The following is a 121,896-nucleotide window of genomic DNA, read 5'->3' on the forward strand; positions in this document are numbered from 1 at the left end:
TATTAAAGTCTTTGAAGGTATGAATTATGTTTTTATTTTTGATAAACAATAAGATATTAAACTGGAACAGGTGTTAAATCATAAGTAATCCTATAAATAGTATAAACAAAAGTGTGATGTTGTTAAAAGTATCAAACTCTAAACAGATTAATAATATAGTGATCATTTTGTATTTTTTACAATCGTTATGAAGTAATGTTTTTAAAACTGCTACATAAGTTTGATAATGCCTGAAACATATTAAATCTAAAGTACGTTGTTTCAAATTTATTTCCCATAATAAGCATTGCAATCAATTTTCTATAAAACAATATTAATTTCTTACTTATTTGATCATTTTTTTCGCAAATTATTTCGTGAAGCACCAAAAAAATGCGATGTTTTAAGAAGATTTCGCTTTCCGTTACAAGCTGCAGAAAAGGGTTGTTCTAAACAAACAGCAAACTCGAACATAAATTTAGAAAACCACTATTTTTCTTAATATTTCTCTATTTTTCCTGAATGAAATAGTTGTGGTTCTACCTTTTATATAAATATTCAATGTGTGTAGGTTGATCAGGTTCGCTAAAAGACAACCGTTTAGAAAAATATCGTGTTTTTTTTTCTATTTGACAGCAAGTTATGTTTCCAGAACGAGCGCAAAATAACTTTGGAATCAATAAAAACACATAACGAAGTGTTTTTCTTAATTGTTGTAAAACTGTAAAGTTTGCTTGTAAATAAAATAATTCTGATAAAATTTCTGGCAATGAACAAATAAAAATGTCTTAACTCTTATGAATAAAAAAATAAAAATTTCAGCGGGAAATATTACAGTCAATTTTAATTAGAAATAAACCCGTTATCTACCGGTGGTGTTCAAATGAAAGTCAAACTTATTTTATAAACTTCATTACTTGGGAAAAAATATGATTGGAAGGGGAAAGTAACATTTTATAGAAATAAGTTTTTTGGGGAGAGAGAAAACTGAGTATGAAAAAATATTGTATGATAGGACACAAGCACAAACAAGTGTATTCTTGTTACAATGGATTGAAATTTTATTCTTCAAAAAAGATTTTTAGAATTGTGCAAATACAAACTGTGCGTGTCTATGAACAATTTTACATTGCAGTGAAGGACTTTCGGAACAAAATTAAATTATTCTAAATTATAGTTACTATTATTCTCAAAGACCAGAGAGCTTCAAGACAATGAATAGCTACATTCGATTTAATAATAATATTTTTACGTGGATAGGATTTTAGTAATTTATAAGCATTACTGAACTGTCACAGTTTTAGATAGACTAGAAATAATTTGCCAGAACCTTAAAATACTAGCATATGCAAAGAATTATAGAGTGTTCTTTATGTGAAATAAATACAAATTTATATTATATTCATTTTTTAAAATGCTATCTATATATTCAGCTGCTTTAAAAAATATAAGATTTATAAACCAAAAGAAATTAATAATAACTGTGGCGGGAGAGGGTTTAATTTGATTTTAATTATAGTCCAAGACCTTAAGAATTAGTATTATTAAAGTTATAACCGTTAGATAGTATGTAGTCTGTATATACACTCTAAAATATTTTATTTTCTACACAATTGTGTTCCTTATTTTTGTTTTATTTTGAATATTACAGCTTTCATACATGAATTGGTAATGATAATTTACACCAAAAAAAAGCTTGAATATATATGTTTACCATACATTAAAGAATTTTTGTGCACCTCAAAAGTTCGATTGATTTTTACTGTGTCTTTCATAAGCATAACACTATATCTAATGTGTTTCTAAACTTGATCAGGTACGCACACAGACAAAAATATAAAACATTTTAAAATTGATCATAGAATAAGTAGAAAAAATAAGGAAAACAGTCTAAATGTACATAATTGACACAAATATCAATCAGGTATGCTCAAAGCTAAAAGTGTTTTAGAAGCAAAATAATAAAGTCGAGACAACTGTTAGATTTTGGAATAATTGACATGTTGCAGCCAAGTGAGTGGCAGAGCGGCATAAGAAGCTCTTCCTTTTTCTTTCTTTACCAATACTAAATTTCGATTTTCTTTATACACCATTGTTAAATTTTTCACAGATTTTTGTTATCTTTCAAATGCAAGAAATATTCATTAAATTTTGGTCAAAAAGAAATGTTCAAATTGTAATCCAACATTGTAGATGCAAACATCTATTTCTTGGTTGCTAGAGAAAACAATTTTTAACTGTCACAGGAACGTTGTAGTTTGTTCCATATTATATTCCTAGTATACTGAAAGTCTTTAAAATCATTAAATAAAATTACAAGAACTAATAAACAAGCACGTTATTTTGATCTGAAATACTGTAAACTAACTTTTTTCGCCAATTCTTTTTTACATTCAGACCTTTCAAGCTTACTTTGTAGCGATTTACTTTTGCATTCTTTTTTTAAATTATTGGTGTATTCATATATACGAAAAGATCAACGTTTGGCATATTCGATAGATTAATGTTCGTGTTGTTTTCTTTTGGCGAAAGTCGTGTAAATACACCATCGGTTGGCCAACAGTTTGATTTAACATTTAATGCCTAACTTTATTTGTAAAATACAAACGTTTTTAAACTCTGGTTTCAGTGCAAAGAGTGCGTTCCAGGTTAGGGGGAGGGTTGGGATTCCATGTTTAACCCCGCCACATTATTTATGTATGTGCCTGTCCCAAGTCAGGAGCCTGTAATTCAGTGGTTGTCGTTTGTTTATGTGTTACATATTTGTTTTTCGTTCATTTTTTTTTTTACATAAATAAGGCCGTTAGTTTTCTCGTTTGAATTATTTTACATTGTCTTATCGGGGCCTTTTATAGCGGACTATGCGGTATGGGTATTGCTCATTAATCGTACGGTGACCTATAGTTGTTAATGTCTGTGTCATTTTGGTCTTTTGTGGATAGTTGTCTCATTGGCAATCATACCACATCTTTTTTATAGTGTTTCTTGAATTAGCATTCAAGGCGAAAAGAACATTTTAAAACGTTTACGATTATTTACATAGTGAAATGTACACTTACAGATCTTCAATTTTAAAAAATTAAGCTAACTGTGATTTACGTGTACAACTTAATTGATGTGATCTCTAAATGTTGAAATTTTATATTAATATATAATGCTGTTATGTTTTACATGAATGTTGACTTATTTTAAAAAAAATATATATATAAATAATTTCAAAGATTTATAAAATATTTAAGATACATGAGGGAGCACTTTTTTCATAGCCGAAATAATGTTCTTTTCTTCAGAATCTTTTTTTTTCTAAAATGCTGAAAAAACACAAACCGTCTTCGAAAATGAATTTTTAACCAATTAACATACATTTGTACTTTCAGGCGTATTTAATGATCGAAGGGCAATATTTCTTCATAACAAAAGATAAATTGACCTACTAGTAGTGTGTATTTGAATCAAAACTATTTAAAAAAAAAAGGCAAATTATTACTTTTAAAACATTTTCGAAGAAAAAAAAAACAGAACAAGTTTTGCTTTCCTATTGTCATTTTTTCTTTGTGAGAGACATGATAAGTGTGTTCCTGCTTTTTTTTATACACGTCTCGGTTGCCTAGTTCTCAAAATCGAACAAGAAAAATTTGAAGGAAAGATTTTCTCCTGAATATATATTAAAAGAAGGATAAATATTAATTCATCTTTACATACAAAAAGCATATATATAATGTAAACATATGAATTTTTCTCATTGTTGAAGACCGTACAGTGACCTATTGTTGTTAATTATTGTCTCATTAGCGTTCATGCCACATCTTCCTTATTTCTATATAATTTTATCATAAGAGTCAAATTGAAAAATTAAATGATATTTTCATTATTTTAATATTTGTTATTATTTAGAAAAAATCACCAAACTTTAAAATATTCAAATTTTACCAGGTCTCATTTACTTTTCTATATCTATTGTATCAAAAACACTTTTTTTTTGGTAATATTTAAATATTTCATAACTAGGTTTCCTGAATTTTTTTTATATAATTTTTTTTTTTTCTCATGATATCTTCTCTTTTCGTTTGTTGTATTATAATCTTTTATTTAGATTTTGTTTTATGAACTACTATATAGTGGAGTTTTTATATATTCAGGACTAAGAATATTTAGACTTAGACTGATGAAAACCAATGTATTAAAAAATGTACGCTGCTGTGTGTTCATTTCTTATATTTTTAAAACTAACTGATTTATTTGATAATGTAATTTCTTTATTAGTTTATTTATCTATTTGTGTATTTATTGGTTTGTTTGTTTGTTTGTCATATAATAAGTAAACTTACTGAGTAACACACATGCAAATTCTCAGTCACATTTTACCCTATTGATTTCAAGGTTAATTAAAATGAAGATTTCACGTTTGATTTTACAATAAAACAGTAAAATATAAAATGTTTTCTGTTAAAAGATGTGTTTTCGCATTATTCAAATATTCGTGTATAGCATAATTTAAACTTCGAAAACGGGAAAAATAACAGTCCGCAATAATAGATGAAGTATTTTCATTTGCAACAATGTAAAGAAGAATACCAAAACAATCCGTTATTGTCAAGATTTAAAACGGATTAAGTTCGGCAATATTATTTAAATTATCTGATAATGTCACTTTTACTGTTATAGTGAAAGTTAATATTCATATGATATCCCACATGTGATAACGTAATTGCTATCAACTGATGAAACAAATCCCTTTTTGACACGCTGACATGATGAACTTACCGTGAGAGCGGGGAATTCAACTGATACACTGACTGCATAGATTGCGAATTCTGTTCTCCGTATCCCTGCCATTGGGTGGAGCCGTTGTTATACATCCCTGAATTGCAATTAGAGTTTTGGGCCGGATACGAACCGTTAGCTACTCCTGCAGTTGGGTACCATTTCATAAAGGGATTGTTCATGCTTTGCCTTAACAGAGCTTCATCAAGTCTATAAGCTCGGCGCTCAGCTTCAGTGTATGGAGAATAAATAGAACTGAAAGCAGTATTTGGGTGATTAAATGGCATGCTTGGTGTTAGTGCGGAATATCCATTTACATGATACATCCCTAATTCACATTCCTTCTTTCTTCCTCTACGCCTTGACCTCCGTCTTTGCCGAAAGTCGCCACGCATAAAGTCTTGAATGTTTGCTGGATGTATTGCCCAATAGTTGCCTTTTCCATCTTCACATCGTCCTGCTTTTATAAAGCAATCGTTTAGTGACAAATTATGTCGTACGCTATTTCTCCATCCTTGTCCACGATTCACATAGTAAGGATAATTCTTCTCAATCCAACCATAAATGGATCCTAAACTTAACCGCTTGTGTGGTGACTCTAAAATAGCCTTAGCAATAAGTGCAATATAAGACATGGCAGGTTTTACGTCTGCGTTTCCACGTGCTTTTTCATCGTGTCCTTTATCTGGAGATTCCAAATCGAGTTTTTCCGGGTCCTTGTCATCTTTGGAGCCGCTGTCACTAGTACTTCCAGGTGAAACAATGCTGTCATTTCCACTTGACGAAGAAATGTTCTGGTTATCTGTAGAAGTTGCTTCTATTTTAATCGTGTCCGTGGTATTGAGATCAATGTCATTTTCAACAATCAGTCTGTTTGATTCTGAATCGAACCGATTAATGTCCAATGAATTTGATTCTAACAAATCTGTCTTTGACAACAGCTGTTCATTGCTGTTGTTGCGTTGCATTGTGAAATCTGGCATATTACCACCCGGTGAAATTTTATAATAAGTATTATTCGAATTAGTCTGTGGAAATCCGGTATGGAATACAGTTGATTCGGCATATGATGGTGGTTCTCTGGGTATACTATAGCTTCCAGGCGATGATACGTTGTTGAAAAATGTATTATAACATGAATCGGCTGGAACAGATTCCGGAAAGTGTCCGTGATGCAACTTAATAGTCGAACCGTCGTATGTTTGTGGTGCTCCATAAAGTCCTGGAGTTTGATACGAAGTTGTGTCACAATACTGCATCTTTACGGATTAAAGCAGAAATAACTGCTATGTTGAAACAATTAAGCACAGAGTTTTACTACAAATGTTTACTGTTTGTACGTAAACAATCACAATTTAGAAGACAACAAAACAAACCCGTGTAAAACTGCAAATTATCTGGACACCATTATTTTGTTGTTGTAATCAACACAAACAAAGCAAACTGTCCAAAACATTTGTATGCAAACTTAATCTGAATTATGAGGTTTTGTTATATTAACGTACCTTTATATTACAAACCTGGAATATTTTGGTGACCATCAAAATTTTGATAGGGGGTAATGAAATAAGTTATCTGATTGGTTGATAATATCAGATAAATTCACGCTTTTCAGTGCTTTTGGTGTACCTGTATAAATATGAGGGCGGAGTTACGTCTTTCTACGGCCCTTTCTGAGATAAATATATTTAAAGTATTTAAATTTTGTTTAAACAGATGAAGAGGCGAATTCCAATTAATGGGTATAAAATATAAACAAATAATTAAAAGATACAGTGCTTAGTGTCTTATTTGGTTAAGAATTAAACGATTCAAGTGGTCAAAATTATTTGAACTTTCACACGATATATATACTGTAAAAGAAATATAAATGTATCTGAACTATTCGTAAAGTTTTATGTTCAATTCATTAGTTATTTCTTTCGGATACCTTTCAATCATTATAAACCAAAATCTGAATTAAAGTCGTGCAATTATATTTTAAGCGATGTTTTTTTAAATTTCATCAAATCATATATGTGTCAACATATCTAATAGTTTGTTTTTATAATTTTCCTCTCTTTTATTTTTCTTAATTTTCATAGGCTTGCTAGTATAGTTTGTGCACTTTTGATTAAAGCAAACCTTACTAGAAACCTCTTTAAAAAAACAAATTGGCAAATATAAACGACCTGCAGTTTGTATACAATAAGAAGAACGTCTTGAAATGGAACGAAATTCAAATAAATAAACATTAATTTTCACAGCTTTTTTTCGTCATCTGAAAAATATTATCACAATAAAAAAAAAGAATTGCGATTCTATTAAACCAGAATAGGATATTGGTCGACAATATGATATGAACTTTGATTTTGCATTATTAGGGCTGCATGCCATTTTTAAAAATTAAAATCATTAGTTAAACTTTACATTACAATAACTTCATTTATAAGATAATCACTTTCATACAAAAATTGATGTTAGGAATTTTTAAAGGAATATAAAAGCCAATGAAACCAAACGTTATTTCCATTTCTTCCGTTCATTTCTTATATGTTCATTGTCAATTGTACATCTCGAACTCGAGGATTTTTTTCAATTTTTAAAAGTATTAACAAACAATTATTACAAATAATACCAAACTCCAATTTTATTTTATTTTGGTAATTTTTTTATTAAAAAAAACCCTTAATTTTGTTTCTTGTTGTTTGTCTTTGTGTATGTGTGTCTGGGTTTTTTAAGAGAGCCTGGTTAAAATGGTTAATGTAGACTATTGTGCATTCAAATATTTTTTGGTACAGTTATTCTTTTTATGTATCATTGTATAGGTTCCATGTTTGTTCTTGTTGTTCTTTCTTAATAAAACAGAAGTATTCTACTGTAAAAATTGCAGTAGATGTATTTTTTTTAAAGAATTCAGGAACATTTTTTTTTAGATAAAAAGGACTTCAAAGTAACACTGAAGAATAAATGCAGAACGCCTTATTTTTTAAGCCGACTTCTTGATGGAATTTTTTTTGGACCTGCAATTGATCGAATTATGACTAACGAGTATTTTAACTCGTAATTTGTTTTTGTGGAAAGGACCGCTTGTTAGTATTTAAGTTAACAAGGATGTTCTTGGTAGTGTTGATAATGCTCAAGATTTTGTTTTCTTCGTATTGTTATAGTCATGGTGGTAATATCTATGCTTTTTCGACTACTGGTCTCCTTGATATCTAACTCCCTAACCGTGAATGAGAGACAATTTGGTAACATTAAAATAAGAGAAAAATACTTAAATTTGCTTGGACTTTTAAATAGGCGATGGTAAGAATAACAATATATGAAAAATCCTTTTATTGATACAAGTGGCATAGCAAATTATATATATAAAAAATGACGATGCATCGGAAAAATGACATGAAAGAGAATTAAATATTGTTTGCCCGTTTCGCTTAAAAATTCACGAAAAATCCTTTACATAATTTCTATATCTTGCATTACATATTTGTGAATATTTTCATGAATATGCTGCCGAATTCTGTAAGTGCAGTTGATTTCTTCAAATTAACAATAAGGCTGTCCTATTCAATCACATAATCACAGTGAAAAGCACCGACTTGTTTTACGCATAAATCATGCCCAATATAGAATCACAGACCAGAACAATCGGTTAAGTCTGGTCTATAGGGAAAATGTTTGATAAAGAAGCTAAAAAATTGAAAACAACCCGTTAAATAATGTAATGCGTCCGAAGCACTTTTCTGGATTTACCTTCATCAGGAACGCTCAAAGCCAAACATCTGAAATCCGAGGATGTATAAGTACCGAAACCGTTGAAGAGCTATATGACAAAAATACCTAAAATAAGTAGCCAAATTCATCTAAAGTCAACTTTGCCTGAGGGAGTTGAAATTTTAGTTCCTTAATAAATTCAAAATTTATAAACGGACAATTTTAGAAGGTTTGTTAAATCATGTCAGTACCGAAGTTCTGACTACTGAGCTGATTATACCCTCAAGGACTGATAGTCCACCAACAGAGGTTTCGACCCAGTGATGTAAAAAATTGAAAACAACACGTTAAATAATTTTATGCGTCCGAAGCGCTTTTATGGATTAACCTTCATCAGGAACGCTCAAAGCCATACATTTGAAATCCGAGGATGTATAAGTACCGAAACCGTTGAAGAGCTATATGACAAAAATACTTAAAATAAGTAGTGAAATTCATCTAAAGTCAACTTTGCCTGAGGCAAAGTTGATGAGGCAAAGTCAACTTTGCCTGAGGCAGTTGAAACCTTAGTTTCTTAATAATTTCAAAATTTATAAACGGACAATTTCAGAATCTTCACCCTGATGTCAATGACAGAATTAAATAGCTGTCAAAATGGGTTAGGTACTTTTTTAACCAGAAACGTCTGGTACTTTTTGTATGTGTTGTTGGGTGTAAAACTAGTATTCAAATGCATTTTTGTGTGTGTAAATATGTTGGGGTTTTTTTTTTGGAAAGAGGGGGGGGGGGGTTGGGGGTATAAGTCCACGCTATGAACATGATTTATTAAGCTGTGTTCATATTCAGTAAAATTATCGTTTTAAATTCAATAAAAGATTTTTTTGTTCGGTGAAGTTATTATTAAGTCTGCTTTGGGCTTTTTTTAGATTAAATTTAATCGTATTTAGTCCATCTGACTTGCTATGATTTCCACCTATCATCGCAGTTTATAAGGTATCTATTCATCGCAAAAAATCCGATTTATTATATAGCTCTTAGCGACCCATTCCTATCATTTGGAGGTGCTTGTTTAAATGCCTTTGTTTTACCCTTTTTTAGGGGGAGGTTATGCTGTGTACTGTAAGTTGGCTAGATCTTGTAATTTTTATTTTGTTATTTCCTAAGATACTCAATGAAATTGCATCACTTTTATAATTTTATTTAAACATTGATCATAATTTTTTTCTTCATTACATATATTATAAAATGTCTGAGTAAGTGAGGGTCGGTTGTGAAAAAACCTAACCACAGAAGAGATGATTTCAGCTTCACAAGTTTAAACTTTCAAATTTTATGAAGCAGCAGTACAACAGCGCCTGCATATGGAGTGTTTATCTCCTAGTTAATAGATTATTGAGAGCTGCCATTTCCTATCATGATTTTCTTGTTAGAGGGTTGCTGCTTACAAGAGTTCTATTAAAACAAGAGTTCGAAGTTGTGAAAAAGTTGAAATCACCCAATCGAATTTTACGGACGCCATAACAAGTTGTATAATTATTTTGTGGAATATTTGTTACACAGATGATAACGAATATGCTAAAATTGTCGTTACCACAACGCCCTCCTCATTTCCTCTGCTTACCCTACCAGATCAGACGAGAATTCCCCAGGATTTTGGAAGGGTTCATGTTGGTCGGTTTTCAGTTGTCTATGTTATGTTTTGTGTACTGTTGATTGTCTTTTTCTTGGGTTTTTGCTGCACGACTTTGTCAGTTTGTTTCCGGGCTTATGAGTTTGGTTGTCCCTTTTGAATCTTTCGCCTTTCTTGTATCTCCCACTATTATCAACTACTATCTTATAAATTGAATTGCTCAATCCCTAATTTTGAGATATGTTCAATTAGTGGGTGTTTACACAGTTTTCCTTTTTTCTCAAACAAAAAGGTCAGCAGTCCTTTTGCGCCAATAACTGTTTTTTAGGGGTATCATTTCCGCCAAATTTCGTTTTTCAAATGTATTAATTGCGCCAATCATGATTTTGAACTCATTTGCGCCAATTTACATGAACACATATATCTATCATAAATATTAATGATAAATAGTTATTCTTGTGCAGAAGCATTCCACAGGAATTATTATGAACTGTTTTATGCATTTCATCCTTCAATGTTTGTCTTTTTGTACAATAAAGTGAAGTTACAAGCTACTACATACATTAAATTGGGAAGTACCCATGCAGCAGTAGTAAGCAGAAAATATGTTTTAGAAAAGGAAACATTTGTCGTGTAAACTGCCTGTTCCAAGTTGAATAAAGGAGGAGGGAAGGAGGGAAGTCATATTTTTTTCTAATTGGTGCAATTGTATGTTTTATTTTTGGCGCAAATGATACCATGCAATTTTAAACAAGTGGCACAAACGTAGCATTGGAGAAAAGGTTGTGGCGCAAAAGGACGAAGAAACTTCACAGGAAACTTATTCTTTCTTCATTTAATCCATGGGACACGGAAATGAGGGTCTGGTGGGGTTAACATGATAGTGAGTAATGGCATAAAAAATCGAATTGAGAAACATAAGTAAAAAAAGATTGGATAATAATGGGGTGCAAAAGTATAAAAACAATTACTGTGGAAAAAAGAAGAATGATAGGTAACACAATACTGATTAAAGAAATTAAAGATGCACAGAATAAAAAAAAATCAAAGCATTACTAACAAATAAATTTATTTGTAAAATAACGTTCATGATTGTTTTACAGAATAAGCTTTATTCTTAGATATAAATAAAATCTCTAGGCCTCGTCCAGACACTCGGATGTGGTCATGATATGTATAAATTGAAATCTTTTTGTCATTGGCCAACTTTATCCAGCGGTAAACTAATGAATAAGATGTAACATATAACAATACAATAGAGAATGAAAGAAATAGAAAACAAATAAGGAGAATAAGTTAAGGACCGAGGTTTAAGGTTACAGTTAATGTTCAAACTGATACGGCAGTTAGATCAAATAAGTCGTGTATAAGGAAAACTTGATAGAACCGCAGATACTGCTTTACTAAAGTATATTAATACAATATCTTTTAAAAAGGCTGATTTTTTGTTTCACATATTGTGAGAACACCCCAACTTAAAAGCCATTTGAAACATTTTTAGTCAGATGTGCATATCCTTGCTATCGAAAGCTTTTAGGGCTTAAAATTAACAAAACAGAACAAAAAGTACATGCATTCGAAAGTAAACAAAACTATTAACAGCAATATACTGCAAAGTATTAAGGGCGGTTCTTTGTTCAGAAAGATCACGGAGTTAATCTGAATTACCGGCCTTGTTGTATAATACCCAAATCAAAGTAGCCATTGTAATTTCTTAAAATTTACAAGTGCAAAAACAAAGGATTACGGATCTAATCCTCACCTTAAAGTATCCATATCACAAATCTTTAAGAAATATGTTTTTATTGAAATGTGTAGGTTTGATATAATTAAACAAACATACGAATTAGTACGGCAATGTGTAAACAAAGTCATTACGGTTCATCAAAATTATTGGATTTACGGTATCAACAAATAATCTACTTGAAAGATTACGACTATGTTCGTTTTTTCACAACTATAAATTCACTGTAAAAAACGATACGGTGCTTTTTTGTGTGAGATGAATTATTCCCATTTGAAATTTCCCCTATTTTATAAGTAGGTGACTGGTTATTGAGGATGAAACACGAAATTGCATTCCACGAGTTCGGTCCTTATAACGGGTTAGATTTCAATGTTGTCACTGTATCGAAAGCGGTAGTATAAATTCCTCCATATGCAACAATAAAAACTACGAAAAATAGATAAAGGAATATTTATTACATGTAGGACTGTTTTAAAAATTAAAATCAATTGGTGGCGTGGCCATCGTCGGACGGAGCTTCTGTGTCACATATATAGTTTCCATTGCCATCCTCATTTTACATCACATTTATAAATAAATCTGAAGACCATATTTCAATGTGTATCAAAACCTATATATATACACCATGCAGTTATTCATAGATTAATAAAATATATATTATACCTAAACATCAAATCACAGCGCTTAAAAGTTTGACTTCTTTGCCTACCTTAGTTACACAAAAGGCCAAATTAATGTCAGGAAAAAACTTATCATGGAAAAAGAATCGCATTGTCAATACTGGAATTGAAATTAAAGGAATTGCAAATAAGACAACTAACAGGCAGTGACCGAAGTTGAGTACATTCTGCAGCAACAATAATAAATCTAAAACATAACAGTTCACCAAAAGAAAGGCAAAACAAATATTTGCTACAAGACATAAAAAATATTACATGACATAATCCCAGTAATCAAATGCATGCATCTAGAAGTGAAGGAAAAACCACCCTATATAACAGAACAGGCTTATTAAACATCAGACAATTGCAAGAGTGACATTTGTTGAAAAAATTGTAATGTTTCTTTTCTTATAGTGTTGTGTTTAAAATAGCAAGAACAGTTACACATAGAGCAGATACCTTCCTTGCGGATAGAAAGACAGAAGTATGGTAAGATTCGGACATTGTTGTTGATGACTGGTTTCTTGAAGTCTGTGTTCGCAATAAACGCAATTACAGGAGCCTGTATATTCAGGGGTTGTCGTTTGTTTATGTGTTAATATTAGTTTTTCGTTCATTTTTTGTACATTAATTAGGCCATTAGTTTTTTCGTTTGAATTGTTTTACATTGTCTCTTTGGGCTCTTGTGGATAGTTGTCTCATTGGCAATCATACCACATCTTCTTTTTTATATATAAAGCTGTTCAAAAAATCCACTTAAGAAAATATAGTGAAACCAAAATACTGTTTAAGAGAAGAAAGATAAAATGATAAAAGGTTTTATAATATAAAATAATATGAAATTTCATTTCTGTAAATTGTGCTCACAAAAGTACATAGATAGACCATATCAAATCGAATTTTTGAAGCAATCACACAATATATAAAAATGCAACGGCTTCTGGCAAATGTCTTGCAAGATGTCCAATGTCTGATTTCGCCTTTTTAACAAATAAACTGTCATTTGCGACGTTATTTTTTGAAATTTAGATTTTTTGCAAACTAAATAGTGCTTTTCCGTAACTGTACTATGACTCTGCAAAACAGCTACATACTGTTTAATAATTTGCGTAGTCAAAACGACTTCGTTTTCAAAGAACTTTGTGTCTCAGGATCCTGATTTGGCACATGCGCATAAATAATGTGTCGATGTCAATCATGTTTGTGAGCGCTCAACAAATCAGTTAAAAAAATTATAACTCATCAGATCGATACAAAGAAAACATGAAATCAAAACACAGACAGAACAAGGTATATATCCATCCTCAACCCTACAACAATAAAAAAAAAAACACTTAGTACATATATGAGAGTATTCGCAGTTACAGACAGCTAGTCCAAAGTCCATTACAAATAAACAATGTATCTAAGACTGAAATATCAATCAGTACACATTACATACAATACATACAATGGATTTAGTGTAAAAACCTCATTAACCGCCAGGGGGAAACATGACCTTTTGCAATGCCACAATATAGGTATCGTCAGATTGTAGTATCGTAACAGTACATATGTGTAATATTTGGTATGGGTTTTATGTACTGATTGCATAATCCAAATAAAAACAATATTAACAAAAAGAATATTTCCAAAGCTTGTTATAGTAGAAGTGAAAATCCAGAAAATCAAAATTTTATAATCAGCAAAACATTCTAAAAATGAGACAATCTTTTTGTTATACAATTATTATCAGTTAAAAAATATTATTATTGTCTAATGTACTTTTGATAAAGGTGCATATGTTCCTTTATTCCTTTAAATAGATATAGGAAGATAACCTTGTTATAGTAAAGGGAAGTGGAAATCCAGAAAACCATGATTTATAATCAGCAAACCATTCTGAAAATGAGACCACAGTTTATTTGATTCAATACGTATCAAGTGAAAATTATTTTATCATTCTTTAATTCGTTTGTAGTTCATTTTTCTCACGAAAATGTATTTTTTGCTCTCTTATGTAACTTAGAACTGGGAATGACCTTTTGATGGTTTTATTATGCAATAATGTTTCTGTTGTTGCCTGCTGAGCATTCCTGATGAAGTTCGAAAATATTACGTTATTTAAGGAATGACTGTCATATTTTTTTTGTCTATGAAGAAATAACATAAAAAAATATGGTGCACACTGAATAACGCGCGTAGCGGGTTATTTAACAGTGTGCACCACATTTTTTATGTTATTTCGAATAGACAGAACAAATATTACAGTCGTTTCTTATAATTCAATTCTAAATTCAATTTCAAACCGTAGAAAACCATGAAAAAACGTTGATGACGTCACGGTCACATGACGAAATTATGTCTATGGGCTGATAACAAAATAACGTCAGCCAATCAGAAGACGCGTTACATCTAAAATTAAATTATATGTGTATGAAGGCTAATGAGTATTGAAGGTGTTTGAGGATAGTGGAAAAAAGTCATTAAGAAAATTAAAAGGGTTTGTTGGAGTCTGTTTTCACTTTTTTAACTGTTTTTTTAGGGGGAGGTGTTTTTTGTTTTTGTTTTTAGGGTATAGTGTTTCTGAACATTAGTTTGATAAAAATAAGTGTCAGGGAAGTAACTGACTTGGGAATTTTTTTTTTAAATTAACAAAATTCTGCTATGTTTGAGTATCTCGATTTGAGGAAATTCAGGCAGGAAAGTATTTCAAATTATTTTTAAATTTTAAAGACGAGAAATCATCTGAATACAAGAAAATGTGACCTTGGTAACTACATTTCAGAAATTTAATTTTCAAATCAATTCAAGAAGACTCTGAGCCAGGATACTATATATGAATCTTAGTCCCCAATAAACACACGGGTGCCATTTTGTTGTCTCTTTTTTATTTTTATTGTTTCTGTGTTTTACAATTTTACAATGAGATTGGCGGCAAATAAAGAAAGTTATATTTTCTGGGCATATAACCCTGTATACTTGCACGTCAATTTCACGCTTGTCGAAACGATGTTCCTTAGCTATGATATGATCGACATTTTTTATAACCGTTATAATTTCTAATTGCATTCGAAACTATTTATGCGACATCACACTACAATTTATGTATATAAATCTTATTTGCTTTGTAATATTGAAATGTGACTAACAAACAACTAACTACAGAAATAGAATAATTGAATGAACTGTATTAGAAACATGATCAAAACTTGTCCGCTATTGCTCTGATCAAAACAAAAATACGTCATGGTAAGTTTATGTTTTCGCCAACTATAGTTAAGTTTTGTTTCAATAATAACTGATTGTTTTTCTCAAATAATGTAGACCACAAATTAATTACCAAATTACATACACTTCAAAATTGGTATCACTTGCTAGTTTTAATTCAAGTTTTCTATAAACTACAAAGAGGTAAATCCAGACACAAGTGTAATGTAGATACAACAACACGGGAGGTCACCAAAACAAGCCCCTTCTCGATAATTCCGCCAGAGAATTTAGACCTGTCTACAACTTTGATAAGGCAAAAGACACTGCTAATTCATTCTAAGTGCCATCGATTAAGTTGTTATTCTTTTGGTTTACAATACAAAGAGATTGTGATACGCTAATTGTTGACCATAATCACTTTGCAGGCAGCTCGTGTAATGGTTTACTGATATCAATATAGGACCGTGTTTAATGGGACTATTTTCAGTGGCATAAATGTTTGCAGACGACCTCGTTGCGGCTTAACGAATATCACGCGTTTACCCCATAGGATTAAGTCAAAAAGTTTATTTGAATCCAGAAGAGTCCTTTAAATAGGTATATAACGCTAAGTATTTAAAGACGATTTATTAAATGATAATTTCACAAGAATATTTACATTGTTTAAAAACAACAAACTTATCAATATAGATCTGGACTCGAATCGCAACATTGAAGATTACACCAAATGCACGTTTGTGCCTTTTGCATGGCCCTTAAGTCTGTTTATAACCGTTATTCTTTTCTGGGAATTTAATTTTAGAAAAACCTGTAATGTATGTGATACACCGTTTGAATTTGAATCGTTATGTAAGCTCATTCGAGTATTCATAATGCTGCGTTGTACGTCACTGATCTTGCAAACTGAAAGGACTGGATTTTTTCACCAATTGTCCATTTTTAAGGAATGAAACAGGTTGCAAATTAAAAAAGTGTACATCCCACGCCATTTTAATACATTTGTATTGCATTGCAAAAGAAATATATAAAAAGGTACATTTCATGCCATTTTAATACATTTGTATTGCATAGCAAAAGGCCATTTTTAAGGAATGAAACAGGTTGCAAATTAAAAAAAAAGTGTACATTTATTGCCATTTTAATACATTTGTATCGCATTGCGAAAGAAAAATATAAAAAGGATGCAAGGAATCACCAAACAATAACAACACAATAGACCAACCACCAACAACCAACCAATCTATAAGAAGAAGAAAAAAGTGTATAAAAATAATTGAGATCAAAGTGTTCCCGATATATAAGAACAGAGCGTTAGGATTGCCAATGAGACGATTATTCACCAGAGACAAAATGATGTGGATTACCGCAGTTATGAAAATACTGCAATGCCTTCAACATTGATCATAAATCATACCGTAGGTAGAGCTTTAAAAGGCCCCATAATGACCAAATTATTATCGTTTTAAAGCTGATCTAATAAATATCATAAGATGTGGTATGATTGCCAATGAGACAACTCACCACAAGATACAAAATGACACAGACATTAACACATATAAGCCACAGAACGGTCTACAACCATTAGTAACACCGATACCGCATAGTCAGCCATCATAGGCCCCAAAAATGACAAATGTAAAACCAAACAAACCAGAGAACAAAATATGAAATATAACAACAAACGACAATCACTGAATTACATGCTCTTGATTTGGGATAGACACATACCTAGCCTGAATTGAAACAGATATAAGACGGCATGAAAAACTAAAAGAACTGTTTTTCGAAATATATATTTAACTATCTTAACAGTAATGAATGCTTCATTGATTAATTCCCATACGAAAAGACATAAAAGGAAATTGGACCATAAAACGTTTGACAATTGTGACTAATTTAGTATCAACATTAAAAGTTCCCTTTCTTGGTGGAAACAAAACAAACTGACAGGCATATAATATGGTACTGCTGGTTCTATTCTCAATTATGGTACGTGTTTACAACGATGATTCCATGACAGAACACTATCACGGTAATATTTATTAATTAGTCGGGTTATATTTGTTACGATTTGTTACGATCGCTGTTTTAAACATTGTCCGATCTCCAAAGAGTCCACAATAACTGTTCGCTATGCTGTCGCTTGTATGTTTGTATATATCTACAGTATCTTATAGTAAGAAGGTCCCTATGTACCTGTTTACTCCTTTTGATTTATTTGAATAAAGTTAACTTACCATTAACCGATTGAAAAACAAAGACAGTCAGCCGTCATCACGTAAAAACGACGAATCAAAGAATTCAACTTTATATATAACTAATATAGTACAAAGGTGTAGATTAAAAATTACACCACTCCAGGCACTTTTGTTTTCCACGTAATTAATATTGCCAATAATTAAGAAGTTCCGGGTCGAGTCCGATACCGATACCAATAGTATATTCACCTGTTACCGATTACCTTATCTGTACGTTCCACATCTGACAGGCGCACCACCAAACGGTGTATTCAGGATTGATATGCTATAAAGTAATTACACGGGTCATAATCACAGGGTTGACACTACTTATTGTCAAATTTTATTTATAACTAATATAGGACAATGCTGTTGATTAAAAAATACTCCATTCCAGGACCTTTTGTTTTCCAAATAATTAATATTATCAATAATTGATAAGTTCCAGTTCGACGGGTTCAAACAGAAAGATTTAAAAGCAGAGAAAACTGTGTATCTTATAATCGGCATGACTTTATCAGATGACAATACTAATACTAAAATAAGGCTTGCGCATAGTTATATACTTTAATTCAGTCACGGACCCGCGATATCACGGGTGTGTTCTAGTATATATTAATTTCTTACAACTCATTACAGAAAAAAAGAAAGTTAATTCATTTTAACACACTATAGAGCGGTGCTCAGGTAAAATATAACACATATTTTCTCAAACATATTCTAACATGACTGTATTGCTATGCTTGTTTGAGTGTTACCTCCTATGCATATATAGACTTTTCTAGATTTGACTAATATTTAATAAGATTTAGGTTGATAATTACACTTTTCGTATTTGTAATAACTGTTTTAGATAAAGGTAACAGTAGTATACCGCTATTCGAAAGTCAGAAAACAAATCCGGGTTACAAACTAAAACAGAGGGAAACACATCAACTATTAGAGGAAAACAACAAAACAGCAGAATAACTAAAGTGCAACAAAAACAGAAACGAACTTTAAGATAACAACTGCCATTTTCTGACTTGGTACAGGACATTTTAAGAAAAATGTGATGGTTTGAACTTGGTTGTGTGGCTAGCACAACCTCGCGCTTTAATGGCAATGTTAAATATAACACTAAAATGACACTATGACATGACAGGAATACAGAACAAATAAATACAAGAACATTCAGGACAAAGAAATCCACAAATTAACAATGTAATAGTCCATTTCGGCATGCTAATGGTTATCAAATAACTTTTCAATAAAGTTAGGTGTTCTTTTTATTCGATTCAAATTCAAATCAAGTCTTTGATAAGTAGCATATGACAAACAAAATCCAACAATATCAATATATATACATGTATATATATATATGTTAAAAGCATTTTCTAAAAGGAATTTAATAAAAATGTCTGAATACTTCAGACATTTGTCATACTGACTTATTTTTCTAGGCATTTTAAAACATGCCTCGACACACTGAGAGGAATTTTACAAAAGAGGAACGAAATACACCAGAGGAATAATCAAACTCATAGATCGAAAATAAAGAGACACGCCATGACTAACAATAAAATAACAAACAGACAAATAATAGTGCAGAAGACACAACATAGACAACTAAAGACTAAGCAACACGAACACCACCAAAAACAACTGGGGTTGATCTCAGGTGCTACGGAAGGGTAAGCTGATCCTGCTCCACATGTGGCACCCGTCGTTTTGCTTATGTTATTACAAATCCGGTCAATAGTCTAATTCGGTAGGAAACATTTGTGAAAAGGAAAGAGTATTGTAGTTACGACATAAGGAACATATCCGATAGCATCTGTGAAACGTTATTCCATAACCCATAACAGTCAAATAACTCGTGATGGCGTCCGTTAAATTTACGAAGGGATGATTTCAACTTCACCGTTTGGAACTCTTGGTTTAATAGCTTCCTTGTGAGCAGCAAAATCACACAAGATGCCTATAATTATTTCAAATAATGAAATGTTCACAAAAACTGAGCCATTGAAACTATTGAACAACAGAGCAGTGAGAGCACTGAATTGAGTTTGAAAAACAAAATCTACTGTATTTTATTAATCCCCTCAATCACTAAACTCGACAACTATTTGTTATTTAATAAAATGTAGTGATTGTAGGATTTGTTTCTCATTTGTCCTGCTATTGCTTCTAATATATTGGTTGACGTTAAATCTGGTCTTCTGTCAACATGTAAAGAAGATAATAAAAGTACTATCTGAAATACAGAGTGAGAATATATTTCATGTAATTTCAATAAGAAGAACTAAATTAAAGACATACAATCTTTGTAAACTGGTAATTGAAGAAAAAACTGAATTTTACCGAGCCATTTGTTTTTTTCTTTGCAATACGTTGTGTTTTTTTTTATTTGGATATTCTTTTTCTAAAAGTCACCAGAATTTAAACAGTCAATTGTTGAATTTTGTTTTTTTATATAATGCCTGTCAATGTTAGGCATTTCATAAATTCTCTGATAATTCTGATGCTTAAATTTAGAAAATTCCTGTAACAAATGCAAGTATTGTAGTTCAGGTAAACATTTCAAGAGTTACCCATTTCTCTGAAATGTTTAAAAATTGAACCAAGATACAAATGTTTCTTTGCAAGAATTTGCATCATTATAAATTTTTAATTTAAAATTTTTTTTTTTCATTTCGGTATCATTTATAAGTTGCTTAAGTATGTATGAGTTACAATCTATTAACGTCATATATCTAGAAATTCTGTTGTTTTGCCATATGTTGTTCAGTTTGTTTAATGCAACAGCTGCCTTACCAACACGGATGTTGACTTCTGCATTAATTTTACTACTAAGATACTTGAATGAATTTACTTTTTACGTTTACTGTTATTACCTTGTAGCCCTTTTATCACTTTAGTCTTCTTTGCCTTTATTTTCAATCCTTCTTTTGTCTGAGATGTAACTTAATCAGTTACTGTATATGTTCGTGTATATAATAAAAGAAGCAGATATCATCAGCAAAGTCCATGTCATCTAAATATTGGTAAGTCCCCACTGTATGCCCTGATGTTCCATTGCTGATGTGTTGTTTACCCAGTCTGATAGTTTTGCATCATGTCTGACTGCACATCTGAAACTATCATAAATGTCCTGAATGATTTTAATCCTTTTCTTTGAAATTCCATACATACTTATGATGAACCAAAGTGACTCTGTATAGATGCTATCAAATGCTTTCTCAACGTCCATATTATTAGTATATCTCGATGATCTCCATTCAAGTGCCTTAACTATAATATTTCTCAGTATGAGGATTTTATAAATACATGTACGGTTTGTTCTAAATCCGTTTCGGTATCTTTCAAGCCACTTTGTTAGTTTTATGATGACACCATGTTCCACTCAGCTCTCTCATATTTCATTCAATAAATCACGTAGGATGTTCACATTGAGGTTTATGCTTACTTTATACTGCTGCTGGTATGCCGTATAACTTTAAATTTTGTTTTTAAGTTTGTTAATGGCAACTTTAGCCTTCGTCTTTAATGGATCCTATTATTGTTTCTATTGGCGGTGAAGCCTCCTCTGACCTGTCAACTGAGATATCTGGTTCAGGTTTATATCTAACACCTGTTCAAAATGCTCTTTCCATCTTTCCAATTGTTTTTCCTATTTGCATATTATTTTACCATCTTTATCTTTGATGTTAGCACTTTTGATATTTACTCTGCCATTGAATGTTCATGTAATAATATATAGCTTTCTCATATCTCCAACTTTAGATGCTATTTTAGCCTCTTCTGCAATTTATCTATGCATGCTTTTGTCTGATTTTGCATTCTTTTTCACTTCCTTTTCCTAACTATTAAAATGTTCTTTCAGTTTCTTCAGTTGTTCTATAACTGGATTGATTTTTGTTTTTTTATGCTGTTCTTTCCATAAGTAAAATCTACGTTTTGATCATATACCCATTCTATTCGTTCTTTGTGTTTGTTACCTAAGATGCCTTCAATGGTTTTCAATTAATTTCACCTATGTTGCCATTCAGAGTGTCAATCTCATTGAACTCCAGTAGTAAGACCACAAACATAGTCATCAGTTTGATAATGAATGAAGTTAACGAAAGTCTAAAATGCTTGTTATTTTTATTTATTTTTCCTTAATTAAAGTCAGATATTTCTAATAACTAGGTGATAATCACTGTATACATCGGCACCTCTTTTTTACTCTCAAAACTAACAGTGATGGCCCACATGTTTTATATATATCAGTATATGATCGATCTGGTTTTCTACTTTTACATTCGGATAGATCCATGTGGCTTTGTGTATATTTTTATGGTCAAAATTGTTCCTCCAATTATCAGATTGTTCATAATACTCATCTCTACTAATCTTTCACCATAATGGTTAATTTCAACAAGCTCGAGTCAACAAGTCCCTGTTTTTCAATCACTTCTTCTGAACCTGTGTTAGCTGAACCTACTTTTGTAATTACATCGAGCTTTATGTGTCCATGTTGATATTGTTATATTTATAAATTAACTGTTAACAAAATTTTGAATTTTTTGAAGTACTAAGGCTTTTCTACCTCAGGCATAGATTACCTTAGCTGTATTTGGCAACACTTTTAGGAACTTTGGATCTCAATGCTCTTCAACTTCGTACTTTATTGGGTTTTTTTTATAACTTTTTTGGATTCGAGCATCACTGATGAGTCTTTTGTAGACGAAACGCACGTCTGGCGTATATATAAAATTTAGTCCTTGTATCTTTGATGAGTTTATTTATCACCCGATTTCATTTATTCTAACATATCTCTTACTCAATAGAATAGCTAATACTTCCTGATGTCTACCATCTGAACGTCCTGAATAGTAAATATCTGTGTGTGAATTGTGTATAAACGTTCCCTAATCAGTCCATCTACATTCACTAACACCGAATATATCAAGTTTGATTTTCTTTATTTCCTTAAAAGTTCTGGTTGTTTTATTATATTGTTCATAGTTCTTACTTTCCCATAACAATTTATTAAAGTTTGTTTTGGAGACATGAAGAGTTTTGTCGCCCGTCAAAGGCTACATTCCTGCAGATGTTTCCATTTGTCTTCACTGAATTACCTGTTTATGTAGCATTCTTTTTATTTTCGTGGCTGAGTAGCTAGCCTAGCGCATAAACCCTTTTCCAGAAGGACATATAATTTATTCATCATGTTTCCCTTCCTCTAGATGAACTGCTTACCAAAGCTTATAGTTCTTTTTTGCCATTGGTTTTGTATAGAGTGGCCCTTCTGTTAGATGAACGCTTAAATAAAGCTACATCTTCTTCATCTGACCAACTATTTTACCCATAGCTGGGTTGAGGTTGATGAGTGCAAGGGCATGTCAACACGTCGATGGGACATCACACTGCATCTCTGGGACCCTTGCTGCTAAGAGATCCTCCTAATTTATGCATAGAATTTTAGAAACTAGTTACCATGTGTTGTTGCGAGGAGGCATTGTAGTGCAAAGGCAACGTACAGGCAAGAAGACTTACATATTCTCCTTTCTTTTCACCTGCCAAAGTAGTGGTGGGGAAGAACACCTATGGCTCCCATCACACTAGATGCATGCACAATCATGTGGTACAACTCACTAGCACACATACTGTAAAAGACGCAATTTTATTAAAACATAAAGTAGAAAACTTTGGTATCAATCTACTGAGGTAAAGTGGTTTATCGCTATTTTGTGCATTTTCCTTTGATCTCTTTTTGTGATAATTTTTCATATCAGACTACTCGCTTGAGATGGAAAATTATCGCTAGAAACTAAGGAGGCATGTGGCGTTGCTAACGAAATTGACATGAAATTGACAACGTCGTCATAGGTAAAATAGCGATAAACAGATTATCATTGGTCATCTCAACTCGATTGCATTTCTCGCTTCCGCCGTCCCGGCTCAAGCGAGAAAATCAATCTCGTTGTGATCATCAACGATAATCTATAAGTATCTTCGTGTTTTCTGAACGTAGCATTTTTCTTGTTCCTAAATCTGACTCTGACCTTACATATCATTAATATACATGGACGCGGGAGACTGGCCTGCATTATTTGGCAAGAAGTGATATTTAAGTTAAAACATCTTTGTATTGTGCTACCTTAAAATTATACAAACCCGTTAGAAGTACAGATCAGATAATTAATATATAAATTGTGATAAATGAAATCTCAGATACCGCCAAATAACGTTAAATTATGTCTGGCCAGTTATGTTAAATGTTCTATGTACTATGTAAAGAGAGATAACTCTAGAAGACTTACAATTTGAAGTTTATACATAAGAACATGTATATATGTTACAGGGAATTTGTGAAATCAGGGATTTTGTAAAATCACTGAAATTTCAGGGAATTTGTAAATTCACTGAACTGATAAGGGATTTTTTAAAATCCCTGACTTTGACTCGTGATTTTACTAAATCCCTGAAATGATTAAGATCATTTTTACAGATTCACTGATTAAATTCAGGGAATTCGTAAAATAAATTAATTCATATTTATTAAGAATTTTTGTGAAAAAAGCCTCAAACAGTCAATAAGTTTGAGGTAAATTTAGCCTTTATTTTAATACTAAGTGAGCAGTTTTCATGCACTATACAACTGACATACAATGGCTCAGGCACAGGTGTCCTTCAATCAAGAGCAAACATACACACAAAAGTTACTTCAAGTAATTGAGGGAAAATTAAAGTTCAACTAATGGAACCGGGAAAAAAATATGATGAAATTTTAGAACATGTTGTCAAATAGCCATAGAAAGAAGACAAAACAAGCTCTTATCACTACCTTGTTTGAGAAAAATTTACTGTGTATTACAGTTTTTCTGTAATTACTTTAAAAAATAAAACCAACTACATGTATATCAACTTTTCAAAATCAAATATAAAAACGGAACATTAGGTTGATTGATGTCATAAGAGAAGAAAAACGCATATGTAAGGAATAAGAATTTGAGCGGGATAGGGTATGTGATCCAGTGGCAAATATTACATGCATATCAGAGCAAGAGCATCTTATTCTGCATGAATATTGATATAAAAAAGCAAATAAGTGTTGTGTTATTAATTTGCAACAAAATAACATTTATTCACAAAATGATAATAAAAAAGACAACAGAAAATATAGGTAAGAATACTTTGTTTTGTACTTGCATGTTTATGAATAGGTTCTAACCAAGCAAAAATAAGAAAAAAGTTTTACTTACTTTGGTCATATATCAGATACATGTATTTTATCACAAAGTGATATGACTTTGAATAAGTTTCTAAACTTTCTCAACTCTTTTAATCCAAATAAAGTAAATATTTTGTTTAATGTAGGTATGAAGTTCTTCGATGTGGAGATTTTAAAAAAATCGTTAAAAACGGTATTTATCAGATGAAGATGTAAATAAATATATTATGTATGTCTTGAAGACATGCACATTTCGGAAAATTCACATATCAATAGGTCATGGTGGTAGGGACAAAATGTTATTAAAAGTACGCAAATAGAAAGTGTGCAAATGTTTCATACAATGTTTTAGAACTTTACAAGGAACTTTGAGAGGAATGTCAACTAAATAAACGTAGAGATGCTACAGTAAAGGTATTGTCGTTAAGTCTACAATAAGCAAAGAGTTCAATTTTCCGAGGACAGGTTGACTTGATACAGACATGCATCGAAAAGCAGGACAATGATGTTACAGTAGATGTCACCCAAACTTGCCATGCAACAATAAGTAAATTCACAGTGGTCTAAATATCCGTTTATATGCCTTTTAGTCATTATCATTATATACTAGTTCTAGCTCATAGTGTTAAAAGAGGGACGTAAGATACCAAAGGGACAGTCAAACTCATAAATCTAAAACAAACTAACAACGCCATGGCTAAAAATGAAAATGACAAACAGAAATACAATAGTACACATGACACAACATAGAAAACTAAAGAATAAACAACACGAACCCCACCAAAAACTAGGGGTGATCTCAGGTGCTCCGGAAGGGTAAGCAGATCCTGCTCCACATGTGGCACCCGTCGTGTTGCTTATGTGATTACAAATCCGGTAAATAGTCTAATTCGGTAGGTCATATTCATGAAAGGGAAGGGGATTGTAGTTACGACGTAAGGAACATATCCGATATCATTTGTGAAACGGTTATTCCATAACGGTCAACCAACTCGTGATGGCGTCCGTAAAATTTACGAAGGTATGATTTCAACTTCACCATTTGGAACTCTTGGTTTAATAGCTTCCTTGTGAGCAGCAAACCTCTATCAAGAAAATCATGATAGGAAATGCAAGCACGGGAATATCGTATCAATTGGGAGATATATACCCCGTATGCAGGTGCTGCTGGAATGTTGCTACTTAGAAATGGAAAGTTCACAATTGGAAAGCTGAAATCATCTCTTTTGTCGTAAAGTTTTGTTTTCAACCGACCCTCATTATCAATATCTAGATGTAAGTCAAGATATGAAGCAGACTTAACTGTATCTGTAGTATCCTTTATTTCTAGTTCGATTGGATAGATGCGTTCCACATAGTCACCAAATTTTGAATTATTTAGTGAAAGAACATCCTCTATATAGCGGAAAGTAGAGTTAAAGGATATTGCTAACTTCTTATCTTTCTTCCTAAGAAGTTCCTGCATGATTAATTAAATATATTTCAAAATCATTAGTGATCATTAGTCTATTTTTTTTTATTAAGAAAAAAACATTTCTAATAGCAATTTATACTTAATTGTAATCAGGGATTTTACAAAATCCGTAGCTCTATTTTCAGTGATTTTGTAAAATCCATAACTATTTTAGGGATTTTACAAAACCACTGAAACTGTTAGTGATTTTTATAAAATCCCTGATTTTACAAATTTCCTGTAACATATACATATAAAAGTAAATATTAATTAAACATTTTGCTTAATAAAAAGTTGTAGAGGACAACATATAAAACTATTTATTTTATTTCATTTGCTTTACACATTACTAGTGAAATTTTCGAATTGAATAAATTAAATTCAAATATTAAAAAATGTTGAAGTAGGTAAATGTGTATGCTTCATTTTGGCAACAGATTGTTTTTGGAAAACATGTACAAATTTGGAGAAAATAAACGATAGTGTTTTATCTAAGAATATGTACAGTAAGCTCATAATACTAAACTTGCTGATATATGTAGAATAATCATACATTGTCTGGAAATATGAAATCAATTTGTACCAGGCTTAGATACAGGTTGAATGTTTGACAAGCATTATTTTGTCCTTTTTCGAGCGTAGTACGAATACAATATATATTTCTAGACCATATTATTAGTAACATAGTGTGCTAGTGACCTAATACGGTATATATGGTGTCAGTAAATTCCATATGGGGTGAGAGCGAAGCTCGAATCCCCATATGGAATTTACTGACCTCATATATACCGTATTACGTCACTAGCACATTATGTAACGAATTTATCTTACCGACTATCAATCAGGACAGGTGCATAAACATGCAGCGTCTATGGATAGTTTACGCCAGCATACAATATAATTGCAGTTGAAGGCAAATCCTTCAGAAGTTCTTTGTACTTTATATTTACAACGAACATTTTTTGATAGGGAATATAAGTAAGGGGGAAAGAAACCAATTTTTTGTTCTTTACAGGTATTTCCGCTGTTATAAATTTATATCGGGACACTCTCACTTTGGATAAATAGGTTTCATGCTGAAACAAAAATTCTCACAGATATTTACACAGTGTGGTGGGGTGCTTTTATGTTTAAAATCGTTATATACAGGTTAGACTGTGATTTTAAAAACAAATGTTGATATCTTTTTATAATATTTACAAAAAAACGGTGCGGGAAATGGACATGATTACATTTCCAGATGCGGGAAGCGGGAATATAAAAAAAATAAAAAAATTCTGTTTTGAAAAAAATAGGTGCGGGCGGGTCCGTCGAACAAGGAATCAAATTGGTGTGGCCTTAATCATCAATTTCTTCGTTAGTTGAAACCTGTTAGATTTTTTCTGAGTTCCGTTTTGTTTTTATAAAGGGACGTTACATCACTACTAACCGTGTATGAAATAAGCCCCGCCTCCCTTCTTACCTAATATGGAATATAAAGGGACGTAACACCGCTACTAACCGTGTTTGAAATAAGCCCCGCCTCCCTACTAACCTAATATGAAATTTACACGGTCTCTAAGAGGACGCTTCTAACCAATCATATCCCTAGAAATGTATAGGAGGTAGGATAAATGGTTATCCTTTGTACAGTACTGCAACTATGAAAACTCTTCCAACTGAAATACCATTGTGTTATTAATAACAAAAATGTTGTAAGAAATTTCTAAAACCTTCAGGGTAGATAGATCAAGTCCAGCTGATAATATTTGCAATTTCCATTTTAAACAGAAATTTTCAGTGTAGACGTATTTTGTCATCTTTAATCACTAAAGATAGAGGATATAGTAAGTAAGTAAGTAAGTAAATAGTTTATTATAGTGTCACGATCCAATATACATCATCATATACAATATAAAAATCTTTAAAACCATATTAGATCCCTGCCTTTAAGACATATGAGACACTTTCATCCTTTTCAAACTAAAAAATATATACTATAATGTAAAAGAAATATTTAAATAATAAAACTTTTCATGATACTAAAAATTCTAAGAAAACTCTTTTAGGTTCATTTATACAATCAATAATGATTAAAAATTTACAAATTAATTTTCCTACGTTTAAACATAAGATGTAATGTCTTGGCTAATAAAACCTGAGCATGATCACAGTTCATAATAAAATCAAATTTTTCATCAGAGTTAAAAGCATTAAAAGTGTTATTCAAAGCATTAATATAATTAAAAAGTTCTTCTCTTATATCAGAATAAAAATTACAGTCTATTAAAAAATTTTGTTCTGTCTCTATAAAATTGTTATTGCAGAAAAGACAAAGTCTATCACATAATGGAGTGGTCGGCTTGGTGTAACGTCCGGTCTCAACCGCAAGCGGCAGCGATCCACATCGAAAGTTTGATAAAATGCGTCGATGGTCACGAAAGTTGATTGTTTTAACAAATACACTAGTTTTGCAACTGTTTTTAAACCTTCTGAATGTTCTTAGCTTGTTTCCATTTACAGAATTTTTATCGTCAAAAACATCAATTAACCATTTCTCTTGATCTATAGCTGTTAATTTGTCTTGAGCCATTCGTAGCTTTTGTTTGGTTGTTATGTTGAGATTGATTAAAAAGTTCAATTCAGATTTTCTCAGTAAAGCTAATACACGTGAATGCCAAGATCGTTGTTTTGCCTTACTAGTTTCATGGATAGTCCGAACTATTCTATCATCCTCTAAATTAGAAAGTTTGAAAAATAATCTCATAACTTCAATGTTCTGTTTTGTTTTAACTGTTATCCATCCCATATCTCCACGAACGGCTAGATTGGTGGAGTTTTTAAAGGCCCCTAAAAAGTATCTGCATGCCCTATTTTGCACAGTTTCTAGTTGCTTATGTTCCGATATACCCCAGATACTTGATCCATACAACAATACAGGTTGAACAAGGTTTTCATATAATTTTTCATATATATCAAAGTCCATTCCACCACAGGCTATAAATTTGGTATACAGTGCCGACAAAGCTCGACTTGCCGATTTTCTTACTTCTCTAACCGTAAACTTCCAGTCTAGGTGTTCATCTATCCACATTCCAAGATATCTATATTTGCTGTCGTACTTTACAACGGTATTTCCACACAAAAAATCAAAGTTAGATCGAGGTGAGGATCCACTTCTGAAATGCACTACACCAGTTTTGTCAAAATTTATACATAATCTCCATTTCAAACACCATATATGAACAATATTTAACATTTGTTGAAGTGATTCTTCGTTGGGCGCCAATAGAACAATGTCATCTGCGTATAATAATATCGAAATCATACTATCTGCATTAATTGGTATACCCAAATTCAAAGAGTTGATTTCATCTGCCAGATCGTTTACATAAACTGAGAACAAAGTCGGAGATAATTTACATCCTTGTTTCACACCCAAATTAACGTTAAACATATCTGTCATGTACCCATTGATTTTTACTGCGTAACGAACATCTACGTACAATGACTGTAACCCTTTCAAGAACTTTCCATTTATACCAAGTGCCATCAGTTTATACCACAACATTTCTCTGTTCACGGTGTCAAAGGCCTTTTTTGCGTCGATGAAGCACGCAAAAGTCGACTTACGTTCAATTTTCCTATTAGTTATAAGAGTTGTTAAAGCGTAAAGATGTTCCATACAGCCACGATCCTTCCTGAAACCGTTTTGCTCGTCAGCAAGAATGTTGTTGTCTTCTAACCAAGATGACAATCGTACATTTTCTGAGTTCCGTTTTGTTTTTATAAAGGGACGTTACATCAGATAGACGTATTTTGTCATCTTTAATCACTAAAGATAGAGGATATATGTACATAATTATATCATCCACCTACTGCCTATTTACATCAAAACTGTGTGCCGCTTTTTCAGTATAGGAGTTTTTGTCCTTAAAAAACGAATTCAGCCTTTTTCATATTTGCCTTTCATCTTGTAAATATACTAGGTGGAGCGAAACTTTATACAGCAAATATTATCAACAAGACTAGATCCACAAATAAGCCTACAATGTTGGAATATGTATATTGCAGAAGATGCACAAAAACCTAGGGTAGCGACGCCTTTGTGTAACATTACAACAAAGCTCCAATTATTTGTCAAATAACAATTACGGAAATCGGTTAAAAAGTAAAATAACAACCAAACAAAAACGAACTCCGAGAAAATTCAAAACGGAAAGTCCCTAATCAAATTGCAAAATTAAAAGCTCAAACATATCAAATAAATGGAAAAAATTGTCATACTCCTGCTTTGGAACAGGTATTTTCTGATGTAGAAAATGGTAGATTGAACCTGGCTTAATAGATAGCTAAATTTCATCTTTCAGTCTCAATTACTTCAAAGCATTGAATTTTTCTGAAATTTCACGAGTAAATAGATCTTGTAATAATTATATGTTTTGCAGTACTAGTATAATCTATATGCTCAATAAAGGATCCAGAGTAAAAACAATAGATCTTATTATATAATTTCATTATCATCATCTATTTACTTCATTTGATTTAGTATTAAATGCTTATCAATGAAATCAAAACTAAATATATTAAACTTTCTTTAATCTATATTTTTTATATCAATTTATTTAAAAATAAGGTTGTAACAATTCTGCTAGTTCTGGATGGATACCATGATTAGCAAATAAACATTTTTGCTTGCTTAATTTAAATATTTTTTTATTATTCAGATGCAGTTTAAAGTGGTCTAAATGCATACAAAGCTTCATAAAAATCCGAGATACTGCCAGATTACATATGGTTAGAAGTACATGATGATAAATGTGCTATATACAGTCATGAGGATTAACATAATTATATGCTAGTTTACACATAAAAGTAAATTCAAAATAAGCATTTAGCTTTAAAGAATATCTTTGAAGATAACATATAAAACTATTCATTAGATTTCATTTGCTTTACACATTACTAGTAAAATTTTCCCAGTGATTAAGTTGAGTTCAAATATTCATATATGTTGAAGCACTGGACGTTTGCACTTTTTAATAGGACATTTGAGTTTTTTATGGACATTTGCGCTTTTTCATTTGACGTTTGCGCTTTTTATGATATTTAAAGACCAAGAAATGAACAAGTTTGGTTTGTAAGCCGTCTTAAATGGTATTTGACCAAAATGTCAAATAAATAATCTAGTTTCTCTTTCTCCATTCTTGACCGAGTTGCCTGTTCCTCATTGTTACAAATCTTACTGCAATTAACAGCTTGTTGTTAAATGATACACTTCAAATGGCCAAAAAAATAGAATGATGAGTCGAGTAAAACTATTTATTATAGTGAGCATGGAAGGATTCTGGACCATTTGTCGTATACTAAGCTAACTGAATGATGGCTGCTCAGCCCATAATATTGGTGGAAATCGTGATTCAACTGTCACAATTTTCTGTCGGGTAGTCTGCAAATGTTGAACATCTAGGTTCTTGAGGTGTTTCATCCATCATATCGTCAACAACTATAAACCTTCAATATCTGAATCCGGAAGAAAGTAAAGAATGGAAAATTTGTGAAACCATTTTTCATCTTCCCCTGGTCGTAACTTGTATTCTTTATAGTGTCCTGTTGTTTGAATTTTTCTCCACCAGGCTTGGGACATATGAAAAATAACACAATTGAAGAAGAAGGCGGATGGGAATAATTTTAATCAATATGACCTGGCCTGTTCTTCAAAGTCAATGTTAACAGTCCTTTGATTAAAAAAAAGACAAATTTCTATCAACACAAACTATAGCTAGCTTAGTTAAATAAGGTTGGTATACTTCCTCGGACTATTCAGTTGATAGAATATATACAAGTGGAATATAGTTCCCATATTTAGATCCATGAAAGGTATAAAGCTGTTTGAAAAATTCTGGGCAAAATTTTTATATTCTGTCCATAAATATGTATTCAACAGAACACAAGCATTCTCAATTTGTTGTTAATGTAAATAATGATTATTCTGTTTTCTCTTTCGTTGACTTGAAGTAACTTTTCGAATTTTGCGGTCTGTACGGGATAAACGTTCAAGAAGAGCGTGAACATCTTCTCTTGTTTTAGGCAGATTTTCTTCTTTCTCTGTACATAGCCTTTGATAAGTCTCTAATTCCTTAGGATGAAAAGAATCCTTATCCCCATCTTTCAATCCAGCACTAGTTATTTTTATGGTTTCTTTGTAAAGTCGACAGAAACCTTCCGTCTGGCATACACTCTTGGCTGATGACGCCACATTTCTGTCAACACATTTTATGTGTTTATATTGGATGGCCCCTCATTTGATATTGTCCAAAATAAAAATAAAATCTTATGCTAAATCATGGTGATCTTGAATTATGAAAGTGTTCTTATAGTTAGATGATTTCATTTAATAGCATAGTTGTCATTGACTAGAAGTTCCTCTGTAATACTAATTCTAAATAAAAGATAAGTACTTGTACATTATGTCCACACTCATCAAAGAATAATAGTTATTTAGATCATTTTTCTCTCTGCACTTTGTCTGCCACTTCTTATATCAAACTAAGATGGTGAGGTTTGATTTTCAAAGAGACAACTATCCATAAAAAAAAACCAAAGGAAAAGGTTGTAAACAACAGGTCACTGTGGCAAACACATACCATATTACCAAATGTGAAAAAATATATCAAACTGATTAAGGCCTGGTATATAAGATAAATAACATTTATCGAACCAAATGTCCATGAACAGTCGGGGCAAGAGTAGACACAACGTTCATGCTCATGAAACAGCTCAAATTTTTAATGTGATAATTTCTGACATAGCGAACGTGACCAATTCCCGAATTTCAATATGACTGTATATTGTGGATTCATTAAGATTCGTTGGATACCATGTTTCAAGGATTTCGTGGGTACAGAAGAACAACGAAATTAAATGTTCAACGAATTACACATTTTCTTATTGAATGTACACAGACTGTGGGTTTTTTTCGTTGATGGAATATGTTCGTAGTTGTTCTGCAGTTTGCATGTTGTGCCGACTTTACTATTATTTGTTTGTGCGTTTCTGTGTGATAAATGTTCTTGCGTGTGATTTTGCTGTATTTCATTTCAACGATATTTTTTAACATTGTAAAGCGGGAGGTCCGGCTAGTCATTAAACCATGTTCAACCCATCATTTTTGTTCCTAAAATGTCCTGTACCAAGTCTGGAATATGGTAATTGTTATCAAATACCTCTGGGTTCCCCCGTTTGCATATAATATATAGTTATAAGGGAAATACCTGAAGAATGATAAACGTGACTCTACTCAAATTATCACTTGATGTGAGGTTTGTGATAATAAACCTATTTGGTTGAGGTAAACTAAAGTTAGAAACGGACACCAATTTTAAAAAGAAAGGACGTTCGGACGTACAGACTGACAAGTCTAAAACTTAATTCCCCCTCCACTATGACGGGGGCATAAAAAGTAAAATCACAAAAATACTGAACTCCGAAGAAAATTCCAAACGGAAAGCCCCTAATCAAATAGCAAAATCAAAAGCTCAAACAGATCAAAGGAATGGACAACCACTGTCAATAGCTCTTTTTTATGCATGTTTGTGTTTGTTCGTGTTGCCCTTCTGTCTTTCTGTGTTTCCCTTTGTTTTAGTTTGTTACCCGGATTTGATATTTTTCAATCGATATATGACCTTTGACCACCGGTACAATACTGTTGCCTTTAATTATCTGACACAGAATGAGTTTGGTCTCAAAAATAGTTTGAAATTGGACATCGACCTATTATGGTACAATACACCAAATCTAAAACATGGTTAGATTAAGCATATCAATGAACCCCAGCATCCACAAGACTTCTTTTTTTGTTAAAATCAAACATAGTTTAATTTTGGACCTTTTGGACCTTAATGTGGACCAAGTTGAAACCTGTGTCCAAAACTGAAAATCTCAAACCACAGCTAAATTCAGCACACTAAAGAACTCTTCAGAATTCACACTGAATAAAACCACTTTAAAATTGGTCAAGAAATAAGCAATTTATACAAAGTATTTAAAAAGTATTGTTTTTGCCCCTTATTCCTAAAAGGTTAGGGCACTTACTCCAAAGTCAATCTCAACATTCTTTTTTGATATGGAATATTGTATTACATTTTCAAGAGATACTTACACTTATACTCAAGATATTGTCGAGAAATCAGAAAATATGTAGTTTTTTTTCGTAGTACACTTAATTCCTTTTTCAGTCATATCCCCCAAAGTCAATCATAACCTTCCTTTTGAGGTAAGGGACGTGTGGTACAATTTAATAGAGATTCATACACTTATACTTAGTTATTGTCTAGAAACCAAAAGTCATACCATTATACGCAAGTTATGACAGATAGCAAACAACAACTGGACTTCATTTCCTGGCTTTGACAGGTTACACGATAATATAAAAATATTTTTAATCTTTAACATTAATTCAAACAAACCTAGAAAAATCACCATTATCCGATTGCATGTGCGTGGTTGTCTGTTTTATGTTTAAATCTAGTTATAAAAAAATGCTGATAACAGTTTCTATCTATCTATTACATTTTTTTGAGAAAAGGCAAACATGGTTATAAAAATCATCATTTAAGGGTAACAACCCCCAGTAATTGTCTGTAATTAGGCATTTTTATCATATAGAAGTCAATGGCTTGTTTCAGTTTTACTTAAAATGAGAATGGAAATGGGGAATGAGTCAAAGCGACAACAACCCGACCATAGACCAGACAACAGCCGAAGGCCACCAATGGGTCTTCAATGTAGCGAGAAACTCCTGCACCCGGAAGAGTCCGGCTTCAGCTGGCCACTAAACAAATATGTATACTAGTTCAGTGATAATAGACGTTATACTAACTCCGAATTATACACATGAAACTAAAATTAAAAATCATAAAAGACAAACAAAGGCCAGAGGCTCCTGACTCACAACCATACGCACAGTATAACCCAGTTTCAGAGAAGTCTGAGTCCGATGTCAGAATATGAAACAAACAAAAAATAAACAAAATGACAATAACACATAAATAACAACAGACTACTAGCAGTTACTGACATGCCAGCTCCAGACCTCAAGTTACTTGTATATTATTAATCAGGGGTATGCTTATCATTTCTGTCATACAGGAGTCAATTGATGATTTAAGTTTTACCTATATATTATTAATCAGGTTTAAGCTAATCATTTCTGTCATACAGGAGTCAATTGTTGATTTAAGTTTTATTTGTATATTGTTGATCAGGTTTATGATTATTATTTTTGCTGACATTTCTATCTTAAATTTTCAAGATAATATCGGTAGGCAAATGTTTTTATTCTTGTCTTCTATTTTATATTAATCTCCTAGGATATGACAATATTCTTTGTATGTTACCCTCATGTTCTATGTTTTGCCAAATTAGGGAAAAGTTGCATGATTGGCTGGGTTTCCAGAATATGATCTTAAAACAAAATACTCTCAGAAAGAGGGGCGAAATATACCAGAGGGACAGTCAAACTCATAAATCGAAAATAAACTGACAACGCCACTGCTAAACATGAGGCTGTCAGAGCCACAGCAAACCGGATTTATTAACATTTATTTGTGTCCTGGCATTTTTCAATATCACAAGAATCATAACTGATGAAACGGTGAAAGTGAAAATCGTCAATATCAAATTTGACCTCGATTTTGTCATCAGTAACAACGTATTAAAATTTGAAAAGCTTTGATTAAATGGTTCATGAGTAAATGCAACATGACTGGAAACACAATTTTTCAATCTTTCAAGAACCATATCTCCTGAACAGAAAAAGTGAAAATCGACATTATTGAACTTGACCTCAATTTTGTCATCAGTAACAACATAATAAAATTGTAAAGCTTTGGTTGAACAGTTAATGAGAAAATGCACGGATATGACTGGAAACACCATTTTTCAATCTTTCAAGAACCATAAATAATGAACAGTAAAATATAAAATCGTCATTATTGAACTTGACCTCCATTTTGTTGTCAGTAACAACATATTAAAGTTTTAAAAGCTTTGGTTGAATGGTTTATTAGTAAATTCACGGACAACATTTTGCTGTTATTACAAACCTGGTAAATAGTCGTATTCGGCAGCTCACAGTCATGGTGAAAAGGGGAATGGATTGTAGTTACGACATAAGGAACATATCCAATATCATCTGTGAAACAGTTATTCCATAATGGTCAACCAACTCGTGATGGCATCAGTAAAATGTACAAAGGATTGATTCAATTTCACCATTTGGAACTCTTGGTTTAATAGCTTCCTTGTGAGCAGTAACCCTCTATTGTGGATTTCATAATAGGAAAGACAAGCCCGGGAATATCTTATCAATTGTATGCAGGCCCTGTTGGAATGTTGCTACATAGAAATGGAAGGTTCATAATTGGGAAGCTGAAATCATTTCTTTTGTCGTAAACTTTTGTTTTCAATTGACCCTCATTGTCAATTTCTAGATGTAAGTCAAGATACAAGGCTGACCTAACTGTATCTGTTGTAACCTTTATCTCTAGTTTGAAGGGATAGATGCGTTCAACATAGTCACAAAATTTTTAATTATTTAGTGAGAGAACATCATCTATATAGCGGAAAGTAAAGTTAAAGGATTTTGCTAACTTCTTATCTTTCTTCCTAAAAAAATCCTGAATGAAGTCAGCCTCATAATAATAAAGAAACAAGTCGGCAAGAAGAGGGGCACAATTGGTTCCTATTGGAATGCTCACAGTCTGTTGAAAAACACTGAAGTAAAACAAGGGAATTTCATGGTGATGTTCCGTTGACATATTTTTCAGCAAGAAAAAAATAGCAATACACTGTATATGCAGTAGTGTCTTCTAATTTAATGAGCCATTGTAGAGTAGCTGTATCATGACCTTGGCACAATTACTGCAATTATAGCATATCTTCTTTGAAATCATGAAGTCACAAGAAAAAACAAACAAACATTATAACCCAGTATATTATTTATTGTCTCTGATGAAGACATTACACAATAGAGAAAGATAGGTAATCATGAAATGCACCGGTTACTACATACACTCCATAGTAGTAAAATACTGTTTAAAATACAGATTTTCCTGAGAAAGAAAAAAAATATAGCTATTTCAGATTTAACATACTTGGTGTATAGTGCAGTAAAAGAGATTACATAACCATTGCTGAACTATAAAATATTATTTTAAAACATCCTACTACTTTCTCAGTAGTTTAAAAATAAATGTCCACATCATTTAAAATCATGCTTTATAAATTTATCTAATTAAAATGCCCTTGTACACACAGCTATCTGATAACTGAGATATTGATATTTTTACTACATTTCTAATTATATGTATAATTTTCTAGCTGTCCTGATAAAAAAAGTATACATACTTTTAACTCCTTGTAATAATTTATACATAACAGACACAACTTGTAATAAATACTTGCATAGATTTTGAAATAGAACTACCTTGTAAAATCTAAATAGGAAATTAAAATCATAGGAATCTTAATTAATATGACTCCATCAAATGTCTACTTTCTGTGTATTTCAGATATTTTAATATTAAATGCTTAATAACCTGTTTTACAACTAGTTATTGTTAAACAGTTTTAATTTCAATCTACTTTTATCATTACATCTTACAATATTTAAACTTATTTTTGCTCTACATATGACAGAAATATTGCATGCTTAACATATGTTAACTAATAATAGTTCTTTTATTCTAAACATAACCATTTATAAGCTGTAGCAGTTGTTTCGGGCGATAACCAATTTGTGTTATGAGATATATCTTCCTCGTTTTTAATGTAGTTAGACTTTTGTAACTGTAATGTCAATCAAATCTACAAATCACAAAAGTACAAGTTATAGAGGATGATATAGAAAGTCATATTTCACCAAGAATACCATATAAAACAAAAAGTTACTGTTACAGAAAACCAAGAGCACTATTCATATACTGTTAAGTAAAAACTGCTCCAGGAACAGGGCTTTGAACGTATAATCCAACATTAGAAAGACCATTTTTTGTTATTATTTTTACAAAGTTATGATGTTATGGTTTTAGAAGAATACTTTCTGATTCTTTAACTGATATACTTTTAATATAAAGATGGAAAGATAAAATGTTACAAATATAACTAAGCAAGTTATTTGTTACCTTAAAATATATGAGAAAAAACAAGGGAATGTTTATGTTTACATTTTTTAATCTCAATGAATACAAAATTTTGTAAGCTAAATTATTTGAAAGTTTGATTTTAGAAGAATAGAAACAACTGTACATGTGAAAGAAACAAACAGATTGCAAATTCAACAAAAAACAAAAATATGACTAGAAAGATGAAAGAACAGAGAAAAAGAGGTATGTAAAATTGATGTGTAAGAATAACACTAGTGAGAAAGGTGAACATATGTTTTATGAAATGATTTAAAACTCCTGAAAGTCCAACACATTCTACCAAATTAGTACTGGTTTCATAAACCATATTTTGAATACAGGTATTATTTAGGCATAAGGCAAACCAGTTGCAAATTATATGTTTTCTTATTCAAACAAATTTATAAAACAGAAATTTATCTGAACAATATAGCATGACCGTGTTACAAAATCAAATCTGATAGTTGTTATTTACCACATCAGATTTACATCAACATATAAAATCCTTTTAGTTTTATTTTATTTTTGATACAAACATAAATCTGTTGAAATGCAAAAAAAAAAAAAAAAAAAGATCAGTTTCTTTATTCTATGATTTTATTTTTCATAATTTCTTTATTTTTTATTCTCTTTTCTTTTTTTACTATGTTTGGCATTAAAACATCAAATAGTTTTTTGTTTGACATTAAAAACTTCAAACTGTTATTAGTACACTTTCAATAAATACAATAACAGATCAGTATGTTGGTTTTGTTTGTATAACAGATATATCAGACATAAAAAATAAATATATTTAACAGAGAATGAACAAATGAAAACATCTGTTGCTTCTGAAAGTGATAAAATCAATGATATAACAATAAAGATAACAGTGCTCAAGACTATCATCTCTTTACTCATTAGGAAATGATTGTCCCATTAAAAAGAAAACAAACAAAATATGAAATGAAATGAAAAATGAAAACAAAACAAACAAAATATGAAATGTTTAGCAGCATATAAATAAATATGCTGTACATTTTCCTAACATTTGATTAAACAAATAAAACAGTATGCAAATTTCCAAAAATAGAAGGTTTTAAAATAATTCTTGGGTAGATATATAAAACTTATTGACAGAAATTTATAATTCTTTTGGACATTCTTTTGAGAAATTAAAAATAAAATTGGGATACTTTCTTCATATTTAAAAAAAAAATCCAGTGTTTACCTCCCTTATTGAATAAAGCATATTTGTACAAAAAGTGGTCAAGTCAATCATGTTTTCATGAAATGTCTGAAGTTCTGATAATTATTTTCAAGATAGCTTTCAAATTTATTGAAATCAAATGCATTTTGTTCTATTTCATTCAAATGTTTGCAAATTTCAAATCTAATGACAAAATGACAGATGTTTACATAAAAGATATTGGCTTATAAATGCTCTGTTTAACTGTGTCTATCTACAGTAAAAAGGCAAAATAGGACAGGATAGTAAAAAAATAGTTCAATCTTATCTTAAAAATCCAAATTACTGACTTAATCAAATGCTAGAAATAGCTTTTCTAGTTTTGCAAAAACAGGCAGTTCATCTTAAGAATAAAAAGTGCTTTTTTTTTTCTTTTTTTTTTTTAGGGGGCTGGAAATTTGTACAAAGTTATAAAGGCTTTGAAATGTAAAATATTAATTTTGCTGCCAACACTCTAGAGATGAAAAATATTAGAGATGATATTACAATGAAATGGAACTAGTCTATCAACAGTTAAACTGGGAAAAAATTGTATTGCTCAATTATAATTTATTTTAAAAAGTCTCCATAAATAGAATCATAATATAATATTACGTTTTATCCCTAGAATGACTTCAGAAGTTCATTTCTATGAAAAAAGATGTATGTACAATGTATTTACAGAGTTCAATGAATAGTCAAAAGACCTAAACAGTAAAATATACATTAACAACTAACATTTATACAACAAGGACCAGAATGTACAAAAATACATGAACACAATCTTGTAAAATAAAAAATGTCATGCTTAATTTACCAATACTGAAACATAGAGTGAGAAACTAGTGAGATGATACAGTGTTCACTTATTTCCCATATAAAATTATGACCCAAAATCAAAGTTGCCAATTTCACAAAAAAATTGACGTACAGAAAAACTAAAAAATATAATGCTTAACAACTAAACAGATTTTATGGAAGTATTTATAACAATACTTTAAGAAATAGTTATTGGGGCCAAATTTATGGTTTCTTTAATTTTACTAATAAGTCTCGACTACCAGTAACAATGTGAAATATATCAAATAATCCCAAACATTTACCATTGGTCTTAATATTTCTGTGAAATTAAATCTACTGTTGTATTTGTTTTAACTAGTGAGTAATTAGATGCTTTGAAATAATAATATTTCACAACTATTGTACTTATCAATAACATGTTGCAAGGGATAATTAAAACAACCTAACAAAATATTCAGTATAAATACATAATAGAACTAACAAACATTTTTTTGGTCCTTCTGACTGTATGAATTGATGATTTTTACATTGATGATAATATTAACAGAATACACATCTTCTGTCTACAGACATTGTCAACAAGATTAACATTTTTAAAAATACTCAGAAAATATGATGGTCCTTTAATAAAAAAACATGCTTCTGATCAAAATGTACAAAATGTAGTTAAGCACTAACTCCAGTTATATTTTCTCAAACATAGCTCCTCGTTGAAGCTGTGTTGTATTGCCTATTATTGCACATCAAACAAAACTTTTAAAACAAATTAATATGAAATCTACAATGCTTGATGCACTTGACTGTGGTAAAATTTTATACATTAAAATTATGCATATGAAGCACTGCATTCTGTTTTTAAATTAAAACTGCCCTATAAGCTATGATTTCCAGATCTAAATATCTGCTAATTAAAATTAAAAATTGTAACACTTCAAATCTGCACGTCATCTGAATGGTCCAAAACAAGTTAACAATTAAAAGCTCTAAAAATAACAACAACATACATACAAACACAACAGGTAAAGCACTAGAATAATACAAGTTCTTAACAAAACATTTTTGATTAAAACTTTCCTGACACTTTTTACAAAAGATGTCCTATCCAGTTTAGATTTTTACAACCTTCAGATTCATTCTTTTATAATTAAGAGTTGTCCCCCTTATACAATGCTGACATTGTAAATTAAATCATAAAAAGTATTAAAAAAAATGTCAATCGCTTTCTTGTTTATGTATTAAATTAAAGCAGAACATTTACTCTAACAAATTGTTCTTATCAATAACTGTTTACAACTGTTATGGTCCTGTTCTTTATGATGCTATATGACTTGAAGCTGCTGACATTGATTCTTGTGCTTTCTGAAGCAAACTTGAAAATATTTCATGATTTGTAGGTACATGTGAAATGTCTTTCGGAGAATGCACAGAAATCTGATCCTCAGTTTTCACTTCAATCATCTCCTGTGAGATACTGTCTATTTCACTGTCATTCATATCTTCATCTTTATCAATCCTATCACCCAGATGACCCTCATTGTCATTTTCATTGTAAGCATCATCTTGAGCCTCTTCTTTCATCATCATGTGATATTCTTCCCTGTAAGAAAAATATAAGAACATAAAATTTTTTTTTAAATGAATCAAATTAAATACCATTTCTACTTTTGCAAGTATGCAGCATTATATAATATTGGTGTAGTCAAAAATGTTTTGTCTTTCACCAAGTCCATGTCTTGTATCATCTTTCTCGTTTTACAGGAAAGTTATTTTGTTCTCATTCAATGGAGAAAATGACAATGATTAATATAACCCTTTCCAAGACAAATTTTAACATTTTCTTCGCTCTTAACCAAAATTACTCAACCTCAACATATCTACTTAAAAAAAATAAGATTGACCTATTTCACCACATCCTTTTCACAAAATTTATCAATGCCTAAAAAAAACTCCATACAAATGTCTTTTGGTTTTTCATATCATCGGATTACTGTCTCATTATTGTATACACAACACCTGTTTAACTTTTATTTTCTACTTTTCATAATTCCTGAGGGCAAACTTACTCAGCAGATCGTGATATTAGTTTACTAATTGATTTATGGAAAACAAATAATTAGTTTTCTCAAATTTAAGAATCTTTCCCTTATAAGGAAGTGTCAAACAAAATCATTTTTTCTAATTAAAACAGCACATAATAAATATGTATTTCATTGTAATCAACAAATAACCGAATTCATAGGTGCAGAAAAAATAACATTAGTTGACATATTAATTGGTAATATAAAGTCTGTCTGACATATCTAATCAATCTTTTATCGATACATGTCAATGTTTATATTATTTTACTGTAAAACATGTGCATGAGAAGAATTCCAATTTTGAAGTAAAAAAAAATTGATATTATAATATTAAAATTAGACATTTATGTCACTAGGACTGTTAGAATTGTAACCTGTTTTACCAGGTGTGTATATTTGACCACACAAGTGTATTTATGTTTTCATTCAATTTATCATGTTTTCTTTATTACGTTCAGTTGCAAATGAGGATAAATATTAAAAAAAAGTATGATTGCCAATGAGACAACTATCCACCTGACCAAAGATGATGTAGAGGTTAGCAGCAATAGGTCACTGAGAATTCAGCAAAACAAAAAAATGTTTTTCATAACATTCAAAACAAGCTACTGGTAATATTATTTTCTATGTTCAGTGGACCATAAGATTGGAGTCAAAACTTAATTTGGCATTTAAATTAGAAAGATCATATCATAAGGAACATTTGTACTCAGTTTTAAGCTGATTGGACTTCAACTTCCTCCAAAACTACCTTGACCAAAAAGTTTAACCTGAATCGGGACAGACGGACAGAAGCAGAAACTGAAATTTCATAACGCTTCTAGGTGGGGCATTAATTTTTTTCCCTTTAGTTCGATAGAAGTCTCATTGGCAATCAATCATACCACATATCTTTATTCGATGACACCATTATATACAGTTTTAACCTACAATAAACCAGAATTTTAGCCTGATACAGGACAGATCCATACACAGACACAATGCCCCATCTAAATCTTGCATTTTGATGTTTTCTTGGTACTAGTACATCCTACTTGATAAGATAAATGTGTTCATTTAATCATGAACTTAACAGGTATAATTCAACATCACACAACAATAAAACAAATAAGCTTACCTAGAAGGAAAATCAAATTTTGAAAGGCTTTCTGAACTGTCATTTCTGTTTGACTTCATAGAGAGATCTTCAGCTCCGTCTAACGATTCACCATTGGAATAATTCTGATTGTTCATAAAATGAATATTAGCTTGCTCTATTGCTGCCTGTTAACAGAAATTAGTCACATAAAGCATATCTGTTAAACAGAAATGTGTGAACAAAAATGAGTTTATATGGATTAAAATACAAAAAACTTTGTAGATACAAAATAATAGTCTTTAGAAGTTCAAATAAAGTGTATCTTCTTCATGAAAATTTTTAAAAAGTTGAAAAAATTGTGAGGACAAATCACCCCCAAGTCAGATAGAAGACAATGTTCATGATAAAACAAGGAAAAGTTTGATTTTAACTAATGTAATAATTTCAGTATTGTATGTATGATAAAGAATGGAGTATTAAATTAATATAAGATCAAATGATTTATTTCAAACAAAATACTAATTCATAAAACAGCTGTTTTAAGTTTTTAAGTAATTACACAATTTATATCACACAAACACAAATAGACCAGAATAATCATATTCTCTGTTTTCAATGTCATAGATGAAGGTAAAAGGCAGTGTGTCAAACAAAATCAGCATTATAAACAGATTCAGAACTTTCAAGAATTGATAAAAATATTAATTTAAATGACATTATTTCTATTCTTTACCAGCTTTGTTTGATTTTATTAAGACCACATTGTTGAATACATTTACACTTTCAACAGCTTAATCAGTTTTCCCCAAAACACAGGTGAAAATAAAATTGTTTATTATATAGCCTTTTCTTTTTTTTAATTCTTAACTTATCATATTTGAAGAGGGATTATTTCCCCACTTATATTTAACTAACAACAGCAGACAACTTACCCTAAGACTTGCATTTAAACTATCACCAAACACTGAAGGATCAGATCCAGGACTTGGTATCTCTCTCATTCCCATACTCCTAAAATGATAACAATAAAATACTCTTTAGTATTTATCTTTTAAATTGGTACAACTCCCTTAACCTTTAATACAAGATGTGCAACGAAAAGTTAAAAAAACTCCAGTTTGTCTACCATTGAAGAAAATAAAACTTATCAAACTTATTTCTCCACACAACAGAAAATGCAACGACAAAGACCAAAAGTGATCATTTGCGAAATTAAGCTATATCTTAGTAAAATCTGTATGAAGCAGTTTACCCTTTTTTATATTGAAGAGTGGACTAAAGATAATAACAATCTGGGAAGGCATAGATACCCCAATAATAACTCTTAAAAAAATATTCAGGATAAAAACAAGAATGTATCCCCAGTACACGGATGCCCCATCTGCACTATCATTTTCTATGTTCTGTGGACTGTGAAAAGGGGGAGGCGATCTCTAATTTGGCATTAAAATGAGAAAGATCATATCAAAGGGAACATTTGTACTGACTTTCAAGTTGATTGAACTTCAAATTCATCAAAAACTACTTCGACCAAAAACTTTAACCTGAAGCAGACCAGACAGACGAACGGACGGCCGAATGAACAAACAGACGGATGCAGAGACCAGAAAACATAATGCCCATAAATGGGGCATAAAAAAAGGAAAGAATCAACCAACCAAAATCTGGGGTCAAGATACTTATAATAACATCTGTGACTACACTGGTATGTCAATAAACTGAACAACAATTTTGTCGTAGTGAACTTACAGTTCATTAGAAGATTTCTAGGTAGACCACGACTGAGTTGTCTATAGTTATTAAATTCAATGTCATCCACTAAGCAGAAAGATCCGTTATCATCCTCTAATCGTACAAACATTTATGTAGGGACAAGTTGGTCCTTATAGCATTCTGTTTGGCAAAGACGGAAAAAAAAAAGCATTTTTGAAAATCTTGAAATAGTTTAAACAGCATTAAAACTAACCTCACTTAATAGTAAACCAAGACTTCTGCAGCCAGAACACTTCAAACAACACTGATAGATAGTGTCAAATATTGCATTTGAAATATGCACAATAACATTTCAACTGTCCAAGATGCAGAAGTAGTCCAATACACACTTAATAGAACATACTGCATTTGAAGAGATTAAAAAAAAGTTTTTTTTTTCTCAATGAAGAACATTTTTTTCTGCTTGTTTAGTTACAATAAAATAAATAAAAGTATAATTTTGCAGTTCTTCTGGACATGTATTTCAATTTTTTATTTTTTTCAAAACTTTACATGCAGTATGCTCCAATCTGTCAATGAAGATTTCTTCAATATCACTCTCAATTTAGTATTATCCTATTTCTTTTCAAATAAAAAGGTTTTATTTCCCATGTTTATAAATGTATAAAAAAAAAAGAAATCACAGCCATTAAAGAAATCTCCATATTTATGCAACAATTTAATCATGCAATCAATAAGATATTTATGGAGATTTTAATGACATACCCTCCCAATTTTTGAGGCCGTCTCTTGTAGAATTCTATTTCATCAACAGTCCAAACTGCTCCTTTAACATTCTCAACTCTCATAAAACATTTGTGAAGGCTTAGGTTATGTCGAACAGCATTCTACCAACAAAAGAGAAACTAAAAATTACTAAGCATAAGAGCATTAAAGTCAAATTAAAAATCAAAATATATGCCGATATAGTACAAAAAACAACACAAATATTTCTTTCCAAATTTTAATTGAATAAAACAAATAAATAAAATGATAAAGATTGTATTGTCTATATAACTTTTGTTTACATTTACCTTTTTTATGTAAGAAGAGTCATAAACATAACCTATAACACCAGCATGAGGATAAAATATCTTTCTCCTCCTCAATTTACTGTAAACACATTTTCATTTGATTTTAGCAGAATAACATTCTTAGATTCATTGTGAATGCTTTGTGTGTCAGAAGTAAAAAAAAAAATTATTTATAAACATAACTAAACAAATCCTCTTGGATTAAATGAAAAACTTCATTGGTTAATTCAGCCTACTTCCTTTTATTGGTCACCGCTGTGCAATAATTTCAATATCTAACAAATCAAGTAATTTTTTTGCAGGAATTGTTCAGGACATCTTACAAATGCTTAATAAATCTTTATCACTATTTTTTACATACTTTTATTTTCCATGTTTATATAATTTAATTTTGGATGTAACACGTCTTCTGATTGGCTGACGTTGTTCAGCTCATAGACATAATTTAGTCATGTGACTATGACATCATGAACGTTTTTTCATGGTTAACTCCGGTTTAAAATGGAATTTTAGATTTAAATTATAAGAAATAACTGTAATATATTTTCTGTATATTCGAAATAACATAATAAATGTGGTGCATACTGTAAAATAACCTGCTATGCGGGTTATTATAGCAGGTTATTCAGTGTGCACCACATTTTTTATGTTATTTCTTCATAGACAGAAAAAATATTACAGTCATTCCTTAAATAGCAAGTGAACTGTTTTATTCAATATTAATAATATATCTTACATACCTTCCATGTGGCTTCATTTCGTCTAAAATATGAAAATGTATTTTGGAACCACTGATAGATTTCATTTAACGTCAGCTGTTTGTGTTGAGATTCTATAATAGCCTAAAATATATAAAATAAAGAATTACCTCCATTTGATCATATTATGTTGTACAGTGTACTGTTAAATAGATGCATTGCTAACTACCTTTGTTAGATTTAGTTGGAATAAATAAAATGATTATAAACTATATATATTGAAAAAAATCATCAAAATTAAATAGCAAGACTTACCTGTCTTATTAAAGACGCATAGGTAAAAGGTGGGCGGACATCTGTATTCTTGTAAAATTCTCGGTTTCTTTGGATTTCTAAAAAATAAAAAAATAAATATGCTTCTATTTAAAATGAAGAACTTAAAATTCATACTTAATTTCTCAGGCAATTCTATTACTATTTATCATTTCTATAAAAAAATCAGACAAAAGTTTGTTTTAAAAAAATGGCACGTTGAATCTTGATTTTTTTTTTAAATACAAAATTCCTCAACTTAAAATTGTGAAAAATTACAGAAAATTCTTTAATGTTTCTATTGGTATGAAAATTTGACAAAAATAAATGCACAATCATTTTTTGAATACTCTCATTTCAAGGCACTGTAAAGGATTGAGTGAATTAATACTGAAAAAATTAAAGAAAACTTGAAAGACTTAAAACTTTTAAAGTAATGAATTACCTGCTGATATTGGTAAATTACATTTATCTGACACTCGTCGTCTCATTGGACCAATACTGGTAGGAGTAGAAGGCTGTGACATGGAATGGGACTGAGGAGTGGGCGGTTTTGATATCGATGTATGTCCCATCTGTGGAGGGATGACAATCGGCAATGATATTGGGTGGGATACCAATGACACTGGAGTAGGTGGTGCTGATGCAGACATGTGTAAACTAGGTAGGATCTTTGTTGGACTTGTTATCACTGATGTCATCTTTGGAGGGCTTGGCACTGATAAGCTTGAAAGTGTCGATGTTGATTGTGGGGATGTAGGCATTTCTGTTGCTGCTGTGCTGATAATTACTGGAGCCCTCTGTAAATAACAGATATTATATGTATTCTAAAACTACTTTGACATGGAAAGCAAATTGTAATAAAGCACCATAAAAATACGGTTACTCAATTTGTTTGAAGGTTGTTTGCATAAATGTAAGTCAAAGGTTTGTCTGTGATTGAATATTTTTCCCATTAGAAACCTAAACTTATAGGTAATAAGTTTGGTCATGTGGTTAACCTGCTGAAGATATATATTGAGTTACCAATTTTCTATTTAAAAAAAAATCAATTAAATTTTTTTTTTTTAAATATCTAAAATGAAATAAGTAAGAAATACTATACCGGCTTCTGAACTTCAGCCACAGAGCTATTTTTATCATTCGGTTTCATATGAAGATGTCTCGCCATTTCTTGTAAAAGTTCTTTTTCTCTTGTTAACTGGAAATAGAAATCACTATTATAGCTTTTATCATAAAAAATTACCCTGAAGTCATGAATAAGTACTCAAATTCCTGAAGCTTCTAAAACCAAAAAAAAACAAAAACGTCAACTTCAGTTTTGGTTCAAAATCAAGATTTCCTCATTTAATACCCAACAGCATATTTGTGGGGCCCATTGCTTATTAGGCCCTGCTAATTTCAATTTGGTTGCATTTTTTTGTAATTCTACCAAACTACTAAATCAAATACATATTTTGTTATTCATGACACAGTATTTGATATTTTTCCAATGTTTAATTGCACAATTTATGGATGAAAAGAGTAAATGAATTTTGATTGAAATAAAATAAATTATTTGGGATAGATGGATGGATATTTTGGTTTAGACTCCCATACTACCTTAAAAACAAGTGTCTAAAAATTAAAATTTAGATACTGTGGATTCATTTATTTTCGTGGGTATCAATTTTAGTGGATCGCTAAAAGCTTTCATATTCGTGGATATTTGATTTCGTGGTTTTGCCAATCTCTGTATACAAAGTCTATAGAAAATGTGTTATTCGTTGAACTTTTGAAATCATGGTTCACCTGTTTCCACGAAACCCATGAAAATTGGTATCCAAAGAATAATAATGAATCTACAGTATAAGAAAGGGTTAACTAACTAACAATGGCAAATGCTTCCATTCTTATTAAAGATAATATCAGAAAAGGAAAAATACATGAATGTTTCGTATGTATGTTTCAGAGTAAGAGGACTTTTGAACAAATTTTGATTTCATTTCGATGAACAATGGCAATTTTTGGATTATAAAATCTTACTGTTTTTTTTTACCTTAAAATTTATTCTTAATATTAAAGTTCAAGATGCCTTTGCACAACAAAAAGAAATCAAGTTAAATCAGCCCTTTATTTGAGCCAAATATGTAGATGCAAAAGAAAAACAATACAATAAAGATTTTTTATAGCATCAAACAACAAGCAACATTTATTTATCAACTTGATCCTACTTAGACTTGTGTTTTCTTCCCACTCACAACGATTCCTATTGCAACAGATTTCTGTCATCTTCATAACACAGATATTTCATAAAAATCAATACTTCATCCCTGTTTATTTCTGTCTATATAAGTGCACTCCGTCCTACGCAATCAAGTCAACATACTGACCTAAATCCAATATTTTTTCCCCAATCATGTTCTTAACACCTTGTGACACTATTACATTTGTATAAAGCCAATACATTAATGTAATTATCACCTGCCTATAGGTATAACATGTAACTACTGTATGTTTGAGCTATTAAATATTTTCCATTGCATAAATCACAATAAATGAGGAAAATTAATGACAGTTAATACTGGCTCATCTTTGACCTTTTTTTTAAGTTGTAAATATACTAATAGGATTTAATTTTTTTTCTATATAGAAATTCATGAAGCCTACAAGACAGAACTTACTTACTCATAGACAAGAAAATTTAAAAGAAAATAAATAAATATGGATTAGCGGTTTAAGTAAAACCCTATTGAAACAGACCATTCAATCCTTTGAATTGAAATCAGAGGCAAAACCCCACTTCATTTCAATCATGTAAGAACCTATTTCTAATTCAATTCCAGAACTCTTTAAACATTTCTCGCACAGTCCTTTGGCTCTCTGGGTTTAAGCAGGACAAGTCAAATTTAGTTTAAGGTAAATTATTAACACAAGATCACATATACATCTTTACCCTTTAGAATAAGCTAACAAATTTAATTCAGTACCAAAAGTGACAATAATTATCTCACTACAATCCTACGCAAATATACTTTGAAAAAAATATCACTTAAATCTATTAATAGCATACTTTATTTCATTCTTGATTGGATAGATAATCCATTTACTTACTGTACCAGTACTTCAAATATGAAACAAAGTAATTCTCAAGTTTCTGGCCAGTATTTCTAAAGTTTTCACCGTGCAATGTATGTCAATGGTACAGAATAATATTTACAAGTAGAAGTGGAAAGAAACAATTGCATGCTAACAACATCCTCTTAATTCAAATGAGAACAATAAAGAAATATCAGGATGGAGCTACAATTGTAAACAAATTTCCTTTCTTTAATTAGAGGAAATACTTGAAATAAACTAACTGATTCAGCAGGCTAAATAAGATACAATGACCTAAATACAATTTGGGGCATTCTGTTACACTACAAAAGTCATGTACTACTTTACAGTGAAAAACATTAAATTTTATTACATTTGGTCAACTCTATTCTGTTCATCATAGACACTATTTCAAAAAGCTAAAAAAACAAACAAATAGTTGCACCCACGCAAGGTGGTCTACAACTAGTACTACAAATGGATTCCAAAACTAAGCATCCTAATTTCATCAAGTAATTATCACTTTAATTACAAAATGGGCAGGTTAAACATATTGATATGACAATTTTCAGAGCAAGTGATAATTACAATACAATTTTTTGGTACCTTACAAAAACATATTGGAATATGTTTGCAAAAATGGTGAAACAATCCATCCTGTATTCCTAACCACATGATGATTTAGAGCTTGTCATATTGTATTAAAACCTTCTTTTGTTGAAGAAGTTGATCTCTAGATCTTTCTTTATTTTTTGTTAATGGGTTTTTACCTAATTGATGCATAACTAACATCTGATTTTTTATAAAGAACAGAATTGATCATTTTCATGAACATTTATGTGAAAAGTTCAGAGGTTTCTGTGGTTTTCCTTTTTTATCTAATTTATCCTACCTTACTGTACCTGGATAAATTGACTTCAAAATTGATATGCATATCAACAATTATGTGACAATAAGGAAATCTGAGACGAAAAAACATTTTTTTAGTTTACAAAGATAATATGGAACAAATCTAGTTTCATCTGATAGTACAAAGACTTTTGCTTTGATAGAATATTAATACCTCTTATATCAGATGTATATGATGATTGCATGATTTGTTATTACAATGTCAAAACAATGTATCCAATTTCCTTTTTTTTAATGTAAAGGACTTTATATAAAGTAATTTTCAATGGTATCTGTAATATGCTTACTTCATCATATATCAGGCTATTATCATTGGATATGCTATAACTATTGTTACTGAACTTTAAAGATAAATGGCTTTTCCTTCTTTTTTGCTCATTTTACATATGAATTATGCATCAAAATATTTTAACAAACAAAAAATAAAAGCAAGTGGTCATGATAAACAGAGCTAGAAATTCATGAAGTCTGTTTTTGATGCTGATCCCTATTTTTGGCAATAAGTAATCAATTTTCCTTAACCTTGAGCTCTATTATTTTTTTTAATGACATTTTATAAATTTAGCTTATAAGATAGGTCTACAGGACTGTAAAACTATTCTTAAAAGTTGAAGGCTTTTCTAGATATATTTATACTGGGTATCAGAAGACATTTTTCAATTTATTCCATCTATAAAATTCATTTTATTACTGTCATTTTGTAAGTATAGATTATTTTCTGCATGTTCCAAGGTAATATAAAGAAGCAGATACCACTAATTCTTTTTTCATTTGAGATGCATTTAGAATTAAGTAAGGTTGTAATCCATTATAACAGATTTAATTAAACATTCCCCAACTGCTTTTCTGCATTTTTAAAAATATTTATTTTAGGAAGCTATGGCCTTAACCTTATGTGGTGACCTCAAAATCAATAGTCACCATCTCATTTTATGACCACTTTTCAAAGTAATGTTGCAATCCCCTAAGTTGTATCTGATTTAGCATTCATCAACAACTTTCCTGCATATTTGATTAATTTACAGTAACTATGATCTTGACCTTTCACATTGTGACATGAATATTAAAATTGGGATCTTCCTTTCATTATATATGATCTGACATCCAAACATATTTGTAACCTGAAATTCAGTATTTCAGTTAGCATCCATCGTGAGTGATGAATGGGTCAAAACAATAACACCCACTACTAAAAAACTTACCTTCATTGAATATGAATAACAACCAAAAGATGTATATACTTGTATTGAATATGAATAACAACCAGAGGATGAATGTACCTGTATTGAATATGAATAACAACCAGAAAATGTACATACCTGTATTGAATATGAATAACAACCAGAAGATGAATGTACCTGTATTGAATATGAATAACAACCAGAAGATGAACATACCTGTATTGAATATGAATAACAACCAGAAGATGTACATACCTGTATTGAATATGAATAACGACCAGAAGATGTACATACCTGTATTGAATATGAATAACAACCAGAAGATGTACATACTTGTATTGAATATGAATAACAACCAGAAGATGTACATACTTGTATTGAATATGAATAACAACCAGAAGATGGATGTACCTGTATTGAATATGAATAACAACCAGAAGATGTACATAACTGTATTGAATATGAATAACAACCAGAAGATGAATGTACCTGTATTGAATATGAATAACAACTAGAAGATGGATGTACCTGTATTGAATATGAATAACAACCAGAAGATGTACATACCTGTATTGAATATGAATAACAACCAGAAGATGAATGTACCTGTATTGAATATGAATAACAACCAGAAGATGTACATACCTGTATTGAATATGAATAACAACCAGAAGATGTACATACCTGTATTGAATATGAATAACAACCAGAAGATGTACATACTTGTATTGAATATGAATAACAACCAGAAGATGAATGTACCTGTATTGAATATGAATAACAACCAGAAGATGTTCATACCTGTACTGAATATGAATAACAACCAGAAGATGTACATACTTGTATTGAATATGAATAACAACCAGAAGATGAATGTACCTGTATTGAATATGAATAACAACTAGAAGATGGATGTACCTGTATTAAATATGAATAACAACCAGAAGATGTACATACCTGTTTTGAATATGAATAACAACCAGAAGATGTACATACCTGTATTGAATATGATAACAACCAGAAGATTTACATACCTGTATTGAAAATGATAACAACCAGAAGATGTACATACCTGTTTTGAATATGAATAACAACCAGAAGATGTACATACCTGTATTGAATATGAATAACAACCAGATGTACATACCTGTATTGAATATGATAACAACCAGAAGATGTACATACCTGTATTGAATATGAATAACAACCAGATGTACATACATGTATTGAATATGAATAACAACCAGAAGACGTACATACCTGTATTGAATATGAATAACAACCAGAAGATGTACATACCTGTATTGAATATGAATAACAACCAGAAGATGTACATACATGTATTGAATATGAATAACAACCAGAAGATGAACATACCTGTATTGAATATGAATAACAACCAGAAGATGTACATACCTGTATTGAATATGAATAACAACCAGAAGATGTACATACATGTATTGAATATGAATAACAACCAGAAGATGTACATACATGTATTGAATATGAATAACAACCAGAAGATGTACATACCTGTATTGAATATGAATAACAACCAGAAGATGTACATACCTGTATTTCTAGTTGACTAACAACTTGCATCTGTACTCTTGCTTGAGCTGTACTTCTATCATCAAGATGGTGTTCTTCATTAATATGTCTGTAAAAATAGGTTTTTCATTTGTACAAAAAAACAGAAATAAGAGGGGAATGCCAATGAGACAACAACCTAACAACAGATAAACAACTTGGATGACACAATACATAAAAAGGAATAACATTATTAACCAAAACAGTTTTAAGCCTCCTAATTTAGATAGCTGTGAATATATCTTAACAAAGGCTACAAATGATCAGTCATCAACATCAATTCTTCAAGTGACAATCAGTAAAGAAAATCACTGAATCAAAATGAATCAGGAGGATAGCAATGTTCACTCAAAGTGCCTTACAGCATCAAGTGTGGTGATATCTAAATATATCTAATCATTGAATATCTTAGAAAAGTGGGGATAAACCTCTGATCATATTTCAAAATACTGAGGTGAACATTAAGAATAAACAAGAGCAAAGAATTGAGACAATCAACCAAAAAGAGGCATCTGAAGAGGAATTTTCTAGTTGATCAATTAGATAGTACAAGTGTGATGGGTTGAATTTCTTTTAAAATAATATTTACAGATTGAAATACCAGTCTACAACACTTGTGTTTAAAACAAGTGTTAATACTGTTATATACAACTACAAAAGTGATGCTTTGAAAATATTCATGGGTTAATAGTCAAATAACAAGTAGTATCCTTATACTTGGAGATAAGTATATTTTATAAGAACAACTTCATAGCTATTAAATAAACTTGAATTTCCCATATAAATGATTTTATACATGTAATTTCACTGGAGTAAACATATACACAGCTCACTTAAGCCTTTATAATAAAACTTTATAAAACAAGAATGTGTATGAATAGGAAATTCCAAACTTGCACTATCACATTTCTAAGTTCAGTGAACCACACAATCTAGGTCAAACCATAATTTGGTGCACATTTCATAAAGTTCATTAAAATGAACAAGTGTACATTATATGGTGTTTATGTTAAGTACATTGGAAACAGATGGACTAATTTTTTAACAACATCTATTTTAAAGAATGAAATATGATTGTGTGATAAATGTATATAATAGCTTAGACTATGTCACTAGATATTAACCTGAAAAATACTTTGTAGTTTTCACACTGAATATCACAACCTGGCCATTTACACAGTCCCTGTCTGTATAATGTGGTAAATTTTGGTTCATCATCTTCCTCTTCTGGTTGAGGTCGACTTGGTTGACCTGAAATATATAAAGTTTGACTTTTATATCTAATTGAAAGAAAACTACTAGTGTACAAGATGATTGAGCATTTCCAAATCAAATGAATATCTGATAATAGTTAGTAAGCTTATGTGAAAATAAAATTGACAATGGAAATGGAGAATGTGTCGAAGAGACAACAACCCAAACAAAGAGCAGAACACTGAGACATAGGCCACCAATGGGTCTTCTTTTTAACGAGACACATCATTGTATAAACAATTCTGATCATATAAAATATGATAAATTGTAAGTTTTAATTATTTATTTCTTCATCCAGAGATGTCTCAAAAATTCCACTAAAGAAACATTTCAAATAGTCATTTGGAAGTTGTAAATGAAATGTGCTTTTTTCCTAATATTTTCCTCAACATAACATAACATAATTTTTCATATTATTCTCAATAACCATAAATATTAGCACATATGATTTTGAATTTCACCTGAGATAATGTGTTGAGACAGGTGGTTAGCTACACCATTGGTCCATGTGGGCAGTGCCTGAGAAGTAGGGGTTTGAGATCGCGTGGGGTTGAGACCGTTAAAGTGAGCTTTGGACTCATCTTGTAGACCAGACTGTGCTGCCACTTCTTTCCATAATTGTTGAATCTCAACAGGAGACATCATCCCTGTAATTATAATGGAACAATATTATACCATTTAAGTTTGACATTAAATGAAATGTTGAGTACAGAAACGTGATATACTGAAACAACGTGTACTGAAACGACAAATGCAAAACCTAAAACAAAATAAACCAACAAGGTATCTACAGATTAATTTGTGCCATCTTCAACAATAGACATAACATTTGACCAATTAAAGGCTTACATTTACTGTTCGTCTGTGTCCTTGACCTTAGACCCAATAACCTTTAATTTATTAGGGTCTTTTTCACTTCAAGCTGAGATTTGTGGATCAAAAGATATTGGCTGGAAACAAAAAACAAACATTAAGATTTTCTATTATTTATAGGGACTGAATCCTTGATCTCTTACCCACTAGACAAAAAGTCAAATGGTAAATTGGAGACTCATACTATCCAAGGAATATTTTCAAACTACATTTGGTGAAGATTTCAACCATTGATCAAAAGATATTCTTTAAAACCAAAATTTTTAACTATCTTTTGAAGAGTTCATCCCCTTGAGCTTATTACATGTTCCATGAGTTATAAAAATAGATATTTTTTTCCATTTTACTTAAACAGAAAAATTCTAATCATAAACATTAATCCGTTCAATTTGAATAATGAGGGAAAAGGGGGTAGAACTACATAAAATAACTATTTCTGTCAGAGTTATTTACAAGATGTCATTTAATACGATATAATGTTATCCAGCCTGTATGTTTTCTTATTCCACAATCAAAGAAGCTAATGAGTGAAGTTGAGTGAAACAAAAGATGTGAAAGCTTTTAAGATAATTCACAACAGATACTTTAATCCATATAAAAAATCTGCAAATCAACAAAAAACAAAGCCACTTGATATGTAAACAGACCAGAACATAATAAACACTAACTAGCTATGTTAAACCATTAATATGAAGATCTGTTCTGAATTAAGTCATGTGCAAATCCTAACAAATTACTAATAGACAATTTCCTGTTTGTCTGACTTCACCATCAGCTGTTTATGTATATTTTTTTTTAGAAATTCAATTCAGTTTTCAAAAAGACTGTGTTGCTGATATTTTTTGTTGATATACTTTTCAAAAATCAAACAGGAACAATTAAAGGGCTTATCAAAAAAACAAATCTGCATATTGCCTTTTAATTCAAAATATAGTCTTGACAAACAAATTCAATAATCATCTTTTTTCAAATTGAATATATATTATTGTATAAATAAACCAATTTATCAAGACGTTTTGATAAATTGGTTTATTTATACAATTATAAAAAGTATGTTCCCTATTGGAATTTTGAAAACAAGGATGAATATATATTACTGAAAATTCAGATATTATTGTGAGCTTTTTTTTTATTGGAATAATGCAACATTATAAGTATTGCAATAATAAGAATTCACAATCTAATTATATGACACATATACATTGCATCAGTATGTAGCTTCTTCTAAAATTCAAATAAGTAATCTTGCATTCAGGGAAACTGAAAATCTAGTCAATTAAGATTGGAGTTGAGGCACCTGTCATGTGCCACTGTGTCTAATGAAAGGCTCAAGTGATATAGTAGATGAACTGCTAAGATTATTTGGCAACTTGGGTCTCTTTTTTCACTATAGATATATTTATGAAAGTACAATACGTATAGCAATCTTAGAGTTAATTCCCTTTGAACCATATATATTTCCAATCCCACCCCACTTTTGATACACATTAATATTTTACAATATTCTGAACATGTTAATTGTTGCAATTCATTCTTGATCATGTCATTTTATGCCATTTTCTCAATTCCTTGAATAAAAATTACATAAAAAGCATTAAAATTCCTATTTAACACTTTACTCAAGAGTGATGGGAGGATTCGAGATCTATCAAGATTTGTACCCTAGAGAGAGCCTTAACCCCAGAAGCAAGATTTAGTCAACTTAAAGAAAATTGAACTAACTAACCTGTTAAAAAACTGTAATAAGGATGCATCACTGGTATAAAATCTTTGAAAAAGGCAGACATTTTGAACACACAAAAGAAAAAAATTGTTTTAAAATGTGTTTACTTTTCTTTCCTGCATTATTTACTTGCTCTAAACAGGAAACTGTTTTGTTAGAAATTAATGGCCTTTGTATATGAAAACTTTGGTTGTGTACATAAACGTGTAAACAATCCCTGGGAATTTAATAAACTAAGTAAACAAACATCATGGCCACCCCAGGGTTGTTGTAAACAAACTAGATTAAAAATAGATCTTTTTATCTCTAAACAGCTGAAGAAATAAATAGAATTTATCTCAAACTTATTAAATGATCACCTGCAAAATCCATTGGACATAATTAAGTTAAACAGCAATTTACACCTAAAAAATATGTCATATTACTCTAGTTTATATTAACTACAAATAAAAACATGTGTTTCAATTGTATTTTATACATGTATTTATTTACATAAAGTGTCATTCAAGTTTATACACTGTACAACATATGTTCAAAATGGTACAGCAGCTGAGAACATTATTACAGTACAAATTTTTATTTCTTCAAAAGAAAACTTTTTGACCATGAAACAGTTTCTGAGTTCAAATGTGACAAATTTTACAAGGACCTGAATGCTTTGGTTAATTCTATTGATAACTTTAAAACACCTTTAGAATATATTGCTAACTGACTTTAGTTTTAGCTGATGTAACCAAAAATCAAGTTCAAAAATTCAAATGAAAATTCCATAGCAAGATTAAAATTTAACTAGTGTTATATTTTGTAAAAAAAACCCAAACAAGACAGCATTGACTTTTACAGACTAAGAAGTCACATTTCCTATCTGTATCCATACTTATTTTTTTCTAAATGTAATATCATTTAAAATTTTAGAAACAAGTATCACTTGGAGTTGTTTTTATTAGAAAACATTTCAATTGTTTTCTTAAAATTAATTTAATATACCGATTTATCTTATTATAAAATTCTAAATGCAATCTTAAGAACAATCAAGAACAGCCAAACATGTAATATTTTCCCATTTATTTTTCAAACCCACGCAAATTAAAAATGATGTTATTAATGCATAAAGAAACACTGTCAATATTTGTTTATTTTTTTCCACCAATTTATGATAAATTAGAACGAAAAGCTTAATTCAACATCATTTAATTCTTCTTCTAAAACAAATAACAGAGTCAGCACAAAATCAATAGGTCCACAGTCTAAAAGAAACACAGTTGTTTGTTTTAGTTAAAAGAATGGGAGCTTTTCATCCACATTGGATCACTATTTTGTTTACTCTTTTCTTCTGTTAAATATCATCAATCAACAATTTGTTAATACTCATTTCTTTTTAACTGAAGCATAATACCCTTTAACTGGTATATATACCATTGTCTTGTATAGAACATCTACTGATGATGTTTCTTAAAAAACTTTCAGTCAAGATTATATTGTGATTAAATATGTATATTTGTTTTGGAATATTTTTTTCACAATTCACTACAAAGTTATGTCAAAACCAAGCTAAATATTGTCATATATAACTTATTCATTAATTTAGCTCTTTCTAATATTCTCTGTAAATACATGAAATCTTAATTGATTCAAATTAAAAACAAGTTATTCCCCTTCCTATGAATAAGTAGCTCTTGTTTAAATTTATAAGTTCATCTGTTTTCAAATTTATTTGCTTTACATTTTCCTCTAATATCTGTTTTTCCTCTCAAATCTATAAGGAAGAAAGGAGGGTTTCAGCCCCCAGAACATCCACATCAGATCAGTCAAATAGCTGTCCCTCAAGATTCAAGAATTGAGTACACTACCCTAATGTTACTCTTTACACCTTAAAAGTCTGTTTTTTAAAAACAATGTTTGTTAAAGTAATGGACAGACTTAAAGGGAAATCGCACTATTTAAACTACTAATAATAATTCATTAAAATTTTGCATGTAGACAGATCATACTTATTTCAATATTTTAGGCGAAAAAAAAATTGGGGTCACCGATGTTGTTTTCGAGATATGACGTCATCAAAAAGTAAAGAATTGCGTTATACCGTAATATAGAAATAGCGCTCAAAAATGCTTAAAGAAGGCAAAATTATTGAAAAACGATGTTTTACTGGTTTAACTAAAACAGTCAATTGTAACTTATATCTTATACACATTCATTTTTCTCAGTTTCCTTATTTTTTAAAGCCTTTTTACATTTCCCGCCATTTTTAATTGCCGTTTATTATAGATTTTTCTTGAAATAAAAAAAATCTACTAACGTTTTTTCCTTCAAACTTCTGCATTAGTTGCAGCTTCAGGGGAGATTTTAAAAGCATAAATAAAAAAGGGGGGTCACCGATGTTTTAAATCCGCTACAGTGGAAATAATCTTTCAATTTTTGGCGGGAATTATAACTTTTTTCTCTTAACGTTATCTATATATATAGAACGACGTTGCTAGCATAGCAGCATTTCTTGCAATGCTTGGAACTATTGGGTTAAACCTTTTTTCTAAAAAAATATATATATATATATTTTTTTATATAATTATATTTTTTTTAAGGTATTTTGATTGTTCATTATTAAACATACAGTAACAGTTTATTAAAAAGTAATTGTCAAAGTTGGAGTCATCTAAATTTTTTAATTGCATTTGTTGTATAGGAAAAACTAATGTGTGTCTCATGCCGTATTAAAGAATTAATTTACGGCTTGCAGATTAAGAATCTTCTACTTCGGAAGATTGAGGGTATCTGGGCTGAAAAGTAACACGTTCCATTTAGACTACAAACAGAATAAATTCACTAACTTGTCCATTGCACCGGGAAGATAAAACCCGAAATGCCGTGTTTAAAAAGCCACAAACTCGGCACTTTAAAAAAAAGCCCTCAATGACACCGTTTTCGGAAGAAATTTAAAATTGGCTAACATTTCTGTTATTACACAACGCTCCATAATCGACACAAATTAAGTTCGAGTTCCAGTTAAATTTTGAGTGAAAGTTCAAGTTTTATTTTGATTTCGAATATTTTTTCCAGTAAGATTTCTAGTTTAAGCTCGAGTTACACTTAGAAACTTCTTGAGTTATACTGTTAGATAAAGTAAAAATTCTGGTAAGAGTTTAAATTTTGAGATCCGATGAAATTAAGAGTAAGAATGTGGTTTCTATTTTCTGTTGGTGCACCTCTTTTTGTTTGAATGTTTATTCTTTTATCACATTTATCTTTCATTGTGGTAAACGCACCTATTTTTGCCAATACTGATTAATGAGGGGGGCAGGACCTTTTTCGGGACGTCGGGATCAAGTGTTTTTAAGCTCGGGATTTCGGGATTGACCCTTTCGGGATCCGGGATTTCTTTTTTCGATGTTCGGGATGTCAGGATTTTTTTTTTAAATTCTGGACCTCGGGATTTCATGTTTTTATTCTAATATGACGTCCTTATTACGCTTTGTGAACAAAGCCGTGTTCTAATGAGCACAACATATGTTTGACACATGCGCACAAATTTACTGTGTATATTAACGTTATTTCCATCGTTATCCTTAAAAATATATACATTTAAGCAGCTAACATAAACTTTTATTATATATTTTTTATAAAACAACATATATTTACCCTGCTTGTATTTTTTAAACTTATCAAATATGAAATGTAATGCCCAGACTCCTCGGGGAGGAAATGGGAAAAGCCAAACATTTTTACGGTATTTTCGTACGCTTCGACCTATAAAAATACTGTATTTGTCCTATTAGAATCGAAATAATTCCTTCATGTCATGATCTATGCTCATTTTAACATGGGTAGGCATTATATTTGACCACATTTTACACCTCGCTAACGCTCAGTGTAAAATATCGACAAATATAATGCCTACCCATGTTAAAATGAGCATAGAGCATGACATGAAGGAATTATTTCTTAATTTTAAGCCCGGGATTTCGGGATCAGGACTCTTCTGGCCTCCCCCCCCCCACCCCACCCCCCTCATTAATGATAGTTAATTTGAAAATAATTAATTGAATTTGTGTGCCAATATTTAAGCACTCTCTGCTATACCATGTTGGCTATTTTTGTTTAAAGAACCAAAGAATAAAGAGTAAAAAAACTGGATGTCCTTTTCAGTCACGGTCTCCGACAATATCCTTTAATCACTGTCGACAGTGATCACATCTCGAACCTACATCTGAACTTTTATTACTATTTTTTATTTTTTTTTAACATTGTTTTCTTGATTTTTGCAAAACTTTCAGTGGCAAATATTACATGAACATCAGCACAAAACATTTGTCTATATGAGTGGAATATTCTTTCACCAGACGGACCATTAATGTGTTTGTTAGTTTAGCAGTACTCTGTGAGACATGTATATATCTCTACATAAATACATGTGTGTGTGTGTGTGTGTGTTAAATATTTCTCTTGTTGGAGACTGGTAAAGCCAAATGTATAGTACGTGTTGAATTATTATACGCCCGGTTACGGGACGTATTATGGTATACATCTGTCCGTCCGTCCGTCGTCAACATGTCGGACATTGTTTATATCTATTGACGTGAGCTCCCTTTCTTTTTTTTTATAAATTTTGATTTTACGTTTTCGAGTTATAGGGTTTTATCCATTAAAAAGGGGGGATTTTCCAGTTTTCGGACAATTATAACTCAATATCGCTTTCATCAATTTTCATACAACTTTGATAAATTGTTTATATCTGTTGATGTAAATACCCTTTTGATTTTCATAAATTTCTAATATGACATTGAGAAGTAATGAATCTTTCTGAAATTGTACCACAAGGTTCCATATCACAAATGAAAGGCTGAAATTGATTTAAAGGGTACATGTAATTGCTCAAAACGTTCAGGAATTAGGAGCCACAAACAAGCATTTTACTAAAATGACTATTTTACCATAACTTGTGTTTAAGTGTATGGATCAATCTAAAATTGTACTACAAGGTTCCATACCACACAGGGAATGCTGGGATTGAGTTTGGTGGTCGGCCAGTAATTACTCCAAGAGGGGAGGGGCTGGCGTTTTATTTTATTTTTTTGCAAATTTTTCGAAATATCTCAAAAAGAAATCTCCAATTGCACAGTACTGCACAATAGATTTTTAATACCTTTGACCACATTTATTTTGTGTCAGAAACCTATATTATGTCAAAAATTTTATCACAATCCAAATTTAGACCGTATCAAGCTTTAATATTGTATCCAAACTTGCCCAAACTGTTCAGGGTTCAGAGGCGTTAGATATCAAAGGAACATTTGGGAAAGATGGACGACACTTAGATCATTTCTGTCGTCACATGTGAAATAAATAACAATTTAAAATAGGACTTCACACATTTACGTCCAGTGGCAAGTTTAATGCATATTCAGAACTAGATTAAAACATATGAATTTGACTCTGCTTTGTAAAAATCTGACAGGCTGAGCCGGATAAATACTTATATAAAATGAGATGTTTAATGAATTATTTATACATGTAGTATAGAAGACTATAATAGTTATGACGTTGCATGCATGTGATATGAGAAAACTGTAAGTTGAAACTCATTGTTCTTATTTACAACCCTCTTTTGAACAGAAAACTACAGATTCCGATAGCTATACGCTAACATGCTGGTACTCTTGGTCTTTTTGTCACCCCCCCCCCCAAAAAAAAATATACGCTGAACCCTACATACCGCATCGCGGCGATACGCTGCCAAAGTTGTGCCATTTCATCATGACCACTTTCGGCTATTTTTTTTTGCCATACATTTTGTCCATTTCGAGTAGCATTTTCATTTTTGCACTAAAGTTCAAGATGAGTCCATAATATTTTTGGAAATTTAGAATTCAATTAGATATTGAACATATACATCAGAAAATTAAAAAAAAATTATATGTCACCGACTTCGTTATCGAGAAAATGGTTGGAGGGGGTACTAAGTTCACGTGACTAAGTTACATTGAATATGCTATGAAATTCCAACGTTCTTAGTGTTGATTATGCATGATGATTATGTGTTTTGTATTGGTAGATCCTTTTTATCATAATGGTCTGGATAGTGGGTCATTCATTTATTAATGTTTATTTTGTGTTTCCAATATTTTTTATTCTCTATATTTTAGCACCTCATCATTCAATCTTTTTTTTTTTGCCTTTTATTCTGCAGTATTTGCCCATTATTTTGTATTCCGCAGGTAAACCCCAATACAATCTAGAAACTCGCTAGTACAACATATCAGTTGTAAAAAATATGATATGTCCATTATCATTTCTCCTGCTTTAGTGGAACATCCCTTCGAGCGTTCGCTTTTTCATAAGTTAGCAACCTTTACGGCGGAATCGAAAACGGCGACGTCATAATACAGTTACGACACTATGGCGGCGCCGAGAGCGATGCGTATAAACAATAGTGTGATTTCCCTTTAAAATACTTGACTGTTTGCAATATGTTACTTTAAAAAAAGTTAATCCATAATGTAACATCTTATACTGTAGAGTCAGCTATCTCTTAAAAAGTATCAATGAACATTAATGGTGGAATTCATAATGTAAAATCTTATACTACAGAGTCAGCTATCTCTTAAAAAGTATCAATGAACATTAATGGTGGAATCCATAATGTAACATCTTATAATAGTCAACTGTCTCTTAAAAAGTATCAATGAACATTAATGGTGGAAAGAACAAAAAATTATCTTATCAAAAGACACAAAATTATTCAAGAAATTGTCGGAATATGTACATCAGTTAAATTTCTCAGAAGTGAAATATTTGGTGCTTAATTATAAAAGGGTTATTGCACATATATGTCAAGAATTTCTGTCCCTCAGTGTGACCATATCTTCCTAGTATACTTATAGTAAATATAGTATATTGATCTCAAAAATACTCTTCAATGTAAGGGCAATAACATAATAACATTCATAGGTGTACACTAATGCCCAGGAAATAAATATATGGTTCTAACCTTGGCTGACACCAACAAAAGGCTGGGCTAGACATGCTAACAAGAACTGTCTCTGTTGTAACTGTATTTGTTGTATCTGTTGTACAAGCTGTTGTTGTTGTACTGCCAACTGAGTCAGCTGTTGTTGTGATTTGCTGTTTTTCACTTTGTCTGGTTGCTGCATTAGCTTTGACTGTTGTAACATGTTCATTTGTAACTGTTCATTAAGTTCTTGAAGAACTTGCTCTTGGAGTTTTTGCTGTTGCTAAAATAACCAAAAACAAACTAAACATGAAGAACGTCAACAACAAATTATATTTATGTAATTTAACATTGAAAGTAAAACGCTCAAGGTAAAATTTTTGCTTTGGACAATTAAAAAATTGAAACCTTTTAATAAAATAAATACCCTTTTCTTCTTACATTATTAATTTTTTAAAAGTTGCATAATAGATTCGTGTACACTTTGTGGCTTTTAAAAATATGTTTAAAAAAAAAGTTTAATTAGTAAATATGCTTTATTTCGAAGGCTGCATACTCATAAGGACACCTTGATAAACAAAGAACCATTGCATGAGAAAGCTCTTTTTTTATGTCTGGGTTATTTTAGTATTTCTTAGACAGATTCAGACATGATTATTAATTTATACACCTATGGACACTAAAATAAATCTATCTCAAAATCAATAAAACAAATTATTGACAAATATTTATTTTTAAGATTAACAACTTTTTAAATATGTTTTAAAAAATAAGACCTTTCAAATGATTTCAACACTATCAATAGTAATGTCAATTTTAAAATTCACCCCTACAGAAATATGAGTCAACATTTTGGATAACTATTTTGTGATTTTAAAATTCAAATAAGGTGCACTTGAAAATGGTCTCAACAAACATTATCTGAGAATTATTTTTTATAATTGACACCCACATCTTATAACTGTTTTGTCGTAATATCTAAAGCTTTGCAATAGAAGTATAGAACTTGTTGTCAATATTACTTTCCATAGCTAGATTGTCTTCAAGGAAAATTCCAGCTTTATTTTTAGGTCATCTTTAGTGTAATTGATGGCGTGGGAGTTAAAAAAAATGATATAATGCAGGTTACAATCACTGATTTCATCAAAGTATTTATTACAATACATGCATAACACTCTAAGATGTAAGACATGATAACGGTTAATGAAATCTACCAAATATGTCCTCAAGGAAGGTGAAACAAAATACATATTCAACACGGTCATCAAAACAACAAATAGATGTTTATGTGACATCGGAAGTGTCTTTTTCCCTAGGCTTTATGTACTAACACTATTATCCAGAAGAAGATCAAGGGCTGTTATATTGTGTCCCTCTTGTCAACATTACAACATTTTCAACAGCTACCACTGAGGCATGATCATAATACATGTGAAATTCATGTTTCTTTTTGACAATTTTGATAATTGTTATATTAATATCAGCAACGAGGTTATAACCTATTGGTTGAAAATTACAAAAGTAATTCATCATTTGAAGTAAGATGTTCCTCTAAAATGTTTTGTTGCTTTTATTACATTATTTTTATGTAATTTATGTAAGGATATTTTTTCAAACAAATCAACATCACGCTTACACTTTAATCTAAAGGAATTTTTTCTGTAACTAGACATAAAATTTTCAAAAACATGCTGACATTAAATGTGAGTTTTGTTTTTTTTTTCTTTTTCAGTCTATTGGAGCCATACAATTTTGTTTATCGTTTAAAAAAAACAGTATTTTATGGAAAATTATTTAATTTTAATCAGTTATATTTTATTCTAATTGAAAACTCTACGAAAAAGAGTTGCAGTAAGAGAATAGCAATGAAGCATGTTATTCGTATAGAAAGATTGATATGGACTATATATAAAAGATTCAAATGATGGTATCTTTTAACTCAAATTCAAAATTATCTAAAGCTGCTATGACTTTGACCTTTGATATAATGACCTTGTATTTGTAGATGTCTTCCTTTTCTAAAGGCATTATACAACCAAGTTTGGTATAAGATGGGTGTATGAATCCCAAATAGTACCAGAAAAAAGTACAGCTTTCACTAAAATTCAGCTTCTTTTTTTTTTGCTAACCTTTTACTTTTAAATATGTATTAGAAAAAAAAAGTTTTTCTGCCAATAGGTAATCTATGGGAACCTAATAGCATACAAAATTATAATATTAATATTAGACATTATTAAAGATACAAGAGTCCAATTTTTAAAGTGACACGACCAAAATTCATACTTCATCTGAGTTTTGTGGTGGTACTCATTGTGTTCAAATTTCATAACATTTGATTGAGCCAAACTTAAGCTAGAGAACAGAAACGAAAATCTTTAGCAATTTTTCATTTATAAAGCTGCTTTACTTGGGAAAGATTTAAGCGACACCAAAATCCAAATTGAATATATATGTGTTATGTGGTATCAAGCATTGTGTTAGAGATCGGTAACAAATTTTTGGAACTTATGCTTAGCAAATGAATAAACTTTACACATGTAAAAACAAGAATGTGTCCACAGTACAGGGATGCCCCAATTACACTGTTATTTTCTATGTTCAGTGGACTGTGAAATTGGGGTTAAAACTCTAATTTGGAATTAAAATTAGAAAGATCATATCATAGGGAACATGTGTACTAAGTGTCTGAAGTTGACTGGACTTTAACTTCATCAAAAACTACCTCGACTTAAAAAACTTTAACCTGAAGTGTCATATCTGGAGGAACAAACTAACAGATGGACGGACGAATGAACAAACGAACAGACACACAGACCACAAAACATAATGCCCATAATTAGGGCATAAAAAACTAATTGTGATGGCTAATTTAATGGTATCCAGTGTTAAATATTAACACTTTATAAAAATTCCATGTATTATGCCACTTTACCCAAAATAAAACTGCAATTATCTTTAAGGGAATTTGCCAAACATAAACAAATTTGCCAATTTCTGGAAAGCTTATGCCACTTATTGTTATATAAATCATAGCATACATAAGCTGCATTCCTTATGTAAGTTAGGCACTTCTTCTGCCACATGCTTTTCAGACACAATTTGTAAGCCTATATCAAAACAAAATAGCTGCATGTAATGCTTCATGATTTATATCCTTTAAATTATCAAGACATAAACTAGTCATAAGGAACAGCATACTAAATGTTGTACAGTTTAAGGATGGAAAGACATTAAAGGGGAATAATGCCAAATACATTGTTCAGATAAATATACAGCAGTCTGTCAAAAATTCAAAATTTCACTGACTTTCAATACCATTTTTAAACTAACAAGTATTTCTGTCATTGCTTAAAAAAAAGTCATTCATTTCTCCTTGAATTACAGTATAAATAACAATTTCTATGTCAAAGAGACAATACATCTTTTTTCACCACAGACATAATTGTGTAACCCGGTCATGAAATTCTCCAGACCATTTGATGGTTACTATCTTGATCTAATGAATGAAACAAGTTCACAAAAAACTCATAATTATGTCAGTACTTTCTCATTGTCAATAGCCTAAGGGTATCAGACAGGCTTTTGGCTATCAATCAACGGAGTGATCTCCCTTATTCTTCACACCTGTCAACAAGTAAGGCCATTTACCTATTGCTTTTTTTGCAACAAATATTTTTTCTAAAGACAGGTGAGATGATTTTTATGACCCAATTGAAAGACAAAAACAATGTTGATGTGCAGGTAGTCATTATATTGTTAACAACAAAGGCAATAAACAACATCTTTGATGTACACCTAGCGGTAAATGTGCCAAGGAAGGTGTAATTTTAACAAATAATATAACAGTCAGCAGATATCTTTATGCACGTCATGTATAATTTTATAAAAGGATATACAAAATTTTGTACATGTCAAATTTACGAGAAACAAACAAGCAAGGGTTAATCTAACAGTTGTATCTTAGCACAATAATTATAATATTTTATATCATATTATATCATGCAAAATCTCCATAGCTCATCATATTGTGTTACTTTTTTACAGAACAATTTGCTTTGAAGTTGCCAACTCATAATGATCGAGATGACACCATTTTAAATTTAACTTTCATTACTTTTTAAAAATATTTTTAAAGGGTTGAGCTTTTGAAATCCATTTTTTTTTATCTACTGGGCTCTAGGTAAACAGCAGAATTGTCAGCTATTTTTTAAATTTAATAATTACACTTATATTACATGTATTACAAGAACCAATGACCATGAATTAACATGCAGTTGTTACATTGAGAATAGGACAAACAAATCTAAAACTACTAAAGAATTCTAAATCCAACTTAATATATAGACATACTTCAACACTAGCTCAATGCTAGCAGCAGTACCAGTTTGGGAAAATCTTTATTGTTTTTTTTTAAAGTAAATGCTACTTCGGAAGGCAAATTGGGATATTACTTCAAGTAGAAACAGCTCATTACATGGATTCAAATAAAGCAAAGAGAACACAGACCTTCAACAATGACTTCTGTTACATTTTATAGATCTATCTCATTTCTGTACAATAGAATTATAAATAAAACTGACCTGATGTTGCATAACCATTGACTGATGTTGCATCAACTGTTGAAGTTGAGTTGGGTTAATAGCAGGAGTTGTTTGTTGCTGTAAGAATTGTTGAAGCTGCTGTGCTGTCATACCATGCTGAGCAGCCATTGCCATCTGTTGTCCCAGTAATCCACCCATACCCATACCTGTTTCTATGGTACTGTTTGACTTCACCTTTCTTTTTGCTGCCACTGGAAGATCATGGGGGGATTGATGCCCAGTTTCCTGAATTTTCCATAAAAAAAAATTGACTGTTAACTGTTCAATTCTTAAATATTATACCCATGTTCAGGTGAAATAAAAATGAAATTTAAATTACAAATGGCAGTCAAGAGACATGTGCTCTGAAAATACAATATTTGTCTACATCTTTATTTCAGTGTGACATACATAATTCTTTTTCGTCCCACTTTAAAAGAACTTGTGCAATGAATCATGAATTAAAAAAAACTTAAATCTTATAGCAGTCATGGCAGTTAGTCACTGATACTACACTTTGGAAGAAGAAATACAGGTTTGCTGGAATGATATTATGTGGACCTAATATTTATAAAAAATGGTGTAAAAACTGCTACTCACCAACTCTTGAGAATTAAAGACATGATAATCCACAGAAGGAAATAACTGTTAGGTGAACATTTAGGATTAATTCAGGATGAAGGAAAAGAATAGTAAAATAAGATCAAGTACCTGAGATTCTTCTGTCATGTCACCATTTCTCAGAATTTCACCATTTTGCAAACTTTCTGTACTTTCACGAACTGATGTTAAGTTGATTGCCCCTTGATGTTCAGTTTTATCCATTATGCCATTGCTCTGAAATACAGAAGGAAAAAAAATTAAATCAAAATATTGATAATGAACATAGACAGACTAGTTACCACTGTATACTCAATGAATAAAGTGTACTCTTTCCTTATCTTAGTATCTTAAAAAACATTTTTTCATACCATTTCCCTGTAAAATTTATCAAAATATTAAGGACTTGTTTCACAAGTTTTGTTCAAAAACTTCTTTCCTATCTTGACTGTCTGAAATTCTAAAATAAGTTGACCATGATTATCACAAGAATTTAGATATTTTAAAAAGACAAGTGAATTTAGTTAGGTATCAGTTATTAAATGCTGCATAGTGAATAAAGGCTAGAATAGTAGCAGCATATAGAGTAGACTGCAGCAAAAAAAAACACAAACCAATATTTGTTCAATATTAAGGCTCAATTCATCTGTAGGAAAAAATTGAAGCCAGTTATATTATTGTTATCACTTTTAAGACTTTATTTCTGTTTTCATCCCTCTCCAAGATACTTCATTGAAACTAATAAACAGAAATCAAGATATCACCAAGGTCACAATTTGTGTAAGCAATATTAACTGATTGCTTTTTTAGTATGAAAACAAAAACATAACAAACTGTGGAAAAAGATAATCCAAAACATTTTTTTTGCTAACTGAAAAAATATTAAATCCATTGCATAATTCATTACTTTAATGTTGATAACAAGTCTTGTACAGTTATTACTTTACATATCTTAAATTTTTTAACCAAGAAATTAAAGAAATATGCAAAATGACAACACAAGCTCACATAACAATATGATAGGTCAGGCAAAAGGGAAAAAATGGACACTTTTATTTTTAATATTTCATTCATTCCTTTTCTTTCTTTTTTTGTTATTTAGTGTGAATGCAGTCTATTGTATGGGTATTGGGCAGTATATGCGAATTGAGAAGAAAAAGAGTACTTTCAATGATAATAGATATTTAAAGAAACTTTTTGCAATTTTTTAATATACCCAGTTCTATAAAGTTGACCTTAATTCTAACAAAATATAAGCAAATGAACATTTTGACCTTAAATTTAAACAGAATTTACAAACTTCAAATATATTTTAAGGTAAGCCAATAAGCTGTTTACAGTTTAACAATAACCTATAAATGTAAATGTATAACAGAACAATACACATTTATATTTTGATCTGTTTTGTTTAGCAATAAATAAAAGTTCTAATTCAAATCTAATGAATGAATAAGGAGGTTAACTTAACCACACTAAGTAACTTATACCTCTGGCATTGTTCAAAAGAACATTTTCATAAAACTGTTTACGTATTAAATTCTCTTAATCGGGATTAATGTATATTCACACCTTGGAATTATTTGTAACAATTCCATGCAAACAATCTATAATATTAGATTTAAGTAAAAGGTAATGTGCTCAGTTGTGCGTAATGTCTGGTGAAAAACAATATGCGAATAAAGAATAAAGCCGATTCGTGTCAATAATAACATTCTTCTTGATTACCCTGGCTTTTTAACTAAGTAACAACCTTATAAATTATGTCAGTAGGTCAGATTCCATTATAGAAACCTTTAATAAGAACAGGAGATGGTTATGACACAAACTGTGACATTTCAGGAACCCAAACAAATTAATGAAAATAAGTTATCTCCAAAGAAGTCCACATTAATCTGATCAATACCAAAAGAAGGGATTAATCCAGATGATAGAAATTAAATCTATGAGTTAACTATAAGAAATGACAACTTTTTTAATCAATCAAAATTAACAGTGTAAGTAATAACTGTCACAACTGTTTTATTAACATTAATATGCAAAATGATAAAAAAAAATAAAAAATCTTTAAACATTTTTTTTCTTCTAAATCTTGAAAAAGAAAAAACAAGAATGGGTCCAAAGTACATGGATGCCCCACTCGCACTATCATTTTCCATGTTCAATGGACCGTGAAATTGGGTAAAAATTCTAATTTGGCATTAAAATTAGAAAGATCATACCATAGGGAACATGTGTACTAAGTTTCAAGTTGATTGGACTTCAACTTCATCAAAAACTACCTTGACCAAAAACTTTAACCTGAAACTTGCACTTTCATTTTCTATGTTCAGTGGACGGTGAAATTGAGATCAAAAGTCTAATTTGGCTATAAAATTAGAAAGATCATATCATAAGGAACATGTGTACTAAGTTTCAAGTTGATTGGTCTTCAGCTTCATCAAAAACTACCTTGACCAAAAACTTTAACCTGAAGCGGGACAGACGGACAGACGAACGAACAGACGGACGCACAGACCAGAAAACATAATGCCCCTCTTCTATCGTAGGTGGGGCATAAAAATGGCCAATCAAGTCTGAAGCTGGAATTCAATATCTGCTAAAATTATAAAAAATAATGTATTACAACATTATCTAAATTATGAAATATGACATCAATCTTTCTTTCACTGGAAAAAATTCCAAAAAAGTTACTTTGCATAAATTTTGCATATATTTTTAAAAGTTCCATCATAATGAACATGTGTATAAAGTTTCAAGTTGATGTACCCAAAAATTCATTGTTAACTACCATGACCATTTTTTTAACATGATACAGGAAAGATAGCAAACTGAATTTTTTTTTTAACATTATGGACCTACAGACCTGATCAGAATTCCCTTCAAAGCCTGTTGGCAGGGCATAAAATTTTTAATTCAGTCTGCCAATGAAATCAGATGTGGATCCAGGATTTTGAAAAAAGGGGAGTCTGCAGGCCCCAAACTATACAATGTTTAAAATGGAACAGATAGATAAAGTCGAAGTTAACCATAAATGAAGCTCCATAAGGATGCCTGGGCACCACTCTAAATCCACCTCTGGAAATAATTTTAAGGAAACATTTAACAGTTTTGTAAATAGTACTTTTCTACTTTTTTTAACATCACAACTGTTAAGGTATGTAAATTAACAAACTATACTCTAGTTGAATTAGCATCGCAAGTGACATAGCCCTGAAGAAGCTCTGGGTCTGGGTCCTTTACGAATCCATGCAATTAGAATGATGTTTTTTTTTAAATCTTGGTTTGGTTATTCAACATGAATTTATAAGAGTTGAACATTCATAAAGTATTGTTACCCCTTAATAAGTTGGAATTTGTTCGATATTAGCAAGGGCATTTAACACCAGACTTAATAATCTTTGCATTCTTACTGAATACAATGCGATGTCCCATACCATGATAATTTATCTGGTATACATCTTTTTAACTGACATGACAGTACACAACAACTTTATCCAAATCAGCATAATTTGTTCATATAAAATAAATATAAATGTCATCCCGATGAATATCTGACAAATAAAAGATCTCGGACAATAAAACAGTTTAATTCATAAATATACCAACTGAGGCATATATTAATTAATTGATAATCTGAAGTACTTTTAACATTAATATCTACAAAGTAATTGTTTTTGTTTACAATAGGGTTGGTAGATATAATGTGTGATAAAGAAATATTATTGCTATTTCACAGTTACATATAAAAATTATTTATTATTTAGATTAATCTAAGTATTTGATCTTACTAATTAATCTGTTTAATCCATTTTTCATATAATATTTGGTCCTCATAGAAAGGTTTTATTTCTTCTTAGTGACCAAAATAAAAGACTCATTAATAATGGATAAATAAACATATTATTGTAAACAACAACAAACTGATTAGGAAAAATTGTTAGGGCTAAAATGATGCCTTACTCAATGCATTAAAATCCAATAACAACCAGCTTGAAATTGAGTTATTATAAGATAACTGTAACCTCCTGAGCAATAGAAACTTGTTACTCTTCTATGTGCAGAAACAAAAGTATAATGCTTGCTCAATGCCAAATTAAATATTTTCCAATCAATGTGACAAAACAGTTTATTCTTGTTTGTTTAAAGCAAATTCTGAAATGATCTCCACGTAATATTTCCTATCTTTATTGAATTAAAGTGCTTCATCATAAGAGATAAAAAAAAAAAAAAAAAAAAAAAAAAGAATAATGAAAAAAATATAAAAAATAAATAACAAGAAAGAACAAAAAATAAAAACAATAACAAAAAACTATTTCTTTTCAACACGTTAACACACTATTATGACTTTGAAAAACATTTTTTTATTTAAACTCTCATTCAGGGCTCTGTCTCCAATTATGTATTCATGCAAGACATCAAAATATATCAATTTTAATACTTTGAACATAAAACAGAAAGTTGATCTGTCGGAAAGGTTAATAAGCATATACACAAATCAATCTTCCATTCAAACACATAAAAAAACAAAGTATAAAATTACATTAATTTCTAATATTTATATACATTTATTTCCACTTTAGTGATTACTTTCCAAACAAATGAATATTATACAACATATTTATTTTGACAACAATTACCATTAATTCAAGCATTCCAACTAACAAGTATGTAAAGAACCCTTAATGATTGTTTGTTATTGTTAAAAAAATATTCCACCAATATAAGGTTTTTCCATAAGTAAACAATATAATGTTTCATGTAATTCTGGGATCCAGTTCAAAGAACTGTTATAGAGTGAATGATTGAAGCTTTCCATTCAAGTTCACTTTTATGTTTCTTTCAATCCTTTATTTCTGTACACATGTGGTAACTTTGAATTTTCCTGAATCTTGGCTGGTTAATCAAAGACATTTCCATTATCTTTAAATAAATATTCTGATCTACTTCATGCAATCATTTAAAAAAATTAATTAAACTTCATTAACTACTTCTATCAAGAAATAACTAAAATTATTCATAATTATGTATAAACTGACATGACTAAATATTTTCCTGTAGAAAAATAAAAAATGTATGTTACAAATGTTAACTGTACCCTCAGTAATCTTAATAAAATATTGATGTACATGAATAGGCAGACATGGATACCAAGTTTTCCTACAACCTACTTCTGCCCAAACCATAAAAATAGGTTTGTAATGTCCTTTTATTTTATACGGTAGAGATCTGTATACTTCAAATTTTTTTCTCTCCCATTTTCAGCCATACATGTACCTGATGAAGGTACATCTGTGTTGCTACTAGCTGAGGTATCTGTTCCATTGTAATAATCCTTACTATAAAGTGATTATGAATTCACATAATATAATGTATATATTTTATTGACAATAAACTTTATAATTCTAAATTGTTTTTATTTCAAATACATGTAGTACTTACAAAAAAAAAACTAGCATATGTTTCATATAGGGCTCACTCACTCAGATGTACTATTCTGGGGTTTGTGCACAAAATTATTTTCGTGACTTTTGGTTATGAGCACTTTAGTCAATTTCAAATTCTAGTATACATTTTAATTATTATCATAAATTGAGAATGGAAATGGGGAACAACCCGACCAAAGAGCTTTTTTAACAATAAAAGGCTCATATTAAAACAAACATTGCATAAACAATTAGTATGCCAACATGTCTATATCATCTGATGTAGTAGTTTCTAATTAACTAGAGTTTTAATAGGGAAATTGTGCTATTTCGAGTATTTAAGAAATCTGATTACCAATGATTTTCTCTGATCATGATCAGATAACCCAAAAACATCATGTTAACTTATAAAAAATAGGTTATTTATATTTAATGATTTTTAAAATTAGTAATTTCTGGGTTGATGTGTCAATTTGATAACTTATTTTGTACTTTCAAATGACTTCAAAGGTATGTAAGCGTTAAAAATATTAGTTAAAAACTTAATTGGAAAGGTGAAGACATGGAAAACAGATTTGTAAATGCATGGAAGGATAAAGGCTAAATCACAGTGAAAAAAATCCAAGAATAAATGTTCCAGCTAAATTTCTTATTTTTTTTTCAAGTAAAAAAATAAAATATTGAATGACCAAAAAGTAACTTATCATTGGTCAGCAGTCAGGTTGTAGTTTTGGCAGAAATACCTCGCTTCATGTGCTATAAAATCTCTAATCCTGCTCACCTTCTTTCTCCCTCAATTTGTTATCTCACAATTCTCACATATTTTCTCAAAACATTGAATTAGATAAAGTAACTCAAAAAAGGGCTCATTTCATTTGAAGATTTAATTTAAAAGTTAGAATAGTGAAAAGTAAAAGTTTTTATATACAAAAAGTTTGGAAAAATTAAAAAAAAAAAAAAAAAAAAAAAATCAGGTCCAAAAATTCAAGTACATGTTTTACATGTAATATTTATATATTGATTGAATAAACTTGACATACTAATGGTTTGTCTGTCTGTAATGTGTGGGCTCATTAGGATATAAAGGACTCAAGAAAAATTGTCTTTTCTTTAACTACCTTCAATGAACACTCATATACAATCTTTCTAAATTATGGATATTGTTCTAATGGTAAATCCCAATGAATTTTTAACAAAATCTTATGTCCAATGTCCATTTGACTTTGAAGTGTTTCAGTTCAGAAAAATTCTGCTGATTAAAAAAAAATAGCAAGACAAAAAGACAGAAAAAACAAAGTGAACTTAAATTATTTAATGCACATAAGCAAATGCATATCCTGTTTATTAAACTCATATCAATATAAATACAGTAGTTTATGTTTTACATTGAACAGTTTTACATTCCAAAATATGTTAACCATATGGAAATGATAAATACATAATGAAAGCATGTTTCTAAACCTTTCAAGTGACAAACTATTAAGACTAAATTAGAGAAAACAGTAATATTCTGAAGCTGATGGAGTGCAATACTTCTCATTCTCTAAAAATAGACTATTTCCATTACGCTTCAAGTTAGAGCAATGGGTGCACTGTAAACATTTAAAGTTAAGAAGTTCTGCATTTCATTAAATAAATAAAAACATGATGTAACATATGAAAAAGGACACCATTCAAAAGTATTTATAACAATGTCCCTGACAATTTGAAACTCCTTTAAAAGATAAAACAGAAATCTTAGTTGAGGAAATGACACCTGTTTGAGAAATTTGAAATCTGTTGACATAATTTTATCCACCAAATCCTACCTGCTGTCTGACATATATATAAAATTAGACCCAACTTACCTGTACTGAAGAAGATGTATAGTACGAACTTTTCCTCAGTCTTTCATCCAATCCTGGAGGTGACACGGAGTGAGACTTAATGGAATAATCTGTTTCACTTTCTCGTTCTTTCTCTCCTAGACTGTTGTAGTAATACCGTGGACTGTGACGACTGTAGTCCTCCACCTGATTCCTGTGTCCTGTAGTTGTCAAGTCAATTTCTGCGGGTCTGATTTCCTCTGACATTTGTTTCGGAGGAGATATTCTCTGGAAATATTTGTCTTCTTGGTATCGTTCCATGATTTTTCTCTCAGCAAGTCTTGAATTCCACAGATCTTCGTCAAATCTGGTCATATGGCTATATATATCAGGATGAAATAAAGTCGGAAGATGGGGAGGATGAGAATAGAATGGAGAGATCGGAGTATCTCTCATATACCTTGAACTGTCAAACTGAATGCTCATCATAAAATGATAATCCTATGTGTCATATGTTCAACTCCTGAACAATTATCAAGTCACAATTCAAAGAGTCTTGAGAATATATAATAGTGAATAATACAACTACAATCTAAAATAAAATTAATGAGCTAAACAATTATATGCAGGAAATGTTTTTTGTCTAAATTTAGAATCACAAAGTTTTTTCACAGGAAGCCAACTGAGTATCTATAATCCAAGTCTGTTGATTCTGATGTACTACAGTTTCTTATTAAATTGGCCCACTGACCTGGATACACCTACTTCATTCATAAAGTCCATTAGCTTCAGCAGCTTACAACAAAATCCATTAATAGATGTATTCAAACTGCATAATTACAAACAAATTTGCTGGAGAAACAATTTTTCCAAGTTACACCAACATTATTTTAATAATGTTCTGTGCTACATAGGTAAAAAATCATTAATAAAAATTAAAGTGTTTCCCAGTTCTCCTTTGCTAAACACAACCTGTCAATCAGCTGTTAGAAAACAACTGAAATGTAAACATACAAATGCTATTGGTTTGTTTCTACTGGGGTCATAGTTCAATATGAGGTAGTCCATATTGATAAAACACATGTTAAGTTGCTTATCATTGTGTTTGAAGGTTTAATGACCCATATAGATCACTCTGATTACCTGATCACATGATCATTATTATTACAGATACTTGTCAGATGACATAATGTAACTAGTAATACCATTTACTTTTATTAAAAGGACTTAATATTTTAATAAATTCATAATCTGACCAAATATATTTAACATGTGGGTCACTTCAAACAATGGAGGAAAACACAAATGAATATGTGTTTGGAGATGGCCTTTTAAAATTAAAATAAAAGATTCTGATTGATTTTCCGTTATTAATACAAGGCTTACAATAAAACTCACAGTATTGTAGTATATAAACATTCATTGATAAAATTGTCTTCAATGAATCCTTTAGATATTAATGAAGATGATTACATGTGTTTTGTCATGCTCTCATTTATAGTTAATACGATGGGCATGTCTCATAGCCTGTCATTTAAATTTTTAAAAATGATACATTTCAAATTAAACTATACACTAAAACATTGATTACCTCAAGGCATAATTTTGAACCTTTAAAAATATAATATAACAAAAAATTCTCTATAAATTTCCTTCTGCTTAAATAGAACAATCAATTGATGCCAATGGTTTATGAACATGTACATCCTCATATAATTTCAAAGAACCAGTGTAAAGTGAACATAAATATATACTTCTACAATATCATTCATACAGAATCGAAACAAAATACAGGTTATTGTAATGTGGGACTCTAGACTACAAGTGCGTTTGTTCCTAACCCGAAATCTTGTCATCGATGACTATCGTTTAGTAAACGTTAAGCTGCTAGAAACAAATATATCATTTAATAAACTTTATCAACCCCACGTAGTCAGACAGAAATAGATTACACTCATGCACTGTAAACAAACAGGTAAAAGTGCGGGAAATAAAACGACAGATGCAGTAACAAATTTATTGTTTACACGTCTCAACGATAAACGATCAACGACTACGCAACTATTTTGCGCGTACATCGTTTATGTGAACGATGTCAACGTTGACCAAAAAATGCAAGAAACAAATGGATTAAACGACTACGCGCGTAATCGTTTACATCGTTTAGGTTAGAAACAAATGCGCTCTACATGTTTTAGTCACAGTAATAAAATATACAAATTTGGTAGAAATACAAAAAGAAACCAAAACATAAAAATACTCACAAATACTTTTTTTTATAATAAAACAGCTAGCAAGCAGCACTGATGCTATTATGCATTTTCATTGGTGTTAATTTTATATATAATTAACGCATTTGTACTGCATTTAATGCACTAGAAAATATTTAGTAGGTAATGACTTCATTAATTAGATCACATACATTACAATAAATAGCCTCCTTAGTGACATCTCCTAAGTCAATCGAATCTGATTATTTATGCTATGAATAATAATCCATATTAAAAATTTATACAAAAACTGGTTAGACAAATCCTCCAACACACTGTCAAACATTTTGAGACTCAATATGAATGAATACATGTATAACTTGAAATTAGGAAATACATTTAGAGGGTTTAGAATTGATGAAAAATGGTATTTAAAAGTATAATTTAAGAAAAAGAAGATGTGGTATGATTGCCAATGAGACAACTCTCCACAAGAGACCAAAATGACACAGAAATTAACAACTATAGGTCACTGTAACTTTCAACAATGAGCAAAGCCCATACCCTATAGTCAGCTATAATTTGCCCATTATATATATAGATTCGGCATTAACCTATAACAATCATTCTAAGGTTAAATAATAGATATGGACACAACACCCCTTACGAGTGCAGGTATCTTATTATTCTAAATAGACATAGACATCAGGAACTACAATGACAATTTTTCTTCCTGGTGAATCAAGGTACCTGAGTTAATGTGATTTCATTAATCAATAAACATTTTATAAGATATATCTGATCACTCAAATAATGATAAGGTAAAAACATGGATAATCTTGCATTCTATTGGGTTTTATGCTTATTTTCTCATTTAACTCTCAGTACATCTGTGAGTTCAAAGTAATTAGATCTTCAATTTGAAAAACAACTGAAATTAAGTAAGCAACTGCAACAAAATACTAACTTTTGATGAAAATGTTTTTGGAAGTAATTAATAAGGTGAAATATCAGTCAATTGTTAAAGCTAAAACTGTACCAACATACTTTTTATTAAGAAAAATACATGTACATGTATATCTTTTATCACTAATATCAGTCCAATTATAGTATCATCGATCTAAATTATACTTTTTAAACAGAAGGTATTTGAAATAAAATTATTTGATGACTTTAAATGCTAAAATGCTTTATTTCAACGATAATTTTAGATTTCATTAGATTATTTCATACAATCCCAGAAACTATCAGGTTACTTACAGTTGTAAGAAACTTTAAATACCATAAAAAAAAACATTTTAAACAATGAAAAATACATCAAATAAATAAAATTATTGAAAAGTGATAATATAAAACATAAAAATTATGTAATTGCCTGATTCCATTCAATAATTTACAACATAAAGCCATAAAACATACATGATATATAAAACTACCAAGTAATGTTATGTTCATTAATAATGTCAGAACATTGTAAGGGAAATAACTCTAACAAATTTATACTACTTGAACTAAATTTTTGTCATAAGAAATTATATGAGACACAAGCTATAAAATAAAATTTCCATCCAGTAGGAGTAAAAAAAATCGATTATGAATCAGTGAATTGTAGCTTAGAATTGAATTTTTGGGGAGTGAATACAAAAGATATTCAGAGAAATAATGTAATAAATAAAATTTTATGGAAAAAAATTATTTATATAAATAAGAAGATGTGGTATGAGCACCAACGAGTCAACTCTCCATCAAAGATACAAATGAAAAGTAAACAATTATAGGTCAAAGTACTGCCTTCAACCTGGAGCCTTGACTCACACTTAAAAGCAAGTTATAACCATCTCAGTACAAATGTACTAGATAGTCAACACATCTGATTCAAAGCAATATTTCAGTTAACAACAACCCGATTTATGTAACTATTTACAGGTAAGCCATAAAGAAATTGGCTTTGAAAATGTAGTTTAATGGTTATATTAGAATCATTTCTGTGATTAAACAGCTCATGTTGCCCATTAAATATATCCAAATATATTCCAAATTTTAAAATGTATAAGGCCTAAATTAATATATTGTTTGTTTCCCCAATCCCGACCCTGCCAAGCCAGGTGTGGGTAGGTAGGTAGGGAAATAATTTTATTTTTCCCAAAAAGCTAGAACACTATCGGTCGATTCAGCAAGCCTGAAAATCAGAAATGAATAAAATAATATTTGACTTAGTTTTGACAATAAAATTTTGTGAGTCAGACCATTTATGCAGGGTCGGTCGGAATTGGGGAAACAAACAATATTTTATTTTTGGCCTAATATTACATCTATTTTTTCAAGGAACAACTTTGTTGATCATCTGCAAAAATTAGTTTTTAATGAAGTTTTTCATAACTGTATTTTTGCATGAACCTTTTCATCATACATGGATAAAATATTGAGTTTTTTTTTAACAAAACAGTATTTACAAATGTAAGACAAATATGCTTGGGTTTTATTGTGAAATACCGTCTCAATATATTTGGGTATAAAAAGTAGTTGAAGGCATTTATTATTCACTAAGTCAAAGCAGAAGCGCCATTTCCTATGATGTTACAAGTACATTAGTTATGATTTAATTGAATTTTAAAATAGACATAAATGGAAATCTTGAATTTAAACATTTCAATCTCAGTGAAAAATTGGGTTGAATATGACCCTTATTGAACCAAGTTCTTTTCAATGAGTAAAACTTTTGTATAAGTATTCCTAGAGAATTCTGCATTTTTTTCTATTGGATATTATATTCAGGTTTTGCCAAGCATAATTATACAATAGTTTTTTTAGGAACACCAAAGAAACTGAATTTCAGATATATGTGAAAAAAGAGCTAATGGAGAAACAACACATCAAGCATTATAGAAATTTGTGTACGAAAATATAATTAATACTTCAGCAGTCCTTTAGGGCATAATGACACATGGCTGACAAATATAAACACATATTTAGTTGTGTCAAAGTGTCAATAAACAAGCAATTATTTGTCACAATTAGCTTTTTCACTAGACATAACATGTGTCCCAAAAAAAATAACACTTGTTCAACAGGGAAAAAAATGCTGAGAAAGCATCTTTTTCAACAGTTTATTTATTAAAACTATATTCAAAAAATAATCTTAGCATTCTGAGCTTTTAGTTAAACCCATTTCATTTACAATTATTTACAATATATTGGACAAAACTATTTTAAAAACAAAGGTAACATATATACAGTTTAAAACTTTAAATTTGTATCACACAACCATCACAGCAGACAAGAGTGCAAATTCTAGAAAAATGAATTTAGAGCAGCCAATCTTACTTATTAATTATTTTAGAAAGTATTTTACCATATCTGGTTTCTGGGTTAAATGTACTGAATGCCCCAATAATTTAGAAAAAAATGTCCTGCTTACTTTTATCATTTTAGAACATAACTGTATTTGATTACATCCAGTGGCAAATATTTCACTTCTTGTTCAGAAAGATTAAGATTCAATATTTATTAAGATTTATAATTAGACCTCATGAAATCTTGAAGAATCCTTTATTTTTTAGCAGCCAACTTTTTTACCCTTAAGGGGTAAAATTTAACTTCTTTTCAAAGTAATTGGTGAAATGGTTTTATAGAATTTTTTAAGAAACATTGGCTAAACCAAAATGGGGGACACTGTGTACCAGAAAAATCCATGAAAATCTCAGCATTGTCGGAGAAATCATAAGTAAGTTACTGTAGTACAATCTACTATATGTGACATATTTTTTTTATTCTTAAACTATACCCTTTTTTTTAATTTTGTATCAAAAAATATGCTGTCAAGAAAAGGTCCAGATCAACTTTTCAAGGTCAAATATTGATATATATTTGATTGTATGGAAAGCCATAAGAGACATCAAGAGGGAAGATAGTACTAATGCATGGACATATGTTTTTTTTTCATTTATGAGATAAAAGATAGGCTAAAAGAAAGTTCAAATTAGTAGGTGATAAAAAAAAACTGACAATGGCATGTTTTAAATGAAAAAGAATCAAAAGATGAACAACAGTTACAAAACACAATGTAGAAAATCAAGGACTTAGGAAAAGAACCCCCACCAAAAACCAGAGGTGATCTCAGGTGCTCTGCTGTCGTATTAAATTAATTGATTGGTATTGGGATCTACTGGATGTGTATTCCTATTGAAGAAGATCAATCCTGTAAGTTTGTAAATAGAGAGTATAACAAGAATTAAAATTAGAAAGATCATATCATAACATATGTACTAAGTTTCAAGTTGATGTGACTTCAACTTCATCAATAACTACCTTGACCAAACACTTTAAACTGAACTTCACACTATCATTTTCTATGTTCAGTGGACCATGAAATTTGGGTCAAAACTTTAATTTGGCATTAAAATTAGAAAGATTATATCATGGGGAACTTGATGTGGGGCAGAAAAATATATTTATCTAAATGAACTAACTACCTTTCAGCTATCTTCAAATCTTTCTTTTAAGTCTACTTCCATTCACTGAATGTTGTCTCTGAAATTAGAAAGTCATATCTTAATTACTGTCATCAACTGTTAAAAATTGCATAAGATACTCATGATACATCAACTACCATGTCAAATGGATTGTTTTCTTTTCTTTTTTTAAATTCTTTGAAAATTTGTATAAAAAACAGAGGTGACCCTTTGTGTACATGTGATGCATACCACTTTCAAAGAATCCTTCATTTAGCAAACATGAGAGTTAAAAAATAAAAAGGTAATCAAAGACTTGTTTTGCTTGAAATTTTGTAAGCAGTAGTCCAAATTTTCAGGAAAAAAACCCAACACTTTTTTATCGAATTTTTAACCCCATTCTGATGTAAACTTCACCTAATTTTACCGTCATAATTACAAATCATTTGTTCCTCAGATTTGGAATATTAAATTATTATTCATTAGCAAATTAATAAATTAATACTTTCTGAAATGCTGTAAGAAACACTACTTTTTTACAGGTAATAAATTCTCCTGAATCAAAAAACTGCAGATGAGTCATTGTAAATGATATCATTATGATATAAGGAAATTATTAGGTCTAAAACATAAATGATCTCGCAGTTTGCTGATTGACAAGCTAAACAAATTCAAGCACCTGATTAACAATAAATTTCAAATGGAATTACAACATGTCAATATATATTGAAAGTAATCAAATTTCATAAATAGAAAAATACATATATCACTCATAAATTTGTCAATAATAGGTCATATTATGTATTCATAAACATTCAACAAATCAGACTAAATTTTTTAAATAATATTTATTACTATATCAAGGCTTTGGCATTAAAATTTGAATAATATTTAGACATCCATCTCATTAAAGACTGACACCCACTTGCAGTATGCAAATAAATCTGTGTGGGGATATCCCTCAGATGCACTCAGAACTAGGCACTACACAAGTTTAACAAAAGAAACTCACGGATTTCAAAATGAAATGCATCCTTTCTGAAAAGTTTTACACAACACAACTTTGTTACAATTATTGACTCCATTTAGCAGGTATAACTGAAAGTGTACCCTTTATTAGATTCTGTAGACTGTTCCTCATAGAGAGTCATACAAGGAACAGTTTGACAGGAAAAAAGGTTTAAATCTGGTCTATGTTTTCATTAGTAATTTATGACTGAAGGCATGCACTGTGCAATGCATAAACTTTGCAACTTAATCATTGTTAATAACTTTGAATGTGTCAGTATAAAGACCACATCAACATTGTCTTTCATTGGAAAGTTGGTTTACCAGCAAATATGCAATTTTTTAAAAGGAAAGTGAAAGTTGGGATAAAGACCACGTGTATGTTTTAGTACTAGTATTCTATAAATAGTTCTCTCAAAATGTACTAGCCACTGAACAGTTTAGGTAGAATATATCACAGCAGGATCACATGCTTTAGCATGTTTAATAAACCATACCAAACCCCCAATGTGTCATAATGAAAGAATAAATTATAAGTTATTTATCATTATAGCAAAGTTAAAATGTCTATCATCAAAAATTTTAACGATTTAATATAAATAACTTGCATTTTTGCAAGTCAAATTTGTTCCAGTGACACAATTAAGAATTCTGGTGTATTTATAACATATTCATTTTTAATGACATCTAATATTGTTTATTTTTCAAAAGATATTTCCCATTTTCCCTTTCTAATGAATGTCCTTATACTATATCAACTATGGTTACATTTGGATATTTTAAGTGACACCTTGTTGGAAATTAAAGTCAGTCTATGTGGTTTACAAGACTGAAGAGGAAAAGAAGAAGGGTTCCTGTTAATAGTGTGATGAAATAAGCCCTATTTTAACGAAATAGTTCTTCAGGCCTGTTGTATTTACACATTTCATTACTGACATTACATGGGAAAATGGACTGACAAATTGTTTTATAGTAGCACCTGCATATTTTGGCAAATGAATGGAGAAAAGCATATGTGAGCACAAACACCATTGAGATGTGTATGCATTTACTACAAAACACTCTATAACTTACCACCCTCCCTTATTTCATAAATGAAACTAATAATCACCTGTTTACATCACGGTATTAACTTAAATATAAAAAAGTCTAATATTTTTTCAAACGTCTGGCTTTTAAAATCCATAAAAAACATTTATGTATGAAAATACAAACAAAATTCCATCAGCTAAATCAAATTTTATTGGATCAATTATAGCAATAACCACCTCATGCCCTTAGTTCTGTAAAAACTTTAAAATAAACAAACCTTGACCTATAAAGCTACATCAATAAATAATGCTCATGGGGAGAGTTGTTTACAATATCTTGTTTAGATTTTCCTCTTTTTTCCTAATGGTTTATATGCATGAATTAATAAAACTCTCCAATACTTGGAACATCAACACTATCTTATAACACAATTTTTGTAATTTAAAGGTTAGTAAATACAGAACCTCAATTCTTATTTTTTAAGATCTGTTCTCTTAATATATATTTTTTTACAACGCTCTAGAAATATTTATATGAAAGTTAATTAAAAAAAAATATGCACTGATGAATGGGCATATACATATATACTAACACTACCTCAAATGTGCAGAAATTAATATTTGCAAACCCACTAGCCACAGAAATATTTGGCACTGAACATAAGAATCAAACATGGGACAAGGAATTAAATACAAAAAAGTCTGTAGTCTTTTATTAGTGTTTTGATCTGGTGTAACAGAGTTCAGAACAACAAATTTGGCCAAGGACAACGTCAAGGGCTTCTATTTAGTAGATATCTTATATCATTACATGTGAGCTTACTAATAACCAAAGATTTTGAGGAAAGGTAAACATGCTGCATGCTGCTGCATTTAAGTTAAGAGATTGTATATTTAACTTAATTGAAAGAACTACAAACCTTAAATTTTAAGAATCAAATTGCTCTTGTGGCATGACCTTACTTTTTGTACCAAATATTTTTTTTTTATATAGAAACAAAACCGAATTCAGATGCTCATACCAGCATGACCAGAAAAGTGAAAATAATATTTAATAAAAATCATTGGGAACAGTTTTATGCTACTAAAATGAATAAATATATAACTTTCAATATGGAAAAGCTAAAAGAATTGTATCAGTTGCCTGATATTTTTGCTTACTGTTGTTGGTAAAGACAGGCAATCTGATTATAATACAATTTTAGGGTCTAAGCTATGGCCTATGCTAAGACAAGCTTTTACACAGGATCTGTATTTTAATTAGATTGATAGTCACTAATAAATATACGCACATTCTTCCTAGACTTTTGGCAATTATCATACTGTATTTAAGAATAGGTTGAGTTCTCACGACACTTGTTTAACCCCAAGTCAGCAGCCTCTGGCCTTTGTTAGTGGCTTATATAATGTTTAATTTAAGTTCATTTGTATGTTTTGGAATTTAGTATGATGTCCATTATCACATAAATAGTACACATTTTTGTTTAGGGTCCAGCTGAAGCATGCCTCCAGGTGCTGGATTTTCTCGCTGTGTTGAAGGCCTTCAGTTTTTTCCTGCCTTTTGGTCGGGTTGTTGTCTCTTTGACACAATTTCCTTAATTTCCATCCTCATTTTCATTGTTCATGGTTGAAGACTAGTACTGTTGGCCTTTACCCTTTTGGATTTTGTGTCATTGGGTTTCTGTCACACTGACATATACTTGTAGTCTTTTTCATAACCAAGGTCATGTATTTAGTAGAACTATTGAGATGAAGATGTAAATTATCAAAGGAGGTAACATAAGATTTAAACTGCATAGTTAAGTGGCTTCATATTGGTAAAGGGCAGTCAATTTTGAACTGTCAATGTAAAAAGATGGCGTGGTTGGATATGGGTACTTTTTTTTGGCTACAGACCACTTTTTGAAGTTGTTACAATCGATCTGTAATTGCAGAAACTTAAGCACTCTTTTACAAAAAAAATTTTATGTCTCTTATGTATATATACATTATGCAAGTTTTCAAAGATTTCTTGGTTGCTGACATTTTGCTGTCAGGCTTTGAAAGCTTAAAAACTGCATTTTTTAAATGGAAAGAACAAGTTCAGTTCAAATAATCTTATCATTAAATCTTATATATATAGAAGTGAATTATACTTTTAATTATTTGTCAACTGCTTTGATGACCTAGTAAGTACAAGCTTATAAAAGTATACAAATATATATGGTAAAGTATAAATACCCTTAATTATTATTTTCATAAAGGATATATAATCCATAGATCAATCAATAAAAACATAGCACAACAAATACCCATAAAATCCAGGTCATTGATTGTTTACAAAATCGGTAAACAACACACTTCGACATTATTTATTAAAGCACATAGTTACAGGCTGATATATGAACAAGTTTATAACACTTCAAATTTTAATGTTTGTCGTTTCTCTGTTTCAATGTTCTAAATAGGGTAATGTTTATATTTTAGGCCACAGGTATTCTAAAATACAATTGTCATTTAAAACTTATCTAGTCCTAAATAATCCAATGCATATAATTTTATTAATGGATAAGCAGAACCTTGCAACTCTATTTCATGATTATTTTTGTAATATGTAGAAATTAAGAATTCCTTAAGTTACCATTTGTCATGGATTCAGTATGTATTAACATGCTGATTGTATGTAAATTATTTATACATGTATTCTAAATTATACAATATTCTCCCATTTTTGTGCAGTAGGCTCTAGGCTTAAAAAGCTCATTATTTCAAAAAGAAATTTATACATAAATATAAAATTGAGAATGAATACCACATTTTGTCTATTTTTTTTATTTTATTTTAATAAACCATTTGCCTCAGAAACACACAGGAGTATGTAGAAATGGAGAAAATATCAAGCAGAAAACAAAATCCCAAAAGAATTTTGAGGTCATTTAAAAAAAATACCAATATAGGAGACTAAGACTATATATGCTGACCTCTGAACTTCTTGTAGATTTTAGTGAAATTGGGATGCAGCCTTATTGGCATATACTCATGTCTCTTTTAATTCATATAAAACTAGCATTCTGTGAGTATTGCATGGCATCAGTTGTACATAGTCCCCTACTGGTTAAAATATCATTGTAATGCAACAAAATTCTAACTTGATCTATAACTTGTAATATTTATTAGTGTAAACTAAATAAAATAACAAACAAACCTACCACTAAATTCTTCAAACAATTTACAAAAAAAAAACTTGTAATGATAAAAAAATACACCAAATATCAAATCAATATCTTCAAGCAAGAAGAAAAAAGTCTGGAACTGACAAATAGACAGACAGACGGACAGAGTGCAAACCTAAAGTCCCCTTTGACTTCATTGGTAGGGGACGAATTAAATCAAGATTTTTGTAGAAGTCTAGAGTAGAAGTAATTTAAATTTAGTTTTCTGTCAGTCAGTGAATGCACTAAAACAAAATATTTTGCAGGAATTAATATTGTATCAAAACTGCTAATTTGTAAAGGAATACATTTGTACATTATTTTATTTTATTTGCTTCATTTTTCTTTATCAATAACATTTTTATTTAAAAACCTCTTAATGAAATAAATATATGTGTCCTTAGTTAAAACATTATTTGGTTACTGGTATGAGTAAGTTTTCCATTTAGTTAAAACAAATAAACCGAACCTAGGTGTTTTTTAACGAAAAGTAAACAAACATTTATACCTGGGACAAACAATGAGGACTAGGCTGTTTACCAGGTCGCATCAAGGCCTTCTTCAACTTTCAACCCAAGTCTGCTGATCTAAAAAAAAGGCAGTAAATTTTTTTAAAGTAAACTGGATGAGTCTACTCAAAAGAACAATAAGTTTACTGAAGTTTTATTATTACTGGGTACATGAAAGCTAAAATTTTTATCACACTCAAAATACAAATAATTTTCATAAATAAAACATACTAAAAAACTGGGCTTCCCTACAGACAAACTGAAAGAATACTATTTTCACAGTTTTAACTCCAGTAACTTTATCGTCAGATAAATGTGTGAATATGCAATGATTTGTAAACAGAATTTGTTTTTAAAATGGAATTTAATAAAAAGTAACACATATTATCTCCCCTGTGTTATCACATAATTTAACCAAGTATGCTGTCAGATTGTGAACTTTTTCAAATTTTTCTACAAAATGGGAGAGAAATTAACAATAGGCATTTACAAATTACAATATTAAGGCATTTACATATACACAAAGTCTGAAAAAGCAAACCTATACTGTATTAACAGTAAATAGTTATCAAAGGTAAAATCACAAAAATACTGAACTTGAGGAAAATTCAAAACAAAAATTTCCTGATCAAATTGCAAAATCAAAACACATCAAACGAATGATTAACAACTGTCATATTCCTGACTTGGTACAGACATTTTCTTATGTAGAAACTGGTGGATTACACCTAGCTTAATCTCTCAAAAACTGTTTGATTGAATGACAATGACAAGCAAGGAATTTTTAATTTATGCTATTTTTAACAGAAATAATTTATAACTAAAATAGAATTAGTATGGCTGTTTTGTATAACAGTGGGGATAACATTATCATAATAAGACTTCATCTATGTATAACTTAAATTTTAGACTATAGTGTCCCAAATATATTTGTTTGCTTAGCTAGATGCTACATTTCATAAGGGTACCTCAATTTGTGAGAATAAATCAAAACTATAAAAATATGTCTACTGCGCAAATTCTGCTAAAAATGTAGTCTTTCTTTTCAAGCACATAATCATGATAATCAGAAATTACAAAATAATAAGTGAATAAATATGCACGGGGCAACAAACAGTTTTTTTTCTGGACTGTATAGCTGTATAAACAAAAGAATCCATTGTGAAAGTATTTAAGCATTTGTTTTTAAGTAGTGTCAATAACTTGACATTTAAACCATGTTAATAAAAAGATGTAACATTTCCCTCTTTGCATGTATTATAATTGTCGATCAGCAAGAGTTTCTTCCCTTTTGGGCTGGACTTAGACATATTCAGACAGTGGGACAACTGGAAAGCGACCAAGCAATTATCCCCCCTAAAATCAGAAAGATATTTTGGCATAAAAAAAATATTTGGGGATTCCGGGGATTGGAACCCCCCTTTTTTTTTGGCCTTCCAATGCATTTGAATGGGGACCTGTAGTTGGAACCCCCCCCCCCCCCTTTTTAAATGGCTGGATCCGCCCCTGTTATGCATCACTTTAACACAAAGCCTGGATCTGCAACCATTTATACATGTAGCATCCCAGTACTATTTGCAATTTAAAAGTTGAATTTTAAAAAATATATTTGTAGCTCTCAATTCAACTTTCTGTTCAGTGATTGAACTTTTGTAAGGTTTAAATGTTCAGCAATAGTCTCAGCAATTGCACATAAAAGAAATGTTTATATACCCTCAAAATACAAAAATCCTCCAATTCATATTAAAATACAAGTGTGTTAACTTACTTTAATATATGTATGTATCAACAATGCCAACATGTCTTTCCAAACGAGAAACAACTCATTCACAAACAGGGTCAACTAGGAACAAAATAATTTGGGACACCCTCATAAATGTATTAATTATAAGCAAACACATACACAAAAAGGGGGAACCAACATTATAAATTTGAGAAAATAGTTGCATTTAGAAAATTTTATCATATAACTTTAAATAACCTAATTCCCATGACTTGACATGATTATAAACATACTTTGTCTCAACTTTGTATGCATTATCTTTACCTTTTAAAACTTTTCAAAAATATGTGGCTCAAAAATTATACATGTCTACCTTTCTTCTTTTTTTTCTTTCCTGCATATTATTTCTACCTTCTAAAAAAATATGCAGTAGTGATGTTATCTGTATTTTTAATTTAATAAAGAACTCATGCATTAGCCAATAAAGGCAATATGTTTACAAATCTATTATTGGTTTCAAATAGTTAAAAAGAAAAACTATTTAGATATTTATCATCTAAAAATGCAAATTTATCAATTTTTAGAATATCATAGTCTCTCAAACTCATAATTGATTACATGGGTTAATCAGTTGAAAGCTTCATTTGCTATGCAAAATTGTTTACTTAGGAGGCAAGAACAGAAGAAATCGGGTTTGAAAATTGTAGGGTTAAAATATTAAATTTGACCATGACAGTCAAAAACTTGTGTTGATTAATAATCTTTAACGATAAAAAAAAATTATTTTCAATTCTTACCTTTAAATACCGCTACTGTTTTAAATATACAACAGATATTCGATATTATCAGCAGACAAGAACGACAACATTGGGCGGGCGAATTACATCGGTAAATACAAACATATTCTTGCGCACAAACATCTGTTTATTTAAATAGACCCGCTCTTATATGGTTGATTGAGTATTTTCGTATGATTTTGGTAACGTGCAATTAAATATATATGGTTATTTTTTAGATGAGGATATGATTCAATTAAAAATAAATTATTTAAATGTAGAAATCAACTTTTCTTTTGGATGAAATCGCAAAGATTTTCCAAGGTGACGTCACTCGCACCTGCTGTGTAAACATAAACTTACAAACAATGGCAGACGAAGCGAAGCTTACCAAACCAGTGTTTTCTTTAAATTGAACAGCATTTCTTTGTTTGTTTGTTTATTTTATACGCCCGATTACGCAGCTATGTGCTATTTGTGATAAAAAGAATGAGTTTTCCAAAACTTGTGCAGAGTTAGCACTGGCACTGCTGCGAGTGGCGAGTCGTAATCGTAACTCGACGGCTTTTGTCAAATTTCCTGTCCTTTCACATTGATGTATATTATGACAGCGAAATAAAAAGCTATGATAATTATTATTTATAATTTTTATTTGATTGATATAGTCTCATAAAATTAATCTACCCTTGAAAACAAATTAAATTTTCACACGTGTAGCAGACGAAAATTTTGCGGAAGTTGATAGTTAAAAAAAGAATCATAGTCGGCATTATCGCGAATGTTTACGGATTATCTTTAGCCTTTGGACTATCTTGGATCATCTTGCCCTCGGTTCTAGCAGCTCAGTTTTGATTACTTACAATGATTGGGTCAGGATGCCAGACTATCTTGATCTACTTTGAATTTATTAATCAGAAATAACAAACCACCCCAATCTAATTAAAATATTGATCTCTGATTAATGAGCTCATATGTAGTATAACGTAATCAGAGATCAATATTTTAATTAGATTGAAACCACCCCTTTCCCGTAATGCAACAATTACCGAATTTATATTTTATATTGTATTAGCCTACTATAAAATATGCTTAATAACTTAACTACAATTATATTTTTCAAATTATAATGTAGAAAAATATAGAAAGCCAAAGAGTTTTACTTAAACCTGCTTTGAGCTAGCCTTCCGTAGTTGCGAAATCATTAACAAATATAAAATTTGGAGTAACAAAACGGGGAGCATACGGCTGACAACCCATTCTTTTACACTAGCCAGTAAAACTTTTTTCCAATGAATACAAGTTCTGTATGTCTATACCTAGCTTCACATTAAAAGTAAAACAAAAATAATATATATTTCTTTTTTATATTCGTAAATGAACAACCGAATGAATAATCTAAAGCTGGGTCATCAGTATCCAATTTGTATTTATAATCACAGGCACTAACGGCGACACTTGTCTTTGTTTTCCTATATACCTTGATATAACATTATGCACTTGTCTCAGAATTTTTTTTCCTATACAGTGGCGGATCCAGGGGGGGGGGAGGTTCCGGGGTTGCGCACCCCCCCTTTATTTTTGCCGATCAATGCATTTGTATTGGGACATGTTTTGCACCCCCCCCCTTTGCCCTGGGTGCCCTGGGTTAGCACCCCCCTTTCGAAAATTCCTGCATCCGCCCCTGCTATATACCTTAATATAAAACTAAGGTATATCGGAAAACAAATTCTGAGACAAGTGCCTCAGTGTGCATAATGCACTGTTTTATGCACATATGAATTCAACTGATGCAACTGAAGTTTGTCATCAGTTTTAAAATAGGGAGTTCGCTTCTCAGTTTCAAAATAAAAGCTTTTCGAAACACTAGTATACATAGGGGATTACTAAAGGAACCAAAAGAGCAAAACAAATATATTGGTCAATGTGCTGGTTTCGAGTTCGGGATATTAGTCATTGAAATTTTGGAGGGAAATATTCTCTCTTGACGTCATAGCTTTATCGAATATTTTTTTTTTTTTACAAAACTTGGCCTTCAAAAATGAGCAAAGCCCATTAAAAAATTCATTTGACCGCATAAATGATCGTAGTGGAGTTCTTAGAAAAAATAGCCCTTGTGGCAGTAGTTTCGATATTTTGTATTTTTGTACTCGTCCATATAGCTCCATTTCAATGATTGACATTCAGCAAAGGATGTCAATGACGCGAAAAAAAAGTTTCACAACGTTGATCCATATCGAATTTTAAACAAAATATGGATGATTCGGACTTCTTTCTTCATTTTGACTATATTTCAAATTCATGGCGGCTTTTTTTTGGGGGTTTTATTTTATAGAGGAAGCTCAGTACCAGGGGCCGTTTAAACTGACTTACAACCTAATAGATTAAGATTGGAGTCGAATGTATCTTGCCACAAAACAGGTTTGAACATTAACCCCAGTTACTGGTTACTGGTTGCTTACTTTTACATCATTTGGTTTCTGGTGTATAGAGTTGTTTTATTTGGCAAGCATAATACATCTTGTTGCTTTTAAAACAAATAAGCTATCAGCTTTTATAATGGAATTAATAATATTAATAAAAAATAATGAAAACTGCATCAAAATTAGAAACCAAAAAATCTTTGTAAATTGTAAAAATGGAAAAGAAGACACAGACGGACAATGCAATTCTGAGTCCAATAAATAAACAATGTCGAAAGCGCGAAATATTTTTTTCTTTCCGTTTTCGCGTTTTCTACTTCGCCTATTCGACCTTAAATTTCAAAGTGGCGTTTTCGTGTTTTCGCCCTTTAGAATATGTAGGACTAAAACGCGAAATGGCCTGAACCGGCCACCATAGAAAAATGCCTGTACCAAGTCAGGAATATGACAGTTGTTGTTCATTCGTTATATGTGTTTCAGCTTTTGATTTTGCCATTTTGGTTATGTACTCTCCGTACTGAATTTTCCTCGTAGTTCAGTAATTTTGTGATCAATTTTACTTTTTCATATCCTTGAATCAACTAAATATTTTTAAATCTGTTATATGGTTTTATAACGCAAGCGTAAAATAGAACATATACATATATATATTCGCTCGAAATCTGGACTTGCTTAATTGCATTTTAAGTTTAACCAAACTTGACAAACTGTTCTTATCTGAATGAAACATGGCTCTAGGCAATTTGTGCGAGAAATATATTTGTATGCCTAAACTCTGGTTTGTGTCATTTCGGGTTGCAGACTGGTTGGACACTAAGGAACTGCAATTCTAATTGAAGTTTTCTGATTTTTACTTAGAAATAGGGGGAAGTTATGTCCTTTTTGATTTTGTCTCCCGAAATTTGAAATAAAGCACAGTATCAATTTAATTTAACCACAATTAAGAACTGTTCCCACGCACAATGGAGTACAAAATTTCACCCGAAAATAGAAAAATTGATTGATATTTATTTAATCACTTTTAGTTTGCCAGTATATCAATTATGCTGAATTGAGGTGGTATTTGGAAGAAGAACAGGTCCCGACTTAATGTAAACACACATGCAGAGGCATATGACTAGTATAATGGTATGCTAGGGCTTCATATAAACTAGTCAAATCAAATCAAATCAAATATTTTTATTGGTGTAAATTGATACCAGCTGACATTTACAAAATACAAATACAAATACAAAAAGAAAAAAAAAACAACAACATATTTTCTCAATGATAAGAGGTATATATTTTATTTCTACATTGCGTATATCATATATGTCTAGAGCTGATTCGCCCAAATCTATGTTTTCTATATTTTCCATGAGAACTGAGGGTCAAGTTAAAACGCTTCCCCTGAACATAGATAGTTGTCTCTAAAAAAACCTAAATGCTTTAATACAAGTAAACACATTATATAGACAACTGCATGTGCTCCTGATCCCATCCATCCCCACCCACCGTCTAAATCAGCATCGACAACGTGCATTTGGCTATTGAACATATGACCGCATAATATATTGAACTGTGATATAATATATTTAACTGTGACATAATATATTGAGCTGTGACATAATATATCATGAACTGTGACATAGTGAACTGTGACATATAATATATCGAACATATTTTATACTATTTTCAGATTGAACGATGAAGTTCTAGTTCAAGATATTGTCTTTTTTTTTTATTTCATTGATAAAACCAATGAGTTGTATCAAGGATTTGTATAGTAAGTCTTACTTTGCAAATACGTCTTGATTGTATGTCCTAGACTTAAATTTAACCTGCTCGAGCAATAAAATTGCAGACTCAGTATTCTGTGACTCAGCTGACCGTGCGCTCTTTTTAAATTCTGTATCTGTAGTGGTACATGTAGAATCCTGTTTAGGCTTTTATACACGGTGGAGAAGAGCGCCGTTGTTATGGGCGGTGTTCTTGTAGAGCGGTCTTAAATGCCTCTACAGAACCTGCATGCACAACTTTATCTGGTAGTTGGTTCCAGTGAATAGTTGTTTCCACAAAAAAAGAACCTTTATACTGTGGTTTGTTGTTGTTTGGTATACGTTTAGTCCTCTGGTGTTATTGATGACTTGTCGTTCGATGATAGTGTCAGTTTCACAATTTGAATACGTTTTGGTTTTTATCGTTCGTTTAGGTCGTGCTGGTATAACAAAACTGTCGACTGGCAGAGCCGGCACCAGACCCTCACTGACCACCTTGTAAATCAGAATAAGACGGAGACTTTGTTTTCTTTCTTCTATCGTCTCCATTTCAAGTTGTCGTCTCATGTTTGTTATGGAACCTGTTTCTCGACTCCTGTAATTTTTCTTGATGAATCGTATGCCTCTGTTTGGATACGTTCTAATTTGTCAATATCCCCTTTCATATATGGGTTCCAGATTGTTGCGCCATATTCCATTGTCGATCTTACTAGGGATATGTATGCCACTTTCCTACATGCCTCTGGTACGTTCCTCAAGTTCCTCCTAAGAGAGCCCAAGGTGGCATTGGCTTTTCTTGCTATGTTGTTTATGTGGAAACTCCATTTCAGGTCGTTTGAGATTTGGAGTCTCAAGTACGGGTTCACTTGTACATCTTGTAGGATGTGTTTGTTAAGCGTGTAGAATTTGTCTGCTTTTTTGTTTATGGATAGAAAATAGCAATTTTTGTCATTGAAACGCATCCCCCATTTGTGGACATTTGTCGGCCCATATTTCTAGTTGTTCCAAATCTGTTTGTAGTTTTTGTTGGTCTTGGCTATTTTTAATTGTTCTGTATAGTAGCTGCAATCGTTAGCAAATAGTCTTACTGATGATGATACACTGTCTGGTAGGTCATTGATGTGGCACAGGAACAGTATTGGTCCTAAGACTGTGCCCTGGGGAACCCAGAGTCAACTGTTGGTTCGCTAGATGATTCGCCTTCTACGATGGTTCGCATTGATCTTGCAGTTAGGAAGTTCTTAAGCCGCCATTTGTGTGTGTTTCCTTTAATTCCAGTATTGATCTAACTTGTGTAATAATTTGTTGTGTGGTACTGTGTCGAAAGCTTTTGAGAAATCTAATATGCCGGCTACGTCGATTCGGTGTCCCTTGTCATGTTCTTGGAGGAAGTCGTTGATGGTGGTTATGAGTTGGCGGTTTCACATGAGTATCCTGACCTGAAGCCGTGGTTTAAATTGGTTATGATTTTGTTGTTTTTTTCAGATGTTTTAGGATGTGCCTGCATACGATGTGTTCTAAACTTTTGCTGATGACAGATGTTAATGATACAGGTCTGTAGTTTTCTGCTAGCCTGTTTGTCTCCTTTTTTTTAAGATACTGGCTGGATATGTTACTAGCGTCCCTCCAGTCTTTTGGTAGTTCACCTGTGTCTAGCGATCATTGCCTTATTATTTGCAGGATGGGTGCTAGTTGTTCAGCACATTCCTTGAGTATGCGGTTTGGGATGTTGTCTGTTCCAGAGGCTTTGTTTGGGTTGGTGTTTTTCAATAGTTTTTCCAGTCCCTTTTGGTCGATCGTTAATGTTGTTATGTTGATCATAAGTTTAGCTCGTATTCTTGTTATTGTGAACACGGACTTGAATTGTTCTAGTAGGAGTTCAGCTTTCCCCTTACTATCACTGACAAGACTAGTTTCCTTTTTTAATGGTGCTAATCCTCCTGAGTCCTGGCGTTTGGATTTAATGTACTTCAGTCCAAAACGCCTTGTGTCATTGTTGTTTAGGCCCTCAAAGATGTTTTGGTTGAAGTATTCATATTCTTCTTTCCTCAGTTGTTTCTTACATTCCTTTTGAAAAGACCTATAATTTGACCATTTGTTTGTTTTTTCTGGCTTGTTTGTATAGCCTCTGTTTTTTCTTTAGCATTTTCCTCTGTTCCAGTTGTGTTTGATCCATGGGATGTTATTCAGTTCTTGATCTTATTTCTTTATTTGAAATTGTATATACTCTATCGGTCTTATAAGTATCTGTAACCATTACATTCAAAGATCAACTAAAGTGATTTATGAAGAAAAATCGTCATGTTTCTTGTCTTCTAAAAAGAAACTAAAACTATTAGTAGTGCACCATACATGGGAGATACATCCATAGGAAAATTAGAAGACGTAGATGCAAGTGTTGCATTCCCCATTCCTAAGAGGTTCCAGTTCATCGAAGATTGTCGAAATATTATTTTATGATAACAACATCATTATAAAAGGATAACTCACTATTAATGAGCGTTGGAGATAAATTTAAGACTTACTTTGAAAGCAAACACTGTATTAAAGCAGAAACATTGTGCTTACAAACACAAAACAAGTAGTCTAGGTCCACACAGGTGAGCTAGAACTTATCTAGTCCAAATAATTATGACGTTTTGGAAGGCTACGTCGATGTAAGGCGTCAAAGAAAAGAATACAATAGCCTTTCAAGATGTCATAATTATTTGGACAAGGACTTATCCTGTTATCCTAGTCCTATAACATATATGACTTCACATTCTTGTTCAATTTTAATGTTTTTATACTGATATTTTCATATATTTTTTTGGCACATTGATAGTCAGGTAGGGGAAGATCCTCATTATTGGGTATACTAACATGAAGATATAAGAAGATGAGGTACAACACTGAGTGCCTATGAGACATGTAACTCTCCATCCAAGTCACAATATATAAAAGTAAACCATTATACATGTAGGTCAAAGTATGGCCTACAACTCAAAGTCTTGGCTCAAACCAAACAGCAAGCTATAAAGGGCTCTTAAATATTTCTAGTGTAAAACTATTCAAACAGGAAAATCAACGGTCTAAGCTGAGACATTATGTTATAGTAGTCTCCGGTCTAAGTAATCTGTATAAAAAATGAGAAACGAGGACAATGTATAAACCACATCAACAAACCACAACTACTGAAGATCAGATTCCTGACTTAGGACAGGTGCAAAAAAATTGCAGTAGGTTTAAAAGTTTTAATAGTTCCATACCTTCACCCTTTAGCCTTACCTGAAAAAAATAGTGTAACATCGCAACATAGAAAGACACATTATAAAATATCAACTGAAATGGCTCAACTCAAAAAGACGTAGTAACACAAATGAACATACACAGAACGAATAAATTTGATCTATGGGTTTAAAATTATTTATGGGTTTCCAACCATCCCTTAAAATTAGCCATTACCAAAAATTGGCCACATTTTGGGAATTACATTTTACAAGTTTAAGAAGTTTTAAAAAGTTTTATTTCCATTTAATAATGGACTTACAAGGAGCTTCTACCAATAATATTGTAGAAAAAAAAACAACAACATTATTATTATATATGTACATTGTATGTACAATGTACAAACAGCTCAATCAAAATTTAAAGCATACCCAAAATTTATAAAAAAAAAGCATTTAATAAATTGACAAAACAGTGGAAAAATAATTTTACTGTTACATGTAAAGGTAACATGGGACAGTGCTGCATGGCAAGGTGCATTATAGATGTGAATTGTATGTGTATGTAGATCAGGGTGGATAGACAGTAGCAATTTTGATTAGATATCATAAGAAGATGCAAAATACTGGCATGTTATCAATATAAAAATAAGAGATGTGGTCATCGTGGTATGAATGCGAATGAGACAACTATCCACCAAAGTTCAAAGCAAATAAAGAATGTGGTGGAATTAAACATATTTGAGAGTGCTCAACCCTCCCATAACCTGGGACAGTTGTGTAACAGCATTAGCACAGTATAAGAACATACTATAAAAATCCATTGAAAAAGGCTTAAATTATCAGATTGATGAAGGAAAAAAACATCAAACAAAAACACAAAATCATTTCACATTCAAAACACTGCAGAGAGATACATCTTTACAGTACATGTTGGAGTTCCTTTCCTATGCATATTAAAATATGGTTTTTGCAATATAGTACATGTAGTCTGGAAAATATATCTTTTACAATTTGAAAGTGCTACATGCATATACCTACATATTTTATTGAGTGATGAGAGGGTATTCCTATCTAAACACTAAAAAAATGGCAATTTGTATTACTATTTAGATTGAGTTTTACACATGTTGTAAATACTTTGTTGTTTAGTGTATGGTATTGGTATTGAAACTGGTTTCTTGTTAAGATTTCATGCTTGTACTATTATTTTTCAGTAACCAAACATTTACTTTTATTCACTATAGACTTTCACATAAATGTAGAATGATTAAAATCAAAATAAACAAAAAAACACAATCCTTTTATATATTTTCTATTCTTTAATCAGGTACATCTAACTTGTGGTTTGTAGCTATATTTAATATGGCAGGAAGTTCTTAAAAACAGGAAAGTTCAAATAACTAAAGATGGATAGTGAAAAGGAGGAACATCTCAGATTAGCAGCTATTATCAAAGGTGTACATGCAGATTTAAGAAAAAAGTTCAAGAATGGTAAGGTACTTTTATTTAACTACCAACTGTCCATCTCTTGAAAAGGAAGGAGAGGCAAGGAATTTTTTGTGTGACAAGAGAACTTAGCTTGAACAAAAACTTTTTTATTAAATACAGGAACCAATTTTTTTTTGCAAAAGATGTATTTATCCTAACGCTTCCCATCCTATAATTGCCCCTTCAGGAAAATTATAATTAATGACGTGAAGACTTTTTGACTTTTCAATTCTATGGTCTGATTTATATGGGGAAAAAAAGAGATAATGAAATGCATATTTAATTAAAAAATAACTATATTTTGTTTTCAGTTGCATGACATGTACATTTGGATTGAAAGCTAAGTAAATAATATGAATATATTTTTTGTAAAGGTTCAAGTGATTTAGATGAAATTTGGAACAGTCACTGTTCTGATCAGTCAGTTTTAAAAGAATATGCTGATGCCATGTATAATCTATCTTGTAACCATTGGTCAAAACTACCTCAAACCAGAATAGATTGGTGTCGTGAAACAATTATGGAATACTTCTACAAGGATGGATTAAAGAAAGCACTTGAAAAGGAACAGAGAAGACATGCACACAGACTGAAAATAAAACTAGCCAGCCAAGACGGAAGCTTTTTAGGTAGATCTGAAGAGAATAGAAAAAGGATCAGTGAAACCGATAGCAGAGCAGCCTCAAATTTAGTCAGTGATGTACAAGCAGAGGTATTGTCTACACTAGATTTTCAGTAAGTAACCACTATAATCTCTATTGTTTGTCTATCCATTTTGGAATTACCATTTTGTCTTATATTTCACCTGCATGTACATCTGTATTAACCAAATGCTTTAAAGCAAGCATATAACATTCTTTTAATTTTTAAACAATTGAGTGTTTTGACTCACCTTGATTTATAGTACCAGAGGTCTGGATAAGCAATAATTGGTCAAATTACCTGTAAGTTTATACAGGGAGAAAACTCTTGTCTTGCTTGCAACAAAAGTGTCAGCATGAGCAACCGCTTCATAAACTATTTGTATAAAGCTTTATATTTTAGAGTGTAGAATACTTTGTAGCTTCATACTTATAATGTAGATGCCTTATATTTTAAATTTTCTTTTCATCATACAATTGTTGGCTAGATCAAGAACTCAGCATTAGTTATTGCATGTGAGACACAGGATTCTATGTTTGATTTCAATTTTTTTTTTGGTAATTTCAGAGAAACGATGTTTTGACAATCTAAAAATTAACAGTTAAGCAAAACAACCAGCCAATCATTTAGAAATAAAAATTAAGGTAACCCACATCTACAATGTCAGATACCCAGGATATGCTTTCCATGCAGCAGCATGCAGAAGTAGTCTAATGTTGGTAGAATTGCTGATTGAGGATAATAAAGTACATGACAGCAAATGGTCACCTTAGGGCCTTCAACAATGAGAAAAAACAAACAGAATAGTCAGCTATAAAAGGGAGCCTATCTTAGGACAGGAACATAAAGAATGTGGCAGGAGTTAACATGTCTGTCTGTCTGTCTGTCTGTCACCAGTTAAAAATCAATATCGAAGTTTGGTCTTATCTGATGATTTTTTTGCAAAGTTAGTGTCCTCAAACTTAGAAAATTCACACAATTGATAAGTGTTTTGCACTTATTTTTGTTATTCTTGAAGATATTGATTTGATATAAAATTTGTTGTATATCATCATGACAACTTATAGATCGAGATAGCATTTTTTCCAGAAAAACTAATTTTTAAATGGTAGGGGACTAAGTATTGCCATGCCATTTTTCAAATGCTTGTTGTTTACAAATTAGCAAATCAATTTGGGGTCGAAACTGGCACTGCACTGTTGTAGAATAGTGTGATAGTGATGTTGAAACCTGGGGGAGGAGGGGGGGGTACTGTCTCTCTTTTCGGGTATAACTGTGCCGACGGCACTTGCCAAATCATATCCTGTTCTAACTAGTAAACATTGAAAAACATACCCTGTTCTAGACATGCTCAGAAAATGTATACCCTGTTCTAGACACATTTTTTTTTACTACAATTGACCAAGGATTAAGAATAAAGCTCAACAAAAGATTTCTGATCAACTCTTTTTGCTCCTAAACAGTTAAATAAGTAATCCTGTTCTAGACAAATACTTTGTTTGAAAAAAGACCCGGTTTTCCCACCAGCAGGGCATGAAGAAGCAACCCTGTTCTAACCAGCAGGACATGAAAAAGGGACCCTGTTCTAACCAGCAGGGCATGGAAAAGGGACCCTGTTTTGCGGCACACTCAACCACTTAAAATACAGGAAGTAACCCCCCGTGTGTTGAAATCACTAATGGATGATAGCTTATTGGGCCTTCTTTCTATCACCCTCTCTTTATTTTGTCTCAATCTCTGCCTTCCACCAGTGTTAATTTTTTTAGCCTTTTTATTTGCCCATGCAAGTGCCTGTTGCAAAGATGATTATGTGTTATGTCACTGATGGCTGCCACTGTTTAAAATTCGCCTCTTGGTCATAAAACTTTACTCAGTACAAAATTTGTGCTTGTCACACCAAATCCAGTATTTTGATTGGTTAATTCCTGAGACTGAGTACAATAATCATGTTAGAAAGTTTTATGACCACAAGACCAGTTATGAATTTAAAGATTTAAATGTCCTACAGGAGTTGACATGTATTGGGATGGCCATGCAGACCAATTCAAAAGATTTTTTAATTTTTGTTCTTCTGAATCATACATAAATTCTTGATTTGTTTATGACTCATTATACCTCTGGATGATATTAGATCATAACCTGGCACAGATTTTCATCAATTATAGATTTTCAGATAACAGTGTTTACAAGTAAACATTGCAAACATAAAGAAGTTTTCTGTTTGTTTATTTTTCCACAACAGCAAATGGCATTGTATAAATTATTGACTTGCTACAAAGTTTTTGTGTTTTATAAAATGCAATTATATTTTGTATGGCAATCAAGAAGTAATCTTTTCTTACAATTGTTGTCCCTTGTGTTTTGTGTTGTTGGGGACATGGAAATACGGTCTGTGTGTCCGTCTGTCTGTCCTGTGTCTTGTTAGCGCTATCACAAGTATAATTCTTGCCAGATTTTTATAAAACTACTAAAAATACAATACCTGTATCAGCAATATCTTGGAGAAGTTTTATAATGCTGGCCGATCGATTTAAAAAAAAAAAAAGGTTATTCACCTTAGAAATATTAAATTTATGGGAAATGGTCTCGTTGGCGCTCTAACGCTTTCCTGAAATTATCAATTTTAATTGAAAAGTATAAAGGGAGAGAAATGGTAGAATGGGATTGGAACTATTGTCCCCATGCACCATATTTTCCAAAACTGTTTCACCTACTATTGATTTATCAATTGTTGTTGGCTTGCTGTCCATCAATATATTGAAACACTCACATTTATTAACCTGATTAAAATTAAAATGGCTGATGATACTAAAAATAGCAAAGTATAAAAATCACTAGCTAAATATCACATGTATATAACAATCATCATTTGCAGTATGCCTGTCTGATCAGAACAAAATTGGTATCTAGAATTACTGCATTAGACTTTTGTTTGGATTGATTTGCATTCTGCATACAGCTGCTAGAACATTGTTTGCTTAATAAACAGATTGTCTGAACTTTTGTTTACTGTTTGTATGATTTCCTTTCCAGAAGAGTTCTAAGTTGGTTCGTTTCCATAGTAACTGCAAGATTCAAGAATTATTCCATCTGTGCTTAATTTTAATTATCTTTTATCTGTTGATTTGTTTAGAATTATGACACTTATGAAATGTTTTTTTATAAGAACAAATATTACATGCGGAAATCATATATTGATTACTCATCTATTTATATTGACATCTGACCTAGTTTAGAAACCAAGATCCTCTGACCTGATTTAAGGAGATAGTATAATTAGTATAATTTTTATTGGATTTGAAAGCAAACTATAACAGTTCAATTTACTTTATACTATTTCTAGTTAAAGTTTCAAAACTTTGGACACATTAAACTAGCATAATGTTAGACTTTTGAGACTGAAGGGCATTCGATACAGTTACAGGGGAGGTAATGATGTTGCTAACATAAAATGTTATTTTCGCGACGTCAAACTATGACATATCGAGAAGTGATGCATTTTTCGACAGATTTTTATCATTCAAACTGATTTAATTTGAAAACGAGTGCATGGACACCTATTTTTTAAAACAGCAATTTGTTTCATTTTGCAAGGAGATTATGTGACCCAAATTTTATAAAACTGTAAATAGCGCATTTTTTTTAATGTTGATAAACATGCAGCAAAAAATGACGTTTTTTCCTCTATTCATGAACATTTGATAAATATCAGTTATTTTTGAATAAAAAATGCATAATTATTAATGATACTTATAAAATATAGAAATTACCGATCATTTAACAAAAAACAATTTGTGTTTATCTTTTAAAACAAAAAAGTTATGTCGTTCTTTCGAAAAAGAAAATACGGACAGAAATCTGAATTTTGAGCAAATATACAAAATTTCAACCTCATTTTACTCAAAAGGTAGCACATGAAGGTATATTTTTTATTACATATTTGATTTACTCAGGTAAAAAATAGCCTATATGCAAATTTTCATTAACTTGTAAATACAGGTTCAAAACTGTATCGTATGCCCTTAAGTTGAAGGTCAATTTTGATGTATAAAGAAAACATGAATTTTGTTGCCCTAAAAGAAATGGTGATTGAAATCAAGGTCATTCACAGGTATTAGACTGATTACAAAAACCTTTCATATAAATATAATACCAAAACTAATTCAATGAATTGACAGAATGCACTATTTCATAAAATTGGAATTGAATGCCTCTTTCTGCTGTCTTTGGAGTGTTAGATATTAATTGAATTACATTTAATATAATATATGGAAGCTCTTTATACAAAAAAATGTGTCTATGGTCAATTACCATACATCCTATAATAATAAAGATAAAAAAAAGCATTCATTTCTGTAAGTTTTGAATAATATGAGAAGTTTGGTTACATTTTAAACAAGTGAGTTTGACCCAGGACAAATTTCCTGAAAAATCATCTACTCAGGAAAGCTGCATTTTAATCACTGGACCATTGTATTAAGGTCATATATATATATATAGTCATATGACATTTTTATGCCCCACCTACGATAGTAAATGGGCATTATGATTTCTGTTCTGTGGGTCCATTTGTCCGTCTGTTTGTTCGATCGTTTGTGACTGCCAGTTCGTCCTGCTTCAGGTTAAAGTATTTGGTCAAGGTAGTTATTGATGAAGTTGAATTCCAATCATCTTGAAACTTAGTACACATGTTCCCCATGATATAATCCTTCTAATTTTAATGCGAAATTAAAGTTTTGATCCAAAATTTCACGGTCCACTGACCATAGAAAATGATAGTGTGAAGTTCAGGTTAAAGTTTTTGGTCAAGGAAGTTTTTGATGAAGTTAAAGTCACATCAACTTGTTACTTAATTAGTACACATAAAATTGAGAATGGAAATGGGGAATGTGTAAAAGAGACAACAACCCGCCCAAATAAAAAACAACAGCAGAGGGTCACCAACAGGTCTTCAATGTAGCGAGAAATTCCCGCACCCGGAGGCGTCCTTCAGCTGGCCCCTAAACAAATATATACTAGTCCAGTGATAATGAACGCCATACTAATTTCCAAATTGTACACAAGAAACTAAAATTAAAATAATACAAGACTAACAAAGGCCAGAGGCTCCTGACTTGGGACAGGCGCAAAAATGTGGCGGGGTTAAACATGTTTGTGAGATCTCAACCCTCCCCCTAAATCTCTAACCAATGTAGTAAAGTAAACGCATAACAATACGCACATTAAAATTCAGTTCAAGAGAAATCCGAGCCTGATGTCAGAAGATGCAACCAAAGAAAATAAACAAAATGACAATAATACATAAACAACAACAGACTACTAGCAGTTAACTGACATGCCAGCTCCAGACTTCAACTAAACCGACTGAAAGATTATGATTTCATCATATGAACATCAGGCACAATCCTTCCCGTTAGGGGTTTAGTATCATACCATCATAACATATATGAGAAGAACATAACCCGTGTCATGCCAACAACTGTTTTTAGAATAAATGTGTTTAGTTCCGATGCAAAGACCTTATCAATGACTCAATATTAACGCCAAAATATGCAATCTTTAATGACTTGACAACAGTATTGTAATTATATCCCTTCTTAATAAGTCTATTCAAAGGTTTTGTAAGTTTCTGAGGTGAATACTGACACCTTTGTGCTTTATAAAGAATATTACCATAAAAAATTGGATGTGAAATACCTGAACGTATTAAAAGTCTGCATGTTGAGCTATATTTACGAATAATGTCTTTATACCGATGATAAAATTTAGTAAAAGTTTTGACTAGTTTGTGATATCGAAAACCCTGGTGTAATAATTTTTCAGTAATACATAAATTTCTCTCGTTAAAATCTAAAACATTGTTACATACACGAGCGAATCGTACAAGTTGAGATATATAAACACCGTAAGATGGTGACAAGGGAACGTCACCATCTAAAAACGGATAATTAACGATAGGAAATGAAAAATCATCCCTTTTATCATAAATTTTAGTATTCAGCTTTCCATTAGTGATATAGATATCAAGATCCAGAAAAGGGCAGTGGTCATTGTTAGTATTAGCTTTATTTAAAGTAAGTTCAACAGGATAAATTTCATTAATATACATACTGAAGTCGTCATTATTGAGAGCCAAAATATCATCCAAATATCTAAAAGTATTATTAAATTTGTTTATCAGATGTTGTTTCGATGGGTCTTTGCTTATTTTTGTCATAAATTGTAACTCATAACAATACAAAAACAGGTCCGCAATAAGTGGTGCACAGTTAGTCCCCATTGGAATTCCGATAATCTGACGATATACGGAATCCCCAAAGCGAACAAAAATGTTATCTAGTAAAAATTCAAGGGCATATATAGTATCAAAGCATGTCCAATTAACATAGTTTTTTTGTTTATTGCTACTAAAAAATGACCTAAAAGAGTTTGAACATATATATTCACATTCTGATTTTCCTATTCCCCATTCACATGTTCCCTATGATAGGATCTTTCTAATTTTAATTCCAAATTAAAGTTTTGACCCCAATTTCACAGTCCACTGATCATGGAAAATGATAGTGTGAGTGGGGCATCTGTGTACTATGGACACATTCTTGTTCAAACTGCCATGTAACACAGTCCCCTTATAATAAATGTGTCAATAATAAATGTGAAAGTATAAAGTATAGATCATGGTTATATGTAAATAAGACAGCAGTTCATCAACATAGACATCTAGATGCAAACTATGATATTCTTTAGTTACAGCTATCACTATTTTCTTGTACTTTTTATCTCTTTTTGTGATAGTTTTTCATATCATGCTACTTGACTGAAAATAGTTTTTCTTGGTTTAGGTTGGGTAAAGTGATAATACTAGTCTATGTCATTGATGTTGCCTAGGAGTACAGCGTTAAACAGATTTTCAATGGTCTTTGGAACTTGAGGATGTTTCAAAGCGATATCTCATCTCAGGACTGTCCCCCTGTGATGAGGCTGTACCTGAGAAACACCCTCTTGTTAAAAAACCCATTGATATTCTATAATTATCTTTAGGTTATTGCCATATGTAATTGGTACTGTCTGTCAAATTACCTCTTAATGCCAGCTTGAAGAAAATAAAACAATCACCAAATGATGAGGCCTTAAGAAAAACAATTTTATTTAGCCTTGAAATTATTTACAACCTTTAATGGTTGTTATACTGATAGATTGTTAGGAATAAAAAACGATAGAATGAAAAATAAAGATTAACGGTCTTGTCAAATTTCATAAATAAATATAAATTGTATGTAAAATGGCATGTATTGAAACACTAAATGTTTTCATTTTGTTTTGATATCTATGTGGTAAATAGCTTTGCTACTCGACAATGAAAATACAAAAATGTTATTTATTAAACCTAATATCTAACATGTTTGTGAAATTTATATGAAACCAATCAATATCTATAAATTACTTTGATGGTTTTGTCAGGAATATCAATGATGGTTTATTTTTGTTTGCTGATTACAACAAAGAATATTTACAAATAATCTTTGTATGTTTGTTGATGCTCCACATCAAAAGTGTACTGATATTGGGTATTGACTGAGAAAAAAAATAAAAGGTCAAATGGCGAAATTAAAAATAGAATTAAAAAAAAATGTATTGGAATGTTGTTACAGTAACATACATAATACATTGTACTTAACAATAAAATACTTGAAATTGATTTTTATATCTCATATATTATATATATATATCAAGTGTTACATTGTTAATTAAAACCTTTATACTTTCAAGTTAAAAACAAGTTTTAAATGATCTTAAATCTTTAATTTTAACTGTTGTCCACGTTTGGTGACCTTATAACGTTATATTTAGTTGAGAAAGAACTGTTGTTTTTTGTCTAATGTTTATTCTTTTAATAAGTACAACTGTTTTTATTGACCCATATGGGGGTTATTTGCATATACATGTTTATTATCTGCATAATTACATATACAGCTAGATCTGAGAAGTTCAGGAAAAAATACTAAATAATCAATTGATATGCAGCAAAGATTAACACTTTTGTCACCAATTAAATTCAAAAGAATCATATCCTGGGATTCAGGTCATAAAACTTTGCTCAGTGCTCAGAGTACAAAAAGCATGCTCGAAACATGAAATCCAACATTTTGATTGGTTGATTTTGGAGTATGAGTAGAAAAAACTGACTCAAAAGTTTCATGACTTCAAGGCCTCTTGTAAATATTGAATGTGAACACAATAAGAAGACCAAACAAACATGAAAAAATTAAGATGACCAGATTTTCCCAATATCTTAATATGGTAATAAATTTTGAAGAAAAAAAATTTGATTGGTAGGGTCAACAAACAAAAAGAATATTTCTGACACAGACAAAAACTATAATTCCCCTGGAAGTTAAATGGTTGTTCCCTAAGAAAATAGTAAAAAATTTACCTAGTTGCTTTACTGCAGCTTTGAATGCCTCTTGGTCATGTATTGATTTTATATTTTTGGGAAGCACATTCCAATCTTTGAGGTAACGGGATAAAAATGAATAAACTTTGCTTAAAATTTGTGAAACAGCAAGACACTAAATACAGATGCCAAGTTCTAATATAAAAAATACCTTTGACCTATAGTATATTAATGTATGTACCTTAAAAGTCAAAAGTCTCTAAACCTACTGAGCTTTACCCCATAGCCATTACCTTTGTTAAGATTTCAGTGCTACATTGAAGTAGAAAATGTTATACCTGCTATGCTTAGCAAAAAATAAATCCTCTTTTTTTGAGAATGTAATGTTTAGAACAGGTTTAGAAAGTCAAATGTCAGATTGGACTCATATGTTTGATAACGTTATATATTTATCTTTTGTTGCTAAAAAAACATATATTTTATTTTTAAAGCTGAATTATTCAAATCCTGATGAATCGTAATTCCTATTGATTTCTCTAGCCTTGTTGAAATTAATTAAGGTACAATACATCAAAATATAACATCTATGGAATTATCAGTTGCTTCAGCCCTGTTGTCAAAGCTATAAAATTGAAACATTTATTCTTGATAAATATTTTCATTTGTTACAAACAAACATTTATTTGCAGCCAAGTTGGTAAAGTTATTGATCAGCTTGGTTTAATGTTGTTTACCCCACTGTAAAAACATTTCAATTTGTTTGGGTAGAAAATAAACATGGCATAAAATCAATAAATGTTATTTGTTTTTACAAAATAAATCAAGATCGTTCCATCAATCCATGTTGAAAGTTAAGCCTTTATGTGAAATTTGATAAAAAATTGTTCCTATAATTCAAACCTCATTTATTAGATGGTATTTTGGCACTTCAATTTATAACAAAAAGTTATTGTTTATGTTTGTAACAACCGAGTGCCAAAAGCCTGATTGTATAGCTTTGTAGCAATTATTCAGAACTGTATAACAAGTTCTTCGAAAGTGAGAAAATAAAAACACTGGTGTTAAATTTTTTGTGTGATATGCTCCAAAAGGGAGCATAACTAATAGACCACTTTCGAGTTCATCCGTCACCGGCAAAAACTCGTCAATTATGCGCGCCTTTATGACGTCATTTACCAGATAGAGGGGATCGCCTGTATCCCTGCACTATTTACGTTCATCAAGGGTCTTAGTGATCGTCGTTGTGCAGGATAAACTAGAAAGAATGGTTGTTCTGTAGGTACTTAATGACAATTCCCTAATGACAGCAGTGCTAATTGTCAATTTTGAGAAATTAATTTGGCTGAATAATTTGTACAATATAGAATTATAGTTTTCCAACCACTGGCTCAACATTGAAACGGAAGTGACGACGCCTCTAAACGCACAAATGACGTTCACTAAAACCAGAGTTTTTGATGGAAATGCATCGAACTCGAAAGTTGTCTATTGTAGAGTTGATTTGTGTCATACTTCTCATATGTTGAGCAAAAGACAACATGGCAGTTGCTAAAACTATTGTCTTTTCTCAGTAGAGTTGAAAAAATGAGGCTAATGTGTGATGTTTCTGGCTGCAGCAACATGAGCTTCAACAATGTATAAGTTTTTGATTAGGTCAGTTTATGGGGAACCACTAGTCAAGCTGTATTAGAATTGGCACATCATATTTCCATGGAGATAATTTAACCCCAATCCCTGAGTCATAATTTATTGACTTTGAAATTTTTGCTTAGTTTACATGTACATGATTGCAATTAGGTCAGTTAAAGGGGAACCACTTATGATTAATCTATGGTATTTGGTATGCAGTTATATAAGCATTGGGATGTTTTATTTCCATGATGGTTGTTTGGCCCTGCACCTTCAGTCATGGTTCATTATAACTGAATGTTTTGTATAGTTTTCATGTTATAGTTAAATGCCAATTTATTATCAAATCCCTGAATCAAACTATCAGAATTACAGAAGGGCAAGACATATCTCTGTGTCAACATTTTATTCATTCTTTTTGAGGATTTTCCCTAACATATCATAAATCATAGAGGAGCATAGTCTCATATTAATATTTGTTTTTATTTATTCTGGGAATTAATTTTTCATTTTACATTGTGTAATAAACAAACTCCTTAATATTTCTGGTGTACTGTGACTGCAGTATTCAAAGCGTATAATATGTATGTTGTTCAAATCATTGGCTCTTCCCCTGTCTCCTCTACTGTTAAAACCAACAAGCTATTTTCCTCAATTTGCATGTACACTACTGCTAGACTTTGATAAGGATAGAACAATGGGTCAAGTTATTTAGATTTTAGACATTAACAAGGTGTATGTAAATGCCAGATGATGAAGTCACATCTTGGATTAAATAATGTGGATTATTTTTTTTTTATTATGGATTGAGGAAAAATTGTATTTTGTTGATATTTGATTAAGTGTGCATACGGTACATCCTGTAAGATTGTACTTCATTCTAATATGACGTGCTTCTTTTGCTTTGTGAATAATCCCATGCTCTAAATCCAATAAAATTTGTTTGCACATGCGTATATTGACTACCGCAGAATAATGAATTTATCAGATTGTCATGCATTTAATATATTTCATTAATTTAAAACACTTCCAAACTCTTAAATGATGCACATGTTGTTACTAATTCATTTGTAATGACTGTAATGTGTTGCATTTGGAAATTGACATTTTTGACCTAGATACGACAACCGTTCATGCTGGCTGTTCAAACTCCTCCCTCTTAAAAATCACATTGCCAGGCGTTTGCTGGTTTTCAAAAACCAGAGGCTCTAAAGAGCCTGTGTCGCTCACCTTGGTCTATGTGAATATTCAACAAAGGACACAGATGGATTCATGACAAAATTGTGTTTTGGTGATGGTGATGTGTTTGTAGATCTTTATACTTTACTGAACATTCTTGCTGCTTACAAATATCTCTATCTATAATGAATTTGGCCCAGTAATTTCAGTGGAAAATGTTAGTAAAAATTTACAAATTTTATGAAAATTGTTAAAAATTGACTATAAAGGGCAATTACTCCTAAAGGGGTCAACTGACCATTTTGGTCATGTTGACTTATTTGTAAATCTAATACTTTGCTGAACACTATTGCTGTTTACAGTTTATCTCTATCTATAAAAATATTCAAGATAATAACCAAAAACTGCAAAATTTCCTTAAAATTATCAATTCAGGAGCAGCAACCTAACAACGGGTTGTCCGATTCATCTGAAAATTTCAGGGCAGATAGATCTTGACCTAATAAATAATTTAACACCATGTCAGATTTGCTCTAAATGCTTTGGTTTTTGAGTTATAAGCCAAAAACTGCATTTTACCCCTATGTTCTATTTTTATACGACCGCAAAAATTTTAATTTTTCGTCGTATATTGCTATCACGTTGTCGTCGTCATCTTGCGTTGTCTTGAATCATCGTCGTCTGAATACTTTTAGTTTTCGCACTCTAACTTTAGTAAAAGTGAATAGAAATCTATGAAATTTTAACACAAGGTTTATGACCACAAAAGGAAGGTTGGGATTGATTTTGGGAGTTTTGGTCCCAATATTTTAGGAATTAGGGGCCAAAAAGGGCCCAAATAAGCATATTCTTGGTTTTCGCACTGTAACTTTAGTTTAAGTAAATTGAAATCTATGAAATTTTGACACAAGGTTTATGAACACAAAAGGAAGGTTGGGATTGATTTTGGGAGTTTTGGTCTTAACAGTTTAGGAATTAGGGGCCAAAAAGGGGCCCAAATAAGCATTATTCTTGGTTTTCGCACCATAACTTTAGTATTAGTAAATAGAAATCTATGAAATTTGAACACAAGGTTTATGACCATAAAAGGAAGGTTGGGTTTGATTTTGGGAGTTTTGGTCCCAATATTTTAGGAATTAGGGGCCAAAAAGGGCCCAAATAAGCATTTTCTTGGTTTTCGCACTGTAACTTTAGTTTAAGTAAATTGAAATCTATGAAATTTTGACACAAGGTTTATGAACACAAAAGGAAGGTTGGGATTGATTTTGGGAGTTTTGGTCTTAACAGTTTAGGAATTAGGGGCCAAAAAGGGGCCCAAATAAGCATTATTCTTGGTTTTCGCACCATAACTTTAGTATTAGTAAATAGAAATCTATGAAATTTGAACACAAGGTTTATGACCATAAAAGGAAGGTTGGGTTTGATTATGGGAGGTTTGGTCCCAACAGAAATAATTGATGCAACTAAATTTATTTCTTAATTTAACTTTGTGGTTTACCAAGAAATCCAGGAAAATTGGTTTCGAACAAATAATAATAATCCAAAAGAAAGGATAAAATTTATTGTTAATTAGGTATATATATTGTATTTTATTTTAATTAATTGAATAATACATTGTAATTAGGAATTGAAACAAATCTTGATTCTTATTAAATCTAGCAAATTATTGTCTTATGTTTTTAGAATTAAATAGAGATATAGATTTTTGCCTTCCTCAAATGTTATATTAAACCTGCTTTCAGTGGAATTGCATCATACAAGGATAATTTCTAACATTTTTGGCTACATTGTACAAATTCTAGTATACAAATGAGTTAATTAAACATATTTTATTTTCAGGGAATCACAAATAGAAGGTAAAATCAGATTATTAGATGTAGGAAGTTGCTTCAATCCTTTTGCCCGTTATGATGATTTCCTGGCTGTTGGGATAGATATTGGTCCCGCTACTTCAGTAAGTTTGTCATGTTTACGTTATGATCATTTCCTGGCTGTTGGGATAGATATTGGTCCCGCTTGTCATGTTTACCTTATGATCATTTCCTGGCTGTTGGGATAGATATTGGTCCCGCTTGTCATGTTTACCTTATGATCATTTCCTGGCTGTTGGGATAGATATTGGTCCCGCTACTTCAGTAAGTTTGTCATGTTTACGTTATGATGATTTCCTGGCTGTTGTGATAGATATTGGTCCCACTACTTCAGTAAGTTTGTCATGTTTACGTTATGATAATTTCCTTGCTGTTGGGATAGATATTGGTCCCACTACTTCAGTAAGTTTGTCATGTTTACCTTATGATAATTTCCTGGCTGTTGGGATAGATATTGGTCCAGCTACTTCAGTAAGTTTGTCATGTTTACGTTATGATGATTTCCTGGCTGTTGGGATAGATATTGGTCCCGCTACTTCAGTAAGTTTGTCATGTTTACCTTATGATAATTTCCTTGCTGTTGGGATAAATATTGGTCCCGCTACTTCAGTAAGTTTGTCATGTTTACCTTATGATAATTTCCTGGCTGTTGGGATAGATATTGGTCCCGCTTGTCATGTTTACCTTATGATCATTTCCTGGCTGTTGGGATAGATATTGGTCCAGCTACTTCAGTAAGTTTGTCATGTTTACGTTATGATGATTTCCTGGCTGTTGGGATAGATATTGGTCCCCCTACTTCAGTAAGTTTGTCATGTTTACGTTATGATAATTTCCTTGCTGTTGGGATAGATATTGGTCCCGCTACTTCAGTAAGTTTGTCATGTTTACCTTATGATCATTTCCTGGCTGTTGGGATAGATATTGGTCCCGCTTGTCATGTTTACGTTATGATAATTTCCTGGCTGTTGGGATAGATATTGGTCCCGCTACTTCAGTAAGTTTGCCATGTTTACGTTATGATAATTTCCTGGCTGTTGGGATAGATATTGGTCCCGCTACTTCAGTAAGTTTGTCATGTTTACCTTATGATCATTTCCTGGCTGTTGGGATAGATATTGGTCCCGCTTGTCATGTTTACGTTATGATAATTTCCTGGCTGTTGGGATAGATATTGGTCCCGCTACTTCAGTAAGTTTGCCATGTTTACGTTATGATAATTTCCTGGCTGTTGGGATAGATATTGGTCCCGCTACTTCAGTAAGTTTGTCATGTTTACCTTATGATCATTTCCTGGCTGTTGGGATAGATATTGGTCCCGCTACTTCAGTAAGTTTGTCATGTTTACCTTATGATCATTTCCTGGCTGTTGGGATAGATATTGGTCCCGCTACTTCAGTAAGTTTGTCATGTTTACGTTATGATAATTTCCTGGCTGTTGGGATAGATATTGGTCCCGCTACTTCAGTAAGTTTGTCATGTTTACGTTATGATAATTTCCTTGCTGTTGGGATAGATATTGGTCCCGCTACTTCAGTAAGTTTGTCATGTTTACGTTATGATAATTTCCTGGCTGTTGGGATAGATATTGGTCCCGCTACTTCAGTAAGTTTGCCATGTTTACGTTATGATAATTTCCTTGCTGTTGGGATAGATATTGGTCCCGCTACTTCAGTAAGTTTGTCATGTTTACCTTATGATCATTTCCTGGCTGTTGGGATAGATATTGGTCCCGCTTGTCATGTTTACGTTATGATAATTTCCTGGCTGTTGGGATAGATATTGGTCCCGCTACTTCAGTAAGTTTGCCATGTTTACGTTATGATAATTTCCTGGCTGTTGGGATAAATATTGGTCCCGCTACTTCAGTAAGTTTGTCATGTTTACCTTATGATCATTTCCTGGCTGTTGGGATAGATATTGGTCCCGCTTGTCATGTTTACGTTATGATAATTTCCTGGCTGTTGGGATAGATATTGGTCCCGCTACTTCAGTAAGTTTGTCATGTTTACCTTATGATCATTTCCTGGCTGTTGGGATAGATATTGGTCCCGCTTGTCATGTTTACGTTATGATAATTTCCTGGCTGTTGGGATAGATATTGGTCCCACTACTTCAGTAATTTTGTCATGTTTACGTTATTATAATTTCCTGGCTGTTGGGATAGATGTTGGTCCGCTACTTCAGTAAGTTTGTCATGTTTAGAATTCAACATTAATGATTTTTAAAGTAAAGACATTGTACTTTTAATCTTTCTTTTTGGCACCATGGATTTTTTTTATAACAGATACACATATACTGTTGTTGTTGAGTTATTGTGTCTGGTTTTAATAGATATAGAACATAGCGGTATGGGTTTTGCTTATTGTTGAAGGCCGTATGTTGACCTATCATGTATAGTTGTCAATTTTGTGTAATTTGGTCTCTTTTGAAGAGATGTCTCATTGGCAATCATACCAAATGTTCTTTTATATAGATTCCCTTATTTATTGTTTGAAGCCAGACTTAAAATGTTATTTCATTTTTATGAATTGAAATTCTGCACTAATTTTTGTTTTTTATACTACCGCAACAATTTTTGGCGTTTGTATAATGCTATGATGTCATCGTTTTCGTTTGGAGACACATTTGGTTTCCGGATAATAACTTTAGTTTTTAAGTGAATGGATCTCTATGAAATTTTACAGAAAGGTTCAATCAAAAGGAAGGTTGGGGGTTATGGTACCAACAGTTTAAGAATGAGGGTCCAAAAACCAGAAGTTTTGTTTTTTCCAGACAATAACTTGTGTGTAGGTGTTTGGTTATCTCTGAAATTGTACCACAAGGTTACCTATCACAAAAGGAAGGCTGGGATTGAGTCTTGGTGGTTATTGCCTGGTACATACAGGAATTAGGGGCCAAAACAAACATTTTTCTAGTATAAAGACAATATTAAACTTGTGTTAAAGTGTATGGATTTCTCTAAAATTGCACTACAAGATTCCATACTTCAAAAGGCATTCTGAGATTGAGTCTTGAGGGTAATTGCTCCATTGTTTGGGGCTGGGGGAGTCAAAAAGTTTGGAGGGGGGGGGGGGATTTTTTTCCATTTTTTTTTTCAAATTTCATATTTTGATAAACTGAAAAAGGATTGAGATGTCTGAATTTGTTTTAGATGTGATATGATTGCCAATGAAACAGCTATAGACCAAAGACAAAAGCACAAGGATCCTTCAACAATAGCAAGAAAAGCTTTTCTCAAGTACTACTGAACAGAATGAATTGATGTTTGTTCAGCAGCTTATCAGTGATGGTTTGTAAATTTGAGCTATTTTTGTGATCATGTATACCCCTTACCACTTTCAATTTCACCAAAAGGAGAAAGAAATGCAAATATAAAACAAACAGTAAAAAATAAGCACTCTACTCGATAATACTGGTATCATGTAGTACAAAAACACTTGTAACATTACTGGTTTTCTTAATTTTATCAATTATTCTTGATTTACTATGAGGTAAAGTTTTCTTTTTCTTTTTAATTTTTTTTCAGACAATAGTAATAGACCATAGTTATAATCTCTTGACATCAATATTTACCCATAGTTCAAATAGAAATTTGATCTTTTGTCGATAAATAAATCTTGGGAGGGATATTATTTGTTTGTCCCTTGTGCAAATAGTTATGGCTAACAAAAAATGCAACATATCTATTTCTCATTTTCCATCATTATACGCATTAATATTTTATTTCATGTCATTTTCTAATCTTTTATCAAGGACAATTGTGTAAGATTTGATCAAAATTTAAATAAATGATTGCCTTTTTATTTCATTCTTTTTATACAGTGAAATTATATTTTTGGATACAGTTTGTGCTTGTTGACAAGTAATAGACGATTAAGTGAAAAATATTTTATAACAAAGAATATGTTAAAGGAAAATGACCTCGTCAAATATATGAAAAGGAAATCTGCAGACGATATTGTTGGGAAAATTTTTTTGTTTGCATAATTTGGACGAAACTTTTTACAAAAATAATTTGAAGGGTTTTGAATTGTTTATTTACCTCAGCAAAGAAAATAACAAGGTCTCAATCTTTTATAATTGTAACATATTTGATAAAATTTTTTAAATTAAACAAGGCTAAATTAGAATTTAATATGAAGCAATAGAGAAAAATGTTTACTCCCATGAAGAATTGATATTGAGTTAAAAAGAGATATTTAAGGAACTGTCATAGGTCAATGTGACATCATTGAATACCTTTTTTATTGATATTTTAAATTGTAAAATGATTTAAGTGAAAAAGATTATCTACTAAATCTTAGGTTAGATAAGTATATACTTCATGAAGTATATTCTATCGATTATAATACTATTCACTGTAAGAATAATATCAAATTATTGTCATTTGATAATAACTGCATGATAATAAAAGTTGTTGTCAACTTGCATTCAATTGTTTGTGAAAACCTCCCAAAAAAATATACCAAAGGTTTTTATAGACTTTGCATACAACTTTTACATGTGACACACAAATTTGAAGAAAAAAATATTCATTTCATTTTTAAAAAGAATTGATTAAATTGTCTCTTACTCTGAATTCCTCCAGAATCAATCGCTTACTTTTTTTTAATTTCATATTATTGGCAGATATTTTCTTTAAGGTAGGGTCAACAAATTCTTTGGTGCTACTATTATCTTTAATGAAGTTCTAGATGATAAAAAGTATGCAACAATCAAACAAAAATTTGACTTGAATCAACCTTTTGCATGTGGATTTTTTATAATCTAGCTTCACACAGTACAAGCTGAATTATAAATTGACAATATTTAAAAGTTTATGTTTAAAGTGAACCATAATATCTAAATAGTATTCCACATATGATAATCTCATAGAGACCAATAAAAAAAGAGATTGTAATAGGCGGATCCAAGGGGGCCCCCCCTTTCGTGGGAAAAATTTGGTTGATTATATAGGGAATCATTGAAGCATGACTGGACACCCCCCCTTTTAGGTCAGTCAGTGCCCCCCCCCCCCCCCCCCCCCCCCCCTTTAGGAAAAGTTCTGGATCCGCCACTGATTGTGTTATAAATGCCAATGAAACAACTCTTCACTAGAAACCAAATGACACAAAAGTTAGCAACTTTTATATTCATGTTACATTATGGTTTTGTTTAATTTCAGAATGTTTTATGTTGTGATTTTCTACAGTTGGAGACTACCAGTCCTTTGGAGATTGACATTATAAAATCATATTTACAGAATTTAAAAAGCCCTGTGACTGAGTTACCGAAGAACAGCTTTCATGTTATTGTATTTTCTTTATTATTGGAGTATCTGCCTTCTCCAGATCAAAGATGGACGTGCTGTCTGAAGGCAAATGAGTTACTTGATACCAATGGGCTTCTGCTAATAATAACACCAGATTCACATAAACAGCACCGAAATGCAGCCATGATAAAAAGTTGGAAAGAAGCTATAGAATCTATAGGTTTCAAACAGTGGCGATATGTAAAACTTGAGCATCTCCACTGCTTGGCATTTCGTAAAAGTGCCAAGACAGAAGAATTATCAGTAGATTTAAATTTTCCTTCAGGCATGCTGTATATTCCACAAGATTCTCATGATTTAAGTGACAGCACTAATGTGTGTGAGTACAGTGAAGAAGATGAGAAGTTTTTCATGGATTCTGCTGGTGAATTACCTGGCTTTCATAGTTTTGATGAAAATTAAAAACAACATTTTTAATCATACATGTATAGTTTTATTGTATCTATAATTGCTCTTTATGCAAACATCAAAACGATTATCTCTGACAATTTTGAATGACCCAAAAATCCAGAAAAAATGATTTACCTAGACTTATGGTACATTAAAAGGATCTAAGGAATAACAAAAAAATGTTTAACTGTGCTTAATACACCAACAACCAGCATCTGTCTCCAATGCTCCAAAAAAAGACTTATAACAAACAACACGTGGTTCAGACTAAACACACCTCTACTTTTGTTTAAAAGTCATGCACAATAAAACAGTCCAGCTACCAACAGGATGGCCACTAACTTGAACAGGAAAATAAAATCTGGCACATAATTTTAAAAAGCATGGTAAAAATGACTTCTGCAGCAAAAGAAAAACAATCAGACAAAAAAAACCTCAAACAGTTTTCACGAAAAGGAGAGGTCAAAGATGCCAAAGGAACATTCAAACTGGTGAATAAAACTGACAACGCCATGCCCAAAAAATTAGAAAACCCAAAGACAATCAATTGTACACAAAACACAACATAGAAATCTGAAGACTGAGCAACACAAATCCCACAAAAAATCTGGGGGTGATATCAGATGCTCCTTAAAGGTAAGTAATGGAAAAAAGCAGCATTTGTTTAAAATTATCACATTATCATAAGAAAGAACCATGTTATGCACTACATTATTGCATCAGTCATGAAATTAAAAATGTATGGTATAGGCTTTGCTCATTGTTGAAGGCTGTACGGTGACCTATATTTGTTAATTTCTGTGTCATTTTTATCTCTAGTGGATAGTTGTCTCATTGGCAATCATACCACATCTTCTTTTTTTATTTATATAAATGGGGAATATTTCAAAGAGACAAGTTAACCTAACCAAAGAGCAGTTGAAAACAGCCAAAGGCCACCAATGGGTCTTCAACACAGTGAGAAAATCCTGCACCTGGAGGCATGCTGTAGCTGGCCCCTAAACAAAAATGTGTATTAGTTCAGTTATAATGGAAGTCAACTCCAAATACTCAACT

General features: G+C 31.1%; 3 protein-coding genes across 5 annotated transcripts in view; 1 reads left to right on the forward strand and 2 right to left on the reverse strand.

Annotated features, from left to right (window-relative positions):
- Nucleotides 1–6,221, reverse strand: part of LOC139514320 (forkhead box protein D5-B-like) — a 7,239-nt gene extending 1,018 nt beyond the window's left edge. Inside the window, exon 1 of the mRNA XM_071303417.1 lies at nucleotides 4,744–6,221. Coding sequence (XP_071159518.1) covers nucleotides 4,744–6,002 — 1,259 coding nt within the window. The 5' untranslated portion in view covers nucleotides 6,003–6,221. The remainder of the gene's footprint in view (nucleotides 1–4,743) is intronic.
- Nucleotides 6,222–37,522: 31,301 nt separating this feature from the next.
- Nucleotides 37,523–92,689, reverse strand: LOC139514329 (forkhead box protein P1-like). 3 transcript variants are annotated; one of them, XM_071303435.1, is made up of 17 exons: nucleotides 92,568–92,689; nucleotides 90,047–90,125; nucleotides 84,330–84,387; nucleotides 70,531–70,656; nucleotides 69,820–70,065; nucleotides 65,279–65,522; nucleotides 56,159–56,344; nucleotides 55,568–55,694; nucleotides 54,426–54,513; nucleotides 48,791–48,886; nucleotides 48,131–48,485; nucleotides 47,689–47,765; nucleotides 47,416–47,517; nucleotides 46,368–46,489; nucleotides 44,822–44,900; nucleotides 43,929–44,074; nucleotides 37,523–42,330 (listed from the first exon to the last, which is right to left on the reverse strand). In XM_071303435.1, exons 4-17 carry the CDS (start codon nucleotides 70,642–70,644, stop codon nucleotides 42,045–42,047), a joined length of 2,268 nt encoding a protein of 755 aa, XP_071159536.1. In that variant the 5' UTR covers nucleotides 70,645–70,656; nucleotides 84,330–84,387; nucleotides 90,047–90,125; nucleotides 92,568–92,689; the 3' UTR covers nucleotides 37,523–42,044. The 3 variants fall into 3 exon arrangements, with proteins under 3 accessions (XP_071159536.1, XP_071159544.1, XP_071159527.1); XM_071303443.1 differs by lacking the exon at nucleotides 90,047–90,125 and having other exon boundaries at nucleotides 92,568–92,634; XM_071303426.1 differs by lacking the exons at nucleotides 84,330–84,387; nucleotides 90,047–90,125; nucleotides 92,568–92,689 and adding an exon at nucleotides 77,690–78,653.
- Nucleotides 92,690–99,123: 6,434 nt separating this feature from the next.
- LOC139522878 (S-adenosylmethionine sensor upstream of mTORC1-like) lies at nucleotides 99,124–120,852 on the forward strand. The gene is made up of 5 exons (XM_071316534.1): nucleotides 99,124–99,323; nucleotides 101,260–101,423; nucleotides 101,795–102,155; nucleotides 115,105–115,219; nucleotides 120,304–120,852. The coding sequence occupies exons 2-5, from the start codon at nucleotides 101,339–101,341 to the stop codon at nucleotides 120,850–120,852; spliced, it is 1,110 nt and encodes a 369-aa protein (XP_071172635.1). The 5' UTR covers nucleotides 99,124–99,323; nucleotides 101,260–101,338.
- The last annotated feature ends 1,044 nt before the right edge of the window (nucleotides 120,853–121,896 follow it).

The sequence above is a fragment of the Mytilus edulis genome, chromosome 1 (assembly GCF_963676685.1).
Source record: "Mytilus edulis chromosome 1, xbMytEdul2.2, whole genome shotgun sequence".
Taxonomy (NCBI): Eukaryota; Metazoa; Mollusca; class Bivalvia; order Mytilida; family Mytilidae; genus Mytilus; species Mytilus edulis.

Excerpts from the sequence above, each read along its gene's own strand:
- LOC139522878 (XM_071316534.1), top strand. The coding sequence starts at position 101,339 with ATGGATAGTGAAAAGGAGGAACATCTCAGATTAGCAGCTATTATCAAA. Across the intron at positions 101,424-101,794 it reads AAGAAAAAAGTTCAAGAATG|GTTCAAGTGATTTAGATGAA; the intron begins GTAAGGTACTTT and ends TTTTTTGTAAAG. Across the intron at positions 115,220-120,303 it reads ATATTGGTCCCGCTACTTCA|AATGTTTTATGTTGTGATTT; the intron begins GTAAGTTTGTCA and ends GTTTAATTTCAG.
- LOC139514329 (XM_071303426.1), bottom strand. The coding sequence starts at position 78,136 with ATGATGAGCATTCAGTTTGACAGTTCAAGGTATATGAGAGATACTCCG. Across the intron at positions 44,901-46,367 it reads CGGCCTCAAAAATTGGGAGG|GAGTATGGGAATGAGAGAGA; the intron begins GTATGTCATTAA and ends TTATCATTTTAG. Across the intron at positions 44,075-44,821 it reads GTTTAAATGCAAGTCTTAGG|GCAGCAATAGAGCAAGCTAA; the intron begins GTAAGTTGTCTG and ends TTCTGTTAACAG.